At 41.7% G+C, this 143,261-nt stretch overlaps 4 protein-coding genes across 8 annotated transcripts; 2 read left to right on the forward strand and 2 right to left on the reverse strand.

Moving 5' to 3' along the window:
- Positions 1–10,234: 10,234 nt before the first annotated feature.
- Positions 10,235–24,573, forward strand: PDIA6 (protein disulfide isomerase family A member 6). Its single transcript, XM_063424890.1, has 13 exons — positions 10,235–10,370; positions 13,304–13,445; positions 14,269–14,326; positions 14,947–15,073; positions 15,570–15,676; positions 17,055–17,188; positions 17,600–17,714; positions 18,608–18,748; positions 19,929–20,013; positions 20,107–20,179; positions 21,182–21,340; positions 23,268–23,364; positions 24,100–24,573. Exons 1-13 carry the CDS (start codon positions 10,337–10,339, stop codon positions 24,166–24,168), a joined length of 1,341 nt encoding a protein of 446 aa, XP_063280960.1. The 5' UTR covers positions 10,235–10,336; the 3' UTR covers positions 24,169–24,573.
- A 1,046-nt stretch (positions 24,574–25,619) lies between these two features.
- On the reverse strand, positions 25,620–44,912 carry ATP6V1C2 (ATPase H+ transporting V1 subunit C2). Of its 4 annotated transcripts, none has more exons than XM_063424910.1 (13): positions 44,771–44,912; positions 43,458–43,616; positions 42,237–42,304; positions 36,872–36,957; positions 32,753–32,847; positions 31,960–32,051; positions 30,258–30,356; positions 29,269–29,337; positions 28,255–28,347; positions 27,747–27,840; positions 27,362–27,459; positions 26,816–26,945; positions 25,620–26,014 (listed from the first exon to the last, which is right to left on the reverse strand). In XM_063424910.1, the coding sequence occupies exons 2-13, from the start codon at positions 43,584–43,586 to the stop codon at positions 25,919–25,921; spliced, it is 1,149 nt and encodes a 382-aa protein (XP_063280980.1). In that variant the 5' UTR covers positions 43,587–43,616; positions 44,771–44,912; the 3' UTR covers positions 25,620–25,918. The 4 variants fall into 4 exon arrangements, with proteins under 4 accessions (XP_063280980.1, XP_063280971.1, XP_063280973.1 ...); XM_063424901.1 differs by having other exon boundaries at positions 43,458–43,673; positions 44,771–44,909; XM_063424903.1 differs by lacking the exon at positions 44,771–44,912 and adding an exon at positions 43,770–43,919 and having other exon boundaries at positions 43,458–43,673.
- Positions 44,913–45,076: 164 nt separating this feature from the next.
- Positions 45,077–98,844, forward strand: NOL10 (nucleolar protein 10). Of its 2 annotated transcripts, XM_063424875.1 has the most exons (23): positions 45,077–45,800; positions 46,978–47,055; positions 48,294–49,264; positions 49,711–49,756; positions 50,461–50,559; positions 51,329–51,406; positions 53,139–53,176; positions 56,586–56,722; positions 57,456–57,521; positions 59,169–59,229; positions 59,737–59,822; positions 60,190–60,268; positions 61,454–61,603; positions 63,931–63,997; positions 68,545–68,597; positions 84,650–84,776; positions 85,752–85,831; positions 86,012–86,110; positions 86,700–86,789; positions 88,482–88,655; positions 89,044–89,291; positions 94,528–94,630; positions 98,437–98,844. In XM_063424875.1, exons 3-23 carry the CDS (start codon positions 48,296–48,298, stop codon positions 98,554–98,556), a joined length of 2,970 nt encoding a protein of 989 aa, XP_063280945.1. In that variant the 5' UTR covers positions 45,077–45,800; positions 46,978–47,055; positions 48,294–48,295; the 3' UTR covers positions 98,557–98,844. The 2 variants fall into 2 exon arrangements, with proteins under 2 accessions (XP_063280945.1, XP_063280942.1); XM_063424872.1 differs by lacking the exons at positions 45,077–45,800; positions 46,978–47,055 and having other exon boundaries at positions 47,974–49,264.
- A 25,141-nt stretch (positions 98,845–123,985) lies between these two features.
- LOC134563582 (inositol 1,4,5-trisphosphate receptor-interacting protein-like 1) lies at positions 123,986–126,049 on the reverse strand. Its single transcript, XM_063421618.1, has one exon. It carries the CDS (start codon positions 126,047–126,049, stop codon positions 123,986–123,988), a length of 2,064 nt encoding a protein of 687 aa, XP_063277688.1.
- Between the last annotated feature and the right edge of the window lie 17,212 nt (positions 126,050–143,261).

Below are 143,261 nucleotides of genomic sequence, written 5' to 3' on the forward strand. Positions count from 1 at the left end.
TGCAACATGTGGCAGTGTGAGCTTCTTCTCTCACAGAAGCACTGTAAAATTCAGTAATTTTACAAAATTTAATGTAACATTTCCTCAGATGGGATAAATTGATAGTAACCCAACTCTTGACCTTTGTTCATTTTTAAACTGCAGTTGTCTGCTTGTCTAAAAGATATGGGCTAGTTCAGACAGGGGAAGCCCAAGGACCTTTGTTTTAACCCAGGTCAGCCCAGACTATCAGAATGAACCCTTCTTGCCCTAGAGTTGACAGCTACATTAACTTATGAGTACTCAGTTAAAAACCACAACTCATTATGTCTAATTTTTCACATATGATTTTCCATTTTAATGCTAGCAAACACTGCAAAATGTCATGTTAATGCAGAAGCTCAAACTAATCTTATTACTGTTAGCTTCCATCAAAATCTTAAGGACTGTAAGACTTACTTCTGTTCAATTCTTTTCTCCTCCCTTGATCTCCAATCTCAACCACACAACACTTTTATGAACAGACTGTTTTGACAGTACCAACAGAACAATGATGAAATATGCTGCATGTCAAAGGCAAGCAGCTCCATCTGCCAGCTCTTTCAGAGCACTGCAAGGAGCAACAGGCTTGCACTGAACTTGGACAATCCCACAGTAGAAGAGGGTGAGAAAAGGAAAGATGATATTTCTCACACATTCCTCAATTCTCTACAAAATTCTAGAGTAAAGATATCTGTTATGTGCCATTGAGTCAGTTCATGACTCAAATTAATAAAGATTTTTTTTAAATACATCAAACTACAACATATTTTGCTGAACATTTTGATTTATTGCAAAAAAAAAAAAAAAAAAAAAAAAAAAAAAAAAAAAAAAAAAAAGCATACAAAGTAATATGCTAGTTTAATTTAAAGGCTTTGGGGAAAAAGTTTCCTAAGGTCCAAAATGGCTATCTGGCAAAAGAGAATTGACCATTCATAAATAACCAACATTCTCTTGTCTCAGATGATCCTCTAATTTCTCCCCAGAGAATCTCTAAAATAGAGTGTAGAGGCTGTCTCTAGTCCACCCATTTCTATTCTTTCACTCCCTCCATTTGCTCTCCATCCCCTTTCCAGATGTGTGAGTATCTCCCTGCACAGGGACAATTTACTAGAGACTTTCTAAATATTCTTTTTGAAGAAACTTTTGGGAAACAATGCTTTTTCTGGCAGTACAAGCAGGTTGGTTATGAAAACAGCCTCCTCTGAGAAAGAGTTGATCCAAGACATTCTCCCTGATAAAAGAAAGATAAAAAACCAAGATAGTTCTCCAGACCTCTAGCTTACAAAGAATAAACACATGCCACAGGCTCTGAATCTCCTAGAAATACCCTTTCCACAGACTGGTCTTCTGTACAGTAGTGGGAATTAGCTTTCTGATGGATAACATGTTTTAATTAGTGACAATAGCAGACTGAGTGAGGGAAAGGAAGATAAGTTAGTCTGCAGATTTGCAAATTCTGGCACAGAAAACATGTGGCACAGCAAGAACTAAAATCCAGGAGGATCCAAATACTAACACAAGGCAAACACATGCCTTTTCAGATGCTCAATGCAGACTTCACATACTTCTAAAAGCCATCAGTTGAGTCCAGAGTACCAGCTGGTGTCTGGAGATAAGGTGTTTTGACTTCTAGCTTGTCACTCATTTGTCACTCAAATGAAAAACTGCAGAACTCGCAAGATGACTAAACCAATATTTGAAAAATAAAGGGCATCACTCCAGAGAAAGGCAGTATTCCACATGTTAAACCAACAAGTGTAGGCAGAGGATCAGCAGTGAGTTGGTAGCTGGTTGTACTCATATAGTATAAATCAAGCTTGTGAAATACTAAATAAAACAAAGCAGCAAAAAAAATGCATCTGGGATGACCATCTTCTGGCTCATCACACAACCTGCCTGGCCAGGCTGGCCAGTGACGAGACAAAAGGGAACCCCTGTGGCTTTCAATGGTGGTTCTGTGTTCATTTCCATCCTTGCTCATGCTCAGCCTCTCTTTCCACTGGAATTCGGCAATTTGCAATGTTATTAACACACAATTTACTATATTTGAATGTTTTAATACTAGAAGGACTCAAGTGAAGCTGGCTGCTGTTACATTTTAACATCTTTCCTGATAAGTTCTGTATCTTTCACATCTTCATCACATGCACAGGGCTGCCATATAGACACGTGCCTGCAGTGTAACCCCCATCATCCATACACCTACAAATGATATTTAGCAAATAAGGCTAAATGCAAAATGGAATGTGCATAGGAGAAAATCACAAGACTCTTTACGTGAGAAAAGCAATTTTTTTTCTGTTTTCCAATGTATAACATGTACATATTCTCAGCTTCTTGATACTCATTAGCTTGGTAATGAGTAAGCCAGACTATTTGCTTCTGGGGTTGTTTTATTTATTTTGCATGTTCACCAAGTTTTGCAGATTCTCTGGAACTCAACACACATATGCACACTCGCACAAGTCTACTACAAATTGCTCTTGTTGGAGATCCACCAGCTAAAGTGAATTGGAGATGCTGATTTCATCCGCATTTCTAAGTGGTCTCTGGCTAGTGGCTCAGCCTAGCATTGGGTGCTGACATGCTGAGACATCCCAGAGATGCAGCTGGGGTGGAGCTGGAAAGGGGCTGCCAGAGAAAGCATGGAGCTGCAGAAAGATCTGTTCCATGGGGACTGTGTAGCTGGAGGAAAGGCTCGGGCACTTTGTTTAAGGTCCAGACAAAGATTACAGTTCAGTACAAAGACAAAAGATAAACTCAAAGCTACATCTGTTAGAAGGCTGGAAGGTGTCTTCCCAAGTAAACTAAAGACTGATGCCAGAAACCACTTTGGAAGAGTGCCATCACCCCTGCTCCTGGAGCTCTGGGCTTTCTCTCAACCCAACACTGAAATAAAGCAGTGGCATTACCAGAGCTCGTATCCAAAGAATTCTGATTGGGAAGGATTGCTGGCATATGGCTTAGCTTATTGTTTGGAACAGGACTAGATCTGAGAGCCACAGACTAGGAGCAGGGCTGGAAGATGACAGAACGGACTGCAAAATGTATCTTCTTTGGATATGGTGTAACTGAGAGAAGGTTTGTGCAACCCCATCCAAGGGACACTCTAGGATTAGGTTTAGGGTCAGGTTAAGAGAAAATCCCAGCACAAAACTGTAGCTGTAGGGACCCAGGAAAGTATATTCCAAAGCAAAATAAGGGCTAATGCCCTAAATCTTCTCTAAGGAATATTGAGGCCAGAGGAAGCTCTGGAAAGTTAGCTGGGGTAGTGTGGTTTATTCTCACTGGAACTTTCTAAACCTCACTAACACTTTTTGATTTAATAGCGATTAATGGAGTTGCATACAACAGTACTGGTAACATCACTAGGAGATAACGCCACAAAGGAAGCAACATGAGGCAATGTTGGTTAGATGACATTTTGTTACAACATGGTAGAGGGTGTCATCTAGCAGGGGGTTTCATTTTAATAATGTTTAGGTGCATTACAAAGCTCTCGTGTGTTTGTGTCCCTATTCAGTAGCCCTGAATGCAGGTTTTACTGATTGTCCCCAAGCTCGCAGCCACAGGCAAGTGGCAACACAGGCTGAGCACTGATCAAGAGGAGCTTACAAAAAATACTGCAGACTTCTTACAGAGTAATGGCCACTGCTGCTTTCTGTTGTATAAGAACTAGATCTGCTAGCATAACCTCAGTGATGAATAACCTTCCCTGCTGTGTTCTCTTGTCAGTGCTGTCATAAGTCTCTGTTGGATTATATGCACACAAAGCCACTCACACACATCTCCAAGTGTTCTGCTGAGAGCTCCATGAGCTAAAGGCATCAGAGCTGCCACTGAAAGGAACATACTGTGCTCGGGTCTGCAAAGGGCACGTAGCCTTACACAGAGAAATAGCACAGTGGCATCTAGTGGTTATCATTGCCTGAGCTGATACCAAGCAACAATAATTCTTGATTCATTAAGGCCGTGCCCTGCATCAGTGCTGAGACAGGGGAATATAAAAACTGTAGAGCTATAAAAGCTAAACTATAAAACACAAAAGCTAAAGGGTAGGGGAAATCTGGAGGTCTGTCTTTCTGCGTCTCTCTCCCCTGCAGAGAAACCCCCTGGCACAAGGGGCTACCCCAGGGCTTGGCCATTCTCGACAGCTCTTCCAACAAACAGTTTTCATTAACTCATCCTTAATTTCTTCCCAATTCTTTATCATCTGCTTCCACATATTCCACAAAAAAACTTCTTAATCATATGGTTATTTGTACTATACAGGTATTTGTCATATATTTTCATTGTTTACTCATTACTAGGAAACAGGTCAGTCCAGTTCTTTCTAAACCTCTGTCACCTTGATGCCCTTCTCTAAAATAATTTCAGTTTAATGTTGGGATTTTTTTCAGCAAAGCAGATCCACTTTTTTATCATGGTGCAAATAAAGGCAAACTTATGTATTATTCAGATAATGACAGAATTTATGTTGTCCATTAGCAACTTAGGCTAAGAAACTACAGAAAGCAAACAAGGTTGGTGCTAACTGCCCTACACAAACTTTTTTTCCAACCCCATCCCCAAAATTGTCAATTCCTCAATGAAAGCTAGGTAAGCAGTTGAAAAAATAAAACAGCAATATGAAATCAGTACAAAGAATCAACCAGACTGTACCTTGGAAGAAAAATACTGCCTGTCACTGTGTACAAATACTCTGGTGCATTGCACTGCCATCCCAGACTGACCAAGCTGAAAGGAGAGGAGCAGGACAGGGCTGCAGAACCCTGTCCCATCAGCCAGAACCCTCAGGGATGAAGGTACCACTAGAGCTGGATGTGCAGGCTCCCCCTTCCAGCCAGGCTTGTTTCCACTAACCTGAAACAAACAAACAAACTAGTAGAGATCTACATCTACAACACCTAATAAATATACTCTTCTTTGCCACTCTTGGTATTTTTCCCTTCTTAAAGTTTCCATGAGTGTACATACACTGCTGTACTTTTCAACTCCCTCAATATCTGCTCTCTTAGTCTTATTCTATGACTTCTCAAATATCCTTAAAATCAACACTTCTGAAAGCTTCACTAAAACACAGGCAAAGCCCGGCTAGCCTTGTATGTGTTTATCTGAGTTTATAGCAAACTCTCCTGTTCAGGGGTAGAAGAGAACCACTACAGCCCAGAGAAGCTAAATCAGGAAGGTTTCTATATTCAATGACTTAGTAAAGCAAGACACCAAGAGGGGAAGCTGAGGTGGACTTGCAAAGTATACGAGATGTCTGAAAACACTGATTTGTGCCAAAACACATATCTGTAACAAGATCATACTGCTTCAGCCTTTCAGGAACAACTAGAAAACATTTGACTGGTTTTAAACTTATTTACAGTCCCTCTAACACAACCTGACAGGAATATTAGGCTCTTAAATTTTCAATGGGCTGATGCTTTGACTTTTGAGCAGAGATGTTAAGTGGCCATACAGATGCCGTACACACATGCAGTGCTTGTCTAGCAGTTTCAGTGATTTGATGTGTAGAACTACACAGAGCTATGAAGGGTGGCAAAAGCTGACCTCAGCAGAAAGCTTTGCACAGAAATAGTTTGCCATACAATTCACTGGAAAGGTAGGTAGCAGAGAGAAGTCTTTGTACAGTCAGGACCACTGGAGGTTATATTCAGAGCCAAAGGTAAGTCCAGGTGCTCAGGGTCATATTCAGAGTTTTAATATCTCTAGGGATCAAGGCTGCAAAATCTTTGTGTGCCAATGCTCAGTCACTTTCAAAGTGAAAAATGTTTTCCCATCATGTAACCAGAATTTCCTTTGTTGGAATTTTCCTTGGTTGCAACATTTCCCCTGGTCCTTTCTCAAGACACAGTGGGAACTCAGGCTGAGGAGGCTCTCCTCACCATGGAGAACAACCTGTGCTCATGGGCATCCACAGTGACTTCCAAGGCTTTTCTACACAACAGATCAGCCTGTATGTCATACATTCAAGTCAAACCTATTTTTCTTAATGACAGACAGCTATTCTCACTTTATTACAACAGAATTTTCTCCTTGGCACAAACAGTCAAATAAAACAAGGCAGTCATTATGCTGAAAAATGTCAAGACACTGGCTGGACTTCCATAACATTAGGCTATCCACTATAATTGTCTTTTCTTGACAATCCCAGGGTGACTTCCAAAGTGACAGATAGTGTGGTCTGACATACAACTACACATGACCTAGTCAGCCCTGAGATTCATCAAGGGACTAATTCTATGTTTAGCACAGAAGTGAGGTGTATTGGAGATGCCACTGAAGGATCCTCTGAACTGCAATACAGTCCTCTGCACCAAGCATCATGTTACTTCCTAAAAGTCTTATTGGTTTAGTTGAAATGGTTTTGTGTAATTTTTTCTTTGAATGCAGAATATTCTGGTAGATCTGCCAGAAGAGGTAAAGGATTTTATTTAGCTGCTGAAAATGCTGTTTCTATGCTGTCAAGCCTTGTTAGATACTTCAAGCTAGAATGTTTGAGACTTGCAAGTTGCTTGGTCAAGTTGAAGAAAACAGGGAAATGGACCCAGAAACAGCTTCTTCCTTTTTTTTTCAGCAAAACAATATTTTTCTATTCTGTTCCTATTCCCTCTTTGGAAATGTAAGCACAGGAGGAATTGTCATTACGTACTCTTCGGGACAAATTTTAGGAACTCCTCTCTCATGTAACTAACTGAATTTGAAAGGTTTTCTCGCTTCTAAACTGAATGAGCACTGGAGGGTGCTCATGCTTGCACCCTTTCTGATATACCAGTATCTGAGACATCTCTTCCTGCATCATGCATTCCCCTGCTTCTCACAAGTTCAGCAGCATCCTCATCAGAGGCATCCTCAATAAACCAGATCCTTACTGACTATTTTCCTTTTGCCACTGAAATCTGAGGGTTCAGTCTATGCTAACTTAAGCTACTAGAAGTCATAACTATCAGGGTCCTGCTAGACTCTTGCCTCTGAACCTGCCCCTTCCCTTGTGCAGATGTTTCAGGGAATTTAGGTGGATGAAATTTAACTGCTGAATACAAAGCCATGAGCTGTCAGCTGGATCTCCCCACGTTCCTGCTGTCACTGCTTCCAGCAGCACCAGAATGAAATGGGGTCACACTAGTAACACCTCCATCAGCAATGGCCACTCCTCCCAAACTTCTTCATGGGCAACAGGAACACTGGTCTGGCAGCTATGAATGTTAGAAGTACTAAAAAATAGTACTTGCTGCTATTTTGAAGGAGTGGGTGCATCCTCAGACCCCAGGAGAACAGAGGCTTCACAGCTCAAGGGAGAGACCTCTGACAGGTATCCTGCATCACACAATATTCTAGAAAATGCCCCTAGAAATCCTTCTGATCCATCTCGCAATCTCGCTGTCTCAGGTGGCCCAGATGAATGGCTGGTGACTCTCTGCACCAGGGTGTGTCACTGTTAACTATCTTGCTTGCTATCAGGATATAACCCAAGAGGAGGCATCTGGGAAAGGTGATACCTTCTGTTGTCATGCATAAAGAATAAACCTCAGGCTGCAGAAGTCTGAGCTGTGGCTGCATGATCACGTCAGACTGGGTGCCCCTAAAACTACTGGGTTTTCAATGCCATTTTGAGAGTCCAAAAATGATGACAAAATGGCTGTGAAAGAGGCTAATCCCAAATAAATTATGATACAAAGAAGTGGAATGACAGGTCCCCCTGGGAAGCTGAATGACCACGATAGTAGAGAATTGGGAGAGGAAGGCCTGGATTTGAACAGATGAATGCTCCATTTAAACCACAGAAGAGGACAGGTGGCTGATTCCAGCCTTTTGGTAACTCCAAGTGACTAAAATTAAATGCATTTTAAACGCAGCTCAATTAAGAAGTCAGAAAGCAACCAGAACATGTAAAGTCAGAATGCCTCTGTTGTTACACGCCTTATAATCATCTGCCAAGGCAGGAACCAGGCAAGACCCCTGCAATACAAGATTACTTCTTGCATTTATGATATTGATTATCTCGGTGTCCTGTACAAGTGTTCTTCAAGCACAGCATTTCCTTTGTCTGGTAACCAATTTCTGGTTTGCTGTCAGCTGGCTCCCCTGCACACATCCATGAGGTGTCACAGGCTCATACATGGAACCACGTATCCTCATCAGCCTGCTGACCTCGGAAATCTGCAAAGTTCCTTCTAATCCTGCCCCTGCAAATATCTATGTATCTGTAATGTAGACTCAATAACTTACTAACCTCTGCAAACAAAGTGTCTTTCCTCTATTCCCCTTTGTATGTGCCACCAGTCACATGAGACTTTTCAGCACTAATACGTCAAAGTTTGTGCTGCAATGAAGAAACAGCACCTAAATCTCTGTCGAGACTCCATTCAAGCACTGCCTTCACTGAGATAGAGAAGCCCCACACAAGCTCCTTACCACCCTTCATGCCTTTTGTCTGGAGGCAACTCATTTATCACATAGCCTCTATCGTTTCCCTGTTTTCATCGTTATTTATCACTCGTTTCATCATTATTTATCACAAATATTACTTTATAATATTTGTCAGCACTACCTTATGCGTATTTCCAGAACACACATAAGAACGTCCAACTGTTTCTTTAGAACCGTTTCCTGCAGAAACTCACCAGGAATTTGATGAGGCAGTAAAAATCTGTCTTAAAAGATTCTTATTCGGCAATTACTTTAACACATGCTTCTCGGTGCTATAGAAATGTTAAATACAACCATTCAACTTACTGTAGGAGACACCTGTAGAAAAGAAATCACTCATCCTTATGCAGAAGCTTCTATTAGCCGCTCTCTCCTCTTGCCCCCAATTCTCATTTTCTCTGCTAATTTACACTCCACGAAACAACTATTTTATGATTCCTAGGTTTGAGAATTTTACATGGAGTTAACGGCATGCTGATTGCTCAATAGTGCCCTGACTCTCATGTTTCATTTTTTCACCATACCAGTGGAATGTACAAGATCCTTTCGAGAAATACTCATCAATGGTCTGCAAAGCAGCTCCCGTTTGCTTTAGGAATCAGTAAAATAATAGACACATTTTGTCTTAAGATCTTCAAAGTGCCACAAACCTGACCCTGCCTGCTCAGCAGCCTGCCCTTTTATGGATGGAAATGCCAAGACATCAGTATTTTGTAGCCATTCAGATTAACCTGTTTATTCCATGTATATCTGTGTCCCCATTTCTGAAAGAATTTGAGGGTGAAAACGGCTGTTTGTTCTCACCGCATTAAAAATTTCATTCTCTTGAAAAACAGGACTGAACCAAACTGAAAAGTGCTATTTGTGAGCATGAAGCAGCGGGGGTGTGGATGGGGATAAAATTTAGACAAACTCACATTCAACTGCTGAAAAAATCTATCTCAATGGTACGTTAAATACAGCTACTATTACTGCACTACAAAATTCACAGCTAACTTAATCATGTAATCCTAGCTCTGCAAAAGCCTTTGTCTGGATCCGTGCCCAATGTATAGACCCAAGGGCCCACCTGCAGTGTGCAGTCTTTGGGGGAAGGGGGGATAGAATACCAGCTTTTCGCATCAGTCGTTTCCGGTGTTTTTGAACTGGCATGCCGAATTTTCATGCTAAAGAGCCATCTACATGGTGTGTTGCTGGACCCAAACTTTCCAAGGTCTGTCGGACGCAGGCGGGTTACCCGGGGCTTAACAGCACTTTAATCGGCATGCATCAGTGCCCTCCCCCTGCTTGTATTTCCCCAGACTGCAGCAGACTCAGCCGGGCTGATTCCTACATGCGAGCTCGCGACTTGAAGGCATTTTTTTTCAGATCTAGATCTCTGCCTTGGTTTTCACAGAGGCTGTAGCAAAGCAGCTCAGCCACCTAACAGGACAAATCCCTGGCCTGCCTTCCTTCTCCCTGAAGGCCTGCTCGGGTTCTGGCTCAGGCCCGCGCACCCGCCAGCGCTGAGGCGGGAGCGGCTGGGGGCGCTCTGGACAGGGCAACATCCTCGGAAACTGCTGGAACCAGACTGGGGGAGTTTTCCGCGGTACACCAGAGCTCCCCAGGACCACCTGCACCGCGATCGTGCCCCCGACAGCTCCGGGACTCCAAGCCCTGCCCAGCCGCCGCCGCCCTCTTCCTCCTCCCCCTCCGCCCCTCAGCCCCTCCCGCGCCCCCCGCGCGCCGCAGCGGCTGGCGCGGCCGCTCCCCATTGGCTGCGGCTCTGCCCGGGCGGCGGCGCGGCCAATGCGCGGCGGCCACGGCGGGCGCGTGGCGCGGGAGGGGCGGGGCGCGCAGGCCGTGGCGGCGGCGGCGGCCGAGGAGCGGGGCAGCCATGGGGGTGCGCGGCGCGGGCCGGCTGTGGTGGGGTAGGAGCCGTGAGGGCCCGGGGGGCGGTCTGAGGGGGCAGCGGGACTCGGCGGGATGCAGCTTACCTTTCCCTGGCTGTGCGGGCCCCGTCGCGGCGGGAGAGAGCGGGGCCCCGGCCGTGCGGCCGCTCTGCGGGGCGGCGGGCGGAGCGGAGAGGCTCCTGAAAGGGGGTTGTATCCAGGTGGGGATCGGCCTTTCCTCGCAGGCAGCTTGCAGTAGGACTAGAGCATATAGTCTTAAGGCGCGCCAGGGGAGATTTAGATTGGATATTAGGACGAATTTTCTCACCCACGGGGTGAGTAGCTGTTAGAAGGGGTTGCCCGCGGTCCTGGTGGAGTCACCGTCCCTGAAAGTGTTTAAAGGGAAGATGGGACGCGAGACTCAGTGCCACGGTCTGTTTGACCTGGGGGTGATCGGTCAGGGCTGGACTTGATCCCAGAGGGCTTTCCCAGCCCCATTGGTTCTGTGGGGGCAGCGCTCGCAGTCGCGGGCCGGCTGTGGCCGGTCTGTGCCGCGGGGGTTGCTCGGTGGGTTAGCGAAGCACACGTAGAGAGATCCTAAAGATCCGAGCAGAAAAGAAAAAAAAAGCGATGGTTATCTCGCACCCTAATCAAAGACCTTCTTTGGTTTGAGTGATTTGAGTAAACGGCAATGTGCGTGGCTGGCTGCCTTGCCTTGCGATCTGGTGCTTTGAGGGCAGCACGGGAGCCCAGGTCAGACGGAGCAGTCCGAGCGGGGCGGGTGTTCCCTGCCCCTGCTGCCGCCTCTGTGCCGGGGAATCGGTACACGACTCCCGCTGCGGCCCGTGGGTGGAAACCCCGAAGGTGCCGGAGCTCAGCCCCGGGCTGTGGCTCGCCGAGCGCACGAGTGCAGGGACGTGCGGGCCTCGGCACACCGAGACCGCTGCAGGAGGGGGTAATTGTGGGTGGGAGTTCACAGAATCATTATCATCATCCCGTGACAAAACCTTCTTTTTTAAATAGATCTCCCGACTTACAACTTTGTGGTTCAGTTAGGACTAGTAATACCACCATGGAGCTGTCTTAGCTTGTTTATTGATGCTTCTGTCTGTGTGATTTGCTCACATTAGAAAACAGCTTTTGAAATCAGATTATCTGTTTCTTTTTTCCTTAATAACAAGGACAGATTTGCATTTATCTGGCATGATACTTGTAGGAAAATGATCTTTTTCTTTGCTGAAGTTGAATTAAACCTTGAATGTTTTACTACTGAAAGGAAAGTTATGCCACCAGTTCATGACTCATAGTTAAGAAAAACTGCAGTGATGGGGGACTAGGTGAATTTCACCATGTACTTTCTTTTGTAAGTTCTCTTTAGCAGGTGTATTTACATAAGCTAAAACTTCTCTTTTAAAGGACAGAAGTGTCTGAATGAATTCTGTCTTCTGAATGTAATCTGCCAGAGATCACCTAAAAGGTGAAGCGAGAATATGCTGATTTCAATGTAAAGGTCTCATTCTGCCTAGAGGAGATTTTTCCTCTTGAGAGTGACTGTAGCACTCAAGGAGCTTTTTCTGTGCTGATTTTCTTGCTCTACCCCAGCAGCAGCTGCTACTGTAGGTCATCGTAATATGCTGTGACAGCCACAGATCGCCTTGAAAGTCAGTTGATCAATGCTGACGAAGTGCTGCTTGTGTATGGGCGTACTGAAGAGACAGAGCCAATCTAACACCATCTGGTGGTGGAAACTGATTCTGATCACCCCAGAAGAAAAGGGTTGTGTCCTCATGCTAGAAGAAACCAATAGGATGGGGCAGTGGTGCAGTGGAGAGGGCACTGGTTTATAGTGTGGCAGTTCTCAGGCCTGATCTCTGCTTCAGTAACCTGGAAGATGTTACTTCTGTCAGCTTCAGTCTCCTGCAGAATAGGGGTCATGAAACTGGCTTTTATTGCATGGGACTGGTGAAGTGCAGGTGATGCTGTGTAGTCTGTGTACCATGTAGAGTTTTTGCATCACTGACCTTTTTCTCTTACGTTGAGTCTTGAGAGAATGTGCAGCTTCCCATTCAAGTTGTTAACCACTTGCAGCAAAGCTTTTTTATGTCTGGTTCTAACTGGGATGTCTGAGCTCTTACTCCCTGCAGTCTCAAGTGGATTAAGAAAAGTCTTTTGCCAGGTGGATTTTGTTACAGAGATGTTAGTCATCTCCCATCAAGTCATCTCTCAATCTCCCTGGCTGACTAGGTAGAAGGAAGGATTGTGAGGTTTTTTGTACAAAGTCTCAAGCAATAATAAGTTCCAGGAATTATCAGAAGTACAAAGCCACAAGAGAAAGCAATTTCCTTCTACCTTTTAATGATATATTTTTTAGCGTTCTCAGGGTGCTTGAGTTGTTCACCAGAGAGATTTAGCTGTTGTTCTCAAGTCTGTTCCTAAAGACACAAATCAATGGTAGACTAAGATCCTCATGAGCAAGAATGATGTACCAGTGCATCAAATGCTGGTCCTAAAATCAGTGTAACTGTGCCAAGCCTAGTTGGGACAGTCCTGCATGATGTGATCCTACAGAAGATGTGTTTGAGTGCCTGCTGTGCAAGAGGTCTGAACAATTGGCTTAGGAGTTTCTATAAGAACTGGAAGAAAACATAGCTGATGGTGGGGATCCCCACAGAAGGTCTGGTGGTCTGGTACCAGCAGGAGCTTTGACACAAGTCTCTGGAGAGCCATAACAGGAGTGGCACAACTCCAGCTAGTTTTAGGCACAAACCCTGTTTTATGTGATCCTGTGGAATCATGTTTTAAGCAAAGAGGGAGAGCATATATCTTGCCTTAACTTCCTTTTTTATCTGGTCTAACTGGAATCCCTTCCCACCACTGCTGGTTTGCAGAGAGTGGGGAGATGATTTAGCCAGGGCAACAGGAAAGCCATAAATGTTCAACAGGACTGCTGATGTCTTTGCTTTTTGTTGCAGGCACAGTGAGCTGCACCTTGTTCCTGGCAGTTAATGGTTTATATTCAGCCAGTGATGATGTGATAGAGCTCACACCAACTAACTTCAACAAGGAGGTCATTCAGAGCGAGAGCCTGTGGCTCGTGGAGTTCTATGCCCCATGGTAAGAACTGCAGCTGTGTTCTTGCTTGCTCTTATGACAGAGGAGCAACACAAAAATCTGCTGCTGATCAGCTCAAGGTTTCATTCAGTTGTTGGAAGCACAGTTGTCAGTTTGGCCTCATGACTAGCAAAATAGCTGTACTTGGGATTCCTGCTTTAAATATTTTCATGAGGGAAAAAGGCAGGAATTGGCATTTCAAGTTGGCAAATAGGGTCTGGTAGCAAAACCTATGCCATTTTTCTACTTGATTTTTTTTCTGATTAAATTAGTATTAAAAATGACTGAATTAAGTGCAGTAGATAAGTGAGAAAGTCCCTCACTTCTGTGTTCCTGAGCATAATTCTGATGTGAAAGCACAGATCTGAATTCACATTTAAAATTTCCAATTTCCGTTTAAGAATGCTGGCTTTGTGCATCTTAATTTAGCATCCCTCTTTGCCTCCTGTTCTGCTCAGGCTGAGGGTATAGAGTCTATTCCATTTAAATTCTGGTAATATATATATTCTATCTTTGTACAAATCCTCTGTTATATTGCCATCCAAAGCTCCACATTCTGCAGAAAGTGGCCTTTTGTTGCAACAGCTTGACTCTGTCTGGACTGAGAGGGGGAGCCTTGCTCTGCCTCTTCTAATGTTGCTGCAGTCTTTATAATGTGGAGGTTTTTCTTCAGAAGCCTGAGTGATGATGTGATCTTGTGGCATAGGCTCTTTTCCTTTTCATGAGTAAATCCTCAGTCTCCTGTACAGTTTGCTGTAAGTGACTGAAATAGTTGTCAGATCTGAATGATGTTCACCATTTTTTGTTTGTTTGTTTTTTCTAAAAGGTGTGGTCATTGTCAAAGACTAACTCCTGAGTGGAAGAAAGCAGCAACAGCTTTAAAAGTAAGTTTAGCCTTTCAAATGTGCTTGTGGAAGTGGATTGAAGAGAGTTTGGCTGTTTGACATGTGGATTGGGAATGTGGAGGAGTTTGGTCCTTACAACCATCATCACCTTAATCATACTTGTCTAGCCAAAAAAGTGTTATTCAGGCACTTGAAAACTCAAGATTTTTGTTTGGTTTGGTTTGTTGTATCTTTTTTTAAAAGAAGCTATTGTTTTGTAGATGAAGAAAGTCAGTTCTGTCCCTGTGAATTCCCTTTACTATTTTCTAGGAATGAAAACAGTTTTTAAACCATTGGCATGGATTTTTTCTTTAATTACAGAAAAACTAGTCATGTTGTTGTTAGCTGAACTCTTGCCTATGTAAAATTTATATATATTCTCCTTCTTAGAAAACCAAACAAAGTAACCCAAAAATTAATTTTGTCACACTGAAGAAAGAAATGGACATTTATAGTGTTCTGTAGTTTAATGCTTATGGGTAAAATACCTCTTTGCTGTTGCAGTTGTAGTAACTTCCCCTCTCTCTTTTCTCCTTCCTTTGTGCCCCCAGCAGAGAGTATAAAAGGTGTTAGGTTGCTGTAGAAATCTTGGGTGTCATTTTTTGTTTTGTTTTCTGCAGGGTGTAGTGAAAGTGGGTGCAGTAGATGCAGATAAACATCAGTCCTTGGGTGGACAGTATGGAGTCAGAGGATTTCCAACTATCAAGATATTTGGAGCCAACAAAAACAAAGCAGAGGATTATCAGGGTAATGTGATGAATTTTTAGATGTTGCATGCCTAAAAACTTCTCTGAATGTAGGAATCATGGTAGCTGTTAATGCTGTGTTCTGTGGTTTTTCCTTCCTGTCTAGTGCATGTAGTAATGGAGAGACAGATGGGTGGGAATGGTTTGACCAAATTGTGTATGTCTTAGCATTGTCTGACAGTCCCACCTGCAGCTCACAGTTGTTGGAGCTTGATAGGGAGTTTCAAGGAATTATTCCTTTCTTCCTGTTTTTTTGGAGCTTGCCATAGAGTCACTCCTCATCAGTAAAGCCAGGTAATGAAAAGGTGTGGTGAAGTCAGTCTTGCTGCTTGTGTTTAAGTCAGATGTCCCACCATGAGTACTGTATCACTTATAGCCCAGTCCTGCTTGTCCTGAAAGATCATTAAGGTGAGGGAGGCTTAAGTTTTTAATTAAGTTAGGAGCATACTTCTAACTGGCCTTTTGATGGTTTGATCACTTACTTTGCTGCACTGCAGGTGGCAGGACAAGTGAAGCTATTGTCGATGCTGCTCTAAGTGCTCTTCGGTCCCTGGTGAAAGAACGTCTTAGTGGCAGAAGCGGAGGATACAGTTCTGGAAAACAGGTATTTGAGGGAATGTGTGTTTGTTTTTCAGCTGGAGACTGTATTATACAGGAGATCAAAGCTTCCAACTTGGTCACAGATTTGGAAGGGGAGTCTGGAGTTTTATCTAGTGCAGGTGCCCTGCCCAGTGTAGGGCCAGATGGAGCAGATTGCTCAGGGCTCTGTCCCTAAAGTTGTGTCTCCGAGAACTGAGACTCCAAATGGACTGCATTCTCCAGGCATCCTGTTCCAGTGTTTGACCATGTTCACAGTAGAAATATTTCCTCTTATGTTTCAGGTTAAAGAATCATAGAATGGCATTTCCTGTGTTTCAGCTTCTCCCCTTTTGTCTCTTGTTGCCACAAAGAGCCTGCCTTTGTTTTCTTTACTCTCCTGCACCCTCTCATCACATGTCAGATGCTCAAAGCCCTTAATCAGCTCTGACCATTGGCTGGACTTGCTCCAGTGTGTGCATGCGTGTTCTATGGGGGAGCCTAGAACTACACCCAGCACTCCAGGTGTTCCACATTGTGCTGAGCAGAAGAAAAGATTGCCTCCTCACACCTTCTGGCAGCTCTCTGCCTAGTGCTGCTTGGGAGGCTGTTGATCACCTTTGCCACAGGATTGCAGTGCTGTCTTATATTCAGCTTGTCCACCAGGACATTCATGTTCCTCTTTGAAAAATTGCTTTCCAGCTAGTCAGTTCTCAGTGTGTACTGGTGTATGGGGCTGTTACTCTCCAGGTGCATCTCCCTTTGAGCTCTGGGGTTCCTGTTAGCCCCATTCTCCAGGTGGTTCAGGTATCATTTGCTTAATCCTAATCTAAATTAGACAGATTAAGGTTTTTTAATTTGGTAGTGTTTTTCTGAAGCTGGCTTGCTGGATTTCTCCCTGAAGGTAAATTGAAAAGCTTCCAGCCCCTACTGCTATTCCTGAGTCATTTCATGAGTCAAGTATATATTGACATCCTCAGGGTGGCCACCTAGAAGACCTGGGTGGACTCTGCCCTGTAGTGTGTATCAAACTCCCACACGTTTGTTTTGCCTGGAAACCAGGACTTGGTTCCAGATGGAGGTGGAGGTTGGAGAGCACTTTGTTCTTGACAGATCAGTGCATGAAGAGCTGAAAAAGTATTTCCACATCTTCTTAGTAGTCAGTTTGACCCGGTTTTTCTTTTTCCAAGAGAAGATTCATTTGCTGTGTCTTGAAAATGTTGTGAGGAAGTAGGGTGTGTGTAGTGTCAGCTTTAAAAAGGGAAAATTGCATGACCTAACACTGCCTGTTTTATATCTTGCTCAAATAAAGATGATTTGGTTCAATGTGACACACACAGGAGTTGGCCTGTGTGGGAGACCAGTTTTGGTTCTTTCTTACGTGAGGGTCTGTTTGTTTCTTCCAGAGCCGGGAGAGCGGAGGTGGAGCTAAGAAGGATGTGATTGAGCTGACTGATGACAGCTTTGATAAGAATGTCATAAACAGTGACGATGTGTGGATGGTGGAGTTCTATGCCCCATGGTGTGGGCACTGCAAAAAGTAAATGAGGTTTTACTTTAACAATTCAGTTCCTGTTAGTACCTGTTTTGTGTAATACCTTTAATCCCCTAAAAGAGACCTTGCATCTTTAGTATACCAGAAGTGAGGGTTTCTGTGAGGTGATCTAAGAAAAATTTGTGGGCTTCTGCTCAGGGCCCCTCAGTGCTGCTCTGGCTGCACTCCTTCCTAGCAGTAAAATTCCCAGTTATCAGTAGAAATCAGAACTGGAAGTTGTACTAAACTTTCCATTCTTTCCTGAAGGACATCAGTCTTGTTTGGATGACCCTCTTAGGTGTCATTCTCAGCAAGAGACCTTTTTTCTTGAGTGAAACATGCTACATAATGTTGAAATGTAGTATACTTTTGCTAGCTCTGAGAGAGCTTAGGGCAGTTGTACTCTCTGTTTTTCAGCCTGGAGCCAGAATGGGCAGCTGCTGCCACTGAGGTGAAGGAACAAACAAAAGGAAAAGTAAAGCTGGCTGCAGTAGATGCAACAGTCAATCAGATGCTGGCAGGTCGATATGGGGTGAGTGTGCTCTGCAGTGGTTACAATTTCCTTTCCATCTCTACCAAGTCAGATTTCTCTTCAATCCTTACTGAACAGTTCCTTAATCTGGTACAATGTAAATGTTTTGTGCTAAAAATAAGTGACACATTCAATTTGTTTCCCACAAATAATTAATGAATGTCAGTAACAACATAAATAAATGAAGAAAGAGGAAAAGAATTATTTTGGATGTTGCTGAGAAGAAAGGCTGTTTATTTCCATAACATCTTGTATACTTTTATCATCTGGTGTGAAAGGTCTCTTTCTTGAGACTGTAGGCTGGATAGGCATCTCTGGAGCTCTTGGAGCCAGTTATCAGGGATCACTCCAACAATATCAGCTGCCCAGATCAGGTTTGTTGCTCACCAAAAGAGAATGGATACTCTTGAATTTTTAGTACAGTCCACGGAGCTTACAGTGTGCTGCATAGTTTCCCTCTAATGTAGAGGGAGCACTAGCAAGAGCTACTGGAAGTGTAGCAGAAGGAGCTTAAGGTCCACTTCCTGCCACATATGCCCAGTGTTGTCCAGCGCCAGAGAAACCAGGAAATTAGTGTTTAATAAATATCAAGGGTAAAGATAGTCCTTATGGTGCTTAGACCTGCAGTGCCTGGTACATCTAAATTGAGATGAAACCATTGCTGTTTCATCAGGCCAAAACTCCAAAGCAGCATTTTAGTGTACATTAACTTTGTTTTGAATTGTTGCAGAGGTAGGAAGCTACAAAATTCGAGTCAGAACATGTGAGACCCGATACACGAAGATGTTCAACTGCCTCCCTTGCGCTTAGTCTAGAGGATATCAGACAGGCAGATAATTTCCACCATAAATATACAGGTTTATTTGGGCTGATGGTTTAAACTTTTCTTGCAGATTCGTGGATTTCCCACCATTAAAATCTTCCAGAAAGGAGAAGACCCTGTTGATTATGATGGTGGGAGAACTAGATCTGATATCATTGCTCGTGCTCTGGATCTGTTTTCTGATAATGCACCACCACCTGAGCTCCTGGAGGTACCTATACAGCATTTTCTCAAATTGCTTTTCCATCATACTCTTGGCAGCAGTTTTTACAGGTCTGTATGAACACTAAATAAAACTGCCTAAGTGTGGTGCTTCTGCACTGTTTCACCCCAGAAAGTAAAGGATGACAAGCTTCGAGTAACAAAAAGCTGAATGTTCATTTCTACTGTCAGTTTGTTGTCTGGAAGAGGATGAGAATTGATACAGTGAAGGCATTTACAGGATGGTGCCAGGTTGTCTGAATCTGCCCTTGAGGAATGAGTGGAAAAGTTGAGTTCTGTGCCCCATCTCTTTTCTTAGAATAAGAGAGCAGGTCCTTGTCATTTGCAAGCTGTCTGTTAGGAGGAGCATGATGAGTAGTTTTGCTTGTTGTCCAAAAAACTCCACCCTCCGCCAGGCAGCTTCTTTTTTCAGCTGGCTGTTGGTAGATTTGAAATGATGATCACTTGTCTGCAAAGTGAGGTGCACACAAGACAGTCCATTGGGATGCAAGAAGAAAAAACCAAAAAAATATCAGTACTATTAATAAACATTTTTATATGGTGCTTATTTCATCTTTCTCATCCTTCTAAGTTTTTGGGTGCTTTCTAATATTAATATAGCAATACATGTTCATGTATGCATATATGCATAAAACTGATTTATATATATCAAAGGCCGCATGCTTAGAAATTTATGTACTGGTGGGATGCACAGTCAAAGGTTGGAGACCACTGGTGTAGATCACTGGATCAATTCCTTTTTGATACAGATCCCACAAACCAGTGTTGCTGTTACTGTTGTTTGAACATCCTCATCCACAGCAAAGGCTGCCTCTGCCGGCTGTCCTTGTGCTCGCAGGCATTCCCATGGGCCTGGGGTGCTCTTTCCAGCCTTGGGCAAGAACTGTGATTTTGAGCAAGAAGTGACATCTGACTGTGCCTTCTGTTAGCCTTATTTGGTACTGTATAGTTTCCTGTTGCTGCAATTAACAGAAGACTTTGTGAACTCTTTGTAAATTAATCTTGTACTGGGGGACCAGTGAAGTAGAAGAGACTTGCAAGCTTTTGTGTCAAGTTGTTTCAGTGCTTACTACCTTGCAGGATGGAGTTACTAAGCTGTTGGAGGGAAGTACAGTCACAACTGAAGAACCAGGTCTTACTGTCATTGACTTTCTGCTGCTTTCTTCTAGATAATTAGTGAGGATGTTCTGAAGAGTACCTGTGATGCTCATCAGCTCTGCATCATTTCTGTCCTGCCTCATATTCTTGACACAGGTACACATACAAGCAAGCAGACTTCTGTATGAATTTGTCACTTAAAGCATGTAGTTGTGTATTTTAACTTGTCCAATTCTGTTTAACAAACAGGAGCTTCAGGGAGAAATTCTTACTTGGATGTCATGTTAAAAATGGCTGAAAAATACAAAAAGAAAATGTGGGGGTAAGTGTTATTGTCCACTGGTCATCTTGGAAAAGATGTGAGAATTTCTGTGGGTAATGGGATAAAATTTGTCTGATACCTGTTTAGCTACATGAAGAGTTGTTCCTTTTTCAGGGTAGTATATCTTGGCATTTCACTAATTACTGGAGATGGGAATGCTATGACTTTAAAACAGTCCTTTTTTTATTTTCATCCAACTCAAATTCTGCATTTAAAAGTGATATCTAAGCATTAATGAGATTAAGCATCTTTTATTCTTGTCCTGAATACTCAAATACTTTAGGGAGGGGTTTTTTACCATCTTTAGCTGGTTGGTGAGTGTGCCAGTGTGACTGTTGAATTCACAAAAAAAACCCAAAAAACCAAGTAAATTGGAGTTTATTAAAATGTTTCATGCTCTCAAAGAAACAGGTCAGTAGGCCATGCCTGTACTCCTCCTTCTCTCAGGTGCAGATTAGGATCTCTGGGAGTTCTCAGGAAAGTGAGATCCATACTGACTGCAGTGAAGAGGAGCAAAATGGCATGAAAGCCTGGGGAAAATGCTGAGATTGGCTCATTCCAGGGGTTCCTCAGGGGACTTGCTAAGATGAGAGGAACTGAGACTGAGTGTCCTTAACTAGAAACCCTCCACGGTGATATGTGGGCAGGACTTTGTAGTCTTTAGATCTGTGACTTGAGTACTTTTAAACCTTCTCCCTAATACTGGCTGAAGAGCAGCAGTGTGTTAGATTGCTAACATAGTTCTTCCCCTGTTTAGTGGCTGTTCTTAGCCAGCTTTTGGTGGCTGTGTGGGTGGGACTGGCCTAGGGGTGCTGCTGAGAGGAGGCTTTCTTCTGTTGCAAGGTTCAAGATCAGGACTCTTCTTTTCCCTGCTGACTTTGAAAGTGTCAAGGGCAATACAGAGCCCTGCTTGAACTCTGCAGGGGTGCAGGATAATGTGATTTGAAAATTATTGTAGTGTCCATCCTCATTATTAATTTTCTGTTTCATCTTTCCCTCAAGGTGGCTGTGGACAGAAGCAGGTGCTCAGTCAGATCTTGAGAGCTCTCTGGGGATTGGAGGCTTTGGGTATCCAGCAATGGCAGCTGTCAATGCTCGGAAGATGAAATTTGCCCTTCTGAAAGGATCATTCAGTGAGCAAGGGATTAATGAGTTTCTCAGGTATGAAATCTTGAGGTGATTTAAATCTTTCTGTGTCCAGGGCTATGACTCTTTAGATCACAAGCAGACTCTCCTGCATCAGACAAGACTGTCCATGGTAAAGAGAATTAACATGAGAATTCAGTGGAGTAAGGGAATGGTTTCAGTGAGGATTGCAGTAAAGCAGTCATTACCTTTTTCTGGTGTGCAGAATTAAGCTGGCCATTTAGAATTAGATAGGTAGTTTTAGTACAATATTTTAAACCAGAAATGGACTTTGATGTTGAAAAATTCTGTTTTCTGGTAACTTAATAACTTACTAATGTATTCCATTTAAGTCAGATGGTGCATTCTGACTAGTCATTAGTAATTGGAAAGTCCCCACTCTGGGAATCCTAATGAGTGCTGTTGAAGTTTTTGAGGTTATATATGTTGCTGTTCATCTTTCTGATTCAGTTTGGTCCTGTCTTCCCCCTCCCACCTTTCCATTTTCCTGGCACTTGATAAATTGGTTGGGTGAGTTGAAACAATCCATCCAAAAAGTCAATAGCTCACTGCTCAGCACAAGTCCTCTGAAACTGCCTCTTGTGTACCTGGGCCAGTGCTGAGAAGAATGGAATAGGGAGAGGAAATGGAGAGGATGACAGAAGGTGGCAGCAGCACTGAAACAGAGCAGCTAAACTTAAACTGTTGCTTTAATGTGGTCAAAGTGAAGTGGGAACTCTGCTTCCAGCTGCCATAAGTTATGCAAGAGTCTTTGAGACCTTACATGAGAAGTGTTACTTCTATATCTGTCCTTGGAGAACAGCCAGAATTGCAAAAGCAAATGCAGCAGCCTCTCCCCACCTTGCCATAAGAAGCACATTAATTGAATGCAATTGCTATTGGACTAATGGAATCAGTGTTACATTCTTACCTGTAAAAGTGATTAAACTTTCTTCTTAATGCCAAAAAAAGGAACATTCGTAGGGCATCGAGTTAAATTCAGCATACAAATGCAAGCAGAGAAATACCAGACAGTTTGTACTAATGCACGTGAAAGTGTCTGCCTTTGTCAGACACAGCAGATTTTCTTAGTCTATAAAGTCCATCTCAGTGAACCCTCTCCTGGGTGAGGCTGGATGGTGCTTCCAGGACACAACAGCCAGTTTAACAGCTTATATTGCATTAGGTAATTGGTTTGATATTGTCTTACCATTATGCAGCACTACTTGCTAGAATAATCTCTTCCTGACACTTCAGCTCAGCTGTGCTGCCTAGAGAAAGCAGCATAATCAAAGCTGGTGTGGCTGGCCACTCACTCAGCTGCTGGAGGCAGCTTCTGCAGTCTAACAGGCAGTCTCAGCAGTGTTGACTGCAAGTAAGGAAATTGGCACTGTAAAGAGCGTAAAAATTGTGAACTCCACTTGGGGATGAACGCTAATTCAGTCTTATTTGCCTCTGAAAATGCAAAGGGATTAGCTCCTCAGGATTTTAATGCTGGGCTTTTTGAGCAAGCCTAACTAGAAAGTTCAGGATGGAGTGTTTCAAACAAAACTGGTTACCTCGTAACCTTTGGAACCCACGGAGGCTGTGTCCACTAAAGATCATTGGTGATTTCAACTAACACTTGCAGGTGACTTCCACAACTAGAATTACAGGCTCCCATTGGAGTTGCCTTAAGTGATAAACTGTTAAATAGGCTGCACTTACCTGTGATTTTTACACTGCTGAAATATGAAATAGCCTGTCTCACAGATGTCTTTGAATCCAGTTGTAATTTCTCAATGCTGCTTTAAGGGCTCTGTCATTTTTTTGTTTCTTGAGGTTTTTGCATCCTGACAGTTTAGCTCTACTTAAGGAGATGAAATCTTGAACTTTTATTCCTCTTATCTGAAGCAGGCTCTGTTCCAGGTGGATGGAAGTTGGAGGAATTTCTTAAATTTAACTTTTACTTGTTTTTTCTCAGGGAACTCTCTGTTGGCCGTGGTTCTACAGCACCAGTGGGTGGTGGAGCTTTCCCCAAAATTCACTCAGTTGAACCCTGGGATGGCAAAGATGGTGAGGTAAGAGGTGCTCCATTTCTGAAAGTGCTGAGGAATTGCTGTGTTCAGAAGGTTCAGGATAGAGTAACTAACACCTGTCAGTGGGAAAGTTCTTGTTCTTACAAGATTGCGGCAAGTTTTCTTTCCCATTATCTTAATCCTGCCAGCAGACCATAATGGTACATTGATCATCTGACCCTGTGGACCAGATGTTCCTGCCTAAGTGTTAGGATGATCTGAAAGCTGGATCCCTTGAGGCAGAAATGTATTTCCAGTGCTGACTGAGGGAGGTGTAGTGCATGCATTCAAGACCCCACTGTCGCAGATACTTGGGTTCTGCAATATGCTGACCTCGCCATCAAGGTCTTAATGCCAGAAAGCTTGTCAGGTAAAGCCTGTGTAATAAATAACACTGTGACCAAGTCTGACTTCTTAAGGTTCAACATTGCTGTAAAAACCAGTTACTGCAGTCCTTTGAGTTACTTCAGATAGATAAAAACATGGAATATGACTTTAGTTTTGTTACGTAATTTATTTGTATAGCCTTCATCTCTAGTATCTTGATTAGTAAAAAACAACCTCCTAGTCTAAACTCTGATCCCTTGTCTTGTGCTTAGTGCACTTGGAGTTTTCTGAATGAAAGAGGTGACAGGAGAGACCTTTACTCTGAGGATGAAGTAAGAATCTTTCCAACTCAGGGATCTCCTGGCATTAAGCACTTCTAAACATGTACTCAAAATCTTCCCATTTTAACAGCTTCCCGTTGAAGATGACATTGATCTCAGTGATGTGGATCTGGATGACTTGGGTAAAGATGAGCTGTGAGATCTTCAGGAAACTTCTTTTCTTGGGAGAGCCTGTGCAGCAGTTTGCAGCCTGGATCACAATCAGACAGATATTTCAGTGGCCTTTTTATGGAGAAGTAGCACATGACACACTGTGCTGTTGGATGCACTGCAGCAGTGGACTGTACGCATCTCAAGAAAACATTGCAGAAATTCTATGAATTGTCATAACCAGTAAACTTGATTGTATTCTGTGTAACAAATATTTTGAGGACAACATGGATATTTCTTTGGAACATCTTGGGTTTTATTTTGTTGATAATGTGCTGTTTGAGTGTTACTGGAGGCTGTTAGTGTAACCAATTTTAACTGTAATTTTTTTCATGGAGGTGGAACCTGCTCGGCTTCTGTTTCAATTAAAGAATAAAATATTTTTTGACACACAGTGTTAGTCTTGTATAGAGTAGAAAGAAAGGTGCACATAGTACAAGCAGTCCCACTTTGGATAACACTTGAAAGTGAACTGTAGAAATAGAGGCATGTGCAGAGGGGAGTCCTAAACCACCTCCCTTGCTGTGAGACCTTGACAGTTTAGCCTAAAGCCTGATAAGATGGACAATCTTAGTTTAAATGTTCTTCAGTCTTCCTTTTCCTATTCCTTCTCAGGGGCTTTCTCTTTCTTTGTGCCAGACTTCATAAGATCATTAATACAATGGAAGTGGGGTTGCTGCTGCAATGAGATGCTGGGAGCTGTTGGTCTTAACCCTGGATTAGTGATGAAGCTAATCTGTGTTTTAGGGCGTAAGGATTTCCAGGTGCTAACAGAAAACCATCCTGGTGCTGTCTCCAGCAAACTGGATATTTCTTCACTTCCCATCTGGTGTTATTTTGATCTGAAATTGCTATTTCCTTTGGAAGGGGAATCAGGACTGCAAATAGGGATGTTTACTGCTGTTTTTTTAATAAAAATACTATTATTTTATTGCTCTCCCTGTCTTGTATATTGTTGTCTAGTGAGGTGACCCTGATGTTATCAGCTTGTTTATAAATAAGGAATGAAAGAGCTGAAAGATTCCCCTTCTTTCAAGGAAATAACATAGTAAGGATATTTGTCATCTGGTGTATGTAAGAGATTGCCCGTAGCTGATCCCTGTGAAAGGCAGTGCCAGAACCACGGGCAGGCAGCAGTAACTGCTGATTCTGTGCAGGAGATGTGCTCCAGCTCCTAAATCATCCCAGCAGATGAGCTGTAATGGAACAGTTCTAACTGAAACACCTTTGCAAAAACTAAACTCATGAGTACTTGGGACTGTAAGTCATATTATGGTAAATTCCACAGCACTTTTGAGGATCTTTCCTCTTAAGATTTTGGGATTTTTTTGTTAAATTAAAGGAACTTTTGGCTTTGCTCTGATGCTTTCTACTTTTTCTGTTTGGGTTTTTTTTTAAGTTTGCTTTGTTAGAAAAAGAGGACTGTATACACCTAGTAAATCCATTAGCCACCACACTTAAAATTGTTTTATTTCAAGTCCGGTAGATATTCCATCTTTGTAATTTACAAAAAAAAAAAAAATAAATACTACCATAGTACCTCTGCCTCTGAAATATGTTTTTGTAAAACTATGAGTAAGAGATAACATATTGTAGTCACTGTAAAAATTGCTAGAAGTGGTAGGAAGATCATCCTGCTAGAGCATCTGCATTTTCATTTGATTTTCAGCAGCTAAATATTGTTTTACAGTAACATGAGCATCTTGAGAATTAATAGATGAAGCTTGAGCAATTCTTCTTTAACTGCAGTCAAGAAGACTGAGGTCAATCTTGAAATAGACATAAGGATAGTATTCTTGATTACTCAGTTGTAACCCAGGGATGTCCATGCCAGGCTGCAAAAGGAAGTAACAGCTTTAGTACCAGTAAACCTGTGCAGTTCCAAGCTCCAGGGGATTGCTTTTGTGCTCCTTTCCCACAGGTGCAAAGGAGCTTTGTATGTGCCATGCTTAAGGTGGGTAGTTCACCACTGAGCATCTGCTCTGCTTCTTATTTCAGGTTGCCTTATGTTATTGGCATTGAGAATTCCTACCTGTGCTGTTATGAACTTGTAGCATTTTTGTGTGCTTCAGCTCTACAGCCACTCATCTGTCCTCCCTTCATGCAGTGAGACCTGTGCTTGCTGGTTTTAGACTGTTTGGAAGGCCTGCTAGCTCATTTATTGCTTTAGCCTAAATTGTTTCAAATTTTAATTCAAGATATGGGGAAGGAGAAAGTACTGCTGCTTGTACAAGGCCTAGGATATTTATGAATGACAGCCTTTTACAAGGGACAGAGGTGTCACAGTCCTAAGGTTTCGTTTCAAATTAATTTTTCTTGCTTGTGTTGATATGAATGTTTAAAGTAGATTTTAAGTGTTTTATGTAGAGGAACAGCCATAATTGAGCAGATCTATTTTGTTCTGGTAGCTGTAAACATCAGATGCTTCAACAGAAAATGTAAGCAATTTCTCTGCATCATAATCTGAGTCTACTCTAATCCAGTCTGTAACCCATTGGGAATAGAGCTGCATCCAGGGCTCCTATCATCACAAGATGTGAGGAGATGCTCAGATGTCACTTCCAGGACAGTGGAAGTGTTCATTTGGCTAAACTGGGAGAAGCTACAGCATGTGCACTTGCAGTCCAAATACATACATCCATTATACTTGCTGCTGCAACTTCATCCAGGTGTTTGAAGACCACGTTCAGGACATCTCTCAGGCGCTTCACAGACTTCCTATTTGGCTGCAGCAGCATTGCTTGGAAATTCACAGGGAGGCCATACCTCGGAACACAACATACATGATCATCTGCTGGGGAGGGGCACAGCTGTCTGCTTGTCCCTTTCTCCCTCCTCAGCCTCCAGCCCTGCCCGCTGGTGGTGTGTTGCAGAAACAATGCTGCCTCCTTATTGGAAAGCATTTTCTTTTTGAAGCCAAAAGTCAACTGAACAGTGTCTTTCTGTTTTCCCTTTCCTTGTAAGTGCCCCCAAAGAATCGTTTTTCATCAGATTCGTATGTCACCTTTTTTGTGGGCATCTGTATTGTCTCCAGTGAGTTCCTGGAGTGAAGTGTGTAAGGCACACACCTCGAGCAAGACAAAGTGTGTAAGGGTTCCTCCCACAAAGGAACTGCACCAGGAAGAGAGCTGTACATTTTGACTTCCCCAGGAATCTCTGCCTGCACTCTTGTGTTTACTCACCTCAGGACAGATTCAACAAAAACTCTCAAGGCTTTCACATGAATCCAAGCCACAAATGCTTCACTGAAGTTCACCTTCAGCCAGCGCAGTAAGGGGCCCTGTAGAACAGAACAGTGCTGTGATCCCCTCACTGAGTGAAGCAGTGCCATAGCCAACACTGTGGCTGGGATAGTTCCCAGGCAGCCTGATAGTAGCTCCAGTCTATCAGAAACTCAAATTACCTTGGGCAAATCATGTTATTGTTCCCATGCCTCAGTTTTATGAGCTAAATGGAGTTCATCAGAGACTGCTGGAATCATAAAGCCATTTCCAAGAGAGGTGCTTAGGCATGGTGGTAGCCAAGGCTGCCACTATGTGGGCCTCCAACTCACAAGATGCTACTTACATATTGCTGTTTCTTGTCGGAAGCTAATTTCATCAGCTCTTCCTTTTCACATTTCAGTTCCTTCTCATCATAATAAAATTCTCGAACCATGAACCTACAATTGAATGACATTTACTCTCACAAGCCTTAGTCCAGGCAATATGTACACTCTTTTTTTTTCTCCAGGAGAAGCTGATATGGGAAGTTGCTAGCCATTTAACAAGTTAAAGTATGTGGAGGGTGAGAGTTGAAATCACCCCCAGAAAGCCAGCTTCCTGCTGTCAGCAGAATGAGAGCAGAAAGGGCAATTCCAGGATCTGTGATTTGGAGCTTAAAGAACTGGATCACTGATTCTGCTGCCACAGCTCCTTCCCACCCTGCCTTCTCAGTGGCTTTGGGACCAACAGCAACCCAAGCAGTCAGGAAGTCCTAAAACCAGTGATGGATTCAGACTGCTGCACACACAACAAGCCTCACCTGATCCTCATCTCTTGCTAGCCTGCTCTGCCCAGCAGTCAGGACTTCTTACCTGTTCTCCCTGGCTTTAGCCTTAAAGTCATCCATCACTTTTCTAAAAAGGGTCACAGTGAAGAGTCCTCCCTCTGCATCCTCAGCAATCATTCTGTGGGGTGAAAATCCACTGCTGTGATTTGACATGGCAAATCCCTCATGCCTTTTTTACCTACTTCACCTTCCCCTTTGGCAATTCTTTTTATTTTCATTTATGGTGCTGAACAACACCCCGCTTTTTGAAGACTGCTGCAACAGAAACAGGGAACAATGACTACTTGCACTGGCTACTCTACCTCAGTGTAAAACTCAATTGGTTTAGTTCCTGAACCCACTGTAATACACACACATTCTGCCTGCCTGATTTTTCCATTTCCTGGTAACATTCCCCCACCTTTACATGCACTTTGGTTTTTGAGACAGGGAGGAGACAAGACAGCTTGTTTCTTTCTCTGTGCTTTCCACTTTCTCCATTTCAGGTAACACCACTGACAGCTCTTGCGCCCTGGACTAGATCTCATAGTCTGCATGAGCTGAGCAATGGAATATTTAAATTCTAGGAAACATTTTTTACCCAAAGTGAAAGGATGAATTTATATGGCTTTTGCTAGTGCAAATGACAGTATGCTGAATTATTCTATGCTACAACAAGAAGCAATTAAAAATGCAGATTTAGTGTTTCATCTTTTTATGAAGTACTTTCTATAAAGCTCTTTGTGATTGCATGTGTCTGAACCTCAATTAATGTAATAAATTGCCTATTTTACACAAAAAAGAAGCAACAACCTGATTGAAAGTAAAGAGAAATAGATTACTGGGAAAGGGAACAAGGTAATCATAAAAAAACCTGACTTGTTTTTCTTTCATCTGTACTTTCCTTCAACAAATTAATTTCTATTTGAATTGCAAATATGTTAATGTGGAGCCCATGCATTAGACTAGTGATTTCCTCCAGAATCCACCAATTTGAGGGGCTGAAATATGACAGGGATCTCTGAAACAAACACAGAGCTTAATTTAGAATTTCACTTACTTGGTGGAGCGAGGTACTACCATATCTGAGAGTGATTCATAGGTCTTCTGCCACTGTAGGTAGCTTGACCTTTGAGGAATACAAAACAAAGCACAGTAAACAAATACTATATACTGCAAAGCAAATGTTGATATATGTAGTTAATTAAGCTAATAACTTAGGGTAGAAGGGTTGAGCTCTTTGTGCTGGGTTATGTCATTAAGATACACTAAGCCTCTCCTATCCTTTCCTCTCCTAGTCACCAGGTGAGGAGATGCTTCCCTCAATGCTACACCCTCAGTCCTCACTTTGGATCTTGGCTTGAGGAAGGCTCAGTATGAGGAAGCTGATGGTGGGAAGAACATGGGAGATACTTCCATGCTGCCACACAGTGTCCCATGCTCCAGGACCCCTGCACAAACTGCTCTGCTCCATGGGCAGGTGTGCTACATCTGCAATGTGCAATCCCAGAGCTGATCCAGGGCTAGATTGCCCTCATGGCAAATGCCAGCACAGAAAGGGAAAAGGGGGATGGTAAGGGTTTGCAAAGAGAGGAAAAGTTTTGTGTAGGGCTCTGAGGAGAACATGGTCTAACTTCCAATTGGTAGCAGTCATCCTATGTATGGGGACTTACAAGGACACAAGGACACAGCCAGCAGAAAGAAACTGCAAGCCAAACAGATCTAATTCCTTTTAGAAACTTGCTATGCTGCAGTAAGAATCTGGCTTTCTTTTAGCTTATACTATTCCTATCAGGAGACTGAGAACCCACTCGTAGCCATGAAAAACCTACATGCCAATTGTCCTGCTCCAGCTTTGGCACAGTCTTTGTCTCCCTCTCTTGTGCTAGCAGCACTCCTGGCAGAAATTGTTCTTTCTCCTTTGCTAAGGGCTCCACGTGTGTCCCAGTCAGGGCACTCATGGGCTGCCCCAGCCTGCCCCAGCCTGGCTGCGGTGCTCAGGCCAGGGCTCAGTGCCACGCGGGGTGTGTGCACACACTCTTGTCTTACTTTGGCACCACGACGAGCAGCGTGATAAGGTACTCGGAATTCAGAACAAAGTCTTCTTTGTGCACTATGTCTGCCAGGGTCCGGGTCAGCAGATTTCCCCTACAGTGAAGAAGACAAAGTAAAAATAACAGTAGCAAGAACTCAGCAGCAGAACATTGGAGGCATTGTGCTGTGGGTGGAGATGTTAATAGTATATACTGGAGTAGAAGAGAGCCCAGAAGGAGGTGGCTGAAGGACACAGCTGCACTTCTGAAATGTCTGTTTCATTATTTTTACTGCAACTATAAGAATCAAAAAGTAACTAATACACAATATTGGTGACTAACAGGAGGCCAGTTTATGCCCTTTATGTAAAATCATAGCATTCTGCTGCTACTGTGTTTACAGTAAGGATGTAAATACTTTGGAAGTGCACATCTGCTCTCAGTCATTGCCGTGTCTGGTGGGAAGCACCTGCTCTCTCAGGAAGCCTGTTGAGCTGCCTGTGTGACCGTGCTGCAGGCAGAGTGAGCCATGTAAGTACAGACCTAAGCCACCCCAACCTGGCATTCCTGACTGCTGTGGACAAGCACACTGAGACACCTCCTGCTGAATGGCAGCGAGAGCAGCAGTCTCACACGCGGGTGAGGTGTCCACAGACTAAGCCCACCTGATCACATTAATTCCTAGGACATGTAGATAGCCAGGGCTGGCTGTATATGGCTGGAAAGCACTAGGTGTGAAGAGGAGTTGTCATCCTTGTGACTGGGCAGGAGTGAAGACAGACCTAAACTAGTAGTTTTTGGTTTGAGGTTCACTGGGCCAGTCCAAATATTAACTAACTGGCTGCCAACTTATTGGATGTTTGTTCAGCCCAAGCTATCTGGCCCTGGTGGACATCAGAATTGTCAGTATTTAAAGGTGGATGGAATGGTGACAGGAAGATTGCCCCTGGCCATGAGGTCTCCATTCTTCTCCCTCCTCACATTCCTGGAGCCAGCCTGGCTGGCTGCAGTGCCAGGCAGCCACCTGTGCCCTGTGCCCAGTCCTGAGTAGGAATAGTGGCACATACGAGCATGTGTTGGGTGAGGGCTTTGCACAGCATCATCTAAGTTGCTTTAAATTTACTACTTACTCGATTTTACCATTCTCCCCAGCGATATCCTAGAAAAAAACCCAGGTATCAGCACTGACAAAGGCAAAGACCATAAGCAGATGAAGACAGAAGAGAGAACATTTGGGAAGCCTTAACACTGCATTACCTGAACCAACAGAAGGAAAGAAAGAAAACAAAAACTTAAGTGGGATGCTGGTGAAGTGCAGGATCAGGCAAGACAGAGCTGTTTCCTATGGGAGCTTTGCAAATGCTGATCAGAACACTGGGTACAGCTCCATGTGGCAAAGGAATCCACTAGTTGACATAGCTCATCTAATTTCTGACTCCCTGAAGGCCATCAGAGCAAAACAGTTGACTATTTCCAAGACTGCCTTCTCACACTGACAATAAAATCCTATTAGGAATTTCAATCTCCCTGAGCTGATTTTGAGATACACCAGCAACCCCCCCACCTCTTTTCACTAGGTCTCTAAATGCTCAGCATGTCCCAAAGCCAGAGAAGTTGTATCCACCAGAACCCACATGGTCCACCACAGGGCAAAGGGTGTGAGCACACACTGCCCGCAGTTCAGCCATGCAACAACATCCCCAGTGCACAATACTTACATTGTTTTCTTCTCTAGGCTTTGCAAATTTCCTTTAATGTTGTTGTACGCAGCTGATCGGGTCTTTAGGTCTGCTTCTATTTGAGTCACTTGCTAAAACAAAGAGAAAAAGGGAGTCAATGCAGTGCTTGAGGCCTTGTTCTCTACGTCCATCCAGCTACTATCACACCTTAACACAGAGACACAGCTGCCAGCTCCCCTAAAACCACTGGCCTTGTGGCCAAGAGAGAGCCAGGGCCAGAGCACCCTGGGGCAAAGGCCTCTGCAGAAAGTGGGGTTCAGTCAGATGTTGCTGTTGGTGTGCTAGAGCTGTACCTAAGGGGCAAGTTCACGGTTTTATTTGTTTACAACATTGAACAACAGCACATCATGACTTACTGAATGAACTGACTGTAAACAATTTATTCAGCCTGAAAGCATTTGATTTAATGTCAGACCAACAATTTCACAAAAAATGCCTCCTAAGTGGAAAAAAATATGGCAATATATGAAGAAAAAAAGAGAGAATTACAATGAAGGGGATAAAAGTGCAGAAAACATATCAATGTACTATAGTGAATCTGATAGAGTGCCATATACTTAGAGACTGAATAGGTTTCAATATATGTATAATTATTATTGTGGTAGAAATTAAAATAATATCAAGTGCTTCAGTACAAAGTGCGTGCTTCTGAGCTTGTTCCTGCCCAAACAAAAGGCAAAGCTCCCACTGACTGCCATGAGCGGAGGAATCACAACCAATCAAAAGACATGCTTCCCCATGCTGACATCTTAAAATCTGGAGTACAATTTACCTTTGCTAATGCTTCTGATATATTCTTCAGCGGCTGCTTTATGGGATATTTGGCCATGTCCCACTCAAACCGTGTCAAGTAGCTAATTAGGTCAACTGAAAATGCAAAGAGATGCATGAAAGCAGATAGTGTACCAGATGGCAGGTCAAAGTTTGGGGAGTAGTCCCCAGCTATAGCTTAGGCATAGTTTTGGTTAACTTTAGAACGTTAACCAGAAGCCCATCTCTCAATTCTTACAGAGATCTGATCTAGATCAAATATGCACAAATCCTACGCCCAATCTAATCAACTTCCTAAACTTAAAAGTTAAACCAAAAATCTTTTCTGCATTACACTTAACAGTACAGAAAAGTGTAAAATTATCTGTATCAGTGGGTCAAGCAATGTACAGCTATTCTTCTTCACAGTAAAAACAGTTTTGTGTAATACCAATCTTGATTTCTGCAATATGCCTTTATTTAATCCCAGCAACAGCTATTAGAAAAGTACTTTGTGCCCAGGATCAGCAGTAATATTCAGGGTTGCTGAGCACTTGGTCAATGGTTTTAAGAGCACAGCAAATGTCACTTCCCTGTGATTCAGTCAAAGGTTCACTAGAAATCAAACAAATGCAGGTGCGACATGAGGAATTCCTCACTGACTTTGCACACAGAGGTCCCCATTCACACAAAGATAGAGATTATTTATATAGTAAACCCAGACACAGCATCCAAGAACAGAAATTCACAGCAAGGACCTGTGCATGCAACCCCCACAACAAGGCACCCTCGGACCACAGGGACCCACAGCTTATTTCCAGAATGAAGGAGAAATGAACACATACAACACCCAGCTCCTAGAACAAGATTTTCCTGTTTCACTGTTTGAAGATTAATGGTTCTGCATGTTAGAAAACATTAAGGCTTAGTACATTATGGTACCAATTAAGGAATTCTCCTCCAGCAGCTCATGAAATCACACAGCTCTTTGTCTGATTCTGAGGGCCCTGGGAAGTTGAACACACCACTACATAGTGTTCTTGCAGACTTTTATAGGATGGGGTGAAATCATGCATCCTGCCACAAGAAAGGCTGGGACTGCCCCCCAGAAGGTTAGGGAGACAAGGGGAAGGCAGCAGGCAGGGTCTCAAGGTCTAGAGAAAGATGCCAGAAGCACTGTGATCTAAAGGGTGGGCTTCCTTCCAGACCAGGAGGATAAATACGGAGAATGTCTGGGAAGCTCTGAGGTGACAGGGAGCAAAACAAGCTCAAAGTGCCAAGTAAAAGGATGTGCAAGCTGGGGCCCTTCAGTGTTCTTTGCTGCCTTGTCCAGGAAGTGAATTCAGTCCCACAGCAAGGTTTGAGCACTATTTCTTATGAGCTGGACTTTGAGGTTTAGGGGAAAACTTTATGAACCAAGATGCATGAGAAGGAATGTGAACAACTGTGTAATTGCCATACTACCAGGCTGAGGGTACTCCACGGTCTCATGTGATACTGAACACCCTTGGCAGGAGAGCACTATCCTTTCCATGGTCTTCTCTCACCCCACAACAGAGTCAATTTACCCTATTAGATTTCCAGAGCATGGAAAGTCTTATGTTAGGAGAAATAGGCTTCTTAACAAGAGATAAACTGCCTGGAAGGCAGAGAGCACTTGCCATGGCAATGTCCTTCCCCTCTTTTAAAACCACAGCTGTGTCAATGTTCCCCACATCCAATGGACAAGTCATAGGGCAAAGATCCAACCCCTCCTGCTAATACCTGATCAGGAATGAGCAAATTCTCCTGCACAGGGAGGGTGTAGAAAAGGGGCAAAACTGCAGAAGATTGGGAGAGCTCTGACACAACTGCTGCGTGCACAGCTCTCCATTGGTGCTTGCTCGTGATCTCTGTGGGGAACACACAGAGGCCAAAAATACTTCAGCAACAAATTTCACACAGCATTTTCAGCACGGGGTACACAACACAAGGATTTCACCCTGCTGCCTCTCCTCTAAGCTCGTTGGCTTAGGCTTCGCAGACACGGGCTCTTTAAAGACAGACACTGACCTATTTATAGCTGATGAGATATAAAAGTTCCCTGAAGAACTGCACATGCCCTTTCTATCCTCAGCAGCATCCAAATGTTGGGCAGTTGAGCAGAGCATGAGTTCTCAGCCCAGTTTTTCAAGCTCACTCCTGAGCTTGCCAGTTCTGGCTGGCACTGGTGCAGGTTAGTTAAGCAGCCTAATCTTGGGGATGGCACAAACTACTGTGAACACAGTAAATGAGCTGTATTGAAAATGCTAAGCAGCCCCAGCACCCTGATGCTCCTGGAATGTCATCCCTCATTTATGCAACCTGTCGAGTCACTCCAAAAAGGCTTCACACAGCAGCCCACCCAGGAGAGATGATTCCTACCAGCTCACATCTGCCCAGGGAACCCACAGCCTGAATGTCTCATAATCTAATTTACACACCCAGCTCTAAAACACAATGTTAAATACTTCCTTTCTAAAATACTTCTTCAAAATTTTTATGCTTCTCATTTTGCTTTGTTTTGCGCTCACTATAAAGAATTGAGTTATTCCACCACTTAACAAATTTTAGAATTCATTTAGGTTTAACATTTCCATAAATGGATGAGAATTTGGTATGAATATTTGAAGAAAAGATTTACATACATGTCAAGAAAGGTTATTTATGCTGTCATGATATAGTAAAAGTTTCTGTATTACAGAAGCACACATTTCCCTCTATAAGAGGAAAATTTGCGTGTGGCTGCTTTCGACCACTGTCCACTGGAAAGTTGAGTGTCTGTGTATGTTTGTGTGTGCAAGTTCATGTAACTAAAAGTGCTGTATTTTTTACTACTTTGCTTTTTTTTTCCTACAAATCTAGCAAAAACTTTTTAGACACAGAGCCACCACCAAACTGCTATTGGGGTTATATACAAGTGAGCTAGAGCCAGTGTTACTTAAAATTATCTTGGGATGGTTGAATAGTATGAAACAGGACCATGCAGCAAGAAATCATGTCTTACAATTTTGTTTCTGATTTCCCAACCTCAAGGAAGTCTTCAACTTCATAGTACTTTTGCTAATCAGAAAAGGAAGGAGGACGAATTGGTACAGTAAAGCTGCTGATGCTTACAAAGACTGACATTGGAATGTATTAGGGGAATCCTCATATACTAAAGCTGACTTGATTTTTTTAGGATGCAGTTAATAATCTTAAAAAGGTTAATGTCCTCATACAATATGATTTGTTTGGATGACCAAACAGACAGAGGAAATTAGTAACACATGCAAGTAATTATCAATAGCCTTCTATTACAACACATGCAGAGCTGATAGGGAAAAAATGGTGTAAAAAGGGGAAACCTGTTGTTTCTCAAGTCATAGGGATATCGTGATCAAGCTACGAGGTTGTTACTTGAGAAATCCATCGTAACCTGATCACTGTATCTCTACAACCAGACCAAGACTTGTGTCTAGCACTAATATACACAAATGCATGCATGTAACAACACCACAACCATCAGTCCTCAACATACTTTGGAGACATTTCATTTTATCCTTTAGCCCTGAAACACAGTAAGTGAGATTATTGTATTTCTCGAACAGTTGCACCCATCAAACATCAGTTTTATATCATTCAAGGACATTTCTAAAAGAACTTCCTCCCCATCCTTTACTAATACAGATCTGCAGTTCAACATTGCAGACAAAGGGAGATGTAGTGTGCACTCTTAGTTTATCCAAAAGCATCATGCTGCAAGTCTGTAATCAGCATGCATACCACATCCAATTTTGTTGATTTTTCCAAAATAGCTGGGGAATGCAAATTACTGACAGATCACTGGCAATAGTCATACAGTCACACAGAATGAGATTTAGATGCCCTTAAGAAATCAAGCCCAGGCAGGGCACAGAAGTGTGCTAAGTCATGTTAGGAGTGAACAAGGATATCTCTTACTTTCATCTTCACTCCAAAGTCATCTTCTGAGAAAAATGGGAGCAGGCTAGACATGTTCTTATAAAATATTGCTGATGGTTGTCCTTTCTAAAGCATGAGGGTTTCAATTCCACATATTCATTTTCTGAAGCAAGCAAAAGCAGCATCAGTGCATTTAAATGCCCACATTCACAGCACCTACCTCCATTGGCCAGAAGATTTTCCTGGACTTTATCTTTTGAGTCCTCCATAACTTCTCCTATGTACTGGGCTATTTTCTTTATTACGCTTAAGTGTAACAAGAGAAACTTTGTTAGTGAAGAAACAAAATTATTACAAAACAGTTTCACAGTGATCTGATAAACACAGAAATGCCCAAACAAAACAATTGTGAAACAAGGCCGGTTAATTTGCAATTCAAATGACAATAAAAGACCTAAGACACAATGCAGAACTAAATGTCTTACCTCTAAATACATTGATCTCTGCAAAAACATAGGTAATGACATTTTACCTGTGCCTGGACTTACAGAAGATCAAAATTTAGTCTTCTGTACACTCACTATACACACAGCAGAAACCAGAAGGCAAAAAAAAGCAAGAAACTCATGTTTAAAACCCCCAAGATGATGAAGGCAAAGAAGGCCACATACAGACATTGACTGAAGATCTGTTCCATAAGATGCTGAAGAAATCCTTACAGCTTGCTGAGAAAAGTTGCTCAGAAAATACTCAGGGGAAACACTGATAACACTGCTATCAGTGTTATCTTGCTTGATGGGGAATTTCTTTCTTATTCCTTTTCTTTACAGGACTCTTTCTCTCTTCTCGTTTAGCATGGTGGACAAGACACTCCTTTAAGGTATAGGAGAACTAGATTCAAATCCTTCTGTCTAATTCAGGGTAGTGATTTGTACAGAGACCGTCCTAGAGAACACTCTTTCGGCTGTGCCACTTACTCTTTGCTTATTTTAAGAAAAGGATTAATCAGGTCCCTCTAGCACTAGTTCCCCCTGTCTCTAGTCAAAGTATCTGTCTCATACAGGCTGAGATACTTTCTCGTTGTTTAAGTATCCTTCTGCAATCAAAAATATTTACAGAATAATTTTGCCTGCAGTTGCCTTACTGTCCCAGGTTGACTACATCTTGTAAAAAGCCCAGCAGCTACAAGGTGACTGCCTGACATTAAACTGGCATAGACATGAAGTGGACACAATCCTTGGCATTGTGACAGGGAGTGCAACAGCAGGATTTATTTCTGCTTCACTTCTCTCTTTCCTTACTGAGGGGAGACTACTACAGCTGCAGATGAGCTGGAGACTGAAAAGGCATCTAAGTGTTTGGACAATGTACTGTGTGATTGGACAATGTGTTGTTGTGACCAACCCTATGTTTTTCAAGAGCAGGAAAGGTACTTTGGGCCAGGTATAGATATCAGGAAAGCATCAGAGAAGAGGACTTTTCTTTCATATGCTGCAAAGCAGTTGCATCTATCTCTGTTACTGTGAAGAAACTTAGAGTCTTAGGAAAGGTTTTCCAGTCCCATGACAGGCACGAAAAATTTGAGATTGCTGACGCTGCCAAGAATGCAGTACTTAAAATTTGTGCTGTTTGGGGTCAATTCAGTCTGAAAAAGAGGTCTTCTTGTGATTTTTCAATATATAAAGGGCTCTTATAAGAAAGTTGGCCAGAGGTTTTTTACCAGTGTCTATAGTGACACGACAAGAGGTAACAGTTTTAAATTAAGAGTAGATTTAGACTGGACACAAAAAAAGAAATTCTTTACTGTGAGGGTGATGAGGCACTGGTACAGTTGTCCAGGGAAGTTGTGGATGCCAAATCCCTGGAAGCATTCAAGGCCAGGTTGGATAGGGCTTCAAACAACCTGGTCTAATGAAAGGTGTTCCTGCCCATGGCAGGGGGTTGGAACTAGAGGATCTTTACCCTTTTAACCCAAATCATTCATGACCCTGGACAGGTGCAGTTCAGAGCGCCTGTAGGAGGAATCTATACCTCTGTGCTCCAGTTCACATCCTTTTCTCAGAGCTGCTGCAGTTTTTCACCACATGGCTGCAAGCCTGTAGGACCCTGGCAGCAGCTGTGGGTTGCTGGAGTACAGCACATGTCGCCCACACTCAGGCTGTGGGGGCTTGTGGTTCCCTGACAACTGCAACCTTGCCAAGCACTTCTGCAAATTCCAGCTTGTAGATGGAGCTGGGTTTTGTCTTCTTCACGATGCTCAGAGAGCCCAAAGGAACTTGTAACTAGACAGCAGCTGGTAAAATCAGCATAGAGGGAGGCTAAAGACATTATAGAGAAAGCAGCTCACAGGGACTTGTATAAACCAGGAGCTTCTCCAAACAGCCTGAGCTGCTATCATGACTCAAGTGCATCTGGTGGCTGACCTGACAGGTGGGAGACAGCTCTGGCCTCTCTCCATGGATACAAAGGGTGGGACAGGTGTGTGCTCTCATGCACCTGACAGTCCTACCTGCCCAGGCAAGGCTTGGCTCCCTTCCCACCCACACATCCCATGGTCCCTGCATCAGGATACAGCTACATTGTGTGTAATACACTGAGGCAGAGGAATGTTCTCCAGCCCTGCCTTAGCCTCTGTGCCTTGCATTGCATCCTGTGAAATACAAGTGAGATTCACTCACCCAATACATGTCCCATGCAAAGACAGAACCCACCCCCTCCACATCACTTATGTCTGGGGCAAATGACAGGAATCAGACCCCTGAAGGAGCCCCACTGACTACACTGACATCCAGCAGTGGGCAGTTTTCACAGCCAACCAGCAGATCTCTGCCTTTAAATGAGATGAATCCCATCTTGAGCAAATACCATGATCAAATGATGCATTATAAAAAGACTTTCAGCAAAACTGCTTCAAGAAGTAGTAATAAAAATCTGTAAAGGGAATAACTCCTTTTAACCTACTATTATACCTTGAGACTGATGTTTTGCTTCTGTAACTGCTGCAATGTCATTAGCTTCCCAAAAAAACCCCAAGTCTAACACTCTTTAGTGATACTGAAAAAGAAAGGGTGCTACCTGCCAGGCCTCTGAAACACTGCAGGGAGCAGAAGCCCTGCAATCTGAGGCTATTCCCAAATATGCCACTGACCAAGGACCAGAGACAACCCCCGGGTAAGAGTGACCCAGGAGGCTGTCAGCTTTTGAGAGAGCTCCATGCTACCACAGGATGACATGGAAAAACACTCCTCCTCCCTGTGTAAATAAATAATAAAAGTATGTGGAAACAATAGCTCCTGCAAACTCTTGCCCCTTCTCTGCTGTCCTGGCAGGAGGCAGCGCTGACAGGTTTGTGCTGCCTGCCTTTACTGGCAGCTGTGTTTATCCAGCAACAGTTCAGCAGGCAGCTCTTTCACAGGACCAGGAACAGAAATGCTCAGGTCACCTGAACAGGCTTGTAACCCTCTGGATGCCATTTACTTCAACCAAGTGCAAGTGCTTGGCATTTTAACCCATGAATCACAATTTAGACATAAAACCTGAGGTATTTATTTAATGCAAAATGGTTTTGTATGTCCTTTTGGGGCTCAGTCTGTTAATACCTTTGATTATTCTGTTATTCTCTCTTACTATTCTAATGTTACTACTCTAATGCATTTTTCTTATTTTTCAAAACACCTTTCTTATTTTTAAATTTTCCTGATTGATCCTTCCTGGTTACCTATCTTGACAGGCAAGTGAAAAAGAGGAAGAATGCCTCAGGAGATTACAGTGGAAGGGCCTCACTGATCCCTTTGCTCCATGCCTAGAGCCCATCAGAGGGTAAGAGTCATTACTGGCATTAAAGGGACAATTAGTGGAGTAAAGTGATGTTCAGCTTGAACAAGCAGCTGTATCATGCTGGCAAGTAAAGACAGAGATAACAGACAGAGTCAGTGAGCCTAAGGAGCTCTTACTGACATTTCACTTCTAACTGCCCTCCATGATCTTGCATGGATTCTGCAGTCAGCTTTTCAAAAGTCCTAATTCTTCACAAAGCTGGGAATTAGTTCTGCCTTTCTGAAAAATCGGTTTTGATGATTTCTGGCAGCCCTCAAACCCAGATCACACAGTTGCTTCCTATCTGCTACCCTGACTAGAGACACAGAATCACAGAATATTCTGAGTTGGAAGAGATCCACAAGGATCATCGAACACTTTCCATTAGAACAGATGGCAGGTATTGACACTGTCTCTCTCCAAATTTGCCCCCATTTCCACTTCTTGAAGAATCTCTGCAACTGAAGAAGCTGGAATGTGTTACGAAGAATATGGGGCAGTATTTTTGGCACAGTCATGATAGAGATGGTTTTGTTGACAAATTAAGTTGTTTTGTCTTGCTTAAAGTCCTGAAAAAGCAGTATGATTTAGTTTTAAGTGGTCCTGTGAAGAGCAGGGTGTTGGACTCAATGATCATGATGTTTCATTTCAACTCAAGATATGAATCATATTCTATGATTTTAAAAGATCAGTCTTGTGTGCAACCCAGAGTTATCAGATGCAATCATTCTAATGCAACCCTTACGTCACACCAGTAAAATCAGAAAAAAAAATACTATGGAGAAATGTATTTTAGCAGACCACCTTTTACCTAAACTGCCTAGCATAGATGCAAACAGTTTATATCAGGGTTTCTGTATATCTTTGCAACTGCCACACAAAGATCATTGAAAGGATTGAGCATATTTAGACAAGAAAATGCTTATCAGTCTGGACTGGGAGAAAAAAGGCAAAAAGACCCAGAGCTAACGCATATCGCTGTGACCATAACTACATGTGAGGTAAGCTGCCAAAGCAAAAAATAGACCCAGCAGCTTATACCTTCACTGCCTCAAAGTCTGCCTTGTGCCATGAAGTATCTTAAAACTTGGCATTTTCTCAGCTTGCTGTACCACATTATTCTTTTGTACACCCAGGTCACTTTGTCCCAAAAGGCAAACTTGGCAATTGTCAGCAAGATCATGTAAGTCTTTGCTTAAGTAGGTTTGATGCAATAGGAGTCAATATTCTGGTTTTTAAGGAGTTTAAAAGCCTGTGAGGAAGAGGTCTGGACTTCATTCAAAAGAATATAATCCTTAGAAGTCCTCTATCTGGTTGAAAAGGGATAGAAGGTTCAATAGAAATATTCTGTCAAAACAAGATCAGGGAGGGCTTCACATTCTCTAAATGTTGTTTTATCAAGTTTCTGAATGAGGTCGGAGGATGTTCTTTAAAACAAAAGCAAAAGCACAAACCAAAACAAAAAACCTCACAACCCACCATTTAAAGTGGGTTCCCTACAAAAAACAGCTTCCCTAGCACTACCACTCAAATGGATTGCTGTGCTGACAAAGCTACCATGGATATAATTCAGCTAAATTTTAAAGAAAGATCCTTTCTTTGTGATAACTCCACGACAATCAACACAAGGGTTAAACAAATCCTATCCACTTTAGTCCAGTTGTAGTCCAGGCTGAACTGAGTCAGACCGAGGTGAACACAAGGACATACCATCCCATAAAAACAATGTCTGTTTCTCATTTGTAGGTGGTAAATAAGATCTATTTTACCTTTCAGCAAAGCTATCAAGTTTTCCCAACTCATCTGACAGACCAACAAGAGCATCCAGTGTCCCAACCTGTGCAAAAGATGAGAATTAGGTCAAAGATGCAAAACTCTGTCTAAGGCTGCTGCTGGCAGAATCTTAAGGAGACTGACTTGTACCTAGTACATGTGAATTTAACAGTTTGGCAAAACTTTATTTATTTGGTGGAAAATAATAGCAATTCCTTTACCCAAGGACTAGGGCATAAAAAGCCTTTTCCAGTAAAGGAAAAAAATATGTGTAGTCTCAAGATTACAGGTCAGTGTCTTTCTTCCTCTTTTCACTTTGTCCCCTATCACCAAGCTGCATAGAATAGTCCTTAGCCAGACAAAACAGTGACTGGAAATGCACACAAATAATGTACACATACAAACAAGTTAGATGTACTGAGAGAACAAAGGGAAGCAGCACTTATTCAAAAGGGGGTGTCTGACTGTGTTCTCTGTTATTACCAAAGCAAGTCTCTCACAAAGCCATTTCTGACCAACATCTGCTTTTTGAATCACTGTCAGTCATAACCTCATATGCATGGTATTGCAGCACATTGCCAAACCTTCTCTTGTAATGTTGCCAGCTCAACATTATATAGGGTCAATCTAAGGGAGAAGAAACAACTTTTATGTAGAACAAACAGAATGCGAATGGGCATCTTTAGATACTCCAAATGCTTTACTTCCTTCAACATAAGCAGACTCTCACCACCACCAGTGGGGTAAGGTCCACAGATGGTAAAAATAAGTTCCAAGAATGATAAAAGTCTTATCAGGTGTCCATACAAAAAAGCAACACTCTTTTCTCTGTCAGTAGTCTTGCTGCCGTGGCTGTGGGTAGTCAGCTACTCCCTTTGCATTAGCAATCCATGATGTACCATGCTGTATGACTTTGATGACTGGGAGCAAATTGTACATGGAATGCAATAGATCAGTTATTTAACATCTCACTCATGTTCACTCCTTACACATGTATCCTTCCAAAGCGAAGCTCAGCTTCAAGCACAATTTCTCTCTTATCTCTTATTTCTCTCTGATCAATTTTCAGTTGACTGAACACAACTCATCTCCCAGTCACAGTCTCCTTCTACTGTCTGCATATTACCCCAAATGATAAATCCCATATTTATCCCAGAAGTCTTTAGCCCTGGCTAATGCTGCTGTATTGCCCATACACAAACCCCTTCCTTGCTTACCTTTAAGTCTGGAATATGGAATTTACTGTTGCTCGACAGGTTGGATTTAGATGTCACAGTGTTCATTCTCTCCCACGCCTGCAGATTTGTTTTGTCTCCTGGGGCAGAAATAAGCCAGAACTCCGACATGATCTAATATTTTCCCTTCACTGCTGGCCACTGTAGAAATTCAAAGCAGGTAAGTGGCTAAAAGCACCATACAAAATGTGTTCTTCCCTAAGAACAGAAAGAGAACAGATCACTGATTTCTTTTCTTCAGCAACACCAGGAGAGTGAGTCAGTTCTGTGTCTCAGGCTGAAATGGAACATGACCTTCTCCAGAATGTCACGGAAAGAGTGTGGCTGTTCCTTCCTTCTCAGGATTGTTCCATCCAGTTTCTGCATGAAGAAATGAAGCTTCCTCCTCCCCTTTTCCCTCCCAGCCTGCTCCATTTGCCTTGCGCTTTAAGTTCAGTGCCTATTGGGGAGCTTGTGGGCTTCACCAAACCACCCAAATGTAATAAAGAATTTCTGCTTAATAAATATTTTCTCTCAAATTGTTGAACATTTGCAAGGAAAAATCAAAGCAAGACCTCTGCTGAATACACAGGCTGCAAAAGATGCCACTGGCAAGACGGAATACTGCTCTCCTCTGTGTTTTTTCTTCCCAGGCTCGATTGGAAGGAGCTGGAGGAAGGCAAGTCCCCGTACAAGGACGGTATTGGCAGAGCCACACAGATGGAACAGTGGCGAGAATAGGTCAACTACTGTGGTGTGAAGCAAAGATCTGAGGGCCGGAGAGCGAGCAGCTGGCAACAACCGCAATCCTCCGTTCCTCGCCGAGAGCTCCGGCGGAGCATCCCCGCCACACGCCCTCGCTCTCAGCCACTCGGGACGGGGCAGGTGCGGCGCTCGCCCCGGGCCCCGCCGTGCCCGAGCGCCGCCAGCACAGCTGTGGGGGCTGCCGGGGCCCCACGGGGCACTGCCCGCTGTCTCTCCTGCCCGCTGCTTTCTTTACCTTCCCGCTGCTTTACCTTCCCGCTGCTTTACCTTCCCGCTGCTTTACCTTCCCGCTGCCTCTCCTGCCCGCCGCTTGTTTTACCTGCCCGCTGCTTGCTTTACCTGCCCGCTGCTTGCTTTACCTGCCCGCTGCTTGCTTCACCTGCCCGCTGCTTGCTTTACCTGCCCGCCGCTTTACCTGCCCGCTGCTTGCTTTACCTGCCCGCTGCCCCTCCTGCCCGCTGCTTGCTTTACTTGCCCGCTGCTTGCTTTACTTGCCCGCTGCTTGCTTTACCTGCCCGCTGCTTGCTTTACTTGCCCGCTGCTTGCTTTACCTGCCCGCCGCCTCTCCTGCCGCTGCCGCTCCCGCGGCTCCCGGCGCGGACATGCCCGGAGCGGCGGCCGGGCAGGGTCGGGGCGGAGCGGAGCGAGGCGTGGGGCGGCCGCCGCATCCAGGGCTGAGTGCAAGGGGACCGGGGCTCCCTCCCGGAGCACAGCGGGCTGCTGCGCCTGGTGGCCTAGAGGCTCTGTCACAGCTCTGACTAGGGCAACTCTGCATCTTCTTGCTGTCTTTTAAACTGGTGCAAATAATGCTGACGCCATTTGTTTTTATTAAACACTGTCTACTTTAGCAAGTCTGAAGACTTTAGAATAATTCAAGGAATTTATGGGAATTTCTTGTTTCTGGGACTTCCCTGAGTGCTTAATTTAACAAATATGTGGTGCAGGAGTCCGCAAAATAGTGACACTCCTGGTGATGCTTCTTCCTTCATGTGTAGCTGTGGCTTTTAGTCTTTACCAAATCTTGAGCCTGTCTTACATTGCCTTAAGCTTGGTTAAGACATAAGGAGTATTTCACAGATTGTGTGGAGTGATGTTCTCCTGGCATTTCTAATCCAGGCATGCTCTGAGGGTAACAAGTATCTAAACACTCGGTACCTGCCTCTGAGAGGCATCTCTGCAAGAGGGAGTCAAGCCCCCTCGCTGGGAGTTATATCCAGTTCTCGTCTTTCAGTTGAGTGGTCTAATTTCTGTGCTGCCACACAACACTTAGGCAATCTCTGCTATTAATGGGGGCTTATTTTCTTAAAAAAAAAAAAAAAAAAAAAAGAAAAGAAAAAAAGGTGTATTTTTAACTCACGTTTCTCTGTAACAAAGTTAAAGGAAGCACTCACAAGATATTAAACAGAAGGATGCTCTTGGTTTTTCACACAACCTGCAAAAACTGAGAGGGTTTGAGATGCTGGGGCCAGGCAAATCTGGTCATGCACCAAAGCAGAGCTCTTGACACTTCCAAGAACCTTCAATGAAGACCCCTAAAAGATTTAAGTGTCTGCCGCACTAGGAAGAAGCAGCTGATGCAAGGTATCCTGAATGATGCCATGTAAATCATGCTTTAGGTAGCTAACAAGTAGGTCAAAATCTTAGGCCCTAAATGCATAGATTCTTTAGGTTGGCCATGGATTCCTCTTCCTTTCTCATTAACAAAGTGATACATAAAAAAGCAATACATGCGTGGAGGAGGAGAGTCTCTACGGAAAGCACTCTAGAAAAAACACTGACAAGATTTGTAGCTGAAATAACCATTTTGAGGGTCTTTTTTGTTCAGTTTTTTATTGTTGTGGTGGTGGGGTTTTTTTTGTTTTGTTTTTGGGTTTTTTTGGTTTGTTGTTGTTGTTTTGTTTTGTTTTGTTTTTGTTTTTTTTCCTTTCTGGGCTAATTAAACATTCACTTCTTCTAACTGCTATGTTTCTAATTCTTTTCAATCATAGTGTCCCCTAGGGCATGACAAAGGGTATTCCAGAAGTCATGGAAAAAATGAACATATTGATCTGTGAGATGGCATTCACAGAAGTAGTGATTATCATCTAATCCTTTTTTGTTAGTTTCTTTAGACTATACATTTTAATAATGAAAGCATACTCAGCTGATGTTTAAGTATCTACATCATATATCTTTACCCACAGCTTACAGTTCTGAAAGGTACAGTAGCCCTGATCACCTAGATAAGGCAGGTCTTTCCCATCTCAAACCAAGAACAGTTTTCTGTTCAGTTCCTTGCTGCAGTCTCAAGCTGCGGAAATGCTTTGCATGATTAATTTTAGAAATGTTACATTCTCATAATCTCCTTAAATTTAGAATCATGCAAATTGAAACTGGTGCTAACAGACAAGAAAAGTTTCTTGCTGCAGTGGTGCTAGATTTTATGAATGTTTTTCTGTACATGTGGATGTTATAAAAAATAAGACAAAATCCAAGCTGTAGGGTTGTTGGATTTCTGGATTCTACAATATACACTCCTGAACATTAATTCCTGAATATTTTTATAGCAGGAATGCCTTTTTTTTTTCTTCATATGGCTTTTTAACTATTTTTAAAGTGAAATATTTTATGCTACTTATTTATTATTTTAAACAAAAATTACCAAGAAAACACAATGTTAATGTCTAAGCAATGTCCTGTTAAATGTTTTCCATTATATTTTCTCAGTTTAGTGTGACTTTTCAAACTTTTTTCTTTTTGACACATTACTTATTTTTAGGATGAGGCAGCTCTGAAGGTGGAGGGGAAGGAGCAGGCAGGACATGCTGTGGGACAATAATCGTGCTGCAGTCTGGTGGTAAGTCAGCTGTGCCAGCTCATTTCCTTGGCTGGCGCCACATGTGGTGCCATGTGATCTCAGAGTTCTCTAATTCCCTCATGATCATCACGTGTCTTTCTGCTCCCTTTGATCGACCAAAGCAATGAACTTTTCTGTGACTTTGCCTCTCAGTATTTGTATTTCTTTGGGTGCCACACTGAGGGAGCAAAACTCTGCTTCCAAACAATCATTAAGAGTATTGAAATGCCCTACTTGAAGTATCTCCCAAGACAACTTTCTCAAACAGATAACCAGAATTAATTACCCAGACAATTATGACATTGACACTAGAAAGAAAGCTCCTATCTCCAGTGTTCTGCACCTCTAGGGATTCTTTGTAGGTTCGGACGTGATGCTGCTGAATGCTGAATGCCTTTTGAGGTGCCCTGGATCCTGTTGGATCTTCCAGCTGCTGTTCTAGGATAACACAGGTCATCTGCACATCTCAAGTCACATCAACCAACTCCCCCTAAGTATCTGGGATTCCTCACAATATCCAGAATCGTGGACAAGTGAATTTAGCAATCTAGCTTTAGATGTCTATTAACAGCTCATGGTGCTCTAATTAGATTGTGGAACCTGATCAAACTTTCCCCACAGAAGACAGCCAGTGGCTGCTGCACCCCACTCCTCATGCTTCATTAACTGCATTTACCAGGGATGAGATTCAGCTGCCTGAGCTTCTAGTGCGACCAGAGCTGTCCCTGCACATCCTGCCTGCCCCCAGATTACACTGCAGAAGGGTTTGGATTTTCCATAGGTCTTGTGTCAGCCCCATCCAGGTGCCCTGGATCCCATATGGCATCTCAAATGTCACTAGACAACCTATATATGAGCAAGTAAAGCCTTAGCTCTCTTTAATGGGAGCTTAAACACCTAGCTTAAACCTACAGGTACCTGTATTTAGGCGTGCTCATCTCCCAGGAATCTCAGCTCTAACATCCTCTAATACAATCCAGAAGAGAGCTCTTTTTAGTCACGATATTGGTATCTTCATTGTTGTGATACATCATTCAGGTAACACCATGCATAAGACTTATTTGAAACTGCTTCAGTTTGCCAAAGTTATGCACTGTTAAAATTTTAGTTGTGATGTTAATTTTCTTCAACCTGTGTATAGACTGGATATACATTATTTCAATCCTTGGTTTTGGTCTTGTAAACTGGGATGAGAATGGTTGGAATTCTGTATGTTGGTTTTCTTTTGTATTCAACAGCGATGCTACAAAACAGTAAGATGTGTCTTTCTATGGTTGCTGGCAAGGTTCTGATTAGCAAATCCTGGACTCACTGCTTTCCATGGCTAACGCACACGGTTCGACACAGGGCGAGAAAATTAACCTCCTCCACCAAGGCTGCCAGAACAACTCCTGCCTTCCTGAGTTCACATGAAGACCACCACGGCCTGCCGGACGGACACTCCGGACGGACAGACAGGGCTCTTTGTGTCGGGACGCAGGAGAGGGCACACGGCTGCCTCGGCTCCTGCCCCCTCGCCACATCCCGGCTCCTGCCCCCTCGCCACATCCCGGCTCCTGCCCCCTCGCCACATCCCGGCTCCTGCCCCCTCGCCACATCCCGGCTCCTGCCCCCTCGCCACATCCCGGCTCCTGCCCCCTCGCCACATCCCGGCTCCTGCCCCCTCGCCACATCCCGGCTCCTGCCCCCTCGCCACATCCCGGCTCCTGCCCCCTCGCCACATCCCGGCTCCTGCCCCCTCGCCACATCCCGGCTCCTGCCCCCTCGCCACATCCCGGCTCCTGCCCCCTCGCCACATCCCGGCTCCTGCCCCCTCGCCACATCCCGGCTCCTGCCCCCTCGCCACATCCCGGCTCCTGCCCTCTCGCCACATCCCGGCTCCTGGCAGGGCCGCGCTCCGGGCCGCGGGGTCCGTGGGCAGCGCCAGGGAGGAGGCAGCAGCGGAGCTCCTTTGTGTGAGCTGCGGAGCCAGCGGACCCTGCTGTCCCCGGGTTTGCTGTGCTTCCCTCGTGTAAGGCACGGGCGCGGTGGCGGGCCGCCCTCCCCGCCGGGCTCCGCACGCCGCCGGCTGAGGCCGGGCTGGCGGAAGCGCCTCGCCTTCCGCTTCCCATCTGCCCGGGAAGAGGCGGGCACAGCCGCGGCCATGCAGGTCTCCAGCCTCAACGAGGTGAAGATCTACAGCCTGAGCGCCGGCAGGAGCCTCCCGGAGGTGAGAGGGCGGCGGTCGCGCCCGGCCCGGCCCGGCCCGGGTCCCGCGGCGGAGCTGGGCCCGCGCGGTGCCGGCGCGGGGACCGAGCCCCGGCCCGGCCCGGCCCGGCCTGGCTGAGCTGCCCCGGTCCATGTGCGCTTGTGTTGGGATCGCTACCGAGAAACAGCTCTGAGTGTTTCTCTAAACTAGAAATGCACTTTGAATGCGGGAACCTCTGAGTGTAGCCGTGCTGATCCATAGGCCCGTAAGCAACACTGCCTTGTAAGTTTTCTTGGTGTGGAATGGCTAAACTTCACTGGAATGGAAATTGGAAGATAATCAAGAAAAAAAAAAAAGAATTAGCGGCCTAAATGTCTTATATTTCAAATGGTTGGATAAACTTTAAGTGATTCTCGGGTTTCTGTATGGATAATGAGCTCAAGACTGATGTGTACCTTTGCTTGCAGTGGCTCTCTGACAGGAAGAAAAGAGCTTTACAGAAGCAAGATGTGGGTGAGTTCTCCCCTCAGGGGGCTCAGCAATACTCGGCTGCTCCACACACATCACATGCAGGTCCAGAGGAGACTCCTCACTGACTGATACACAGAAGTTATCTCTAAGTCATAATATAAAAACTACAGATAGTTATTTCAACTTCTTGTGTGCCTTCACATGAACACTGTATAACCAGTGGTGTTTTAAATTTTAGACATTAAATATTTGGGTTGTGGATTGTAACAGAAACATGATTAAAGAATGCAATGTTGTCCCTTATGTTAAAATCAGACCATAAACTCCTCTGTGATGCTGTGCTAGTCTTAGAGAGCAAGACCACATCATTTTAACCTAAGCTTGTTACACGAAATAAAAAAGATTATTTAGAACCATAGGAAGTGTTATACAAGAAATTTAACAAAGAAAAAAATACATAGAGGTAATGGGGCATGGAATACCTTATACAAGGCCTTAATTGTGTAAGTGTGCAATGAGTAATACTTTGTTACAGTTACCTTGGAGTGCTAATTTATTTTGCACAAAGGTAGTCTGCTTCTCAGGGTTAGTAGGCTGTGTTAATCTGCTTATAGTGTGTTAGTTACAATATCTCTAAAGGATATTCCTTATACTCAGCAATTAACTCAACATGCTTCCTTAGGAAATCGTTACAGTTTTTTTGACTGATAGAATTGTGCTAATTCTACAATTTTTTTTCATTACAGATATCCGTAGAAGAATTGAACTTATTCAGGACTTTGAAATGCCCACGGTTAGCACAAAGATTAAGGTATCAAGAGATGGACAGTATATTATGGCCGTTGGTGAGTTAACAAACTGTCTCTCTAACAGAGGCCTAAAGTTCTAGGTAATCTTGGGGGCAGAATGACTTAGTGTTTCAGGGAGAATTGGTAAGAGTTCATTTTAAAATGTGTAACTGAACATTCTGCTGGAAGCTTACTCTTAACATGTGATAGAATGGCTGTCTTGGGAGTGGTGCTGTGGAACACTTCAATTTAGAATACATACATTCTTAGAATCATGGAATGATTTGGGTTGGAAGGCACTTTTGAAAATCATCTAATCCAACCCCCCTGCTGCCAGGGTTTATAATACGAATAAAAATCTAATAAAACAAATCCATCAATAGTACAGTTAAACACTAAGTTCTGAATTACTTTATTGCATGCATGTTAAATAACTTCTGAACATCATTGAGTGTTGTTTTATAGGAGGAGGATAATGCTGCATTTTGTAACTTTCAAAATGGGATCCAAACATGAATACTTTCGTAGGTGTTAATAACCTGAGGAGCCTTGGTCTTTCAGATTTAGTGGAAGATGTTACTAGACTCTGTATGATGTATCTGGTATTTAGGAGAACCTGTATACAAGTAGGGTGCTGACAGAAACCTGTAAAGTTGTGTTACTAAGAGGCATGTTTTTCCAGTCACAGAGGCTTGGGAAGGTAAGACTTATGGTAGAAACACAGTAAAGCCTTTATATGTAAGACATTATACTTAGAAGAAAATGCTTTTGTGTTATCTTTTTGTTTAACTTTTTTATTTAATTAAACATCCAATTATTCTTTCAGGAACTTACAAGCCCAGGGTCCGTTGTTTTGATACCTATCAGTTATCCCAGAAATTTGAAAGATGCTTAGATTCTGAAGGTTAGTATAAGCCATGCCTGTTTCTACAAGCTGTCTGTCATACATAATTCAGCTTGGATTCAGGCAGAAATTCTGCTTCCTGTGCTGAGGGGACAGGATGTACTTCAGGGGAACACAGGAATCTAGAGTAAAATCATCTAGTCTTCATCTCTGAATTTTCCTCTTTTATTCCGATTTCAAAGTTCTTTCCTTGCTTGGAAAAGAGGGTGTAAGATTTACCTTGAGCCAGAAAGTGTGGGGCTCAGAGGGTGAGTGTGGCTGAAATCTGTGTTCTGTTTGGTGAGTGTGACAAAGGTGCAATGGCTGGGTGGTGGCAAGATCTCCCTTCTTACCTGTTCTGTCAAGCAGTAAGGTAGGAGAATGCACTGTGGGTTGCTCTGTTTTCTCCTTAGAGCCCAAGCTCAGTAGGTGAGTTACAGGGTAAAGAGAATTTCCCTGGGGGGGAGTGTTAGTTTGTTTGTTTGCTGGTTTGGTTTTCTGTTTGTTTTCTTGAAACAGGGTACTTAGAGGTAGATGGTAGCATGACAAAGACCCTTATTACACCTTGTTTGCTACTGATTTGGTGGGAGAACAACTGTGGTGAGGAAAATAAGACAATGGGAAAGGGAGAATCAGCTGGTAGTTAGAGCAGGTCAGGAGCTGCCACGGCTCTGAGCTTTTAGGGTGCTTAAATTTGAGGAATTGTGGGGATTTGTTGGGGGTTTTTTTGGTGGGGGGGTGTGGGAGGATTGTTATTTCAGCTTTTTTTGATTGAAGACTGGGATATTAGAAGCTGAAAGCTGGAATGTAGGGGTGACCAAAACAATGAGAAGATGAACACATTTATTACAGAAGAATTGAACTTTGATGTGTGTGAAAGTGATGTGAAAAGTAAAATTTGTAATAAGAGCATGGAGGTGTTTGTTCTCTGTCTCAGGACTACAAGGAGTCATGTAGGGTGAAGGAGCACTGTTAGGGAGGGTTTCAGAGAGGCTGGAGAGAGGAAGATACAGCAACAGTGAAACCCTATACAAAAGAGTAGAAATCACTGTAATTATAAATGCTTGCTACTAATTAGAGTTTAAAGTAATTTTTTTTTTGAAATGGCATCTTAATAGACTGAAGAAGTGTGTTTAATTTGAAGTCTAGCTTAGAGTCACTTCAGGTAACTTTAAATGAGTTACCTCATTTAAATAGAACCAATTTAGCTGAAGCAGCTACTCCCTAATGTTCTCAACTCAGCTTAATTAAAACTAGGCATAGTTCAATACATTAGTGTTCAGCATGAGTAATAGCTTTCACATGTGTGAGCTGTAGAACTTCTTTTGTGGAAGTGCAGACCCCTTGGAAGGACTGCATATGCAAGTTTATTTCCAAACTCATGTAGTTTTTTATCATCTTCAATGGATTACCAAAGTTCCATGGACCACACACTCACTGAAAACCATTTGATTAGACATTCCCACAGCAATAAAATACTGAGGAACGTGTCAAGTATACAAGAACAATAAAAAGATTACAGGATGCTTCATATGTTTCTAAAGTTTTAGAAAACTACTTACGGTTTTGCAAATCAAGTTACATAATTAGAGATCTTACTAAGGATTAATGCCTGCATTATGCATTGACACCTGTGGGCAATATTACATGACTAAAGATTAGCATGACTGTAAATGTTTTCAGGATTATGCCAATGTTTGCAAATAAGTTTGCTTGCTCGGTTGACTCAGAATTCTCTTGCTCTCTCCTCTAGTGGTTACGTTTGAGATTTTATCAGATGATTACTCAAAGGTATGTTTTATAGTTTTCAGTGTATAAAAAAATTGTTTAGTATGTATATTAAAATGCATTTTCATATATAATAAAGGCAGTCAATCAACAGCTTTTGGAACAAAAATGGTTTTTACAAACAGCAAACAGGATAAACATCTTTTGTACCTTTAAAATTTTGTTTGTTTGCTTTGTGTCTTTGTGCTATAATTTGCTTTACCAGTTTTAAAGTATTTCATTTGTTGAGGAGAAAAACTTCAAATAGGGATCTATCCAACAAGCAAAATAATGTGAAAAATGGAATTTACTGTTTTTTCTGGGCTAACATTTAGTCACAATCCCTTGTGACAAATGATGCACACATACACTGTTTTTGAAAGGTGGGATACCTATGGCTAAGTTAACAACCTGATTTGTCAGTGTTGTTATAGACATGATGATTATGAGCATATGAATGAGGCAAAAATTGTGGAGAAACGTAATGTCTTTTTTTTTTAAGTCTTATTTTTAATTTTATTTATTTTTAAATGAAGTGCTGTACCTGAAGGAATCACTCAAGTGTTTATTTTACGCTTTTTTTTTCTGTGAAAAGACCTTGCTGTTTCAGGTATAGGTTTGTGTTAATAAATACTGCTATTTGATCAGAGGCATGATCATCTAGCCTTGTAGCTTTTTTACATTTTTCCTGTGAGATTTCCAAGGAAGTGCATGAATTCAAGTAGCAGAATGTAATGACTGATACTTTACAGTAGCTTCCCACTTGTCTGTCTAGTGGGAAGTGTTTCTGGCTGTACATACCAAATAGTCATTTGGGAGACTGAGGAACATGCTGTGTTCCCAAATGTTTCTAACTGCTTGTGAACAGAAAAGTGTGTGTGTTTTCAGCCAAAATGGGTGCTGTAGTTCACACTGAACCCTACTCTTTCAGCTTCATACAATCTTTATGTTTTCAATTTCATTTTACTAAAACTTAAGAAATCATCAGAAAGAAAAATAAACTGCAAGTAGTTGTCATAATGTTGTGGAGACATTAGAGGGAACGATATTTGAGAAATTACACTTGAAATTTTTGGAATCATAGAGTATTGATTGGAATGGGACCTTAAAATATCATTTTAATGCTTGAACAGTTCTGTCAAAATCCGCAGGCATGGTGGTTCCACAGATTTACTGAATAAATTGTTGCAATTCTGCTCTACCTTGTTATAAAGAATTTTTAGTTCCTGTCAAACCTGCCCAGGAAAATCTTAAGTTTTTACTGTTGCTACTGCAGAGAGGGATGCTTTTTGTAATGTCTATCTTCTGTCCCTTGTTAGTCTTGGTAGCCCTCTTGGTGCTCTCAGCATCATTTCATAGCCAGGGAAAATAGTGTCTCTCCAGATCTGTTCTGTCTCCCTGTAGGTTCCTTTGAGGTTTATTTACATTTTCATAGTGAGAGCACCTATTTTCTTTCGTACAGATTAGTACCTGTAAGACCAGTTATATTTTTCTGCTTTTCTAAGTTTTAGACTTAAAAGTCTTAGACTTGGCATAAGTTTTAGACTTGGGAGAGAGTGGTATCTTTTTTTCCCACAGTCTTTTGCCAGGAGTACTACCACATAATATTTTTGCCACACATCAGTGCCAATGCTTTTGCTGCCCTCAGGTTGTAGTTTTCTGGTGGTGACCAAAATTAATTTAGTACGATGAGAAGACTAACACGATTTACAGTGAGCTTTATCCACTATTAATGAAAGAGGACACAAATATATTCAAGTCCAATATTGTAGAAATTTGTGTTTAAATGGAAAATTATTAGTAAGACAATTATTAGGAGAATATTTGGATGCTTTTAGCAGCTGTAAAAAACTTCCTAAAATGTTTTTGGAGGCAGAGGGAGTGAGAAGAAAATTCACTTTTCTCAATGAAAGTAAATGGCATCTTCTCTCCCTTGAAACAGGTTTTTGATGACTTACTGGTAGTGAACTAAGAACATGTGATAGTGATGTTTTTAAATTAAATATAGTTTAATTTTGTGTTCTTATAGTTCATGTAGCTTCTGTACTGCATTAAAATGCAGTATCCTTTTTCTACAATGATAGTAGAGGAAAGATTTGGTCTGAGTATTGTTTCAAGTAGATAAGTAAAGAGCTTTGTTAGTTTGAAGCCTCCAGGAAAAGCATAAAGGCATTAGGCACACAAAGAATAAAGTGTGATGTATATGAACAACATCGCTGTGTAACATCAGTTGTGCAACTGTATCTGTAACTTCATATGAAATTTTAGTTAGAATTCTGAAATATGATACTCAGCTTAATATTGGACCAAGATAAGTCCATGAATAAAAGTTGAAACACTAGGATTTCTGATATCAGAAAAAGCACACAAGTAAGGAGGAACCTGATGATTGATAAGCATGAAGTGCCAGCCCAGGTCAGTGTTTTGTCCATGTCTCTTAAGGGAAGAATATACAGATTTATAAATAAAGATGTGACAGATGTAAAGTAACTTATGTACCTCACCTTCCTTGAGTTTCTCATCTGTATTTGCATTACTAACAGTGTAACTCAGCAGTAGAAAATTCTAGATACTCACTATCTACTATTTCTAGAAGATGTGTGTACAGGCTAAACTAAAGTATCACTTTTCTAAGCCAAGCTTAATAGGGAGGAGGCTCAGAGACAAAGGTTTGTCTGTGATTATCATGCATGGCATGAGTTTGGGGCAGGCAGCTGTTCCTCCATTGCACAGTGCCTGTCCACGGTTTGAGGCACAGCATGCAACAGGTGATGTGGGTGATCTGGAGTGGGAGGAATCCCTTCCTGTGGGTGTGTGCCATGTTAACCTGCCATAAGGAGTGTAACAGCAGGACCTGGCCTGTTTTATTTACTGAGGTAGATTGAGCTCTCTAGTGATGCCTCCCTGTAGGTTTTTCCAGGACTGAGATGTTTGTCTAAGTTTCAGAAAGAAAAAAATCAGTGTTCTTATTCAGTTGGCAAAGAACAAAAATGCAGAAAGATCACTGGTGTCATTTATTGGAACACTGCCATGCATCAGGATATGTAGCTCACAGGCTTAGTACATGTGGACATTCTAGTGCCTGCACAGCCTTGTACCTGGAAGAAATCACTACCTGTAGTGTCTTGAGAGAAGTAGAAATATTAATTTTGGTGCAGTAGAACATGAGATAACTGTGCTGCTTCTGACTGCAGAGTCACTTTCAAGGTGTCTCATTTGTGAGTATTCATATAATGTGTATTAACAAAACTCTTTGTTGTGGCTAGTGAGAATGATGAAGTGCTAGTTGATGCTATCATTTTAGTGGAAATTGTTTGAATAAGTTGTGATAAACATGTTTGGAAAAAAAAATCACTGAATTTTGTGCTGTAAGACAATTTGGGAGATCCTTTTCTGTTTCTGTATGTTTCAGTGCTTTCTATTTTATTTTCAGATTGTCTTCTTGGAGTGTGGAAGATTTGTGGAATTTCATTCACAACATGGCCATTACTACAAGACAAGAATACCAAAATTTGGTAGAGATTTCTCTTACCACTACCCATCATGTGACCTGTATTTTGTAGGAGCAAGGTATGAAGTGAAATATTCTGTTTCATTTTTGTTAGCAGTGTTTTCCAATAATAAATGAACATTAAAATATTAGAAAAGTTTAAAAGTGGAAGAAGTGGCAATTCCTTCCAAATCAGTAAGGAAGACAGTGAAGAGTGGAAAATGTGAGAAGATTAAAATTAATTCAGTTTCCCATGCTATTTTGAAGCTGATTTTTTCTTTGATTCTTAAACCATGTATATCTTGTATTGGCAAGTTTGTATTAAAAACTGCAGGTCAGTATATTGTTTTAAATTAGCATATAAATAAGGAAAATTAATAAATTTTCCTATCCTGATTGGTGTTTTATTACTGTGAAGTGTGAGTTAAATCACATAATTTGGTTTCTGAAAAGCCAGTAAAAATAAAATTAGATCCTTAGGGTTTCAAACAAAATAAGTAGAAATTCAAGATGTAACTTAAATCACAGGAAATTAAAAGATCTCGAGAAAATAATTAATGTATCTTTTGCCTGGAAAAATAGTAATTGGCAGGATATTGAAGTATAATAAATAAATGGTGAACATGCACATTTTTCTTTGTGTTCTGAGCACCGAAGTATATGATTTGTCTTGTTGTAAATTGTGAATTCTGAAAATTGTATATTTGGCAGAAGCAGGCTGTGAATAAGAATCTTTGCAATGCCTCCAAATTTACAGCAGTGTTTTTCAGTATTTGTAAGACACAAGAGTAATGTTGGGGTTTTCTTTTGTAGCTCTGAAGTGTACAGGCTGAATCTGGAGCAAGGAAGATTTCTGAACTCCCTGCAAACAGAAGCTGCGTGAGTTGTGTGTAGTGCGTGACCTGTGTGTTCTTTCCACCAGGTGGAAGCAGACGCCCAGCATGCTCACCACCAGTAGTCTCTGAACGCTGCCCAAATGCTTTGTTGAAAATGAACATATGCTGAGTCTGAGTCTCATTTCATTTTATGTTCTAGTTTTTATGTTTAATTGAATTTTCTTTTGTGGATGTGTTAAAATTGCTTAATATGGACTAAATAAGTATTATATAACTTGATATTAAGAACATTTCATTAAAACTTTCCCATTATTACTCAATTTAGCCATCATATAGAGATCTGCCCACAGGGTATGTACTTCCCCAGACATGTCTTTGTCCTTCTGCTCTTGAAGTAGCCCAGAGAGAATTTTTATATCTCCAGCATGTGTTTGGTTCTTTTGAAAACCCTACCAGAGTAGGAACTGAGCTTTTTTTCATGTGGGGAGAGGCAGATGAGAAGAACAGATTTCAGCAGATAGAGTGGCTTGTTGGTGGGCAACAGCCAGTGTTCAGTGGGCAGAGTAGCTTAATGGATGAAGAAGTATTTGGGAAGGCACAATAAAAAACTGAGCAACAGGAGAAAAAAAAAAGAGGAAATTCTGGAATGGGAGAGGGAAGGCTGTAGAGTAAAATCTGGATTAGAGAGATGAGACTTAAGTTGTGAAGAAAGTTTTGTGGTGATGGAGTTGGATGAGTTACAGAATTAGAGAGCTTTGAATGGAAGAAGTTGGAAAGCACTGGGATAAGTGGTATAGAGAGAAATATTTGTACTTTGGAAGAATTGTTGAAATACAGGGCTCTTGGGTGCCCTGCTGAGAAACAGGATATTTGGGTGAGAGAAAGGAGACCACTGGTCAGACGGAACATGTTTGGGATGTAAGCTTTAGACATGAGTAATGATAACGATCTTTTGACATCATCATTAGAATGAGAGATTCATTTAGGTTGGGAGAGACCTCTAAGATCATCAAGCCCAACCATTAACCCAGCACTGCCAAGTCCACCACTAAACCATGTCCCCAAATGCCTCATCTACACATCTTTTAAATATCTCCAGGGATGGTGATTGAACCACTTCCCTGGGCAGCCTGTTCCAGTGCTTGACAACCCCTTCAGTGAAGAAATTTTTCCTAGTATCCAGTCTGAACCTCCCATGGCACACTTGAGACCATTTCTTCATGTCCTATTGAGTTGTTTAGGAGTACAGTGGAGCAGGGTGTTGTGGCAGGGCTTGGTGGTAGGTGGTGGATATGGGCAGAGGAATGCAGAGATCCTCAGACCCCAGGCTCAGGGCATGGTCATATGAATTCAGGTGAATTTTCTCAGAAGGGTGTTGAAAACTCCAAAGATGGAAATTTCCCAGCCTCTGTGATTAACAAATTCCAATGGTTAATTATCCTTATAAACATTAGAATATTATCATTGCATCCAGTTGGAACCTTACCTGTTTGAAGTAAATCAGGAATGTCTCTGGCTCCAGATAGTTAGTTATCTCCCCTTAAGTATAGGAAACTGTTGTTGTGTGGCCATCTGTCCCTCCCTCCAACTTTTGCTTTTCCAGGCTGAGCAATAGTGTACATGATAACAGAAATCTTATTAGTTGTTCATATGTTAAAGGTCATTAAACATGCGCCTTTTTCTGTTGCAGAGAGAGTAATGTCTGTGACATAAATCCTGTACACTTCTTATTTGCTATGGGGACAGCTGAGGTAAATGTTTGCATTCGTTTTATGAAAAGGGCAGTAGTTTTGGGGGTTTTTTTAATATTAATTTGCAGGAGGATAAGAAGAAATCATGAACCTAATTAATTAAATTGGTCTCATTTACTATGTTAGATATAGATATGTTAAAGATGACTTTTCAGAGCATAGTGCAGATAAAATCAGTTACTTGGTTGCTGAGCCCTTGAGATTTTGCAGATGGGAGCAAAAGTAATGTTCTCTCATTTTGCAGTTTAGCCATCTGTAGAAATTAGCTGGCATGTGTACCCTATTAATCTTCAGAAAATTAGTGTTAGTGATTTTGATTTAGATTGCATTGAAAAAACTGAAATGAAATGTGTGCAGCCTTTATGTCATTATTAGAACAACTCATGTCAACCTAGGAAATTTTGTTAATTATCCATTAGATTAGATAATTCATAATTTTATTTAAACGTTTTCAGACTACCAGGCATCAGCTGCCTAAGCTTGAACCATATTTTCTAAACTGTTTAGGGTAAAGTGGAATGCTGGGATCCTAGAACTAGAAACCGAGTTGGGCTGTTGGACTGTGCTTTAAGCAGTGTGACAGCAGACACAGAGTGAGTAAATACTACCTTTTCAAATTGTGTTGTTCTGGATTTTTCAGAAGTTTTGGTTTTAGAAATAAATCTCACTTTGCGTTAAAGTGAACTGCCTATTCTCTTGTCTTTGCTAGTGTGAATAAAGGATTTTCTTAGTCATAAAGGAGTTCTCTTAGACACTGATCTACATAGTAGTGGCTATTTTTGTATACAAATACATGTTGTGAATGTAAACAGTGCAGCTTTTTGAAGTAGTATTTCTGAATGATACCTGTGAATTACTTTACTGTTAGCTAAGAATTAACTTAGCTATTTTTTAAATTAAAAAAAATTCTTTGCAGACTTTATTGAAAGAGTGCCTAACTATAAGCATTGTGCTTTGCAGGATAGAAGGTTTGCCATCCATTTCAGCACTGAAATTTGATGGGGCTTTGAATATGGCTGTTGGAACATCTACTGGGCAGGTAAATTTCACTTCATCTACCACAGTTCTTAGGAGATCCTGCTCTTGCAATTCCCAATCCAGGTCTATCATATATTGAGTGTAGTATGTATCTCTTATTGCAAGTATTTATTAGACCATAAATTACATGTATAGAGTAGTGATAGTCAAACTGCAATTTAATTTTATCAAATGCTTGTGCTCTTCAGAATTTTGTAGGTACCACTTTAAATCATCATAACCTACATACTATATAAGTTCAAATTTGCAGTTTTCTTATAACTTGAGTCAAGTGTGTGGGGAAGTTGCTGCTTTTTGATACTATGAGTACCATCTCAATGCAACATATGTGCTCTCCCTTCTCTTGATGGTGGCTGGAAAACCAGAAATTATTGTCTTTCAACTGTTATTTTTAGTGTCTTGTCTTGATAGGAAGAATCATTTTCAATTCATTTATTGTTCCCATCATATTTGTAAAGGGAAGTATGGGGATTATTTCCTGCCTTCATCAGTATTTTCATGGGCTTAGAAAACTGTAGGTCCTTTAAGAACAGATGTGTGTGAGAATTGTATTTGCAGTGTTAACGTACAAGTCAGACAAATCTTATTGTAGATTGTGTTTCTGATTAAATGAACTGATGATACAGTTTTTCCCAAAAATCGTTATTCACACTTTATTTATGAAAGATTTAACTTTCTCGAGTTCCATAGGGAATTTTGGAGATAAAATACAGGTTTCTGGAAGACAAGGCCTGTACTTTCTACTTTCCTTTACATAAAAAATTATATTCTGTGACGTTTCACCGAGGGAAAGTTGGAGCCAGAACATTCATGTTTCACTGAATCTGGAAGGGAGTCTGAACATTTAAATCATGTAACAACAACACAAGAAAAAAGTGAAATATTACTAATTATGAAATACTAAGAGTATTGAAACAAAAAAAATGGTTCTTTTCTTCAATAGAAATTAAAAAGTCTTTAGAAAAATGGTTAGGTCTTAAATTCATTAATTTTTCTAGATGGAAACATGCTAATGTTAAAATACCTGGTTGTTTTTAGAATTTAAAATTATTTATTCTATGTAAAACCTGCCTATGTATTTAAGTAAAATCTCAAGTTTAGTTAAATGTTTGGTGAAGATCTGATAGGCATGACTTCCTCATGATCTTACAGTGTTATACATTTAATTTGTCTCTTGTTTTTCAAGGTGCTGTTATATGATCTCCGGTCTAGTAACCCACTGATAGTCAAAGACCACCACTATGGCCTGCCTATTAAATCAATTCAATTTCACCATCAGTTGGATTTAATTATCTCTGCGGATTCTCGAATCATAAAAATGTGGAACAAAGATACAGTAAGTAGTTTTATGTTGCTGCATTCAGATTTTTTTAATTTTATTTGGGTTGGAAGTTTTTGGGGTGGATCTTTTTTTGGTTTGTTGTTTTGGAGTGTTTTTAGTGCAGCTTGATTAATTAAGCTGAAATTCAGTGTAAGAAGTTGAGATTTTAATGTCTCTTAATTTGCATAGCATTTTGTCCTGTCTGACTAAGTCAACATCTGGGAAGTTATTCAATAGCCTGTCAGGTATAAAGCTATAGTCTTAGGGGGTTTTTAGCTGTTTGTACATGTCTGGCCAAGAGACTTCTTTCAGGAGAAAGATTTAAACATAAAAAGTAGTATCTTAAGCATTGCCTTGGTTTGTATGTTTCTCACAATGTTCTTGAACACATCCAGTTAAGTTATTTCTCCAGAGAAAATATGTTCATTCCAATTCCCTGCTCCAAGTAGGGTTAATTTCAAAGGTAGATCAGTTAGTTAAGGACCTATTAAAATCAGGTGCTGCTTATTTTGGTAGGATTCTATTTGGATACTGAAGCAGATACTATGCATGGAGCCAAATAACAGTGTGTCTTACACTGTACCTAGGGGATTATGTTGCAATGGGCAATGTCTTTAATGCCTGTCCCTTGCACCTCTACGTGAAATTGAAATCGCTAATTTTCATGGCACTTTTTGCATTATATCATGCTGTCCTCTTTCTTGTCTTTCTGTCAATGAATCTTACTGTGAATCTATGGGGCAACATATTTTGTTACCCCAGATTCACAGCAACACTATTCTAACTTCCTTTGGTTTGAGATGTCTGTAATCATTGTGTTCCTTCTAAAAAACATGCTCCATCTATGCCTCTCTAACTTTATAATGAAACATAAAGAGAGTTGTAGTAGAGGCTTTTTTCTAATTATTTCAGGCAGTCACTTCAGTATTGTGCCCCTTCGTGAACTTTCAACAGCCTCTTTTATTTTTTCTGTAATTGCAAGTAGTTTTTTGTAAGCTCCTCTGCAGTTAATTTTTATTGTTTGAAAGAGCAAATAAATTATTGGTTATTATTTAAAACATCTGCAGTGGCCTCTCTCCATTTTTCCTAGGTATGTATACTTCCCTCCTTGAGAATGAAGCACTGTAAGATTTGTCAGGTGGCCTCTGGTGGGAAAAGGGAGGGTTCTCACTGCTGGAAGGCAAAGATAGCTTTGGACTCTTTCCTAGAGTATGCTCCAGCTGGCTCCAGCTCTCCCAGATGCTGGTTCCTGACTATCTCTGGCCAGGAACCAAGTGCAGAGGCAGACTGCGGGTGGAGAACATATGGCTTTGATACCAGAATAGCCCCATGCTGAGACGTGCCTTGGGGTGGGGAGCACCAGGCTTTTGTCTGCTGAGGCTGGGGTGGAGGAGGACTCTTCTTAATCATCAGGGAGAGACCAGAGGTGGGTGGGGTAACAGCATGTAACTGGGAGGGAAAGGAAGGGCCCAGAAAGGTAGGTGGGATTGCTGCAGGGAAAGAAAAAAAGGAGGAACAGGATCAAAATTTGCCTTGTTCCTGTCCCTCATTTAGAGCTGTGTAGGCATGTAGTCTCATGCTTCAGATTATGTGGTCCAGTTGTTAGACTCTTCCTTTACTGGCTGTTTTGTGTGTTGGCTTATAAGAGCACCTGTATTTTGTCTGCGTTTTTCAGACTGTGTTCCAATTTTTACTATTTAGAGAACGTTTCCTGCTTTTACCTCTTTCTTAAGTAACCTTTGTAACTTCAGTTCTGATCTAAGCTAGATACCACTTCATGCTCTTGCTACTTTCATATCAAGACCTCTTTAATACTGAGTCTACAAATCATAAATCATTTATTTCATTTCATGTAGACATTGGTACAGTGGCAGAACCCAGCTCCAAATTCAAATTCCACTCCTAATCCATTTTTTCAGCTGATCATACTTAGCAAAGTAAAGTTACTTAAAACTACCACATTCAGAGTTGAATAAAGTGAGGGTTACATTGACCATGTGCCAGAACTTGTGGACCTCAGCTCCACTTTTGCATAAAATAAAGTAAATCTGACATACATTTTCAACACAGAAGTGTAAGCTGAGAAATTAGAGGTGCCACTGTACATTGCTGTGTCTTCCATTGCTGGTAGGCTGCACTTCCATGTAAGACATTTAATCCATCTCTTGCAATACTGAGTTTCTTGTGTTATAAAAACATTTTATTGTTCTGCAAAATCTGTTCCATCTTTATTCCATCATGTTTCTTAGCTTCTATAGTAGCTATTATTAATGTTCAGATTTACTGAATTTAATTATATTGTTTGGAGTTCTTTATGATTTATTTTCTTCCAACAATTTCAGGGAAAGATATTTACTTCAATGGAGCCAGAACATGATATAAATGATGTCTGCCTTTATCCAAATTCAGGTATGTTAAGTATATTAATGTCTTGCTAAATTCAAAAGGAAAAGCTTGTTAACCCAAGGTGTGGTCTTTGTTTAGGTGATACAATTTAGGTCTAGTTTGCTCCTTATGGCAGAGCTTGGAATAAAGAGTTATTTGTCAGTTAGTGTCCTTGTTTCCTCTACATCTCTATTACATTGGAGCCTCTGTGCAGTCAGAAGCTGCTGTGCTGTTAATTGAGTGATTGACCTCTTTCACTCCCTCAAATATCTGAACTGACTCATTTCATAAGAATAGGAATTTTGGCCTATTGTCTTGACTAAGTCCCAGATGACTTGGAACCTGCTTTGTAGAAGTACGAAAAATCTCTTTACAGCAAATTTACAGGTTTTTTTCAAGTGTTTTAATGATTTGATCTTTCCTCGATTTAAGTACAGCACTTAAATTGTGCTATCCCTTAAGTTTAATACTTTGGTTTTAAGTGTAGATTCCTAAGTGAACAAATTTGCATGTTTTTTGTAGTTGTTTTCAGATTTGTTGCATCTCATAATGTTATGTTTAGAGATCAAAACTGGAGATCACTTTTAACCAAGATTTCAGGACTTAATTTATGAGTAAAAATATTTTACAAAATGGTGGTTGTATGTGCATATGTGCTTTGGTTATAACTTCAGATTGCAACTTGATTAATTTTCTTGCCTAATATGAGTTGCTTTAGTTTTAAGTATGCTGTGACACCTACTTCCTTTTTAGAAAGCAGTACTGAAAAAGATGAAATATATTAGGGCCACTAGGATGGCACAGAGCAAAAGTCTTGAAACAATGCCTGAGTTGCAAACTGCTATTATCCTAACTTTAGAGAGAGGTAGCAGTAAAGACAGAGCAACTTGGACTTTGATTCAGACTAGCAGCTCAAATTTAAGATTGTAGATAAGTGAGATTTCTAGCAAGTTAAAACTTATCTGTGTCTTTCTGCCAACTTCAGTTAAGAATGTGTTGGAGGTTTTTTCTTTTCTTTTTTTTTTTTTGTAAGATGAGCAATTAAGTACTCTTCTCTCATAAGATGGTGGGCATTTTTGACCTTTTGAGCAGAGTACATGCTCATGCCGTGTGCCCTGGTTGAGTGTAGGAGTTCATGTGGGTGTATTTGAGAATTACTACGTGGTGACAGGGTGGACTGTGCACCCTGGAGATGGATAAACCCTCATCCATGGTGGCTGCAGAGAGAGATCATTGGAGTGAATTATCTTCAGCATTTCATCCAGGTTTCACCTGTGAGCTCATTAGTTCCATCTAAAAGAGAACCTAGCAGCAAATTAACATCCACACAGCATCAATAAAGAGTTCACCACGGGGAAGGGAACAGAAAAAAGTTATTTGTCAATGAATAATCATAGTGTAAGTTAGGTTGGAAGGTACCCCTGGGAGTTGTATATTTCCTATTCAAAGCAGGGCCAACTTGCAGTTAGATCCAGCTTTGATGTCTGATCAGGTTGCTCAGGTCAAGTCAAGTTTGAATATGTCAAGGATGGGCATTACTCAGCTGTGGATGCTCTAAAGCCTTTGTGGTATGTGGACATACCTTGTGTGCTTTTGCAGAAATGATTTTCGTTTTTCATGATTTCAGTGATTTTCATGAGACTCTGCAGGACAAATCTTGTAGCACAAGGAATTGAATGCACATCTCTCTAATGTTACTATTGGACACTGCTTTTCACGTGTCTGACTGAGATCTAGATTGTGCAGTCCAGTTTTGTGTCCCACATCTCCACTCCTTAGATCAGTGCTGCTGTTATTGTCTGCAGGGGGACAGGTTGATGGTTTTGGTAAGAACTATTGTGGAAAGAAAACTGGGTTGTATTTTATAGTCACGTGGAGACAGTGGGGCAAAAAGTAGAGCATTTTGCAATGGAAATTGAGAGATCTAGGGCAAGAGGTGGTGCATCACGTGTTTATCATAAATACTGTTGGACCAGCATTTAAGATGTCTAGAACCACGTCCTGCTTCAGAATTTAAGGAGTAATCATGACTGAAGATCTGAAAATAAGGAAATATTTCCATTAAGATGGGCTTGCAGTTGTGAGAAGTTGGAAATATGACATGATTTCAGTATCAGTACGGTTTTGGCCTAGGGCTCCTACTGGTGCCCCAGCATTCTCAGAACCCCACTAGGTGCATGGCCCAGGAAACCCAGGAGATCTTTGCTTAGCTTGTGTTTTAACACTTCTTGCTGCTCAGAAAGGCAAACACCCATTTTCACCCTTATTGGAGAGATAAGGATTTGATGGGTGCGCGGTTCAGGGGATGAGGAATTGGTTGGACAGGCTCATCCAGAAGGGGTAGTGGTCAATAGTTCAATGTCCAAATGGAAATCAGTGACAGGTGGTGTCCCTAGGGCTCTGTATTGGACAAGCTTTATTAAATATCTTCATTAATGACCTAGTGGGATTGAGCGTACCCTCAGCAAGCTGGCTGAAGGGTGTGAAGTCATCCAGGGATACTGGGACAAGTTTGAGAATGAGTCATGGGAATCTCATCCAAACCAAACTGTTCTAAGATTCTGTAATTCTATCAGTTATGGTAAACTCAAGATCAATATACTGTGAACTGGGATTTTTGGTGGTAGTTTTGTCATAGTCAGGCATTTTTAATTAAACTATTTTATCAACCAGCTTCAGTATTAGTTCCTTTCCTGAGAAGCAAGGTATTCCTTGTGTGTCTTTGACCAAACTACATGATAACAGACATTAGTGGATAAATGAAACTTTACAGTGTCTTCAGTGTATAGAAATCTGTGTCTCATTTGTTTCAATTACTGTAAGAAAAATTAAAAAGTAAAAATCTTCATTTTCTAAAACTGCTGCTCCCACATACTATCACTTCATACTCCCATTTTCATTCTTTTACATTCATGATACTGTATTGCAGACCATTTTAAAGAAGGCCTTATGAAAATTTCTGGAAAAAGGCTCTCCTTTATTTCCCTTCTATAGTAATCAAACTAGGCTGTTACGTAGTTTATTAGGTTGTGGTCTCTCTTCCCATAAAAATTGATTAAAACTAACAAGCTGAAGCAATAAAAATGCATGGAATAGACTTCTCCTTTCAGAGCTGCTAACTTTCTTTCATTATTCTATTTCTCTTGTAGTATATATACTGTTCTCGTATACTGTTCTTAAGTCTGTTTTTGTCCTCTTAATTATTCGTGGAAGACTCTCAAAGAGGAAGATTTACTTTACCGTCATCTTTGAAGCACCTGCAGAAATAATTTCTGTCTTTATTTGTAATGATTTCAGTTCAGTCAATGGAAAGATGCTTTGTCTTATGAAGTAGTAGTGAGTGTGCTGTTAGGGGAGCATGTAACTTGCAACAGAGTAGTGGCGTAGTCTGTGTGTGTATATTCAATGCTATAAATTTTTTCTTTTTCCTTAAATTGTCTGCAAACTTTACCAGGCACAGTTTTTAGCCTGTTGGCTGACCAAATATCTTGCTTTGCTGGGAAAGAAAGCTCCTTTTTTTCTGACATTGTAAGTTCAGCTGCATTGTGTATTTGTAATAAAAGGATTAGGTAGGAAGGATTACTCCACCCATGTTAATTGCATTCCTCTATTTGGGTGTAAATTATATTTTTACCCTCTGGGTGTGTAGTAATTGACCCAATTATTCCTAGTCTCAGTGGCATATATTACAGTTCTCTCAGATCAGAATGTTATCTAATTTGATGGCACTTTGTTCTTCATAATCAATCTCTTGTATTGCCTGTTGATCAGCTACATTGGAAAGACAAAACTGAGATAAACATAAAAGTATATAGCAAATGTTCGTATTACTCTTTTATGTAGAAGGAAATTAAGAATGAACTTACATGAAGTCTTGTGTCAGTAGGAGATTTTTCACAGATTTTAGTATTCCTACAGTATTTTTTTTTTATATTCAGAGTACGTAAATCCCTTGTTCCTGGTGCTTCTTGGGTATATTCGTAGATATTTGAAATTCTACATTTGCCCTGCTTGGTTATAGCACTAGTGTTAGACCTTTTGAAGCCACAGTGTCCTATATCTCATTTTGGGTTGAGAAGCTGCTGTTGTGTTTATTTCCCAAGATGAAATATGAATGAAGGTGTAAACCATGTTATGATTTCTGGCTCTGTTTAGGTGTGTGTTTAAAAATAAAACAAATAACCACATGTACTAATACCAATGTATTAATAATGCACTTTTATGTCCAATGTAGTTTTTAACTGCAATACTAACTGGACTTGTTCTAAACAGAATTAAGGGATGAACTGTTTATGTTTGTTATGAAAGTTGGTAGCCTGCACTTGTCAGAGCTTAATGTTGCTTAAAGTGGTGCTGAAATAGATAGAGGACAAAAGGGAATGAATATATAGAAAATTAAGCTTTGTTAATTATGCTGATATCACACCTTTCTTTCCATGGTATTTGATGCAACATTTTTTACAGGTCTTGATTAACATCCATCGCAAGCCAAGAATATGTACTTTATGAGCTTTTTTTAAAGTATTATCCTCTTCTGGTCAATATTTTTAAATGTGGAAATCTCTTTTTAGGAATGCTAATGACTGCCAATGAAGCCCCTAAAATGAATATCTATTATATACCAGTAAGTAATACAAGTTGTTGCTGATGTTGCTCCTAAAAACACAATTGTTTGGTGCTATTCAGGTATTTCAGTTGAAGTTCCTATCTACATTGTCTGAGTTATCACAATAAAGTAAATTTAGGTTAACAATAATTTATTAATGTAACACATTGAATTATTTTAAAACAACCTGTATTTTGCCTTTAGCTACTAGTTTCAAAACTGGTTAGTGGCTGCAGAAAATTCAGGTGGAGCTTTTTTTGATTGCTGATGAAAAAGAATTCCTAAATAAGGGACTATGTTTTTCAAGATAATAACTTTGCTTTGTTGTGAAATATTTCATTAGTTTCTTTAATACGTGGTGTGCAGTGACATAGTCATAGCAGTAAATACTCTTCTCTGTTCTGACATAGAAATGATATTGTGTGACTTCCGGTGTGGCTCTTGACTGTAGCTTCTGCTCAATGCCCTTCTTCAAATGCAGCTTTCCATGGGATAAACTTTCCACTTGAAAGGCTTAACTGTGGGTTGAACTATATGTTTTATCTCTGCAGACTGGTTTTAGGGAGACTTAGCAGCAAGCCTTCTGTTGTCAGGGAATGCTACACAAAATTACACCTGCACTTCACTCTACTGTTTAGTTACTGGTCTGAAACTAAACAGAAACTGCTGTTTAGTGTTCTCTAGAGGTTTTCTTGTCCTGACTGAAGATACATAGTAGGATACCTATGTAAATGTTACATCCAGAATAGCTGATCTGACTCTAAAAATACATACACTTCTTAATTAATTTTATTCACATTTTGGACAAACTATAAAATGTATTAATATTAAAATATATATTTAACTATTTTTTTAACAAGCCAAAAAGTCTTCATTTTGATAATCAATATTAAATTAATTTTAATTTCATTTTTTTCTGTTAATTTCTGGTCTTCCCCCCACTGCCATATCCACTGTGTATGATCCTGATTATGTTCAGGATGGAGATTTATGAGTTTACATTTCTCTTTGTGGAATAGAATATATACACGTATTGTATTTGTGTGTCTAAACACAAAAGTATACCCCTCTGCAGTCTGATATATTTACTTACATTATTAGATTTTTGCATTTTAAGAGATGTGGCATTTTATACATGAGTTATATTAGGTTGTTCTTTGGATGTGAATTGCCTGTTTCTGTAATTCAGCTCTAACCAACTCACATGTTGTTAACGGCACTTTTCCATGCTTTGGATAACAAAGGGGGACAACAAATATTTTTGTATTTATGACAGAATATTAGCTGTAGTTAGTAGCTGAACACTTTCTTTCCATTTACCTCGTCCTTTGGATGGTTGAGAGAGTAGCTTTCCAACCATTTTTTTCTCTATCGTCTTCTTTGATTAATGGATTAGGGAACACAAACTCACATATTTTCAATCTGATGAATTTTTAAAACTGGAATGGACTAGTTAGTCAATTTAAATAATCCAGATGGAAAAAGCATTCCTTCTGTCACTAAAGGTAAGGTTTAGCTTCCCTCTGAAAATTATGCACTGAGATTATTTTTTATGCAGGTGTGCATGATGCATGAATCTGACAGCTATAGCACATTAGAGGTTCACATCCAGCTTAAGCCAAAAAGTTATTTCGTTGTCTTGATTGTCACTAGTGATGAATGTCAGAACTTGTTCAAGCTAGTATCACTTTGAGTATTCTTGCACAAATATTCTTTGATATTGTAAATAAAAATGAAAAATACTTTTTGCTCTCAAAAATCTCACTCTCATAGAATCCTCTGAGTACTGGATTTGTGGTTTTGAAGTCAGACAAGTAATTTTTAGTTAAGAAATATAAGCACTCTGTATTAGATCTCAGATCATACCTAGAGACAATATTGCAAACTTAAATACTCGATAATACTATCTAGTATTTTTGCAGCATGCGGGCTAGACCAATGAAGATTAACATAAATCTTGCCCCAAACCATCTTTGTGTGTCACCATCCCCTGATTTTTGTTACCTGAGTCTGCCTGAACTTGTTTGGATGATAACCTTTTTATGAGTTTTACATTCACAGTGACACGAGTATACAAATGGACCCAAATTATGAATGTTAAAGCATAAATCTAAATATGAGTTCTATTTTTGAAATATTGTTGTAGACAAGAAAAATTAGAATTTACTTCAAAGGCTACTGCCCAGATTAAATTTACTTCTCAAATAAGCTAAACTTCTCCAGTGTGTGTCAACGGCTTTGAGTTTGAAGGCTGTTGAACCTATCTTAAATAATGTTGTTACTTTTTTAGTTGACAACCTTTAGTTAATTTCAAAGCATGTAATACTTACTTTAGACAATAGAAAAATTAAATAGTAGTGAGAAGGAATCTCACACTCTAGTCTGACTTTTTTACCCTGTGCCTTTTACAGGCAAGACTGAAGGGGCTGGTGCAGCCAATGTTGTATAATTGAAGAGTGTTTTACTGCATTTCCTAAAAATCAAGTATGTAGCTCACTAAATCTGTTTTTGTTGGCTATTTTGTTTATTTTTTAATCTACCTTTTAAATGAAGAAAATATAAAATGGAGGACTTGTGTCAGCCTTCAACTGCTCCAGGGTATTTTTTATAAGGAAAACTTAATGTTATTAACATGTTCATATTACAGTTTTATTCCTTGATCTTCCAGGCTAGTTATTTGAGCTCAGAGTTGCACACCTGTCCTTTGGTTTCTCTTTGAGTAGATGATTAATACATGGCTTTTTTCCATCCTTGGAAGACTTAGTAATTTCCTTGCACAGGCAAAGTTGAGTTTAGTTACGTGGGTCTTTGGACCAAAACTTTAAAGAACCGTGTTACTTGATCTCTTTTCATGGTGTTCTTTTCTGGTTTTTTGTAAGGACTAAGATTCACAGTTTTTATAATAAGTAACCCAATTTTCTCTTTGTTTCTACTTTATGGTAGACTTGAATACTACTAAAAATGTGTCCTTTGTCCTTGAGATGTTGACAGGAACTGAGTTACAAGTCTTGTTGAATTCCATAACAGAATGAATGCCTGGGAGAAATGGTACTAACTATAAAGGACAGTTATGTAAATAAAATCCATTCAATTTCTCATGCCTGTCATTGGTCTATAGTACTAATAATGATCCTCTTGTTTTAAATACTTTTTGGAACAGCTATAAGGAATTGCCACGGTCAAGGGTGATACTTAAAATCCCAAATGTATGGTGCTGTTCTCTACGTAAGGAGAAAAGGACTGACAGCAGTGGGGGTCTTGCAGGGCAGTGGGAGCCTTGCAGGGCAGTGGGAGCCTTGCAGGGCAGTGGGAGCCTTGCAGGGCAGTGGGAGCCTTGCAGGGCAGTGGGAGCCTTGCAGGGCAGTGGGAGCCCTGCAGTGTGTGCACAGATGGGTGCAGACAGAGCCGGCATCCGCTGTCCTGACTGGAGTTGGCCAGACAGTGCAGGACGGTGCCCAGCCCAGCACACCCAGCAGGTTTTATTAGTGTGGGCACAGGGCTGTGCTAACACAGCTCAGGCCTGGTGAGCTGGAGCTGGCTCATGTCCGGCCAGCTTGGAATGTGCTCTGGCTGAGCTCATGTCTGACTGAATTATCTGTGTACGTGTGCCCGTTCTCTCCATTGTTAAAGCCAAAGCGAAATTTCCATTTCAAACCCAAAAAATTACTGTCTCTTGAACTTCAGGATTATAAAAGATTTGACAATGAGTATATCATAATATTGCCTTTAAAAGAAATGGCATGCATCAGCTTTTCTTGCAGAAGTTTCACCAGGATAAGTATGACAGTTGAGACTAGGAATGTCTGAGAACACTGTTGCGTTTCTTATAAAAAAATAAAAAAATCACTTCAGTTTTTTCTTTTGTGTGCAAAACTGTAAGTAGAGGAAATACAAGTTGATTTTTTTGGTTTTTTTAGAAATGACAGGCAGGTTTGCTTTTAAATGGCAAGATACCTCATATAGGTACACAGTGCAGAGTGAGCAAAAAGTAAATTAAATCTGTTGAAATGAAATGTTTGTGTTGCATAGGTAACATCTTGAGTGGCTTAGCTTAGAGACTTTTGTTTTTGTTTTATTTTGTTGGGCTTTAATGAGGGCAAGTGCCTCTGAATTTCTGACTGGAATTGGGCCGTTTGCCATTAGTTTAATAGCTAACTTGCAGTTTATGCAAACATTTGGAACCTGCTGCTTGCCAGCTGGCTTCCTGGTACATCACTTTGATGTGTGCCTTGGGAAGGTTGAAATGAAAGTTGTGTGTGCCTTGGGATAGTTTTTAGACTACTGACTCAGAAACATAAGTTGATTCAATAGTGCAGCCAGGTCCTGGCCAAAGAAGCGAAGAGAGGCAGAAGTTCCACTGACACATGGTGGTCCACTGGCCTGGGATCTAAGATGAGTCAGATTCTCTTCAAGTTTAATTGAGGCTGTCATGTTCCATGACATACAATGTTCTCTTTGTAACTTGTACGGGAAACCCCCTGCCTGTCAGCTCCTGGGTGCTCTGGGTGGAGACAAGGGGCATAGGTGTTACTCTGAGTGTTTGCTTCTGCTTACAGAAGTGTGTTTGATCTTAACACAGATCTTGCAAATCAGTCCTGTCTCTTTTATTGGACTTGAAACTTTGGGCTACACAAACATACTGAAACTGAAACTTGCTGCATTCATTAGGCTGTTAAAAGAAGAGAGCAATTAAGCATGTAATTAATTGAGTGTAATATTCTGTGTTCTGGATTTTTTTTTACTTTCCTGAAGTCTTGGCAGAACACTCCCTGTTGAGGCTAGAAGCAATGTACTTTTGGTGTAGTGAAGATATTAAGCTCTTTAAGAAAAAATAAATCCTGGAGCATCACTGGCTTCTTTTCAGGTGGTTTTGGAAAATAATTTGATATCCTAGCATCCTCCTAGTTCAGGACTGTTGGAGTTATAAACTGGAAATGTTTCAAGAGCAAGTATTTCTTGCCTACTCAATGACTCAGTTTCTCCAAGAGTATAAGGGCTCTGGTTTCTAATACAATACCTGCTTTGGATATGTGGCCGTCCTTACTGTTAGAAATATAATGAATTTTGTCCTCTTAAAATAATGTTAGAAAACCTGAGCAAAATTAGGGTTTTTTTAGTGGTTAACCCTGAAATAACATAATCACTGATTAAGGCAACAAATCCTATTAGCTTACATGTTTTCATTTAATGCTCTCCATATTTGGTGAAACAAATGTGTAGAGGGAACTTGTACTGAAGGAAATACAAGCAAAATCAGATTTTTAATACCTTAATTCATCCCCTTTATGTATTTCTGGATATTTGTTTGGAGTAGTTCTAGAATGTAAATTAGGGATGAACATGCTTTGATCATAGATATCCAGATGAGCTGCTTCTAAATGGCTGCATTGACCAAAGTGGTGTTCACTTCACTCACAGACAGCAAAAGCATTTACCTGAAATAGGTAGGTATTTTCTGTCAGCCTGTGACAGGGTGCTCTCACTAGTTCTGTACAAGATGTTATGACCATCAGATACCTGTCTTGACAGGCCATCATTTTTTACCCTAAAAGATGTGGGAGGTTTCCCCTGTGTTATACTCTCCACACTTAGCTCTATGATCACAGCCTTTCAGAACAGTTTTATCACTCTGGGCCTTACATTCTCATCCCTTTAGAATCTGCTGATTGTCTTTTTTTTCTCTTTTGAGTCTTTATATGATAGGAATACAAAACTATCTGTCCACACCTTGTACTTCATGCCTTTAGGGCCAGTGTTCTGTATCGTCAGCTGTCATTCAAATAGTTTGTGGGTGCTGTTAGAGTTACAGTGAGACCTTCTGTACACATTTTTGGCTTGTGCAGTAAAAGCTATGAATCAAATGATGCAATTCTTATTATATTTGTGTTTGGCATTTTGACACTAATAGAACAGTTCAGCAGTACAGTGCAAGGTTTTGATTTCTTTTAGAATATTTTCATGCCTTCTGATTGGCAGTATTAGTTCATTCTGCATAGGTGCTGCCTCAGATGTTGTCTGGAAGATCATATGATGAGGCTGTGTTTTTTAGAAGTCAGTTGTTTGTCTTGTTCAGTACAGCCCTTCCTTAACATGTTTTTGGTAAAGTGGAAAGCAACTATGAAACTACTGGCTTGTGCTAAGAGGTTTTTTTCTATCATGAAATGATACATAATGTAGAAAGATATTTCATAGTCTGCAAAAAAATATTGTAAAATAAAATGGTAGTTGTGACGTAGAATGGAAAATTTTGGTCTTAATCTTAGTTTATTCTTTTTGAAAACTGTGAAATGACTGTAAAGAAGGATTGTTGTAATGTATTACGTTTGAGCTTTGGAGCTGCCAAGTGTCAAAAGAAGAAAGTTTCCATTAATAAAAAAGATACTTGAGTGCATCTGTGGCCTTTAAACTAATTCTGAGTTTTGATATATCAGTCTTGCAAATTGTGTTTTCCATCCAGATCAGTCTAATCCTTTACAAAAAAAATTGCCTGGTGAATGATACATTACCTATTTCACAGTATTTACAAGCATAGGCAAAAAGTTGTTTATCTTCACAAGCAGAAATGTGAGCTTCCTACTTTTAACCTAAACACTTCCAGGCTGAAAAATAACACGCTGGGCTTATTCCCAACAAAGGATATCCTCCATTTCCCATGTGCTGGCTGAGAGACACAGTACCACTTACCACATATATATAGAAGGAAAACACCAATGTGTGATAATCAGGAAACTATTTCTGACCTTCCTGTAAAATTTGTTTTAGATGTTTTCTGGTGCTGATGATGTACTAGTTTGACATCATGTCTAGATTATGAAGGTATATGAACCCTGCTTAATGCTGTTGTGGCTTTTAGTGTACTAGGCAGCACTTCTTAAGCATTTTTTTTAACAGACAGCAGCATGCTGACTGTAAAATCACACCTATAGTTTACATCAAACCTTTCATAGAGCACAGGAGAAAACTCATAAAAGCAGAAGTTGTATGGAATTACACCAGGTGATTGCTCTGACCACTGATAGAAGAATCATGTGCTTTTTAGTGTTGTGGCTGTTTCTCAAGCAGTTGTTGGTAATGGACCTTCTGTTCTTGAGCTCTTATTTTAAGAAATATGTTTTGAGGGGAAAGTGTGTTCCCCTTTTTTTAAACCTTGAGTATCTGAAAGTTATTTTTTATTTCTTAATTTGCACTTGTTCTTTCCTTTGGGCCATCTATTCTTCACTTGATTTCTGAAAATCTAGAGATGCAGTTGCCTAGCTTCAGTCAGTGAAGAGAGAGGTAGTCACAGATAATGAAAATGTGTAATTGCTGAAAGGAAGTTTTGTACTGTGCTACATGTCTGTCAACATGTAATGAGAACTCGAGTGGTTTAGCTTTTGGATCAGAAAAGCCAACGCATGTGAGAATTGTCTCCATGTAATAATTTCAGCTAAGTCTTTATTTCATTAAATTTGAAAGTACAGGGTAATTGTATTGTCATCATCTGTGCTGCAGTCAGAATTAAAATGTGTTGTGAGTTATGACTATTTTATGCAGAAATAGTAAAAGTTACGAAGATCTAAGATTTCTATCACAGAAAACCTTAGAAGTAAATAAAACTATCACCTGTGTGAAAGCTTTTGAATATTTATTTGAAAGCTCCTTTCTACTCAAAATTATTTCCTGAGTTATACAAAATTTCTTTAGCATTGCTTTGCAGCCTTGTTTGTTTATGCTGAGCTTATCTTCATTATCTTTTTGGAGGGGCTGCACATTCCCAACAGGTGGTTGCTTTTCCTTCCCTTTGTGTTGTCTGGCAGTACTTGCATAAACTCACAGAGAGGTTTTCCTCCCAGTTTTTTAAAAAGCAATTAATCTGCAGTGGTAGAGAGTTATTAGAAGCTCACACGTTCCTAGATTTCCGGTAGTTTGTCAGTCATGTAAAGTAGACAAAGAGCTGGATTTGCCATTACCTTTACATCTGTAGCATTCCTCAAGTTTCCCTAAAATACAGGTCATCCTCCAGTATGTTTTGTTTTAATGACAGTAAAGATATTTATGCTGTAACATTCCTTGGCATCTGGTGTGTACTGTAAGAACTCTGTTGTTCCCAGCCAATTAAAAGCACAAGAGGCAAGATCCTACAGTGGGACAGTTGAGGAATTTTCCGATCCCATCAAGAGACATTGAGAAGGGGACATGCTGGGACTTGGCATTTCTAGCTTATTTTTGGTGGTTTTTACTTGTTAATTTAGATTGCCATCAGAGACTATTGCATACATACTAAAATCAATGCACGTGTTACTCTCATCTCTGTTTGTAGTAGAAGTTCTGCCCATTGATGGCCTACTCCCTTAGAGTGCAAGAAGTGCTATTGTGTTTTGGGAAAGAGATTTGTTAACAGTTGGAGCAGTTGGAAATATTGGAACAGTTAGAAGCTGTGTAGAGGTTCTTTTCTTGTTTAAAAGGAAGGCCAAGACAGTTACAAATTTTCCCACTTACCATTGCATTGTCTGCCTCTTGCAGTCACAAGTGTAAAGGCAAGGGAAGAACCTCGCGAGGAATTTATAATCTATCATGGTGGGGTGGAGTTTTTTGTCAGACTGTGTAAACCGTGAAGGTGGTGTCATTTGTGAGGGAGATTGTGCTGGTTCTGTGACATAAAGTCACTGAACAGTAAATGGACTTTGTGAAAGTTCTGATGAGCACCAGAACCTATGCAAAGGAATTGGTAAGAGCACTTAGCCAAATGTGGTAGGGAATGGAAGGTGTGGATGGCCAAAGTAAAATGTGATTCCTATCTTACTGTGAGTAAGGCATTAGATCAGCTGATCATACCTGATCTGCACCTTTTTTTGTCTTCCATTTATGAAGAAAGACGATCCGCACATGTCCATAGGTAACTAAAACCTGTGAAGTAAGTCCCAGCAGAATTTACTGCACATTATTAAGGCAATTTACCTAGTTGCCTCTCTTTTTACAGCAGGTATATTATAGAAGCTGATGCATTAGAATAAGGACAGACTTTTGGTAACTTTTGAGTTATTTCCAGCTGATATTTTTGGGAAAGTTTTGAAGCAGGTCATGGTTGTAACACATGCTTTGAGAAGCCACTCTCTTCTTACTTTCTGAGCTTCATTGGGTTAGTTGACTTCATGTGAAAGTAGTATGTTTTTGTACTTCAAGTTTCAGTGTATCTTTCTGATTTCACATTGTCTCAATATTTAAAGCTTATAGGGTGTCTGATAAATAACATCCATTGCAATACTGATAAGGTGTTTGTTTTATGTATGTCAGAACATGATAGGGACACCATGGCAGGTGAGTCACAGATGACTTCAGAAGCATCCCTTTTTAGTTCTGTCTTGCAAGGAAAAGAGCTATTCTGGTAATCTTATTTACAATTTTAAGAAGTAACTTTATTTGCTTGGGGGTGTTTTTTCCAGCATTATGAGCAACTGGACTATTGTCTCCTTCAAAAGATGGTGGCTTCCCCAAAAACACTCAGTGAGAGCAGACCTGTGACTGGTTAACTGACTGTAGTACTTGTCAGACCAGAGAATATGAGATTAAAAAAAACCAAACCACCACTATAAAGCCAAACTGCTTAGAATTATAAAAAGAAGTACTTACTATCTGATAACTACCAGGGCGGAAAGATGTAGTATCTCATTCCTAGAAGATGCATGCAAGTTCCTGCAGCAGTTCTTGTTTAACACTGGGAAGATCTTAAAAGTGATGTTTCCTTTAATGTGCTCTCTAAGGAGTAAAATCTCCGAATAGTTGATTTGGCAGCTTCCATAGCATAGTGAAAGGTAGGAAAACCAATTATTCAACCTCTCTGATTAATAAATGTGCCAAAAATGTCTGGATGTGCAGAAGTTAGGATGGGAGAAAGAGCCAATTCATTGTATGGTTCAATGAAATTTATGAGTATGTGGGCTTAAAACCAACTGCAGTGCTGTTGTCAGTAGTATGCCAAAAAGGGAGAATGTGCTATTTAGTCTCTTGGTCATGTCTGTACTCCAATGAGCTACTTGATGTCTTTAAAAGCACCAAATCTACACCATGTGATGCAGAGTGAATGAAAGCATGAAATTATGAAGACTATATGGGAGATTTGTTTGGAGTTTATTCCCCAAACCAATTTAATTTAGAGAATCAAAGAACTTCATTCAGTCCATTAAACAGAATTATGACATTAACAGGGCATAATTGGAGTTGATTGTAGAGCATTCATAGGAAGAATGAAGATTACAAAAGAAGGGCAGAATTCAAAATGACAAATTGTTTGGAGCACATTGGTTGCTATGGGAAATGCTGTGTATATGGAAACATATTAGACAGAAACATAACAAGATAATGTGATCCCAAGGCTCCTTCCTAACAAAAGCTGATCTCTTGGGCTGGCCATGGTTGAAGGCCAAAAGCATAGTAACAGGAACAGAGAACTGTTCATATCTACAAGTTAGAAATAATCCATCTGGATTTTTAGAGTTACCAATTGCAATTGATTTAATGTTAACTGTTTACAAGGTGCAACAAGGTGTTCTTTCTTCTCTTGACTTCTCAATGCATCTAGATGGAAATTTTTCAAAGCTATTACATATTGAGATCTGTCTAATTCTTAAAATTAGAGAACAAAACATTGAAAACAATACTCTTAAAATGAATAGTAATTAATATTTCATGTAATTGCATTAATTAAATGTGGCTATACAATTAGGGAGCTAATTATGTTTAAAATGCAATTGCATATTTCAATCACTGCCCACACCCTGGGGATCATCTCTTTTTTTACCTTCCTCATTAGAGCTTCTGTAATCTCATTCTCCAGTTAAATGGTGATTGAAACTGAGAATATGCATGCATAGATGTGCATTTGCTTTCTCCAGCAATTATATCCTGTTAAAGGTTTTAAATGCTTTGTATTGTGCCATTTCATTAAAAAACAAACAAAATTAGGATTGTATTATTATTATTTGTCTTCTCCAAAGAACTATTTTTGTTTCTATAGGTGAATGTGTATGTGAAGTCATTGAGTCATATATATAAAATATATTTAGTGTCAAGAAAAGATAGTCTAAAAAATAATCACTTTTTGTTGAAGTGCTTTAAGGTTTGGTTTTGTTTTGTGTTTTAATGGGAATGGAGGAATGAAGGAGCCACCTTGTTTTGTGAAGTCGAGTCCCATCTTATCACAAGCACTCAGATTGTATAATGTTTTCCTTGAGTATTTCAGATTTCATCTGAAAATTAGTTGTTAGTTGTTCCCCATTATCGCCACTTAAAAAAGCTGTTAAGAGTCACACTCCTCTGCTGCTTAGCTCAGCTCCAGTTTACAGTGTCTCTGTGATGTGTTTATTCTTGTGCAAGCATCACTGTTTCAGAAATCCTCCTTTCTGCCTTTCACAGTCCTTGTTACAGTTTGCATTCACATATACTGGAGTTGGACAGAATGTCTCCACCAACTCATTAATAATTTTACACAATACACTGTACCTAGAGATCTGTTGAAGACCTTCAATATATGCCGTTTTTGTTGTAATCACCATTATTCAAATAATATGGCAGTGAATTATTTAGCTAGTACATTTTTGCTACTTAGTAATGGTCTTAGTTAAAATGCAAAGAAGGTCCCACAACACAAAGATTTTTGACAGAAGGTTTTATTTCTAAAATACAAAAGAACAGTGATAGGATGTATTTTCGTGCTTTTTTGTTACTAACGATATCACTATGGTGTGTCCTGATGCGGCCTTACAGAGTTAATTTTTGTGAAACTGAAATTTTTGTGAATCTGCCTGCTGCTGTCTCGTGCAGCCACAGCAAATAATGCCTCTGCTTTCCAAAGCTTCTGGAATTATGGGATTGAAAAGGTGTCCACATACATTAGGTTAGTCTTCTAGAGGGAATTCGGACAGTCTAAGCTTTCCACATTCTACAGAATAATTTTCAAATCCGATTAATGCTGTCTATGAACGTTTTGCAAATTTCTGATTGCTAAAATAAACCGGTGAAGATTGGAAAGGTTGAGTCTTACTATATTTTGACATCTTGTTTATTGCTGCAGAGGTTATCGCTGCCTTTTTTGAAATCTTGCAGGAACTTACTGTTTAACATTCAGAAAAACAGATTTTGGAACCTGTTTTTACTCCCTGAGAAGAAAAGAACAACTGTTCAGTCACTCCTGTAGAATGGGTCTCAGAAGCCTTCAAACAGATACTTAATACTCATCTCGATGTGCATTCATGGTAGTTTAATTTAAATCTCGTGACATCTGATTTTGGAAGCTTCTACACATCCTGGGCTTCTTTTAAGTTGTTGAACATGTTTAATACTGGTTAGGATTAGGGCAGGCTTTTTTGGCTTTAAGGGCTTTGCAGAGCTGGCTGTCAAACTGTTGAGTGATGTTTAAAAGTGTACAAGTGCTGTGTGGTGTTCCAAATTGAAGATAAGGAACATCTGTTGTGGGCTGGGAATAATGCCTGTGCTGTCCTAGGGTTCATTAATTTTAGAAGTACAGACCAACAACAAGATGATATTTTCCACAGAAGTGCTCAGGAATTAGGCATGGCCATAAGAACATTGCTGTATCATATAAGACTTGTGGTGCCACAAGACTACAAAGTCAAACATCTTGTAGAATAGAATACAAAGAAATGTGATTTTTGAAGTTGTTTTTCAATATTTAAAAAATATTTTTCTGTGAACGTTTTTCTCTTCTGTTTCTTGTCTCTGCTCACTTGCATGCTAGGCCACTCATCATATTTTGTGTTTTCTATGTGTAAAATTAAGAAATATTCTAATGTGTCTAAGAAAAATTGGATGTTAGGTAGCACAGTACTAATAATTATTAAGTCCACCTTTTACTTCCTGTGGCTTGGAATAAGATGAAGGGCAGTGGTGAGGTGTCTTCATTACCATTGTAGTGGTGAGAAGAGGACTGGTGTGACCCATGTGTCACTTTGCCTTGCAGTGGTGGTGGGACACGGAGGGACAGCTGTGCCTGGGTCACCTCGTGGGGGCTGTTCCCAGTTGGTGAAGGAGGGGAGCAGAGCACGGGGCACCCCTCACTCGCTGCCAGCTGGGCCCCGCTGGTGGGTGAGGCTGCTCTGCTGACGGGCAAAAACATCTCCAAAGCAATCTTAGTGACTTTCAGTAGTGATTGGGGAAATGGTCTCAGCAAGTGGTTATCCTACAAAAAGCAGAATAATAATGGAAACGGCAAAAATACTGATTGGTGCTCATGTCTGTTTTTCCTGTGCTAAAAAGAATTTGAGTAAAAGCTAGGCATAGATGTGCACTCATTTAATAATGCTTTTCCCATTGGCTAAGTGCAACTTCTCTAAAACTTGCAGAGAAACCTGTTTGGTATATCATGAATATTGTAAAAATCGTATCTGTCACTTAAGTTGCATGCAAATACCTCATAATATTTTCATATTCGTGCTATGAATTTCAGTGCCTTTTTCTCTGTGAGATGTGGCAGATTTGTACCTTTCCACTACAAATTGGCAAGTATGTTAATTGACCTACACAAACTCCACAGCTTTTTGTTATGGTGGCTTTAACAGGGACTGCAGGCCAGGCTGAGGTGGTGGCAGAGCTGGATGACAGCAGCTCCAAGGGGTCCCACTTGTGTTGCAGCGTGACCACAGTGTGGAAGGTCATGAACTGGGGAAGACAGGCCATTTTCACTTATCCCACCTTGTCCCTGGAGGCCCAGTGCAGACCAACCCTGTCAATTGTTGCTTTTGTACCTGGGCACAGGAATGGTGGAGTTTTGGAGCCTGGCATTCTGGAGGGCTTCTAACATCATTCTGGGATGGCTGTTTCTTGACTGCGGAGCGTTAAATTCTGCACTTAAAAATGCAGTAGCAGTTAAATTCTGTGAAGGATTACCATTGCAAAAGAAGGGCATTTCTTGTTTATGTTCTTGTCATTGTAGCTGATACTGTTTTCCATTTCTATTCTTTCATTTCCTCCTAAGCTTTAAAAAAATGTTTCATTTTAATGCACGAAGCAGAGCTCCTGAGGTGTCCTAGAATAGGTAGGCAAGTGATTTCAGTGGGGTGGGAGAAGGGGAAATAAGGTAATAAAACATACACGGACATCTCTGTAGGGTTATCCTTTCTGTCAGTTAACATGTGAAATTTGAATAATGGTTGGACTTTATATTTTTTCCTGGTATTCTGCCACCACTTTTTTCCATTAATTATCTCATTTCCCCCACTTGGTTTTCTGTGATCTGATCATCCAGCTCACTCCACAGATCATTGTGAATAATCAGACTTTTTTTCTTTATGGGTCTCACGGCACAGATTACACTCCCTGAAAGGTTTTACTCTCAGTATCAGGTTTTGAGTATAGGAGAGAATGTTGTCCTTAAATTTTATTACAAGAGAAGTTTTCTTTAGTTAGTAAGCAGCTTGAGAGCTTTTTTAATAAGGACAAACTGCTTCAAATTCTGAAACAAAATTATAGGTAAACTGAAGGTTCTTCAACACCAGTCATGCTTTGATGGTCTGGTAATGAGGCACAGAGAACTGATTTCTTAGGTGGCATGAAGATATTTAATAGATCTAGACTGCTTTCTTTTTAATATAAGAGCTTGGCATTTAAATGAGTGAGTTTGGGGAAAATAAAGTAAAAAAATTAAAATCTGGATGGAGACAAGATGAAGACAAAAGCTTCTGGAATGTTGGCAAGAAGTCAGTCTGAGTGTTATATATGTCATGTATTCCTGGAGCAGACATGGGGATTTTGGTTAATTAAGTAGGTAAAATGTTTCTTGTCAGTGACATCTTGGGTATTTCCTTGGAAGCTCTTGGTAATTGGCATGAAATATGCAGCATGAAAAAAAAGTGCAGTTTTTCATTTGGCATATAATGGTTCTCAGGTAGGCCTGAAATCTTAGAAAGATAAATCATATTTAATAGAGAGACAACAGTGGGCTAGAATAAAGTATTATTCTCTGGAGTGTTACAGGCAAGAATATGTTAGATAGATTGTTATGGTCTAGAATACAATTTTACGGGGTTTTTTGTGTGTAGTTGTCTTCAAAAGGAGACTTTTGAATTGAAAGAAACACACTTTTTAAATGAGCAGCTTTATCTCATACTGTTATCATACAAGCACATTAAAACAAACTATGTATATGTTAAATAAATAAATTCATTTCTAGTTGTTTCCATAATTGAATAGGATCTTGAAATGTTGCTGTATCATAAGCATTCCTATGGTTGACTGCAGAGTTTTTAACATGAATTTTTAGCAAACAAATCAGAAACCTCATTAAAAGTCCCACTATAGGATTTAACTGGTCACTTAACATTCTAAAATGTCAGCTGATTTACACTAGAGAGAAATGCAGTGTTAGATTTTTCCATGCAACTAACTCACCTACTAAAATAAGACTGCTGGAACAGCTGAAAGTGGCTGCATGAGTCAAGATGGAAAGGAATATCAATCAGAGCAGCGGGAGGGAAAAGTAAAGGGACCTGATTTTTTACTTGGGAGGTTGGATAAAGCTTATATGGAAAAATACATTGATAGTGCTACTTCGTATTGTGCAAACAAATCCTTTGCCTTATAATGGAAATATGCAAGTATTTTTAATATTTCATATTATCTGTTCATACAGTTTGGATTTATCCTCAAATCAAATATATCTGTGGTGTTATAATTAAGATAAATAGGGCAGAGGAGGATTTAACATGATTGCATAGTGAACCCAACGAATTCAAGATCCAGCAGCACTTTACAAATTAGTTGCTATCTAGTGCCATTAGTTTGTAATTTTTCTATAACATTTGGTTCTAAGCTTTTAATAAATTAATCAGACTGGGACCACTTGAAACAGTTAAACTTGAAACCTCCAGACTGTCTGGTCTCAAATGACCTAAATTAACACAACACTTACATAAGCTGTAGTACTCCTTGCTGGTAATGCAAGCAATAGGTTTAATTGTGTTCTCTAAGTGCTGTGGGATTAATTTGTTGTTCCATTACACAGCACAGTAGCCAAGAGCCTAACTGTGGGCTTTTTCTGTAAGAAAATGAAATGTTATAACTTTCCATAATATCCACAGGTTTTAGGACCTGCCCCAAAATGGTGTTCCTTCTTGGACAGCTTGACTGAAGAACTGGAGGAGAATCCAGAAAGCACTGTTTATGACGATTACAAATTTGTTACCAGAAAAGACCTTGAAAATTTAGGTAAAACAGTTGTATATGCTCTTTGGCTGACTTCCTTGTTCAGTTTTTGAACATTTATGCATCTGATTTTTGTAATTTCAGTGTGATGTATGAGGATATTAGAAATTCACTGACAGTAGTTTCCTCTTGTTTTCTTGGTTATTAATATTCAAGGCTGATGACTCTTAAGTTCTTTGATTCCCAACCAATTCAACACTAGACACTTGGGTTTCTCAGATTTTTATCCCAATAAGGTGATTGATATTTGCTGATATGTCTGGGAATCAGTTGTGTGTGCTTTCGTATGCTGCATGGGAGGCATAGGAAGAGAAGCTGATTTAGTTTTCAAAATATTTTTGAGATATTCAAATAGCATTTGGAACTTGCAGCCAAAGGCTACCCTATTTGAATGTAGTAATTTTCAAAAAATACAAATCATTCTAGGGCTAATAGTTCCAAGAAATTGGAATACTGAAAATCATATAGCAGAGAAGGTAAACAACCTTCTCCTGAGACAGTTAGTCCTTTTTCTGTCTGTTACATTTTGATTGCAATCTTTTGCTCCAGTTTACTTAATTAACCTCTGACTGTGAGTGTTTAGGTCTGATCCAATGCAAAACTCTTTAATTAAACAGATCTCTCTATCACAATAAAAAAAGGGATTATCAAACACCTATGGACTTTCAAAAATCCTCTGGAATTCTTTGTAAAATTCATTTGAGCACAGTGCTTGTGGGGATCTTTTAAAAGTGCTCGGTAATGTATATTATGACAACAAAAGAGAATTTGATTTCTCGGAATAAGTTTAAATTGTTTTGCTGACCAAAATGATTTTTATTCCCAGTTTTACTTTGTCTTGATGTCATGTTGTGACTGTTAGACTGATGTTTTGCATTGGCAGTACTTGTTTGTCTTGAGGAAGTGAACTGGCTGGCTTGGAATAGTTGTTCTTTATATATGAAAGCTCTTTGAAATTCTCTGGAACTTTTTTCCTAGGCCTTGCTCATCTCATTGGATCATCATTGCTCAGAGCATATATGCATGGCTACTTCATGGACATAAGGCTTTATCATAAGGTAAATAAGGCTGAATCTTGTCAATTTTTATTCTTAACAATTAAATATACGTGCTGGGGGCTTTCTTTTTCTTTTTGTGATTTTTTTTTTTTTGGTTTTGCTGGGGTTTTTTTCCATCCAGATCATGAACTGTCCTGTATTAATGGTATTTTCTTTTTACTTCCTCTTGCTTGTTCAAAGGCAAAAATGATGGCCAACCCCTTTGCCTATGAAGAATATAGAAGAGAGAAAATAAGGCAGAAGATAGAAGAAACACGTGCACAGAGAGTTCAGCTGAAGGTAAATCCTAGAAACAAATAGTATACTTTGGGGAAAACTGTTCATAAAGAGTAATATATTCCTAAGTTTATCTTAGAGATGTAGTGACTTAGGATTTGATTCTGTTTATCATTGGACACACAAAGTAATTTATAGAATTTCTTGATAGAAACATAAAATTCCCATACGTGTGATTTTGAAAGGCTGATACCAAACTAAACCAGCAGCTCTCACCTCCTTTGGCCCTTGAGCAGATAATCCACTGGTAGAACTTTGCATTTGCTACTTCTGTCATTAAATTACTTAAACCATTGAAACATAATACTCTGAAAAGAGATACATGAAAATTGTATTGTGTTTATAACTAGTAACTTTCTAGATTGGATCTGTTCAACATAAAAGGAGAAAGAGTTGCTTTTAAAGTTCTAAATCTGATGCATTAGAAGTTAAAAATAATATACAAGTTCTTAAAACTTCTCTAAGTGCCATTGTTTTACTGGTAGTTAGAGATATTTGGAACCATTCAAGGAGCTTTTCTGCAATAGCTTTAAGAACATAGGTTGCATGTGTAAAATGCTAATATATTGATTAATTACTTTCCTCTTTTTAGAAACTCCCCAAAGTTAATAAGGAGCTTGCACTCAAACTGATTGAAGAAGAAGGAGAAGACCAACAGTATAGTAAAAAAAGAAAACAAAAGGTGAGCTCTTGTTGTGGTGAATCTCTAGCTGGGAGCACAGAACTAGCAATGCTTACAGGATTCTTCTTTGTTTTTGTTACTGTTTGGCCAAACAGATTCAAAATACCATTGTTTCTTGTAAATAACAACTTCTGGTAGGTGGCTTTAAGATGGATTTGGCTGTAACTGCAGCACAAAAAAGACCATATAGTAACCTGAAGCTAAAAATTATTAAATACTCACTGTGAAGGTAATATGGGTTTCATAGAACTTCAAAAGCTGGGTAATGCAGCCTCAATACCACAGCTGTTCTAAGACCTGTTGTTTGCATTTGATTTTGGTTTTTTGGTGGTGACTGTGACAGGATAGATGTTATCTATAAAATTCAAGGTACAATTGCCTTTTTTTTTGTTTACAATTAAATATATTTTATAGAATAGCCAAAGTGGTTTGCTTTTATGCAACAGGAATTGTTCTGGATGTTAAAAATAATCCGTTTCTCTGCTAAGGGAAGTTTTAATTGAAGAAGTCGGTAAATGTTTAATATCTAATGGGAGGGGAGGCTTTTTATAGGTAGCACTTCATAGGTGCTCATTCTCACAGGAATATAGCATTCATGAAAGGCAGACACTAGCTGCATGTGATAAATAATGAAATCATGTGTGTTATAGGAAGGATGAACTACTAAGAAGGTGGTGATGAAATGCAAACTTAAGCAAATAGTACAATGAAGATGAGAGTTCAGTAGATGGAGACTGATTTGTCTTGGAGTACATAGAGATTGTGGTATTAAGTGGACTAAATAGAGTGTATATTAAAATGTACATTCAGGTTATTTTTCTGAAACAGTATTAGAGTCTATGACAATTTATTTTAGGCTTTGGGATTTAATTTTTGGCTGTGGTTGAAATTTACATATTTGCACCATTTTTGTGTTTGAAATTTACTCTTGTTTTCTGTATCCTGAGTTCCACCTTCCTTTTCTTCACTAACAATGAAAACCTAATGCAATGGTGGGATTAATGTGCTGGTATAAGTTGAGCAATGTTAAAAAATAAGCATTTTCTAATAAAAAGCTACGTATGCAATGATTTTAAAATGACAGTAGCTGGTCTTCTCATAAGATGAATTAGTAGCTTGAACTGCTCTGAATTCACCAGTAGCGCAATTTACCCTGAGTTCATTTTACTCTGATATGAAGTAAACTGCCTTTTCCATTCTGTATGTAAAAGTAGTGAAGCAAAAGTGTTATAATATGTATAACAACATTTCCTCTTAAGTATTTACAGTAAAATAATAGTAGCATTGCATAAAGACATGTACCCTTATAATTTGTTTTACATGTTGTAGACTCATCCCCATCAGGCAGTGCATTTGCCTTGGAGGTGCTGCTGATTAGTCAGTAGATATCAACATGTCTCCAGACTAGCTGGCTGAATGTGTAAGAAACATGTATTTGAAAATATTAGTAATTGTGTATTTAAAGTGTCTGTACTGTGCATTAAAACAACTCTCGCTTACAGGTAGCTTAAAGCAGTCTTTGTAAAAGTACAATAAACATAAATCTTGATTTTTATTTGACCTGGAAGGATAAAGCAAGTGGCATTCCATATGCTGGTTATTAATTTTGTTTAATTAAGAAAAAGTGTTACTTATTTTGTTAATGTCTGTTTCAGAATTGTCTAACTTGCTTGTGCTTTGCTTCTGTTCCAGAATCTGCCCAGCCTTCTCAAAGATGATCGTTTTAAGGTCATGTTTGAGAATCCAGATTTCCAGGTGGATGAGCAGAGTGAAGAATTTAGGCTACTTAACCCACTTGTTTCCAAAATAAGTGAGAAAAGAAAGAGGAAGCTAAAGATGTTAGAAGAACTGGAAGCGCAAGGACAGGTAAAATATTTTCCATTTTGATTAAGAAAACTCCATAGGCTTTTCTTTTCCTCTGTTGCAAGCTTTCAAACTTTTCACCCCAGAAAGATGAAAGCAATGCAAGAATGTCTTATCAGCTATAATAATTAAGTGTAATTTATAATTTTAATCTAGATTTTAGATGTAATATTGTTTTTGCACAAATACAGGTTTGAAAAACATAAAATATGTAGGTGGTAACAACTTTGTAATATATTTTCAGCTTCATTTGCTATTACTGCTTTTGTTCAAAAGTTGTAGTTCTCTTCAGCTGTACCTATGTAAAAACTGTCACGTACTCTAATTGCAGGAATGGTTTGGAAAGAAAATTAGTTGATGATTTCTTATTTTATACTATTTTTGTCTGCAGGAAGAGGAGGAAGAACCAGAAGGAAAAGCAAGTGATGCAGAAAGTTCTGAGAGTTCAGATGATGAAAAAGGCTGGGTTGAAGAGGTCAGGAAACAGCGCAAGCTTTTACGCCAAGAGGAAAAACTAAAGCGGCAGGAAAGGCTCAAGGAGGATCAGCAAACACTACTAAAACCTCAGTTTTTTGAGATTAAAGAAGGAGAGGAATTCAGAAGCTTCAAAGACTCTGCCAAAAAACAAAAATTAATGAAGTAAGACTAATGTTCCTATTTTAATAGGTGGGGGTGGATGATTCCCAAGTATTTCCCTACAGTGCGGGCCAGCAACGTTTTGGGTTGGAAGCATTTGCTAGTAAAGCTACATTTGGTGATCTGAGGGTATAACTTAGTGACACAGTCGTTGAAAACTTTGTTTTATACATAAACAAATACACTATTTGAAGTGGGACAGAGACACAACACAAATGAAATGAGTAAGATACTACTGAGTCAGATTGGGAGATCCATCACTCAGTGTTGGTGAAGTGCTGTTCTCGCAGGTAACCATCTTGTGAGACTGGTTATATTTCTGCACCAGTGTCAGTATGAGGTTAAGAGACTGGATGTTTTTCATCTGACTACCTAAAAGGATTTAGAATGCTATGTGAGTAGTCACTGTTTTGGGAGTAGGATCAAGATGGTGTCAACATGGTAAAAGGGAAATTGTTTTGTCTGGGTGTTTTTATGGCATCTAGAAATTTTCAAAATCAAACTGTCCTTATTATGTCAAGACTTACTATTTCAATTTTTCTTTTTGCAATACACAATACCAGGCTAGGAGGATGTTTGTTAAGTGTAGTTTGTTTGATTTGGTTTAGTTTTTTCATTTCCTTAAATTGATGATCATCTGAAATAATGAGTACATGGATAAGCACGTCAAACTAAAGAAGGAGCACATTAAATTAAAGGACATGGCTTTGAAGTGCTCAATGGCTGCAAATCTCATTGATTTAGTTTTTTTCAGAGGTGAGTTGAGCCCTCAGAAGATGAGATTTAATAGCATTTTATTGTTTGGAGCACAGAGGCTCATTAAACCTTTCAAGACAGTAGTATCAAAGTTCTTGCAGCACAGCTGGTACAGAGCAGAATTTTGACTAATGTTGGAAATGGGTTTTTGGGCTAGATGGATTTCATAATAAACATTTTGGTTTCATTTAGAATGAAATTATACAGTCAAAGAAAGGAAGGTGACTATAATGGGGCTGTTTCTTTATGTCATTAATGACTACAATCTAGTTTTTATGATGCAAATTTTTAGGAGACACATAAATAAGCCCTTGATAAAAATTCAACGTTTTAACTAGAATGATCATGTAAAATGGATTTCTAAGTATTAACAAGACAATGTTCCTATGGTAGCCAGATGGTCTGTGATTTCCATGTTGTACCTGTAAGACCTCTTTTAAGTAGAGGTAGTGGTGTTTTATAAATACGGATTTATAGCAGTTCAGCAGAACTGATTGCCATGTTTTCCTTAGCTGTTTTTTATTAGCAAGGAATTTTGCACAGGGATTTTTCTTTGTTCTTTGTATTGATTATACACACTTATTCTGAACTTTTAATTTCCTTAGATACTTCCATTAAATTTCTTCTGATTATTTTTCTTTTCTTCTTTGTTCCAGAAGTTGAAGCAACTTTTTAATTCTATCAGTTTTTCTTCTTTGTCAGGGGAAAATCTACTCTGAATACTCTGGCAAAGTGTTATGGGTTAATTTTTTTTTAGCATTGTGATGAGGTTTATAGTCATATTAGCTGTAACTTGGAAGGAGCCTGCAACACTGGTCAAATGAGTCTGTATTCTCAGTGCAGGTGAAATACTTCATTAAAAGGCTGTATGGCTGCAGCCTACTCATAGACTGTTCTTATGCACAAATTCAGCTGCTAAGCTCTAAAGCAAATTCTCAAGGACACTCAATTTGAAGCATAAAGATTTCATTTTGTTCAAAACGTGGAAGGCTTAAAAGTGAACAACGGTGTAGAAATTCAAGTAAATAAGCCAAGACAGTTGTAAGGAAGAGAAACATTTAGAAAAACAATAATGCAGTCTGACACAGGACAAAGTAAATTCTTTCATCTGGATTTAAGGGAGAAAAATAATTTCATCACTCCAGGAAAAGCAAAAGCAAATACCACAGACCTGTCCTGTAGATGAGGGAATATCTGTGATGACATAAACAATCAAAAGACTTAACAGACTGCTTGTAAAGAAAGGAGAATCTGTCTTAAGATTTTCTGGTGATAGTTACTGTCTCCGGTAGATGCATGGATAGGATATCATGTAAAATGTGAAGAAAAAAAAAAAAGGAGAGGAATTTGAGGACAGAATAGGATGACAAAAAAATTAATATGGAAGCATCACTTCCTTTGTTTTCTGAGTTGCTGTCATTGGATTGACTTACATGGGTTTTTTTAATCTTGGTCTAAGCAATTAGCTCTATACTCACTGATCCCCTTTGTGTTCATCCAAGCATTGCTCTCAGTATGGAGTTTGGTGTTCCTCAAATTCTTAGAAGAAATCTAAAAATCAGCAGCTGATATGTCTCACATAATGCATATCTGATTCGATTTTGTAGTCATAATGATTTAGGCTGTGTTGTGAGCAAACTTGTTTGGTTAGTAAGCATTTTTACATATTAGAATTTTATGAAGAAAATAAATATGTTTTATGCTGGCCTTATTCAGTGATAAGTAGTCAGCATAAAAGTAATTAATTCAAATAGTGTACTGAAAATTGGAAAGACTGTAGTGGCATGTACAATCTGGTGAGGCTGGCATGTTTGTCTTTGATTTGATATATCCAAATTACAGAATGATGGTCTGTGACCAATATAATTAAGTACCTTAATACCTTCACTATGCATTTAATGGCTAGATGTTCTTTTTTCCTCTAATCATATAATGTTCTACCTGAGGAAACAGTTTATGACTTATATAAAACTGGGTGTTTCTTTTGACATGTTCCTGACTCAGCACGGCTCCAAGCCCAACTTTTAAAGCTGTGGTGCTTACTATAAATTTCTTCCTAGACCAACAGTCTACACATTTCTCTGTGCAGGAAAGCTGCAAAATTTACTCATGGTTCTATAAAACACCTTGTCTCAAATCCATCTACGTTTAATTTTCCTCTTTTGTACTCTCACACTTGAACAACAAACCTGCAAAACCTTGCTTTCTTTCCCTACAACATAAGTTTCCTCCCTGGTAACTTGAAAGGAAACCTTAAAAGGAAAGGATTTTTTATCTGTGTGCTAAGACTTCTTTTGATTTACTTGATGTCCCTTTAAAGAGTATGTTACTGAAGTTAAAACATGTCAAAATCAAAAATTATAGTAGTCATATTTTATAAAAAGTATGACGGTTAATGTATGTGTCTTCAGAGGTGGCCAAGAAAGCCAACGAAAGCATAATTGATATTCCTTAGTATTGCTAAACAGGTATTCTTGTTTTACAGCGGGAAAAGTCCCAAAAAACTGTCTTCTTATAATGAGGAAAAAGAATTGCGTGGATAATTTTTTGTTTGGCTTTTACATTAGGGCAGGAGAATTCGCTTCTCATAACGCTCTGAATGTATCCCTTGAATTAATTTCTTGAGGAAGATACAGAAAAAAACCAACCAAAACAAAAAACCCAGCTGTTGTTTGTGTATCAGTATGTACAATTCACAATCACTTGAGGTCTGCACATTTTCAGATAAATAGAGCTACACCTATGTTTTTTCAGTGAGATTTCAACCCCACAGCATGTTGCTAGTATCTACTGATTTTAATTTTTCTCCTGACTGAAGCAGTGTCTAGGCAGTCATGCTAAATAATTGCTGGGTAGTAGCCATATTTCTCCAGTTCTATTTCAAAGGGGAGAAAAATGGGACTTCACTTTAATGTAGAAATCCCACCACAGTGTTGGTGACTGATCTTCTGCCACAGTTAGCTCTAAGGCTTAGCTTGTCTTTCCGATTCGCACAGATGGAACAAGTTTTTACATGTACTCAATGAAAAATATACTACAGAAAAAAATACAAAGTACCTAGTCATGAGAATTAAAGTAGTTCTTGACAGTAATTTTTCATTGTTAATCTGAAAAGTCTTTGTTACATAATATGGCTCATTAACGAAAATTCAGTGGACTCCAGAGACTTCATGCATAGGCCACAGCCATGAGTTCTTCATACACAGTAAATGCCATTGACTTGGCTGGCTGCTTTTTTTTCATATACTATCTCTATTTTTATGATTATTTATTTTCCACTATAAAAATTGTACAAAAAATGTCTCTTGGCCCTCTTCAGAGAGAGCTAATGAGGCACTAATAGCATCTCAAATGGCAGAAACTAATTTTGTTTACAGTTAGCAGAATGTTTTCTAAGCACATGAAGAGTGAGTTTGATCGTACAAACCATGTCATATTCTCAGAGGGTGCTACTTAACTGGTAGGACTTACATTATAGGAGAAGGCTGTGCCACGTTAGGACTCACAGGTGCCTTTAGGGAGGCTGGCTGAAGCCAGCACTGTCCCTGCCTGCCTGCCTGCCCCCTGAGCTGGAGGCTGTGTGGGAACAATGTGTTTTTCCACTCCTCAGCTATTCCAGTTCTCACTCCACCTTAACTGCAGTCAGCAACCATGATATTAAATACCAGCTCACAACCTGGAGCAGCTGGGGCATGTCCATGTGTTTGGCTTTTGCAGGGCATTAACTTCCAGTGGAGGAGAGCTGAAAACGGTGTTAGTTTTGACCTCACCACCTTCTCCACAGAAGTGCTGGAGTTTGGTGCCTGAGGGAGAGGCTCTACACCAGTTTCCTTACAGAAACACAGTGATAAGCACTGTGCTTGGAGGCATATGCTTCTGTGGAGCTCCTGTCTGGACCCAGGGTCTGTCTTTATCACATTCTCTTGTTCATATTGTTCTTTTATTCAGAAAACTACTTAGACTGTTGTGGGCACAGTGTCCAAACAGGCATTTGTGCTTGGATTAAATAGTGAAGTGGTTCATTTGGAGAATTAATTCATTAGTTCATTCCACTGTATAGTCAAGCTTACTTCCTTCCCTCAAAGGTGTTTCCAATTTAAAAATTGTAAGATTTCAAGAAAACAGAATATTATCTAGCCTTACTTTTTTTATTTGTGCAGTTTAACATCACCAACGTTTTCAGACATTTCATAGAAAACTACAGCAATAGAAGGGTGTAGTTTCTTTCTCAAGTAGAGTCATGTTACTTTTTCAGCAGCAAAAACAATGAACCTTACATAAATTTAAAAGTATTTCTACTGAAAGCAGTATCTAAAGGGAGGGATTTGAATTTGTCTTTCTTTTTGTTTCCTGAATGTTTATTTTTTTAGTTATGACATTACAGCATTTTAGAGAAATTGAAATTAGTTTAGACTGCATGATCAAGTTTCATTATAATAAAAAGATGGCAAGAATAGGGACTAATGTTGGTTTTTCTCTGCAGGAAAACTCTTGAAGATCGTTTAAAGCTTGAAGAAAAACTTGGCACACTCAATGTGTCTGATACCACAGTAGGCAGCAAACAGGCAACATTCAAATTAAAGAAGGTGAGCTACATATATATATATATAGTTTTTAAGATAATGCACAAGTAACTTTAGTTTTTGCATGAAGGAACGGGAACTTAAAACCATCAAGCAAATGTCCCTCTTAATTTCTTTATAAGCTGCCAACTCTTCAGATTCTTGCCAAGAGAATGAAAGCGTCCGATAGCACTCTGTGTTTATCCCATATAACTCAGGCAACACTCATAAAATCTTGTGTACCAGTGGAAAATAATGGCTTGCATCTTTTAATAGTTTATTTTCAGAGATACCACCAGAAGCTTGTGGCCTTGCCTGACTTTAGTGCCAGCATTGATCAGATCTCAGTCTGCAGGTCCAAATGCAATTTAGGTTGCTGCAATTTAGGCTTTCTCTTGATTTAGCAGGTTGAGAGGTCTCAGCATGATAGAAGCACAGCTCCAACCCACCTTTGTTGTTGACCTTATGTAACACAGGTCACAGGAATGAGTTCTGGTCCTACACCATTGTCAAATTCCATATGTAGTGTGTGTAGTTCACTGCTGCCTATTTACCTTCCCCAAGGGTTTTGATTTTCCACTAAAGAATTGTGTAGATTGCATTTTGTAGGTAATTGCTTTATAGTGTGGGGACAGTTAAATAAATATGTGCATCTACTACTGCTGCAGTACACTTAGGGATTTTTTTTACTAGAAAATTGCTTTAGAACTGAAGAGAGGATTCAGTTTAAAAGCCGAAGACCCATATGAATTGATATCTGACCTGACAAAATTTACTTTGGTTAAAATTGGTTTTCCTCAGGTAAACATCTTTGCTATAATACATTTCTCCTTACTACTGGTCAAATGCTGTTCTCACTGGTAAAACACTGTCACAAAAATAGCTAAGTAGTTATTTAATTGCCACATTAGATATGCCTGGAGGCAAAAAAGCCCAGATTTACTGACTGTTGCTACCTTACTTACTTTACTGATTATTATCTGTTTGCAGATGTCTTTTTTCATCTGTTTTTGATTCCTATATTGCTGTAATTTAAAATGTGGTGACCGTGGAATAAGTTGCAAATTTCTCTGCAGTGCCATGTAGGGTGACCTTTCTGGTGATTTTACCAACTCTGTAACTGATATGCTGGTGTCTTGTAGCTTCCTAAATGGGCTTTGCAGAGCTTCAAAGCACAGTCTTTTTTACAGTAGCTTTAACTTAAGAGGTGTAAAGCCAAAGGTTTCTTACAGTTGGTGGTGCACACTGACCTGTCACCTTTTACTGACAAAGATTTGGGAGCCAGGTAGACAGACCTTGCAGGAAGACAGACAGCAGTGGCTCAGAATGCCAATTATACTTGATTCCATCAGATAAGATACGGCTTTGAGGGTTCTCTTTAACTATGGTGCTTCTAACATTTATGGATTTTCTTTTCCTGATTATTTACTGATATTGATTTATTGAAATATGTATGCTGTAATCATCTGCATTAAAACTATTTATTAAAATCTAATTTAAAGAAAAATAATGTATCTGCAGTGGAGATACTTTCTCCTCTTAAGAGAACAACAAAGTAAGACAAGTGTTCTCTCAAATAAACAGACTCTCTGTATATCTCCTGAAGTCCTAAGGAATGAAGCAGGGAGAGCTAGGAGGAAGTCACACTATGCAGTCTTGGCATCCTCCTTTTCAGACAATGAAGAGTTGGAGTTGAGAAGCCAAAAAGGGGATTTTAGTGTCACTTGAAACGTCAGCTTCTGCTTTGTGATGCCCTTTCCTCAAGGGCAGGTGTATTTAGGAGTAGGTGGAAAGATTTAGTAGGGGAGAGAATTGTCCTTCCTTGGGGTTGGTGTCGCTTCAACTCCCAAGTCAGTGGAATTGAGGCTGAACTTGGCTCCTGCAGGTGTGGTATGTTGGCAGCCTCCTGATGCCCAGCTACTTCTGACAGATCCAGTGCTGAATCTGTTTGTCATTGACATTTCACAGTTAATTTTCAAGGAATTTGAATGGGGTTCCTACAGTGTGGCAGCTTATTTTTCAATTTCAATATGCTTTATCATAGCAAATAGATCTAACAAAATAGCAGGATTTCTGAAATACCAAAGTATTTGTATGACTAGGACAGCATAGAAGACATTTAAAAACCCCAAACCTTAAAATTTCTAATGCAGATCAAGGTCATTCAGTTTCAATACACTATGAGTAGCTGTCAACATGAACTTAAGTAAAATTCATCAAGACTCCTTCAGAATAGGTCTGGAGACAGAGAGAAAGTACCTGTATTTTCAAATAGTGGGGTTCATGTTGTTCTACTTGCAGTGAAAATCAGAATTCATAAATTTCATCACAGTCTAAAGGCAGTAGCTTTTTCTGCCTTGATACCAGTGTGGGGTGTTTGCCCCATTTGGTAAATTGGTTTATATCTCACTTCAGCCAAAATGCTGTCCATGCAAGCAAACCTCTAGCTCAGCTTAAAAGGTGTGTGAATGGGAGACTGGGGGAGATGAGCTGACATGAATGCTGTTGGGTACAGAACGAGATGCAGTGGGGATGCAGCTGCATCCACAGTGGTAATTCTGTCACACTGTTGGTGCAGTTATCCTGGGCTGCTTGAAATTGCTCAGATTGCTGGAGTACTTTTTGACCTGGACAGTTGCCTGAGCTTGGCTAGTTCGAGTCAGCTAGTTACAGTTTATGCTTAGTTTAAAGAGCTTTAGTCTTCCAAAGAAAATAGCAGTTTGTGGCTGTTAAAGCCATTTCATCTACATGGTACATCAAAACATCTTCCAGCATGTTTTTGATTAAGAGAAGAACCATTAATAGAGAATGTGCCACAGGAGCAGAGACTAAGAATTATTTTCATGTAGAAAGTCCTTCTAGAATTGCATACAGCATATCAAACACTTTCAAGAACTCCTAAGAACACATTTAGGAAACATGTATGCTTCAGCAAATTTAACTAATTGTTCTGTCTTTTTAAAATTAAATTGTGCAATATTAAGCCTGACAGATTTGAAGAAGCATTTGGACAATACTCTTGGACACATAGTGTGATTCTGGCCAGGGAGGCTCCTGTAGGGCCAGGGGTTGGATTCACTGACACCAATGGGTCCCTTCCAACTCAGCTTATTCTATTCTGTGATTAAACTTGAAAACACAAGTTAACCAAAGTAGATACTAAGGAGCCACAAGTTGGGATCAATGTTCTTAAGGGTATTTAAACATAAATTCTAGAGTGTGTTATTAAGCATTTTTTTTAATCTGAAATACATTATTGTCACTGTGAGCCTCGCCTGAAAAGACACACAGAGCCACGAATTTGGAGAGATCAGAGCAGAGCAGCAGGGAGAATCTCCCACGTTGTTTATTACTTCCTATTATATACTTCTAGCAAGGTGCCCATGGATTGGAGAGTGGCATTCCCACCTCTCAACCATATTGGTCAAAGGGACTGTCATTCAACCTCCCCTTCTCTTGGAGAAGAAATTCAAAACAATGGCAATATTTACAAAACACAATCTCCTTGTTTACATGAACGAGTGTGAGAAGGTGCACACTTCTACTTTAGTATGAATGCTCAGCAAACTAGTAAAATCTCATGGTAACACATTATTCACTATTTTTTAACATCTTTATGTTAAACATTTGCTCTGAAAAACTTGGAATGATAATGCCTAAGGATATCTGGAATTAACAGTTACAGTCTGACACAAAATAGCATGGGGCAACTAATGGTTACATTTCCAGATTTGCTTAATGGCGTTCTGACTTGATATATTGATACTGGGACAACGAGGTGATGTGTAAATTTACAGGAACCTGAGTCTATTTTTGTTTTAATATTCCAGTCAGAGCAGCAAAGGAAACAGCAGGAAGCCGAGAAACAACATCGTCAAGAGAGGAAAACTCTTCGGCGCTCTGCCAGTCATCTCAAGAGCAGACGTGGAAGAGGACGACTATTTCATTGATTTTTTTTTTTTTAAGAAACTTTTTACCTCATTTTTCATTTGAAAAAGGGTCTTATTCAAATTGGGACACAGTACCAGTGGATTTGTATTTTGATTCATTGGTGAACACAAAACCAGAACTTCCTAAAGCTTGTGTTAATTATTGAAAAGTTTATGAAAGTTAAAATACTGACCAAAGGACACTATGAATATTGTCAGTTGTGAACTGTATTTGTTCAGAAATCACCAGCAACTGGTTATTGTGTAACCCTGGATGTTTTCTATATAAGAATTTATTTATACAATGAGGCTGCCTGTCTTTATTTAACTTAAGAACTGGGAGTTTCAGTTTCTGAAATCTTTGTGACTGCTTAGATAAAAGATCAAGGGTAAGTTATTTTGTCTAAAAGCTTATCTTTACAAGGGCACAACAAATTTTTCAGGTTCTTGAAGAATGACACACAATGTATTTTTCAAAAACTGACATTGGCCTTATATTCTTGGGTTGCTTTTAGTAGCAAATGGTATAAATTGTCAGGAGGACAATTGAGAATGCCTGATTTGGGTTCCTCTGAGTCATTCTGTAAGGAAACCTCTCTTGCCACACCAGTGTACAAAGGGGAAGCTCAGAAGGGTAGTCCTATTAACTTAGATTTTGTAAATACAAAACCTGATCCTGATGTTTCTGTTTTGGAAAGCCAGCCATGGTTCAACACACATGAAGTGGTATATGTTCATGTAACAAGCACTTTAAGGCCATGCCAGTAGTCTCCTATGCTTCAAAAAAAAGAGTTTAGTTAAATAATTTTAAAAGACCCTTGAACCTAAGTAGGTCACTATTGAGCAATAAATTTATTTTTACCTTTGATCCTAAAGGTACCTTTTTATTGCTTTTTAAAAGCCTTTATAAATTGCCTTGAACTTTGGATCCAACAAGAATCAGTGAATATCCCTGTCACTGTAAATCATTTTAAGAGACTCATAGGTTCTTAAGTGTTTTGCTTCATAAATCAGAGAGGTATTATTAATCTGGTCAGGTCTCTTGGACAGTATAGAATCATTGCAATTACTTCAGTAAAAGCCTGGTTTCTCATAGCCTAATATTTATTGGTTTTGTTGTTAGATGATAGAAAAATTAGCCACATGGGTAATTTTTTTCTCCCTGACTTGATTTTACCTGCTTTAATTCCTTCTGGTTTTAATTATATTGCTGCTTTTAGTTTAAAAAGGCCCTTCCTCCTGATGTTTTTATCTTTAAAAACTTGCATTTTAGTCATCACCTCTGCCCTTACATTCAACTAAAGGATGAGTCTCTCAATACCTAGTTTTTTACCTCCAGCTGTCAAATTTCTACATTGTCCATAAGCTTCTCATGCTTTTTATTTAGCACAGAACTATTCAGTATTCCAATATCAGTCTCACTTGTGCCATTATTACTTCTTAGGCACTGAGAAAATGCGAATGCATTTGTGGTTGTTTTGGGCTATGTCCCTCTTTTTGCAGTCTTGTCTTTTGACATTCAAGACTTTGAAATCTAAATACAGTGACAAAATTTGTACTAGTGCAACACCTTCCTCCTGGAGCATTATGTTATCTCTTAGAAACTATTTGTGTGCAATTCCAGTGTGCTTACGTCATACGTGGGGCTACAGGAATGTGGAAAGGTTAACAGTGAAAACTGGCCTCCATCGTGGTTGATACGGGGAGAGTTGGGGACTGAGTGGACAGAACTGGCATTGTTAGAGCAGGAATTTGGCAGTTTGCTCCATCTCATGGTGGGCCTAAATCCCATTATATTTGATCTAGAGCTGCATTTATGGTTGAAGGCATCTGTATTTCAGCAATGATTTTGTGGGCTGTCAAGAGCAGTAAAAAAACTGAACATGGTTGATCTGCAGGGTGGTAATGCATTGAGTTGGAAATGGTTAACTTTCAGCTTAAAATGAGTGTATTTCTTGTGTTTTGAGATTCTTCTGAATGACTGGTTTGAGCCAGTGTTTTGCCTTTCAGGCACTTACATTCATAATGTTAGTATTGTGATAGTATTGATCATGTATTTAGGTTGAAGTCTATATAATTAAAGGAATATGCTTTGTACTGTTAGGTAGAAGGCACATGCAGGTTGCCCTTACCGTGCCATTTATTTCACCTCAGAGAGTGTTGGGATACACTTTAAACACCTCCTTCGACCTACTGGCAGTGCTCTTGTGATGCACCCCAAGACACCACTGGCCTTCTTGGCCACAAGGGCATTGCCAGCTCATGGGCAGCTTGTTGTCCACCAGTGTCACTGTACGACACAAAAAAAAAAGACAAGAAGCTCCAAAACACCTCCAAAGGCAAAGGCATAGAAAGAGAGCTTTGTTGTTTACATCTTACCACCTTTTACAAGGTGTTCCGACACAGACTCTACATGACTGGTGAACAGGAGCAACACCTCTCCACTCCCATTGGTCAAACCACAAAAGCAGCCAAAATGTTTTCTCTGAGAACTAGAAAAGGCAAAACACCACCTGGAGAAAAGATTGTTTTGGGAAAGGATAGTTGTTTTGCCAAGATTGTTTTGGGAAGAAGCTTTCCTAAGAAATTTTTCCCTTGGGAAAGGAGTTAACAGCTACCAGTAGGTTAAAATCTTTCAGGCCGAGAAATATCAGGCCCACACACCAGGACCTCCAGGTCCTTTTCCACAGAGCTGCATCCCAGCAGGCCAGCCCCAGCCTGTGCTGGTGCCCAGGGTTATTCCTCCCCAGGTGCAAGACCCTGCATTTCCCTTTGTGAAATTTGAAACTGTTCCTCTCTGTCCCTCTCTCAAACCCGTTCAGGTCCTTCTCAAGGGCTGCACAGCCCTTTGGGGTGTTGGTGCTCCTCACAGCTTTGTGTCATCAGGGAACTTGCTGAGGAGGCTTCTGCCCCTTCATCCAAGTCACTGATGAAAAGTCAAACCGTGTAGAACCTTGGGGGACACCACTAGTGACAGCCACCAACTAGACTGTGCCACTGATTATGACCCTCTGGGATCTGCCATTCAGCCAGTTCTCAATCCACATCACTGTCCATTTAGGGACCTGGCATGAAGCATGTTTAGATTGTTGAGATTGATTAGGCAGATTAACAGGTTAAAGTTGTTCTTGAACAGCTGTCTAGGGAAGACTGGAAGTTTCAGTAGAAGCTGGTGTATCAATGCAACATCATTGCAAGTGAATTAACTTCATCATGCAACCAAAGATGGCACTTTTTAAGTGTCAGCCTGGGTTTCATTAATGTTCTTCAGTCAGCAGTCACTTCATTTTCCATATTGCAGGAATCAGTATTTATCTAGAATTGCAATTCCTGGAAGCCGAGCAGCTGCTGGGATCCTTTGTGACATTTAAGGTTCGTGCTCTTAATGTAAGTGTGATCAGATGCTGTAGCCTCAGGGCTGATTGTTTCACACTTGTGAGAACTTTGTGGTGAGAATCAGTTCAAAGAACTCACTATAAATAAATGTACAGATAGTGGTTAAATGTGAATGAAATGCTGGTGAGATAAAGGAATGACCTAGGTCTGATGTGTCATCTGTACTTCAGTACTTTTTTACTCCACAGGTAGTATGATTTATATCAGTTAAGCTATTAGTCATTCAAGAAACATGGAACCAAAGCTAATTATCTAATGTTCTTTCCAAAATCCTGTTACCAAGCTAAGAATCATTCAGTGTTCCTGTGGTTGTTATAATTGTCTGAAATTAGGAGCATCTACCAATTTAAACAAAACAGTGAAAAAAAATACTGTACCCCACACTGCTGGTGTCTTGGTTTGGAAAGACAGGTGTCTGCTAGGGAAAGCAAAAGTCCTCCTTGGAATGGAGACTAAACCGCCTCCCTCCAAATTATTATAATTTTGAAATTAAGGGGCTCTCAGGCAAGGATATGAGGGATAAAAGTGACAGTTCTTTAGCAGTATGTGTAACAAGGCAAAACAACAACTCTGGCATTAACAAACAGAACCAGGAACCTCCTGACAGCTTTCTCGGCCGAGACGGGACGTGCTGGAGGAGAGGCTTTGCTTCACAAAACCCTGGGGCAGTCTGATCCCGGTGCCCCTGCAGGACTCTGAGGAGCACCAAGTTGGAACGGCAGGAATGAGCAGAAATCCTGGGCTGCTGGATGAGATGTATCAGAAGCTCTGTGGCTGTAGCTGGAATTGCGGGACATCCCAGCAGGGCAGGAGATGCAGGACTACAGCGTAGCAAAGACCCAGAGCAGTGCTGAAGAAACTGTGGGGGTGCCACAGCGGCGGCCCTGCTCCAGCAAGGCAGGAGAAGGTGAGCTCAAGATTAGTGGTAGATCCCTGGGACTGGGCTTTGGTGGTAACAGTGAATTATCCCCGCAGTAAGCAACAGTGTAGTGGTGCATGTTTTGTTTAATTGCCTGTTATGTATGTTTATTGTTCAAATGGTTTGTTCTGTGTACCGCCTGCTTCACTCCCTTGATGGTTTGCTCTTAGAAACCCCCCAAATGACAGTTGTCAGTCCTTTTCCCCTCCTTCTCTGAAGCCTGTCTGTCACCTCGGGGCCCCGCCTCAGGACTAGAAAGTTCTGTGGGGGGCGTCAAGTGATAGGCTGGGCCCAGAGGCGGTTCCCTCCCCCCTCCTGTGATTGGTTCCTGCATGTGTCAGTCACCTGTCTAACCCCTCCCAGGCTGAACCCAATTGGTTGATCCCTTCTCACCGCCCACTGCACCACGCCCTTAAAAGGGCCTGTCCCAGAGCCAGATTGTGCTCAGTCAGAGCAATGCTTGGGTGGTGAGGAGGCTTGTCTCAGTCCTCCAATAAACTTCTTGGATTTACTCTGCTGACTCCTCCCTTCATTCCTCCGCTGTTGTCTGCATGTGTCATTCCTGCCTTCAGTGACATCTCATAGGAGCCAAGACCCACACGATTGGCTCGGCCTGCGTGTCTCACCAGCCGTACATACAGCTTGCTGCGGTGTGTGAGCTGGCCCAGGCAGGCTTGGGACTTTGTCCTGAGAGGCACCGTGACACAACAGCCTGACCCTTCTCCTTCCAGTGCCAAGAGTGAGAGCACAGCTGTCCCCAGCCCCGTCCTTTACCTGCCTGCAAAACTCGCAGTATCTTCCCCCTCCTAGAGAAACTCCCAGAGACGAAAAGATGTGTGGCCAGGTGCTACACTCCTCTCCTTTGGCCACTTCTTTGTTTTTCTTAAGCATCCCATAAGTACTCAAGTAGTTAGTTTCCTAGCAAGTTATGGGGAAAAATTCTGTAAGTAAAAAAGAAACAAATCTAACCCCCAACAGCTGGTTTTAATATCCGAACAAAAGAAACGTGATTTTAAAATATTACCCTGCATACATAACAAGTGTATGCACTTGTAAAATGTATATGCACATTTTTATACTCATGGGTTTTATGTATGGAGCTTAAAGTAGGTTTGAGATGTCAAGGTTCATGAGGAGTTATGAGAGAAGATGGAAGTTTTCAGATTACTCCATCTTGTGTTGTAGCAGCCTTTTATATTTGTAGTCTTCATGTTTCCAGGTTTGAAAATGGGGAATATAATTTAATTCCAGAAAGAAAGGACCATATATATGTCAGATGCAGGAGTACAGTGAAGCAGTGCTGCTCCTTGCCTGGGGACGTTGTACAATGTCCATGGAAAGACTTGTGATGTTGGATTTAGCTTCTGCAGGTGTAAATCTCTGTGGACCTTCAGGTGTAGTGGAGCCTTCCCTGAGGAAGAGGAATGTTTAATGAACTTTCGAGGACCTCTCCAGCCTGATTACTCTGTGAATATTGTAGGGCATAAGGAGCAAATGTGTATCATTAATTAACTGGAGTAATTTTCCCCCTTTGTCTCATCCTTCCACTGAATCACTCACTAGTTTTATCTTTTTATCTCTTTCTTAAAGATTAAATACTTCTTTTGGCATATGTCCATAGCTAATATATTTTGTCTGATCTTGAGAACTATGGGCGTTTTAAACTGAATGAAAGCACATAAATTCATTAATACATTTTACCTCTTGATCATTATCTCTGTATTTCAAAGCCCATTTTACTCAACAACTGACTCTTTGTGTTGAACATGAAAAAGTCCTATCACCAAAATGAACAATTTATAGTAAAACCTGGAGAAAATAATCAGATTTAGCACCACTTATAGTATATGCAATTGGAAGAAAAGGAATTCCTGAATTTTAAAGGATCTCTAAGTCATAGAATCATAGATTCATTTGGGGTAGAAGGGACCTTAAAGATCTAGTTCCAAGCCCTCTGCAGTGGGCAGAGAAACTTTGGTTTAGACCAGGTTGCTCAGAGCCCCACCCAGCGTGGCCCTGAACACTGCCAGGGATGGGGAGTCCACGTGTGCTCTGGGCGACCTGTGCCAGGGCCTCACCACCCTCACAGTAAAGAGTTTCTTCCTAATATCTAACCTAAGGCTGTTCTCCCTTGTCCTATCTCTACATGCACTACATGCCCATGTGCAAAGTTCCTTGCAGCTCTCTTGAAGGCCCCCTTCTATTGGAAGGTGCTCTAAAGTCACCCCAACTCTTCTCTCTCCAGGCTGAACAACCCAGTTCTCAGCCTGTCTTCCTAAGAGGTGTTCCAGCCCTGTGATCAAATTAGTGGCTCTCCTCTGTTTTTTAATTTGACCCAGATCCTTAATCCACGTGGGCCCTAGTTGCAAATTTCTGTTGATAAAGTAACATGTTACTTTCTGTTTGTCCTGTAAGTGGCATTTCCATGCAAAATACTTGCAAGTATCCCCTGGTACAGACTGGTTTGCACTCATTTATCAGCAGAGCTAAAATGAGTTGGGTTTTGTACAAGTGAATGAAAACCACAATGACCAAGCTGTCCATATTAGTGTGAATCCAGAAGTGTGTCTGCCTGTTGCTGACTGTTTTTCAGGATCTCCATCTTCTGTTGTTTGCTTAGTGTTTTAAACTATGGAGCATATCCAGGAAGAGAAGATCCACCCTGAGCGTGTTCAGAAAGGAGTAATTTTTACCGTACTCTTTGAAAAGGATTGAGTGCTGAACTTCCTTTGACAGCTATATATAATTAGACTTGAAGGACAATAGTTTTGCAGTAAGATCATGTACAAGTTGAAATGCTCTCATTCAGTAGGGTTATGCTGAGATTTGGGTCAGTTTACCTATGAAGGCAAGTCCTTGTTCCCATTTAATTCTTCATTGAGTGGGGATAAAAGGAAAAATTCCATTTCCTCATTAAAGAGAAAACTAGGCAGTTGAAGTGGGAAATACCAGCCCAGCCCTAATCAGAATTTATACTCCCAATTCCTGGAACCACCCTTCCCTACAGCAGTTTCTCCCAAAGCTGCTCGCTCTCTCCTACTTATTATCTCGTTTGAACATCTGGCTCTTTCTTCTGGAGTGCTTCTCTCTACGCTCCACTTTTTTCTGTTAATATCAGGATCTCTGGTACAAATTTGTACAGATCCAGCACAGATTTGAGAATGAGCACTAAAATGGTAATAGTAGACTGGCTGTGTATCTCACATCTTGAGCAGAAGGAGTTTGTGTGAGCCTGGAGATAGAGAGCTGTGGCACCAGAGCTGGTGCACGCTCCTGTACATGTCACTGGCAATAAGCAGCGCAAGGTTGCTTTAAAGCCCCCCAACTCCACTTCTGTTCTGTGTGTATCTGTAGTGCTGTGCTAGCTCTCCTTCACTAAGGTCTGGATGTTTTGACTGAGATTGGTGTGTTTTATATTTTTTGATTGATTTTTACCTGCAGCATTAGTATAATTGCAACATAGAGTTATATACATGCAGTTACATTATGTACCATTACACAAAATGTTTAGTATTCAAAAGCATCCAAATGATATATTTTCTGATTTCAATCATGAATATTTTGTCCTTTCCATTTACTGGCATTTCTTCTGTAGGTGCATTTTCTTCTGTTTTTTAACCTTTATAATATTGTGACCATGCACAAGTGGAGTGCATGGTCACAAGTGGAGTGCATGGGTCATAAAAGACCACATGCCTACCTGTGAGGATTTAATCATCTTATGCAATTGACAGTGTTGTGAAAAGTAATTATCTGTTGGGGTTCTGCTAATATCCTTGTAAACGGAATCAAAAGGGAAGTTTCATCATAGGTACTTTTTCTCCTTTCCCACATGTAAATTGTGCATTGCCCAATGGGACTATGACACTGTTGCACTGAAAATGAGGCAATATTTTAAACAGATCTCCACAACAAATAAATATCCTCTATCAGAGATATTTTAGACAGGTTTCAACAAATCACTTTTGCACAATGTCATGGTAACTGCATTGCTGCAATTTATCACTTAGAAGAAGAGTGTAGATGATCATTCTTCAGTTTTTAGGATGGGGCCTGACACTGTTCAGTTTACAAGTACAGACACAGCCAGGAGCATTGTGTAATATCTCACATGTGCCTGTAGTTGGGGGCTGGTGTCACTCATCTGCAACTTAGCCAGTAAGAGAAGACATTAGAATGATTGGTAACTTTCGAGGCAGTTATTCCAGGAGAATTCAAAGGTGACAGTCCTTTATGCCTGTAGTCCATCTCCCAAACCATGAAAAGTTCCAGTTAAAAACTGGAAGAAGATGGAAGTTTTTTCAGAGCAGAGGTGAGGCACAAGGCTATGTCAGGTATTCAAGAAATGCTTGTTATCCCTGGAATGGTGGGAACAAAAGCTTGCTTCAGTGATGGCATTTGGGATAGATGTGAGGGCAGGGCTGCCAGGATATGCTGGATATGTCACGTGAGCAAAGCAAGGAGGATTTGGTCCCAAGTAGAGAGAACACCCCACACCTCAGGGTGCTACAGGATGAAATGACCAAACAGTCAAGGCAGGTGGCTCCTTCCCTCCAGAGGATCTCTCTTTCCCTTCTTAAATGATGTGTACATGATATCTACTGAAATGATTTCTAGAAAGTAATGCTCAAAAGTGGATGTCTGCTTTGGCCTCTAGTGCTGTTTACATGCTTCCTCTTAATCACAGAAAAGTAATTGACCTCTAGTGTCAGTTATGACATACTATTTTCCCTTGCCTCTGAAGATCTGGGTAATCAGAGCTCTTTTCTTCAACGAGTCCACTTCCCATGAAACTGAAGCAATGTCTCATGGAAAGAAATAACTCTGAAAAAGTCACTGTTTAGTAAGGCAGTCAGTAAAGCAGCTGGAAAGAAAGGAAGAGAGGAGGTATGGAAAATGGTTTGAGATTTGGCCAAATGTCTCTCTTAAAACATTTTCCAATTAAAAAAAGCTTATCAATGTAAATGTCAAATTTTCAAGAGCTGAAAGTAATCTGCTCTGTTTTGGGGTTTTCAGTGAAAACTTTCAATGTTTAATTTTATTGTCATTTCCCCTAGAAGGTGCAGTCCTGTCCTGACCTGGTGTGGTTTCCTGCACTTCATGTTTTGTTTTTTTTTTTAACTGGATTCCTCCAGCCAGCATGGCAAAGCTGGTACAGCTGGTCAGGTAGAAATAGTAATGTAAACTCTTTCAAACATTTTTTCTGATTCTGCTGCCTCACCTCCCCTACAACATCTGGAATTGTAGGGGGTTAGATATTTGGGTGCTAGCTAATCACAAGGGCTAAAGTGTTGGGCTGTCTGAACCCTTTTTATCTTCCCTTCCTCTTATGTATGCATGTTTTGACACCTCTTGTTATATTTTCTCTTCCCTGTCCAGCTGAGGAGGGCAGCGCTAGAGGAGCTTTAGGGCACCTGGTGTCGAGCCGGGGTCAACCTGCCACTGATAGCCTCTTCATTTTTTTCAGTCTGTCTTCAGCTGGTAACTTTTAACAGCAAAACAATTTCTGCACTAAGTAGAAATAGTAGGAATGAAAATTACTATCAATTTTGTTTTTCCCTAGTGTAGTTGGAATTTGGTGACTACTAACAGGTAGGAGCTAAGTGGAAATGATTTCTTAATCACAGGAAGCCTTGGGGCTTCTGAATTTGGGACTCCCCTACTTCTGGCTTACTTCATGTATCGCTTCATCTAGCTGAGTACTGAGTAATGCATTTTAGGGCATCCACACAACTAACTTCAAGATACAAAACAGGCAGAAGAACTAGATGGACTTAAGGACCTGTTACTGTGTAAGGTCCTTGTACAGCAAACCAACTTCTATTTTATGAGCTTGTGCTACTCTCACAGGTCGAAATTTCTGCTTCTTGGCTAAGACAAGAATTGGGGCTGGCCTGCGGGCTTGCTCAGAGTTCAGGTGTGCTCAAGTCTCTCAATGGAGCTCAGAAATCCCCAGGACAAGGCTGTCCTAAGATTTTGGCAGCATCCAAGCCTCCAGCCTTCCCTCTAATGTCCATTCTCTGAGCAGCTTCCTGCTCTTTCTTGAAAGCCTTCTGTACATCACTATATTTTAAAGCTGGCATATCTAGAATATCTTCAGTATTTCGGCAAGCTGTTGCAGGCTCCCCATGGATCCTAGACAGTGTTCCTCACTACCAAGCTGAAATGCGACAGAATCAAAACTTTCCATGTAGGATTTCACTTTCTTCCATAAATATTAAGGGTCTATAAAAGTAAAGTTGGCCACTGGGTTCAGACAAAGCAGTATTAAGCCCTAAGGCAGAAGGACATAAATACACAAGGGACAGTAACTATTCTGGGGTACTTCAGTCAGTTTCTAAATCAGATGAAAGCAAGAAATTTGAAAGCTATTCAATTTTCTTTGAACACTGTTTTGCATGTGGATTTCAGCACTGAAGGAGGGAAATTCTGTTACGTCAATGAGAGCTCGTGTGTTCTAGCTGGAGAAGCAGTGATAGCATGTGAGTGAGCTGTGGTGCCATGCTCTAAATCCCTCAACAATAGACCTGTATCTCGGGTGCACTAAACTAGCATGTGATCATCTTCTTTCAATTGAAAGTTCTTACTTGGGTACATAACTACCCAAAGGCAGAGAGAGCTAATCTGAAGGTAATTTTTATTGGCTCTCATGGATGCTGTTTGCATTCATTACAGAGAACCCATTGCACTGGATGAACTATTACTGAATCATTTCTTAGAATTATCAAGCATAAACCAGTTTTCATCCCACATACAGGCTTTGAACTGTTACTGATTAATTTTTTCAATTCATTTTCTTTGGGCTTTTTTTCTACCAGCAGATCTTGTCTTTCCCAGCTACAGAGCTTCCAAAACAATGGGGTTGACCCAGCTGCTTTGGTGCAAGACACACTCTCACTGGCATTGGAGGAGCTTTAGCTGTGTTGAGATGATGTTTGCTGTGTATTTATTGTGACAATGACAAGGTACTGCCTGGTTTAATGGTTGCCTGTCAGTTTGGGGGCTGTTGAGGGGAGGGAATCTGTCATGCTGGGGTAAGGGGAAGTGGCTGTGTAGGTGTTAGAACTCCCTGGCTCTCAGAGCTGCTGCCCTGGCCCCTCTGCTTCAGAGGCCAAAGTCCAGCAGGGTGCTGCCCTTGGGAAATCAGATCTGCTGTATGCTTTTCACAAATCCACTTCCTGCTTGCCAAATAATTTTCCAAAGTGGAATGAAGATGAAGAAAACTCTGAAAGCTGTGTAAGATTTCTGCTGTTCCAACACACATTCCCAATGTATGTGCTGTGGTAGGTCCCAAAATCAGACGAGATGAGACAAGGACAGTGTCTCAGAAGAACAAGGTGGGACAGAGGCAGAAAGATGGGGACAAACATTTTAGCAGGGCTCATGGAAATAGGATAAAGGGTAATGGTTTTAAACAGAAAGAGGGTTGATTTAGATCATATATAAGGAAGAAGTTATTTACAATGGGTGTGATAAAACAATGACACAGGTTGCCCAGAGAGGTGGTGGATGCCCCATCTCTGGAATTATTCAAGGTCAGGTTGGATGGGGCTCTGAACAGCCTGATCTAATTGAAGATGTCCTGAGCTTGTGGCAGGGGGTTGGACTAGGTTGCCTTTAAAGGACCCTTTCAACACAAACTATTCCATGATCCAATGATTCTAGAAAGTGAAAGTTTTCAAATCCACAGACTGTTTCTGTCAGAGCACTGTCTTAACTGCTGTGGGAGGGAGCTGAAATTTTGGTCTGCTCTGATGGACAAGACTGTTAAAGTCTTTGATTTCCTGACAGTATGGCGCACCATACACCAGGAAGGTGGTTAAATGCAAATAAATTCTGCCTTAAAGAGAAGGTAGGGAAAAAAGGTACATTCCCTGCTCTGAAATTGGTGATATAATTAGAGACTGTATTTGTCAAAACATCCCTGTCCCCACTTGCTGTTGCTAATGATTTAAACTAAAGACGTCCTTTTCTCTGGAAGATACAATTAGTGATGAATAAAAGAGGATCTTTAAAAAATATTTCTAAAGAATCAGAACAACACACCGGGTTTTTTTTCTTCTATTTTACTTCTGAGCTAAAGAAGACCAGCAGAGTCTACTTTTGTGTGTTTTGTGCCCTTGAAACTGTGAGTTTCAAAGGAGTTTCAAAGATGACTGTAGCCACAGTCAGGAACAAGTTAGGTCTTAAATGCCATTTTTAGTTGGGTTTTATATCTAGAAGGCTTTATAGTTTCCCCCAGAGAACAGCTTCAGCATCTGAAGATGACGGTAGGTTTCTTCCATGGTTGTAGGATTAGATGAGGGCAATGGGATTGCAAACTGACAGAGCACCTGGGGAGAGGTGAAAATGCTGTGAGCATTTGCAACTTCAGATGAGTTGTTTATTCTTTCATGTGACATTTCTTTGAGCAATGTTTTGGTGTAGCTCACATTGATTCGGACATTGATGTGTTCCTATAGCAGCACCTTCTACCTATTACTCAACAAGCTACTGGCACCACTTAGCTTGGGAACAGCTTTAGCTGGAAATGGTCTCTGTATATTCTTCCAGCTTTTCCTTGAAGTCTGTAGATTTTTGCTTCCACAACATCTACTGCCACTGCATGGTGTGACACTTCCTACTGCTAATGCTGTGCCTGGCTCCGTGGCTTCACCCGAACTTCATTCCAGCTGTTGGCTCTGAGGAAACAGTGAGACAGCTGTTTGCTTCTCATCCTCCTTGTGACAATGCTTTTGATTTTGCCGACTTCTTTCATGACCCTTTTCTGTTGTCTCTTTTCCAGACTAAGCACTGAACTATTTAGTAACTCCTTGTACAGAAGGTGTACCATGTTTGGGATATCCGTACATATGGCAACAATTCAAATACTTGGCTTTCTGAAAAGCTCGGAATACTATATCTTGCCTTTTGCTTGGCAGATAGGCTTGGTTTCTGTCAATTCTCAGGGGGTAAGAGGAGAGGTCCTCCTGTGGGTTCGTAAATTGTTATAGACAGGAAAGAAATGCTGGCAGTCAAGAGCAGTTTCTCTGACAGGAAAAGCAGAGTGTAGGTGTTCCTGGGGATCCTGTGCTGTTCCATATATTTGTAACTGATTTGGAAAGATAAATCATCACCCAGGAAAGTGAAAAACAAAAAAGGCTGCACAGAGCTGTAGGACAATTCAGTAAACTTGAAGAGAAAACAAAGTGACAGCTGTCAGCGTGACATGCTATGACATGACACTGGCACATCAACTCTGCAAAATAATAGGGACAGGCAGGAAAATCCAATCAGCTGCAGGGTCACAACAGTGAGCTCTCAGCTCGTTACTGGTATTCAGAAAAGATCTTGGATGAAGTTCTCTGAAACCACTGATTCAGCATTCAGCAACAGTCCAAAGTTACCGGAAATGAGAGGAGAGGAATATAAAAAAACCTAATTAGTATCTGCACTATACACAAGCCTCAAGAGCTCCAGTACTGTGGATGTTAGGGTGAGTTCTGGTCAGGTCACTATGAGAAAGGTTGTGGTACAACTATGCATGAAGAGAAACAGCATTTTTAATAGGAAAATGAGGAGCTTCCTTGCAAATAAAGACCAAACAGTGGGGAACACTTCAGCCTGGAAACAGAGACAACTGAGCAGTCATATCATAGAAGCCTATAAAATAGTTGGAATGGTCTGTAAAGGAAGGTTGCAAAACTACTAAGTATTCTTCATGATGTAAGATCCACATACTATCAAATAAAATTATCAGGTAGCAGGTTTAAGACAAACATGTAGTGTTGTGTGTATGATAAATATGTACATTGTGAGACCAGTAACCTTAGGCTATTAGGGAGGCCAAACATATATCTACTGAGCTTTACTGTACCTTAGAACCTGGATGCCATCTCCAGCTCAAGAAACCTTCAGTGACTGCCTGAAGCTGGAAGCATTTGATGAGAAGCTTGCTCTGTTCTTGACCTGTTTCTTATGCTTTTCCTTATATATCTGCAATGGAGCAGGGACCTTTGCTCTGCCTATAGTTGTCTGTGAGGGGGCCAAAGGGTGTGAGATTTCCATCACAGGAGCTTAGGAGCAGATTAGCTAAACACCTAACTGATGCAGGGTAGGTAGAACTTACCCTCCTCCAGAAGTGATGCTACAATCAGAGTCCTCCAAAAGTCACTTTGTCTCATTTCTTGCAATTCTATGGAACAGTGAAAGTGTCTACCTCTCTACTTCCCACCTCTGGGTTGTCATCAGGACATGGCAGAAAGGGGTCCTGGGTGCTAAAGGGCAAGAAAGGCTGAAACAAGACAAAGTCAGCAGCAGATGTGCAGTTCCCTCACCACTGGAATCACAGTGGAGGTGGAGGGTAAGTCACACCCCTGAAGTGCACCGGCACAGACATGCTGGGATGTGGCTCCGAGGCCAGGCTGAGCTAGAAGCAGGGTCTATGGATGCTGGAGCCAACATCGTGTCAGTCTGGTGTGCTACTGGCAGCCTGCCCAAAGCAGAGTAAGGGGCAGAATGAGGTTCTCCGGGAGAAACAAATTGCAACCGCTGAGCCTGTAGGAATGAGCTGTTACTGTAATATCACAGAAGAAGTGGTGATGATCCGGAGGAAACATCTAAGGAGCAGTTTAACAACACATCTGGCCCATCAGCTTTCCATGGGAAAAAGAGCAGAACGTGAATGGGCTTACAGGACATATACCAGTCCTCATCCCTGCTCTTTGTTTCTCCTTTTGGTAAGATTGTGGGTTTGGACTGTAAGCCAACACACCGGGCCCTGTAGTGTGGTGCAGGCTGCAGGTGCTGATGCTCATGCATTTCAGAATATACATTCTTCAAGAACAATGGATTGAGGAAGTTACCACTGACTCGAGTCTCCTTCCTGCCCCAACAATACCAATCTTTATAGATTCCACTGAAAGTGGACAGCAAGGGACTTGAAGAGCTGGGAACAAAACACAAAGAAAAAATATCAAGAATGATATACTTGCAGTTACAGAGATGAATTGAGCTCACAAGGAATTCAAAGAGCAGAGCAGGAACTAGCATTTGCAAATCACATCATGCAAAGAAAGGTATAAGCAAACAGTGGGTTTGTGCATATTCCCTTATGTCCTCTTTTAAAATACCTGAAGATTTATGTGAGCTATAAGCGCCTTTTTTTTTTTTTTTCCTCCCAAAGCCTTACTCTGAGGTCTTCTGTTATTACCAAGCACTATTGCCAGAAAAGTTGCTGAACGTCTGATTTTCAATGGTGATCATCGGCCTTAAGTCTGGAAGACTGGAGCTGCATCTAACTACAAATACCCAAGCCTGGAAATGCCTCCTCAGAGGCAGAACAGCTTCCAGGCTCTGACTAGGTACTGTGAAGAAACTTGAAGATGCTTTCCATGGCCGTATCGTGCATGTTATGAGGCTGAGCAGTCTGAAGTGTTTAATGGCTCCTGCCCAAGTCAACCTTGAGTATGAGTAACACTCACTCTGTGAACCACAAGTAAAACCACTTCAGTGTAGTTCCATTAAGGTATGTTCTACAAATAAAATTTGAGAACAGCTCCCTGCAGCCCACAAATGTCTTCTGCTTCTACAAGTCCTCTCCTTTTCCTATACAAGATCTTTCCCTAATGCTTTCGAAACCAGAGCAACAAATGAAAATATCTCCAGCTTACTTTAAACTGTTGCTGATAACATCTGAAGAGATTAGAGAGTATGTTTCTTTCATAAGTTTATTTTTGGTTTTTTTCATTCATTAAATGGATGGGGCTTTAAACAACCTGCTCTGATGGAAGGTGTCTCTTGGAACTAGATGATGCAGAAGTTCCTTCCAACCCAAAACTCTTCTATGAAATGGAGGCATAGAGCAAAATATTAGACCATAAGGGATGTGTTTGTGGAATAAAGTCTGGTTGGAAGAATGCCAGTCTTACTGTTAGGTCTTGAAGGTGGTATTTCTGTCATCCTGCTGGAAAAAAGAGCTTGACAGGACATAATCTCTGCTGTTCCAAAAGTATTCCTGGTTTTGTTTTTCTGTTTAAAAGTGTACTTTTGACCTGCTTAAACTTTGACCCGAATTCCCCAGATTTTTTAGGCAGGACTCTTGAAAGATTCAGGCACCACTCACAACAGGCCAGAAAACTGTTGTCTCTTGCTCAAGCTGACCGGAGAAGTCTTCATGTGTTCACCCCTGAGCAGAAAGACATTTTGGGGATAGGGCTCACCTTACTCAGCAAGCAGGACAAATGTCCTTTACACAAAAGGATTGCAGAATTCTTCTTGGATTGCAGAAGGAAACAAGCTTCAAACTATGGTTCAGATCATTGTGAATCATTACTCATTGGTACCCATACCAAGACAAGACTTCCAGAACCAATTCTCTGTCATGTCTCTTCTTTCTCATTGTCCTAGCTATGACAAACCTTTGGATAGGTTTGTCAGCTGCACCTGTGAACCAGCCTTTGGCTTTCACTACAGACAGAACAGGGAAAAACTGAATTTTCCATTTTCTTGAAATCAGTTAAAATCAAGCATTTTCAGTTCCTAGCCCACCTACAATAATTTTTGTTCATTTTTCTGTCCAGCGCTGCAAGTCCCTTCTCTCTTCCCTCCCCCAGTAAAATTTGCATGCTCCTAATCCTAGGATTTACTTAAGCAACTACAGAGGATCCTGAAATGGCTTCTCCTCCAACTGCTTTGTCTCCAGCTGGAGACAATTACCGATTTGTCCAATCCTCACCACATATATTATTAAGATCAAAGGCAGACGTCAAAACATTGGTAACTAATTTCAGTGTTATAGTTCTAATAAAATAAAAGCCGGCTACTATTAGGCAACATCTCTTTTGTATGTGGTAACTTCTTCATTGAATTCTGAGGTTTTCTTCCTTCTCAGATAGAATTAATCATAGTTGCAAGGATCTATGGGTTACTGCTGCTTTTAAATTTGAAGCAGGATGGCAGATGGGAATAATTTGGGTATGGCCCCAACAGGAGCATGGAGAGAAGCAGAAGAGTGTCAATAATTTGTTTTTTCTTATTTTAATAAAATTCTACATCCAGTGGTAGAAACTCTTATTGCAGGAGTCTCCTTTTATCACAAAGCTTGCTAGCAGATGTTGATCTATTCTATATCAGTGCAAGCAGGAGGAAAAGAAAGTGACACAATTTGGTTTTCTGGAGAACAGATTTGGGCAAGCATGGAAGGAGGTATAAGCTGGATTTACTGTGATGCTCTGCTGTGAGGACCCAGAAGTCCAAAGTTGGGGCTGTGGAAAGGGTCTGGAGAAGGAAAGGTGAGCACTGATTCCCTCTGTGGTGCAGGTCATCTAAGCCTGAGACTTGCTACCAGTTAGCTCAAGCAGAGGGGAAAACCAGTGATGAGGAGAGGATTATGTCTGAAACCACCTTACCTGACTTGTGTCCCAGTGCTCAGATCAAGGCTGGAGTAGCACCACTCTTGCCAGCAGAATTCACAGCCTAAGAGGAGCTTGTCCCTGGGGCAGTTGGATAGGACTACACAGGAAAGAGAGGTGTCAAAAATAAAAGACACAGGCATAGGAGCAAGGTCTAGAAACTGTGAGAACCTAAGATCTACCTTTCCATCTCTCCTGAGGCATGAACTGGAATGCTGCACTGAAAATGATCACTGACATTTCCTCTGGCTGTCTGGCTGCTTCTCTTTCATGATGAATGTGGCAGCTGCTTCTTGGGCTGTCAGTGACCTCTGTTGTGGGTAACCCCTCCCCGGTGTGACCCTCCAGGAGCTGGGGGCACTACAAACACCGTGTTTGCCATACCTCCATCAGCAAGCAGTGTGCACTGCAGCTCTTGACTTGGCCAGGGTGATTTTTGTCACTGAATCATTTTGCAACACCCTTCTCCCCATGGTCATTCCCCCAGACTGTCAGGCAATGGATGAGGTGACATGGTGGCAGAGTGTGTGGGTGCCTTTATCTGGTCTCAGTGCCTGTGTGTGACAGGCCAATCCCCTGTGCATGGGCTGGGTAGCTGGGGTGCTCTTGTGAGCCCCATGTGTCTGGATGTGCTGCAAGATAAAGGGGATGTCTTAAACCACTGTGGCAAAATTTGTTAGAGCTGTTCTGCCAGAGCCTGGAGTTAAAAGAGATCCTTTCCATGTAGCAATGCCAGAAAAGATGATCACAAACAACTGGCTGTCACGGGTCTGCTCTGAAGTCCCAGTTTTTGCAACACCCCAGTTTAAGCAGTTCCATTCCCCAGCGACTCCAAGAGTACCAGTCAACCGGGAAAGCGTCCTGCTCACAGGGAAAGCTTTGCTGGAGGAGCTTATGTCATGGAGCTCTGTCAGGGCAGCATGGAACAAGGCAGCCACTCTGCTAGAATCTCTGCCCTGGCTGCCTGTATCTCATCACTTAAGGTGGCCCTTCTGCCCCTTCAGGGTCAGCCATGGAGCAAATTGTTCTCCCAAGATTTTTACTTGGATGTGAGTTTGACATCACCTCTCTTTGACCTTTAATCTTCAAGCAATTTTTTTTTTAAGCTTAGGTAATACATAGACTAATAATTCTGTAAAAAGTTTTGGGTCTGGATTTCCCCCTTTTTTCTCATCTGCAGCATTATAGATTGGCTATGACCTATAACAGCCATGTTGTGTGCGTAGCATCTTGCATCATTATAGCTCCAGAGCATTTCTCAAATCCTAATCTGAAAGCTGATTTATGGCAGTCCACCTCGACCCACATGAGCCATTAGCTCACTTCTGACCCTTTGCTAGGTTTCTTGACTTTCTGCCTGGTGTACTCAGAAGCAGAAGGGAAAGATGGGATTCCTGCTGAATATAGGCCAGCTCTTCAGCCAGTCACTGGAGTTTTGCCAGTTCTTGCCAGATGGAGATTGGGCACAGGCTTTGTCAAATGAAATGTTGCCCAGCCAAGATTCAGTGACATCTGGCTAGATATTCTTTGCTCCCTAAGAGATTTTCTATTACTTATCCCAAATACTTTGGTTGTGGATCTGGTTCTATCTGACTATAGCTTTTCCTCTAGCTGCTTGCAGTGAAGCATTTATGTACACACAATCACAGCAGATAAATCTCTTAGAAAGAGATAATCATAATCTCTTTAATCAGCACATTGTAGTAATCCCCCATAAACAGACTGGCTTCAGCAAACCTTTTACTAGGTCAGTGTCCTCAGTGATCTTTTCCCTCTTCGGTTTTGTTCTGTGTCAGCCATGGAGCAGCCGGTGTTTCAGAGAGATCAGGAAATTAAATGATTGTGTGTACAACCAGGAGCTGATAATATGCTTGTAACATGATGATAATATTGCATACATATTCTAATTGGTGATAACGAATCAAAGAATAGCAATCAAAGATACGTAGGAAGAATGCAAACACAAATTCACTGTGATTTAATACATGGCAAATTCCACTAGCTCCAATCTTAGGAGCTGCTCAAACAGCGTTTACAACATGCTTTTGTTTGTTTTTCATTCACATTTGGTACTGCTGACACGGCAGAATTTAGTTGTGTTTCTACTCACACACAATGCTCATATGTTACTGTAAATGTACCTGTGGGAATGAGTTATTGAAAGAGCAGGGAAGGTGAATTACACACCTGCCTTCAGCAAACTCTCTTTCTCTGAGTTTATTCAGTTGCTGTAGAATCAGTAAAAACATTTATAAAAGAGAAGTGATTCATCCAAAGAGCTCTGACGAGGTCAGCTTTCACTCCAAAAAATGGAGGGGAATATCTCAACAGAGGAAAGCCAGTGGTGTTGCTTGCCTACAGCCCCTGCTCTGGCCCATCTCACCATGCTGATATAAACACTTTTGCGTGCATTTTTTAAAGGAGAGTGTTTCTAAGTGTGTGCTGGGGCTTTAGCGTGCTAACTACTGCATTGGAGAGTCTCCAGGTAAAGCAGGGAGAGCAGGCATTGTTTGAGAAATTAGTGGGGCTCTTCTAAATTGTCAGATTATATTCTCATTTCAGTCAAGGGCCACAAACCCCAAGTATGTGGCTTCCTGGAGAAACCAAGGAAGTTTGATGGGAAAGAAGACTGCCTCAGGCATCCCAGGATTTGCCTTAGAAGAGAGGACAGTGTACCCATTAACGTTTGCGTTCTTTCCCAGTTTATAGGTCAGCTTTAGCAGGCCTGCACACACTTGAAAAATGAGTGACAAGCTGCGTCCAGTCCCATGGGTCTTACTCATGGGACTAGTCCTTACTCATCGGATCGGCCCCCGCAAGGCCGATGAGACTGCTCCTATGATTGAGCCTTTTGGCAGAAGGGCCTCTTCATTCCAGTGGGGATCTCTTTGTTTTGCATGCTGTAAAAGTGCAGACACCACTGGAAGGCAGCAGGAATTTTACCTGGCAAGCTTAAATGTGCAAGGGGTCACAAGCCCATCTAGGACAGTCCTGGAACCTGGGGCAGTCCTGGCACCCCAGAGAAGGTCTGCAAAAAGACACTTTGAATGTGCATCCAGGCACAGAATTTTTTAGTGTTTTGCTTCTCATCCTGGTGTCTCCAGAGCATTCCTTCTCTGATGGCTATGGCAGCAAACAGGCCTTTGTGTATTCCTATTTGGTGTAGGATGTATGTCATTTAAGTCAACTGAGGAAGGTGGGAATGGAGGCAGAGAGTGCCCATTCATATGATACGTTACAAAGGACATTTCTCTGTGTCCCTGTTTTACCCCTCACAAGAAAAAAGGTTGCTACACTTTACAAAGCAGCTGGGATCCAGGAATGGAAGTAAGCCATGATGTGGGCAGCTGAAGACTATGAACTCTGCATTGGACTAGTTCCAGGTGCTGAGATCTACAACCTTGATGATCACAAACATTCTGGGCTTCCGTTTCAGTGTGGCATCTCATCAGCAATGTCCTTGGCTGTGGGTGCTGATGCTAGCTGTGTTTTCACTGCAGAGATGGATGCGTGGGCATTGCCCAGTGCAGAATAGCCGTGGTGCTTCCAGCCCTGCAGGGCAGACAATGATGGGACACAGCAGCACTGGAAACCTCTTCATTATCTCAGCTTCCCATTAAAGCACAGTGTTCAGAAGGAAGGATGGTCTTACAGTTAGACCACTGGACTAATAGAACTGAACAGCTTCTTACCTTCTCTTTCCTGTGTGATTTTGAAAGTCACTTAAAATCTGCTTCATTTTGTTCAATTTTAGGAACAGGAGCAACTCCCTGTTTCAGATGAGAAAAAGTATTGAGGCTTAATTGCGAAGAAAATGTTTGTGAGAATTTAACAAGTAACAAATGTGAGAAGCTGATAGGCTGTGGCACTTAGGGGTCCTGCTTGATGGTGTCACAGTGGCAGAAGTCTTCCAAGTTTGATGTGGGTTTTTATTTTTCTTGAGGTGTCTCTTACAGACACACAAAATTCAGCTTTTTGTAGTTAGATTGCTTTTTGAAGCATTCAGCCTAAAAACAAAGAGAGATTTTACCCTGCTGTGTATAACTTTCAGTGATCTGTGTGTAGGCAAATTTGCCCTTGAAGAAAAGTCCTTTCTCATGGTGGGCACAAGGCTGCCATGACAGTACTGCACCATGGCCATCACTGACAGATAGGCACAGCACTTGGTAATCTGTTAAAAAACACCTATTTAGGGTCAGATTGCTCTCAGCAACAGACATCCAGAAGTGCCGAGTGATCAACCTGGAGACCACTTGGCTGGTTTGTCTCCACTCTCTTTTCTCCACCACTGAGGACAAGGAGAGAAGGTGAGGACACCTGAGAGAATTATATGGTAGCCTCAGATGACACTGGAATTTCAGAGTTAGTGGTTTTGATTGGGATTTTCTTATCCATGTTTTCAATCAGTGGAAGGTGTTTTTATGCAGGGACCTCTATCCCATTCAGTAAAACAGTGCAGACCAAATAGGGGTGGGGAAAGACTTTGCTGCAGAGACATGGCTGGATCTCAGAACCAAGAGCCAGAAGGGAAGGTGGATAAGCAACTTTGGCTGAGGGATCACAGGATCCTTGGGACCAGCACTGGACATCTACAAGGCCATATTCTCAGCCAGTCAACGCTGTTGGTGCTCTTTTCAAGATAGCTGTTCTGCAGAGTGTAAGACATCAGATTATAAACTTGAGTTTCTTCTGAAACTTCCTAGGAACTGATTAAATAAGATACTAGGGCTCCATAAATGGAAGCATTTTAAATGAGGATTTGGACTTGGCCTGCCCATTTGAATGAAGTGATGGGTGTAGTTCCCTGAATTTTGACTGAGACTTTTCAGGTGCTTTAGCTGCCCAGTCATCAGCTCCACCCAGCATTAAGGGTTACTCCCTGTAGCTGCTCCAGCAGGCAGTTTGATGTCCCAGCTAGCCAGCCCACCTGCAGCAGCCTCTGCTGCTCTTTGAGGAACACAAGTGGGACAGATTTCCAACACAGTCTGAGAGAGAGATGGCCAGCTGGGAGGGGTTGTCTCTTCTGAAAATGCTTCTCCTCTTTCTAAAGGGAACTGGTTTTGCATTTAGTAGTTAGGGAGTGCCTCTATCTTGGCTGTTAACTGTTCTGCTTTGGCTTGCTTAAACCCATGTTTTCAAGGGCTCTTCTATATGCATATGTCAGAAGTTTGCTGATAAACCAGGGACGTTTTCAATAGGAGTTCTGAAGTATCTTCCACAGGCAGTTTTGCACTGATTTAACTACCACAGTTTAAAGCTTATTGATATTGTCAACTTGATTGGACAGTTGAAATCAAGCTGAATATGGTTTTGCTTAAGTAATTTTCTAAACCAGTCTTCAAAGCATCCTACTACATTGGTGAAGAAATTTGAGAATAGACATGGGGTTTTTGCCTTTCTTTGCACTGTGTGCGACCAGTTTTTACTTGTACAGCAGTTGTGGTTCATATCAGAGGGTGAAATACTTATTTGACACTTTGAAAGAGAAATTGGTAAAATCTCAAATCTTATCCTTTCTATTTAAGAATGTGTCAAATAAAATTAGGGAACACTGGTTGTAAGAAAGACAGGAAGTCAAAAAAATTATTCACTTTGGTTCATAAGGCAGCAGAATGAGTTCATAAATTACAGATACTTTCATTAAATCTTTTTATCTTTCCAAGGTCAATTGTTTCCTTTTTGTCAGTGCACTTTGGTTATACTTTCTTATGATCTCTTTTCCACTGCCAGTCCACAAGACTAAACTTAATGGATTCCTTTATATTTTTCATGGTACATTTCCTTACTTCCTGTTCTTGCCTCCTCATGCTCACCCCCAGAGATCTGGGATGGAAATCAAGACAGAGCTCCTGGTGTGTTTAAAGATAGCTTCTGGTATGTATAGGTAGTTCACTGTCTGGGTTGCTCATTTGGCTATGAATTGGATTCATAGGCCTCTATGAAATAGAAATAGGCTGCTCTTCAGTAGGCTTCTAGTAGCTTTAATACAATTTATTCATATTAATATCAATCCAATCCCATTTGCCAGCACAACCTCAACCTGCTCTCCACCTATCTCTAACAAGATACTCTGAGCCTTTAGATACATCTGTCCTGCCTGGATTTTCTCCTTGTAATACTGTTTCCTGTGCTGTTGCTGAAAACAGTTCTTTTTACAGAAAAAATTGACTAGGTACTTTTTATTAACCAGAACAGAAAAACCCGTTTCCCAGCAGTAAGGGCACAAGCAAACCCTCCCTTTGCTGTCACCTAAGCCATTTGAAGATATCAATGACTCTTCAGGGTGCAGATGACAGCCTTTGTGCAGATAGAGAACGGACAACTGTAAGCACTGAATACACTAAATAGAGAGTATTAATATCTATGTTGAAAGCACTAACACAGGTGATCCTATAGATCTAGTAAATTCACTAACTAGAAGCTCCAAATAGATAGATTGAGTGCACAAACTACAGGATATTCCTATATTCTGTAAATGTCCTAACTACGGCAGTTCTGGGAGTCCTATTGGGCCGGGGCAACCAGAGACCTGACACACACCAAGAGCAGAGCCACGGTCATAATACATTGCCGGGGGTTCCCTTGACAAAACAGGCTGAAGCCCACCGAGCCTTTCAGTCTGAAATTCAGTGACATCACCCATGAATGCTTTCTGCCTGGAAATCTCCTGCTGTGGGATGGAACTGGCTGCCTTGGTGCTCACGTGTGTGCTTGTGGGGTGCTCTTGGGAGCTAAGTGACAGCCTTGAGTGTGTGGTGGTGAATATCCTGGTGCTGACATGGGGCTTCTCCAGGGCAGGGTTTCTGTTCCTGCTGTGCCTCTGCGAGAGGACCTTGATTCCCTGCAGACATTTCCCAGGGGTGATTAGCAGGTGTAGGAGGGTGATTTGCAGTGGCCAGCTCCCACTGCCAACTGCAGACCACAGCGTTCTGCATGTCCAACAAGTTCATTTCTGTGGTGCCAAAGCCCTGGAGAGCGTCTGGCGTGAGCAGGATCTTCATTGTCTCGCCAGTGAACACAAGGAGGCCCAGCAGCGGTGCCTCGTGCTTGATCCCTGCCCAGCCAGAACTGCCGGGCAGTTTCAGAGCCCAAGTGAAATGGCCAGCATGGCCTGAGAGTACAAGGGAGCACAGGGCAAAAATCATCTTTGTAGCCACCATGGTCTTCAGTGGCTGCTGCACCGGGGAGACCATCGTGTGGCATTTACAAATACTCTAGGTCTGCTCGGGTTCAAAAAGAGCTTGCACAATCCAGCTACTGGAAGAGTCCAGTTTATTGAAACAATAGCAAAGAAGGTTCAGGCTTGCTGAACGCACTAACTAGAGGGTATTAATATCTATGGTGGAAGCACTAACGCAGGTGTTCCTATAGATCTAGTAAATTCACTAACTAGAAGGTCCAAATAGATAGAGTGAGTGCACTAACTACAGGGGATTCCTATATTCTGTAAATGCCCTAACTACAGGAGGGTAATACTGGAATAGTCCAGTTTCTTGCAACAGTAGCAAAGAAGGTTCAGGCTTGCTGAACACACTAACTAGAGGGTATTAATCTCTATGGTAAAAGCACTGACTCGGGTGTTCCTATAGATCTAGTAAATTCACTACCTAGAGGGGCCTAATAAATAGAGTAAACGCACTAACTACAGGGTATTCCTATATTGTGTAAATGCCCTAACTACAGGAGGTTAATATATACAGGGTGTGGCAAGAGGGCCCGTAAGCTCCATGCGTGAGGATCTCTTTCATGGGCTGTGGGTCAGCAGTTGTTTGACCTGCTGTAGCAGGAGAATGAACTCCTGCGTGGCCCTCAGGTGGGCATCCGCACTGCTCGCCAGGTGCTGAAAGAGGTTGGGCGGTTCAGCCACCCGGAAGCCGGAGGGCAGGCGGATCTCCCCAGGAAGGCACTCGTTGCCTATGACAAAGTGGCGAAGCTGTTTGATCTCCAGCGAGCACTGCAGGTACTTGAGGATATCCATCAGTCGCTGCTGGAAATCCCTCCTGCTCCACCGTGTCAGGGGTACGCCGTTCAGGAGGTGCATCACCACAGTCTTCACGGCGTAGCTGGGAAAAGCTACGCCCATGGGCAAGTGGGTGAGGAGCTGCAGGCACTTGCAGTGGCAGCTGTCCTGGGGGGCCTGCCTGGAAACGTGGCTGAAGAATTTTGCCTCTGCCACGGCGTAAGTCTCAATCCAGGTGGTGCTTGGGACGCCTACTTCTGTAGGCCGGCTGCCCACAAAGATATCTGAGTCTCCTTGCCGCACCGCAAAGATCATCTCAGCCGCGAAGCTTTCCCCGTCTTTGCTGAGCTGAAATTTACAGGAGCGGCTGGAGGGCTGCAGCGTTAAACGCCAGTGGCGGGATTGAGGCAACAGCAGCCAGGCTACTCTCACAAAGCGATAGAACCAGCGGACAGTTTTCTCCACATCTAGATAGGAGCCAGTGCAGAGAGTGTGCAGGAGGCTGGGCTCCTGTCTCCTTCTCAGCTCCTCCTCGGGGTGGTGCAGGAAACATAGCATGTTCTCCTCCCCCAGCTGCTCCCTCCTGCAGGTGCACAGCAGCTCCACACGGACACAGAAGTTCCTCTGGAGCATCCCTGCAGTGTCCAGATCCAGGTGGAAGGCGTGTCCTGGAGGAGGACTCAGGGGTACGAGCACACTGTACACGACATCTTGTGCGTGGGGACTCCAGCCTTCAAAGGCGCTGCCCACCCCGATGGCTTGTTGTGGCACCGGGTAGAAGCCGTCGGACAAGCCTTGTCGGAAGACGTGTGTGAGTTTGTCCGCCAGGTCCGTTATCAGCGAGCAGCCTTTGTGCAGATCCAGAACAGGCCACGCTAGGCGCTCCTCTAAAAGGCTTCCCAGGCTCCTTTGGACATTGGGCTCACTGTCTTCTTCCTTGGCACCCTGCTTGTCTTCTTCATTTGCAGCAGCATTGGCTTCCGCTCCCTTCTCATCGCGGTTCAGTTCTTCCTTTGCATCACCATTGCCTTCTTTTGCTTCATTTCCAATATTGCTTTCTGCCTTTCCCTCAACATCGCTGCCTTCTTCATTTCCATCCTTACTGCCTTCCTCCACATTTGCATCGTTGCTTTCTGTTTCTTTCTTTGCAACAACAATGTGGCCTTCTTCCTCCACCGAGTTGCTGCTGCACCTCTCCTTGTGGCCACTGTTGGGTGGATCACATCTCATTTTCCCAAGTCCAAACCACACTGCCAAGAGAAGCACCAGGATTCCAGTCAGAGCCCACCACTGCCACAGCAGCAGGGCTGCCCAGGCCCCGCCACTCTGCTCCAGGTTCTTCTGCTCCAGCTCCTGAAGCAGCTGAGCCATCTGCTGGCTCAGATACTCAGCCCGCAGCTGCATGCGCTCCCGCGTGGCCTCATCCAGCCCGTCGCCGGCCTGCTGCGGGTACTGGATGAGGCCTTGCGCGAGCAGGAGGAGGAAAGTGATGGCCAGCATGGCCTGAGGGATTGAGCAGGGGTCGAGTGGGGATGGGAGGGAGGTTCGGATAGGGGAAGTGGGGACAGGAGGCCCAGGGATGCAAAGGCAGGAGAGGGGGCCAGGCAGGCGGCGGGCTGCCAGGCCTGCGCCGCTGCTGCGGCAGCAGCCCCGTGCCCTGCCAAAGGCGCTCCCGTGAGGGACCGGCCTCTGTGTGCCCGGTGAGAAGCGTCTCCCCGGGTACTGGCGTCTCTGCCGTGGCCCTCGCTCGCCGTTCAGCACAGCCTCCCGTCTGCGTGCGCGCTGGACGCTGGCCGAGGCTGCACTGGGCCGCCGTTGCCCGCTGCTCCTGTTGATGGCTGCCCCCATTGTGACACTGGTGCTGTGGTGTCACAGTGCCAGGGTGCCGCCCGGCCAGGCCGGCCCCGCCCTCCATCTTTACCTCAGCTCTGGGACTCCTAATGGGCCGGGGCAACCAGAGACCTGACACACACCAAGAGCAGAGCCACGGTCATAATACATTGCCGGGGGTTCCCTTGACAAAACAGGCTGAAGCCCATCGAGCCTTTCAGTCTGAAATTCAGTGACATCACCCATGAATGCTTTCTTCCTGGAAATCTCCTGCTGTGGGATGGAACTGGCTGCCTTGGTGCTCACGTGTGTGCTTGTGGGGTGCTCTTGGGAGCTAAGTGACAGCCTTGAGTGTGTGGTGGTGAATATCCTGGTGCTGACATGGGGCTTCTCCAGGGCAGGGTTTCTGTTCCTGCTGTGCCTCTGCGAGAGGACCTTGATTCCCTGCAGACATTTCCCAGGGGTGATTAGCAGGTGTAGGAGGGTGATTTGCAGTGGCCAGCTCCCACTGCCAACTGCAGACCACAGCGTTCTGCATGTCCAACAAGTTCATTTCTGTGGTGCCAAAGCCCTGGAGAGCGTCTGGCGTGAGCAGGATCTTCATTGTCTCGCCAGTGAACACAAGGAGGCCCAGCAGCGGTGCCTCGTGCTTGATCCCTGCCCAGCCAGAACTGCCGGGCAGTTTCAGAGCCCAAGTGAAATGGCCAGCATGGCCTGAGAGTACAAGGGAGCACAGGGCAAAAATCATCTTTGTAGCCACCATGGTCTTCAGTGGCTGCTGCACCGGGGAGACCATCGTGTGGCATTTACAAATACTCTAGGTCTGCTCGGGTTCAAAAAGAGCTTGCACAATCCAGCTACTGGAAGAGTCCAGTTTATTGAAACAATAGCAAAGAAGGTTCAGGCTTGCTGAACGCACTAACTAGAGGGTATTAATATCTATGGTGGAAGCACTAACGCAGGTGTTCCTATAGATCTAGTAAATTCACTAACTAGAAGGTCCAAATAGATAGAGTGAGTGCACTAACTACAGGGGATTCCTATATTCTGTAAATGCCCTAACTACAGGAGGGTAATACTGGAATAGTCCAGTTTCTTGCAACAGTAGCAAAGAAGGTTCAGGCTTGCTGAACACACTAACTAGAGGGTATTAATCTCTATGGTAAAAGCACTGACTCGGGTGTTCCTATAGATCTAGTAAATTCACTACCTAGAGGGGCCTAATAAATAGAGTAAACGCACTAACTACAGGGTATTCCTATATTGTGTAAATGCCCTAACTACAGGAGGTTAATATATACAGGGTGTGGCAAGAGGGCCCGTAAGCTCCATGCGTGAGGATCTCTTTCATGGGCTGTGGGTCAGCAGTTGTTTGACCTGCTGTAGCAGGAGAATGAACTCCTGCGTGGCCCTCAGGTGGGCATCCGCACTGTTCGCCAGGTGCTGAAAGAGGTTGGGCGGTTCAGCCACCCGGAAGCCGGAGGGCAGGCGGATCTCCCCAGGAAGGCACTCGTTGCCTATGACAAAGTGGCGAAGCTGTTTGATCTCCAGCGAGCACTGCAGGTACTTGAGGATATCCATCAGTCGCTGCTGGAAATCCCTCCTGCGCCACCGTGTCAGGGGTACGCCGTTCAGGAGGTGCATCACCACAGTCTTCACGGCGTAGCTGGGAAAAGCTACGCCCGTGGGCAAGTGGGTGAGGAGCTGCAGGCACTTGCAGTGGCAGCTGTCCTGGGGGGCCTGCCTGGAAACGTGGCTGAAGAATTTTGCCTCTGCCACGGCGTAAGTCTCAATCCAGGTGGTGCTTGGGACACCTACTTCTGTAGGCCGGCTGCCCACAAAGATATCTGAGTCTCCTTGCCGCACCGCAAAGATCATCTCAGCCGCGAAGCTTTCCCCGTCTTTGCTGAGCTGAAATTTACAGGAGCGGCTGGAGGGCTGCAGCGTTAAACGCCAGTGGCGGGATTGAGGCAACAGCAGCCAGGCTACTCTCACAAAGCGATAGAACCAGCGGACAGTTTTCTCCACATCTAGATAGGAGCCAGTGCAGAGAGTGTGCAGGAGGCTGGGCTCCTGTCTCCTTCTCAGCTCCTCCTCGGGGTGGTGCAGGAAACATAGCATGTCCTCCTCCCCCAGCTGCTCCCTCCTGCAGGTGCACAGCAGCTCCACACGGACACAGAAGTTCATTTGGAGCATCGGTTTTTTCCTTTTCTCCAGCTGACCATTTTCAAAGCTCTGATGCTGGACAAGAATATACAAACAAGCTCTGATCATTTTCAGCCATAATGATTTGAAGAGTCAGCACTTCTTTGTTATAATCTATGTGACTCTGCAAATAGCAGGCTGGGGGCTCCTGACGTAGAGTGTTCCTTCATCTAGGGACTCATAATTGTGGCTGCTGTAAGAGGGTGCTGTTGTGAGACACCCTGGCAATGAAAATGCTTTTTTCTTGCAGAGACAATCCTGTTCTCAGCCGGTGTGTGCACTCCCAGGTGGACTAGACACCCTGTCCACTGTTGAAGAGGTTTGCTGCTGGAGCTCGTGTGGTGTCTGTGGAGTCTTCCTGACCTTCTGCTGTGCCTAGTGTGGTTTGGACCTGAATGTGTTCGGACCTAAGTCAGCTTGGACTTTCAGGCAATGTTCATCCCACAGTTTGGGAATTAGCTTGGACTCAGTCTCACTAAGTGATTTGGATGTTGCCACCCTGCTGCATAAAGCTGAATTGGACATACCTGTTCTGGCAGGTCAATGTCCTCAGGATCAGAGAATGGGCCTGTGCCCATTTTATTTGCTGGTATTACTGTGCCCTTTGTGCCTCTCTCTATGAACAGTGTCTGCACCCAGTTTTTCTTAATCCTAAAGATGGCATTGTAATACAAAGGCATGACCTGAAATAGGACTGACCATGTGATGAGACATCAGTGAGACATCTCTTAAAGTTTTCTGCACCCCCAAGGTCACACTGTGCATTCCAGCGCTCTCAAGGGACACAGGAGATGGACTTGATTAGACAGATGGGACTGGAGTAATGTGATCTCCAGTCATATTTCCTAGTAGCTTCACAGGAGTCCCTGCTCTCAGTGCACCAAGAAGCAGTAAGACCAAGAGAGGAAAATACAGGGAAACAATGAGAGCTGAAAATTTGAAGTTCTGTTCTGGCATGGCAGATTTAGTCTGTGGCTTTCATCAAGTTTCTCTAAGCTTTTGTGTCTTGGCATTGAAAATGGAGAAAATGTGTTACTCCCGTGATGTAAAACCAAAGAGGAAAATTCACTGAGGGTCCATCAGCAGAGTTCATTAGATCAGAGATGGGAGCATTTGTGTGGCATTCATTATTTGCATCACAGACCTCCCATTTTTATCCGATCAGGAGGTTTTCTTGCCAGATGTCTTGTTGGAACTGCCACTGGCATCTGGGCATGGGCTGAGCATTTTACCTGCTCTCTGAACATCGATCAAAGCCTCTGGGAGGAGAAGCCGGCAACATACTAAATACATGTCAGCTCAGCTGTTTTCACATGCAGAGCTTTGCTTAGCCTGCAAAAGCTTACTGTCTCCAAGCCAAGTAATTGAAGGAGTCAAGGCCCTGATTAACCTTTCGGGAAGAGCTGATGCTTTGACATCCACAAAGAGCTGCTTTGTTTGAGGAGCTAAAGGTTCTTTGCAAGATTAGGCTCAGGTATTACAGCCCAGCACATGCTGGCTGCAATGAGTAGGTAGATGCTTGGGGCTGGGATGTGGCAGTCCAGGGGCTCAACTGACTCCTCTCCCTGAGGGAATCTGAAACTGCACATCTTCCCAAGAACATTGCCCCAGCCACCAGGAATGAAGTAGAATACCCTTGCAGGAGCTGGAGAAAGATGTTGCAAGCACTCTGTCCCTCATGTTGGATCTTTTGCTTTTTATAAAGTAATGATTAATGCACAGGACAAAACCCAATCTTCTAGTCCTGAACAAGTAATATCAGGCACTGGTTCCTGTTTCTGTAAACAGGAAAGACTGAGGGTTTACCCACACCAGGGTACCTTGGTTGTGATGGCAGACCTCCACTTATAGTTGTGTGCTAAGACAGCAGATTTGAACCAGGAATATTCTAAACTCTGGGTTAAAAAGATAGTAATGGTTTTCTTCAGTGTTTGAACCTGGGCTGTCTGGTGAATGTGGTGAAAAATTCAGGGTAGAACAACCCAGATTTTTCCAGGAAATGTTCTACCTGAGATCCCAGTCCCCATCTCCCATCAGTGTGCCTGTTTAAGGCAGTCAGGAGTCAAGGCAATATGAATTTTTCCCTACAACTGTCCAGCATTCAGTACCACTGTTGCTTTATATGTCGTGTTCCATTCAGTTACAAAAATGTCTGTAACAAACAAACCTGCAACAGCTTTCTTTATTATGTAAGCTATATACATACAGCAGTTATTCTGGCTCTTTTTTTTTTTTTCTCTTAGTTTTCACTTAGTCCCTGGTGCTGTTTTCAGTGCTTCTGCCTGTATTGGAAATTAATTTGGACCAACAGAATAAAGAACTGTCATTCCTTATCTAGTAGCAATCATACTCAGCAATTTTGTGTAAAAGTAATACAGTTAACAAGAGGAAAAAATTATTTCACCACCTTTATTTAACTTTATTTCCTTTGTCTCCTTTGAGATTGTTACGGTGACAATTCAAGTCACCCGCTAATCTCCATCATTCTTCAACCTGGAAAACAGGTTGCTGTTTCTGCTTGCTGAAACTGACAACACGTGAGGCATTTCTCCAGTGTCATGCCTGGTATTAGCAAGATACTCCACAAGCTACTTTGGCATCTTCACCTCTATAAATCTGTCCAGTCTAATGAGGATCATGGGTTATTTTAGGTGGTGGGCTGTTAGCTACAGTGCTAAAGACCTGTCTTTCACCTGCATCCTTGTGTAAGCAATTCCTTATGTGTGCTGTCTATATGGACACTGCAAGAACAGAGGAATTTTGGAAGAACATTTAATGTACATAAGAAACTCATTTGACTTGCTAAATTCTGCAATAAACACATTTTTTATTTAATTGAAAATGAACAACAGAATCATCCAAGTCCCACATAATACATTGATTGTAAGTAATTAGTAACACTCCTTTTCATCCCAGAACATGGTCAGAAAGCCAAGTGTATCATTAGTACCTACTGAAGGAATAAGCTTCAACTGGGTTGGTATTTATGTCAAAAGAAAGCAAATAATTTTTTGGTGTGTTTGAGCTGCGTAGTGGCACTAATATATATCCTCACACTCTTATAAAGCACTATTTTATGTTGCACATGAAGGGGTGATTCTTGCTCCCCAGGCCCTGGCATGAGCCATAGAAGTCTACAAAGAGCTGGGCCAGGGCTTTGCAATTACACTTAACTCGACCCCTGTTGATGCCTTGGCGGTGAGCCTGGTGTAATGTGAGGCACTAACTCATGACCCTGAACCCACAGACTGAGAATACTTAGAGGGCTCAGGACCACTGCTGTTTTTCAGAAACAGTCTTTCTTAAACATCAATTACCAGAAGATAAATTATTTGATGGGCTGAAGTGCTTGCAGGATGGATGCTGCTGCATTCCTGCATTTCTTGAGGAAGCTCCCTGCTTCGTTCTGCCTTCTGTACTGTCTGTGGCTGGTGCAATGTTACCAGCATGCAGAAAGAACAGGACACACTGTGATGGACAAGGTGGGTGGTCTCCAAGTCACCTGTACCTGGCTGATATGTGTCCATCAGGTTTTTGAAGCTGGGTATGGAGCTGTTCGCAATTCTTTTGACTGACGCTAAGTCTGCTTAATATCTGCTCTGTTCTGAAAGGTCTTACACACATATGATAGTCCAAGGTTTGGAAAGATAGGTATCTGTTTGGGAAAACTGCAGTTTCCTTTGGAATGGAGAATGTAAAACCCCCTCCCTGCAAATCATTACAATTTTGCAATTAGGAGCTTTCAGGCAAAAATATGAGAATAGGAGTAACAGTTCTTTACTAGGAATATTAAAAATACAAATGCAGTAATAAAAAAAAAATCCACAAAAAACAAGCAAACAAACAAAAGCCCTAGAAAACCCTGACCGAGTCAGAGATACGACCTGACATCCTGTCAGCCAGGGTGTTGGAAGCACTCCAAATAGGTCTTCCTGGAGTGACAGATGTGGTTCTGTTGGAGTAGAGATGATCCTGAAGTGGCGGTGAGATGAGTCCAATCTTCCTCTGAGAATCCAGTGGAAAAGGGGATGCTCTGCTGCTCTGAATCTCAGGTTTTATCCAAGTAGGAATGCTTGGCTCCTCCCACTGGGTGGAGCATCTCACAATGGGATTATTTAATTTTATCAGTCATGTGGTGAGCCTTAGTGGTCCATTAACAGCAAATAGCCCCCTGGAGGGAGGATGGGTCGTGGAAGAGATAAGGAACATTCCTCCTGTGGTTTTAACAGCTGGCCTATTAACAGAAGGCCTCCACCCCCCTCCCTACTGGACTTACAAGAGATAAAGGAAAAAAAAACATATCCCCAACTGGTTTTAACAGATGAAATAGAATACACTTTTTTTTGATTACATAACCCAAGACAATGATAAAGTTAAAAAATCCATGTTCTTCTGCCCAGTGAGTGGTACATAGCCAGCGGGGAGTGTATTTATGCACTGAGACACAAGACAGGTTCTGGTGTCCCATTCTGCAAGTGGATAGAAAAATGTTGCTTCTTGGTGGATGCCTGTATTTTCATCACATGGGGGATGTGCACCCAATGGTGTGAAGAGGACAGAACTAGATACCTGACTTTTTTTTTGTTTGTTTGTTTGGGGTTTTTTTGGGTTTTTTTGTTGTTTTTTTTTTTTGGTGTGTGTGTGTGTCTCTGTAAGCAGTAAGCAGTTACAGAAATCTCCTTAACAGGAAAAAAAATTGAGACTATGAGGGAAAAAAAAAGAAAAAATCTCCTATATCCTCCAAAAAGGTACTGGAATGTGAGGCAAAAGCATAATTTGACTTTTAGGTACTAAGCAAGGCTTTGTGGTTGACCACTGCCAATTGATGGTGCACAAAGCCAGGACTTTAGAGGCCTAAAAGCATTGTGGTGCTGGGAAATCTCTGCCCCACCAACCACCTACTGTTTGGCCTTGAGGTATTCTTGTCATCTGTCTCTGCATCTCTGCTTCCTACTTAGAATATGCCTTGTCTGTGTACACTGGGTTCTCTGGGGTAAGGACCAGCCCATGACATTTATTAATATAATGCTTGGCATGCTGGAGCATGACTCCACTGAGGTTTCCAGTTGCTACTGAACTGCAAAATAATTAAAAGTGTATGTTGAGGCTTCTTTTATGTAATGCTGTCATCTAGACAGTTGATGCTTATAGGCTTCTAGATTGAATTTGATTTAGACCTCAAAATTATGTGCCTTGCTTACAAGAATATTTGCTTACTGTGTGCTATACTGTCACGGTTACAAGCACTGGAGAAGCCCTCTGCATGGGGAAGTGTAGCAGAGCATTTTTCTTGCAGGGCCCTGAGACTCAGACGTGTCCCTGCTTACCCCAGAAGAGCACTCAGCAGAAAGTACCCTCGCAAGAATTTTAGAAAAGGGTCTCTGAATTTGCAAACTCACAAAGAGATGCCTTTGTCTCAGAGGTCTGAACAGCCACAAACCAAAGCACTTGGCAGATCAGAAAACCCTCCACTAGGCACATGATCCTGGCTCTCTGAAGATGAGTCCAAGGGAATATAAGTCTTTTGCAGATTGATTTAGCATGGAAAAGCTCTCCTGTCACCAGCCAAACCAATGCCTAACGAGAAGCCAAGTCACTGTGGTCACAGTGTCCTGAGCCTTCTGCCACTGCATAGCCCAGACTGCAACTGGTTTGCTTTGGCTTCACTCAGAACAGGAACAGAAGTCATTTGTGTCTGGTGTGAAAGGCTGCATGGGAATACTCCACATATATTCTAATGTAAGACCAAGTCAGCAGCACCCGTAACAGAAGACCCCAGAAATACTGGGCCGGATTATTTAACCTTTGCCAAGGTTTCCCTTTGAGACCACTAATAAGTGCTGGGACACCTACTAAGAGCAGGCTTTTAGTTCTTGTGCCACATTATTCCCAGACCTTTCACCTCTTCAGCAGGTTGCAGTCTTTCATATGGTGCTGTTGGCTGTGGAGGCCCTGGTGTGACCCAGAAAGGGGAATGCAGGGCAGCTGTGGCTCCAGACAGGACTAAACGTGTAAACTATCAGTAAGCTCAACTCTGAACTTCCAAGTTGCCTCTTTGGTGCAGATGGTGTAGCCCTGAAAGGTGTGCTCTGCCACATCACATATGCAGGCAAGCAGTGCAAACTGTGGCAATGAGTTGATAATCCACTGAGAAGGAACACAAATTGGAGAGGAAATGCTCATTTTCAGTAAATGGCTTTCAAATAAAACAACCATGATGGGACAGCTTAAAAAGACTTTTAATTAGTCTATTTTACTTCTGCTGCTTAGTGCCTTATTGTGATGGTGGGATTTGTTAAGCTGTTTTGGACTTGTTTACCCCAATGTTTCATTCCTGGTTTCCCCACACCCCCCATCACTCAGGTACCGTCCAAAGATATCTTCTCCTCTGTCCCTTTGTCCACCTTTCCTCACCCTGCCGTGTGTTAACCTGGGGCTAATCACCCACCTGCCCCACCCCTCTGCCCCCAGTTAAAATGTTAAGCATGGGACCCTGTGCTCTATCTCTCTCAGAACACTTTGAGGAATGAACACCTTTGAGGGAGCCTTCTCTGACTCTTGCTTCTTACCTAGATGTCGAGGAGACCAGGACCAGGAGAGCAGAGAACAGCTCTGCTCTCTACCATGACTTGGACTGCTGCAGTCTGGGAATGGCCCCTCCTGACCAGCGTGGCCAGGGTTAGAGCTAGCTGGAGTCCCCGGACCCCTGACATCACCTCATGACCACTGATCTTTTTGCTGCTTTACATTTCTTTGCCAGCTTGTATTGTAACCCGGTAGCCTACATAAGGCTGCAGTAGCAGCAAGTTCTGTTGTACCAGAAGCAGCTTGAAAGCCAACTTTGGTTTTGCAAAACAAAAGTGCAGTAACTTCTGACAAAGGGTTGGTCAGGTACAGTGTTATATCTTTCTCTGTACTCCAGTGTTACCTGACATAGCAAGAGGCAAGGCTCGTTTGAGGAGGATAACACTGGAAGCGTACGACTACCAAAGCCCAGTGCCACACAGCTGTTGGCAGTACCTCAGGCACCTGTTAGAAATGCAATGAATTTGAAAAAATTCATTTGTGAAAGAATTAATTTATGCCTTAGGTTTAGTGTGGGGGTAACAGGCAAGGCACATGACTTTAGGGTAGGAAGTGGTGCCGTGATCACATATCCACCTGGAAACAGTGGAGTTCCCTGAGAAGAGGTAAATCAGTTGTCTTGGTTTGAAAGACAGGTGTCTGCTACGAAGGGGGCAGGACCTCCCTAGAGATGGAGAATTCGAATCCCCTCCCTCTAAATTATTCTAATTTAGAGGATTAAAGGGGCTTTCAGACAGAGGTATGGGGATAGGAATAACAGTTCTTTACTAGTATATATGGCAAAACAACAAACAAACAACAATTACAGCATTAATAATAAACAGAACCAAGAACCTTGAGGGCTTTCTTTCACAAAAAAAAGCCCGGGGCAGTTTGATCTCAGTGCCCCTGCAGGACTCCGAGAGGCCGAACTGGAAGGGAGGAAAGTCCCGGGCCAGTGGATGAGATGAGGAGCTCTGCACTGGCAGCTGGAGCAGCAGGGGTGTCCGGGCAGGGCTGGGCAGGGCAGGGCTACAGAGTAGCAGGAGAGCCTCAAAGCTCCGAGAAAGCAGCAGCGGTGGGGGGGGAGGGCTGGAGAAAGAGAGCTCAGGATTCCTGGGTACACAAGCAGATGACGGTAGATTTCCCAGGACGAGACAGAGGTAGAGTGATGGCTGTGAACTCTTCCTGCAGCGAGGGGCAGCTTGACCGTCCTCCTCGATGCTGAGAGCAAGAGTGAGCCACTGTCCCCCGTCGTCTCCCCCCCCACCCTCGTCCCCCATCCCCTCCCCCTTGTCCCCCATTCCCCCCCCCCCCCCAGCTCTGTCTTTTTACCTCTCCCAAAGCTCGAGTTATCTTTCCCCTCTGAGGGACACTCCCAGAGACTTAAAAATAATAGGTGTAGCCTTGTGCTGCCATGTCCTTCAACTACTCCCTTTGTTCTGATTAAGTACTGTCATTAAGGTTTCTTGGAAACTTATGGGAAAAAAATCTGTAAGTGAAAAAAAAAAGAGGCAAATCTAACCCCCAGTATCAGTGAAGAATGGGTGGATGGTACTTGCCTGGTAAATGTTTCCACTGAACTGATCCTGTGTAACTAATGGCAATGGCTAATTTGTTCTACACTTTGCAAGTTCAGGAGAGATCCTTTCCTGTGCTGTGCTTTGTTACTCCTAGGGCTGCTGTACAGAAGTTGATGTTGCCGTGGCCAAGAGCCTGCCTTGGCTCTGAGCATTTGACTGAGGTAACCTGCTCACTGATGAGGGTATTTTGGTTGGATTATTTCCTCCTGGCACCAGAAGAATGTAGCAAATCCAAAAGAGGGGTGGGATGGATCAGGCAGGTGTCTGGCTCACATTCCTTTGCTGCTGCAGCCTTGCCACAGCCCTGCAAAGGCAGCCTGGTGCAAATACCCAGCCCCACACGGTCAGTAGTGCTGGACAGAGATGCAGAAGGGCCCTAAGCTGTGCTGGAGGCTTCCAAAGCCAGCCAAAATGAAATGCTGGGCATGGGACTTTCTGAGTTGCTGCCTCTCTCCTGAGGATGGGCAGATACCCAAGGTCTGCTGCCTCGGACTGAGTACTAGCACTTCATCTCCCATTGTTGCTGGAAGAGAGGCTTGCAAAATCTCTTTTAAGTTGCTGGGTTTGGGGCCCTTGTATTTGGATTCTCTGTGCTGGACCTTCATGTTTTCCTTGTTCTAAGGAAGGTGCAAGAACATCTTTTACTTCCCTCACTTTAGCATTGGGACTAAACTGGATTTCCTACTTACTACAGCCCTTTCCTAGGAAAGGGCCCAGTTGCCTCAGGCTAGTGGAAGCTTCAGCCCTGGCTTTGAATTTCACATGTTCAGGGATGTGTGAAAGAGACATAACAAGCATTGTAAAGACTGTAGGCAGATATTCAGTGCATCCAGAGATACCATGAAAAAACACACGGGACATGGATGCAGACAAGACACAGACACATGCATATATATATATATATATATGTGTGTGTGTGTGTGTGTGCATATGTGAGCCCTTGTGTGGTTGTATGTTCAGTTTTCCCCTGGGTATTCACTGAGCTAAGAGCAGTGTCCCCTGACTCATGAAATCTTTCATCTTGGAGAGACTGCAGTGATGTGGCTGCATGGCTGCTATTACATTGTCCCTTTCCCTTCTACTGGCCTGGTGTCTCCTTCTCAGATCTCCCACAGCTGCCTGGGGACTACAGTTTTTAAGAAGCAGAACTACTCCTGCTGCTTTATTCTTTGTTGAAATTACTCTCCAATTTTCATTCTTCTGTAGCAACATCAGGAAAATAAAACTCTTGATGTACTACATAGGTATGTTTCAGTCCAAAGTGAAGGGTTGGCTTTAACTTGCAAAGATCATCTTTGGTCTAGGAGACATGGGTGACAGAGCCTTGGCAGTGCCATGGATGCATCTGACCAGCCTGAGTTCATGAGCTCTGCAAGGAGAAATCCCTGGGTTAACCACAGGGAGTCCATAAGGTCACAGGATGGAATGTTGGATCCATTTATAGGTAACCCTCACAAATATATAAATGCTGCTGCTTTGTCCAAAGCCTATTTTTAGTTCAGTAGCCTCTCATAAAAATGTTGCAGTAGACAAAATATTCTGGACAGAAATCTGCTGAGCAGAAGAAATCCTTAGTTGGAAAGTACCCTTTCTTCAGTCTCACCCAACCCAAAACACTGGCTAACAAGTTTGAAATTGTATCACTTTTTAATTAAGTCCTGACTGATGTTACCTTTAAAATCATAGGCTGGAGACACAGGGTGAGAATGATTAAAAGCTTGATCCCTATCCCATAATCCTAATATTTTGCCAGTTGGCTATCAAAGCATGTCCGGAGCAGAGCAAGCACTTGGCAACTTCACATCCTTCAGTAATTTAAGAAAAACTCTGAATGACTCCCTAGATTATGTTCCTTTTTTATCCTATAGGCAGTACCTACAGGTGCTGAAGAAAGGCTGTTCAGCATTTCCTAGGTTTCACAAGCTTTGGGGAACAGTCACAGTGAACTCTTTTTCCCAACTGCAAAGAACTTGGTAATGTAATAACAGGCTTTGGACAGGAAGACAAAATGTTTCTCCCAGGAGTGACAGTAGGACTCCCTGCAGTAAAACGACCTTAGTACATGTATGGCTGTAAGGCACACACACTCCTGGCTGCATCCCTTCCTTAGAGTGAATTTGTCTAGTAAACACAATTGCAAAATCCTTTGCCATGGTCCATCCTCTTCAATGACAGACTTACCGTTTTGTCCTGAACTGTGTGAAGTTTCTCCAGCTTGTTTGCTTGTGTAGTTTCTGAACCCCTTCAGAATCTATAGAGTATTTGGGTTAAAACTGAGGTGTGTTTTTCAGGCCCTTTCCCAGTACTGCCACAGTGCCAGGTCTGGCCAGAGGGCTGTCCAGCAGCCAGCAAATGACTTAGAGAGTAATTCCTCCTCTGACAGACAAGTTTTAAGGGTATCACATTCAGCAAAAGGGAACCAGACAGGGTAGGTTGTCCTTCCTAGCAGGAGCTCACCCATCTGTGGCCAGACATGCTGGGAGCTGGGGCAAACTGGAGACGGAAATCTGTCTGCAGGAGTGGCTTTGGCTGTTGCGATGAACATTTTTGTTGCTTTTCCAGAGATGGATAACCCCTCCATTCGTTTCAGTGCTTGCTGTTCCTACCCCTTTCTTTCCTTTGGTTTTATTTAAGGAGGCTTAAAACCAGTGATGCAGCTATTATCATTATTTGGTTTTGATTTAGCCACAGATTACTCACTCTAAACATTGCTCTTATGGATACAGACCTCTTGACAGGAAAGACTTTGTTTTCCTTAATATCCTACAGTAGTCCAGCTAAAGCTTCAAAAACAGATTTATAATTGCCTGAGTTCAGCTCACTTTTCCAGCAGATGTGAATCCAAGTGTTTCAGAAAGAGCAACTGCTCCAACAGCTTGTCTCTGTAAGAGGATGTGCCCTACTCGCCCACTACAGGTACAGTATTTGATTCCTTCCTACCCCACTTCATGTATTGCCTTCCTGCTATTTCTCCACAAGATTTCTGAGCTGAGAGCAAAGTCAAAGCACGAGATCTTTCTTCTGTGGCATTTCTCTTTGGTGACTTTTTAAAGGCAATTTCCTGCAGTGATGCCACATCCTCTCCTCTTCCTTGCTCTGATTTTCGGGTTTTCCCCCACACCTCTTGGGAAAGTAAAGTTAAGTAACAGTGAGGAGTGTAACTCAGTCAGTGATTTTCACTATATTGAAAAATGTAAACTCTTTCATGCTGAAAAAAAATGTGAAAAACCCTTTTCTATAGGATTTCATTGCACTAATTAAAAAAAAAAAAAAAAAAGTGTGAAAATATCCATTTCACCTTTGAGCTCCACGTGTTTCATTGCTGTTAGCACACTGAGTCTGGCACTGGGATTCACATCCCAGCTGTTACTAAGGTATTTAAGGGTACTTAACACACATTCATTACTAAACCAACATTTCTGCTGTAGTTGCTCTGGTGTTTCCCAGACACCATTATCTGATCTTCTAATTATCACAATTTTATTCTTGTGTGGGTAATTAACAGGATGTATTAGAGTTCTCTGTGTGAAATGCTGTGTTAAGCGTTTAACTCCAGAACTTATTTAAGACCATTTCATCAAGGGCCTGGAGCAGTGACCCCAAGTCCCAGTTTCTGTAGTATCTGAGAAAGTGCAGGCATGATCTGTGGGATACTCAATTGGGCACTGGCCAGAACTCACCATCTAACAGGCACTGATGCTAGCTTAAATTTAGGATACCTGGCTGCAAAATCTGTCAGCTGGAGAGTCAATGTGCTTTGGCTAAGGTGGCAAGGCATGGTGACATCTGCTAGGTAATAATAAATGGCAGAAAATTCTTGTATCATGAATTTATCTATAGAAGCACCAGTCCTAATTTATCCTATGTTTTCCTTAACCCAGGTCAGTGCCAGAATCCAATGAGCCAGAATTAGACCACGGAGAAGGGGCAACCTTCTCCATCCATCTCAGAGAGGGCAGCATGAAGCAAAGGAGGTACTCATACACCGACCAGGCAGAGGGGAAGGAGGGCAGCTTTAACAGCAATCTTGAATTTTTTTTCAAATTCAGCAGCCCTTTTGGGTGGATTTTTAGGGCCAAATCTTCAAGGAGTGTAAAGTTACCGCATGCCTGCACAGCTTTGCACTGGGAGAGAGTATGACTCTACAGAAGAGGAAAATGCAGCTGAGATGTAATGTCAGGGAAGGGGTCAGATGTCTACAGTGCAAGTCCTCTTTAAAGAGGACAGCAAAGGGCTCTGATAGCATCACACCAAAGTGAGGCAAGCGCAGGGAGCACCAAGTGAGATTACATTAATGGCAAAAGCTGTAAACCAAAGCAAAAACACTAAGTACCTGCACAGCCTGTACTCTGCCAGCTGTATGATATAGGTTTTAACTGTGATGCTGGGTACAAAGTGCCCCTCGTAAAACAGTTGTGGGGGAGATCAAGAGCAAGGATCTTCACTCTTCATCACTATCCTATGAAGGCAGAAGGGTTTTCTGCCCTCCTTCATTCACTTGCTGCCACCTTGAAGGAGTAACGAATGTGGGATGCTGAGGGCCTAGGAAACCTGGTTATCCATATGGAAAACAGGTCCATTGCAGAGAGGAAGGCAGGCTGGGAAGCACAGCAATGCTCTACTGCCTGGCCCCTCTCTGCCTGCAGTTTTGGAGGCTCAACACCCATGAGTCTCTGCTAACTTTCATCACTGATCTGTTTTCCCATCCATTGCACGTGATTGGCTTTACTGGGATTTATTCACCTGAGGACGATGATGACAAAAATAAATAAACATTCAGGAGAGATAGGATAGTATCTCCTGCAAGGGGATACACATTAAGTTGTCAGCCTCATGAGAAAAGCAGGTGAGCTTCTTCTGTTCCTAATAGTCAGCCTCTGAAAAGCTTTACTTGGTGGTTCTGTCCCCATTGTCTTCATCCTCCACACCACAGATGCTGTCTCTATGCGCCTCTTGTAAGTCCCTGCATGCATTCATTCCACCCTCAGTTGTATTAATTCCTATGGGAAAGATTACATCCTTGCCCATTGCATCACTAACCATGATGTTTTCCAGCACCCTGAGTGGTGAGCAGGTCATGACACCTTTTTTTACCCTATGATTTAGACGTGCTCCCCCCTTTTTTGCCATTTTCAAGCCTTGGCTTTGTTGCTGGCCCCAGAGCCACTGCATCCCAGCTTCTCCCCTCTGGTCCCCACACCCCTCCCCTCCAGATGCCTTGTGTTTTCCACAGCAGGAAGGTGTGAACCCTTTTCTAAATACAGGGTTCTTCACAGGGCCACAGCAATGCCCTGCTTGCAGGAGGAAGCAGCCAAACATGCCTACATCAGAGGTCATCCAGAGGAGTATTCCAAGCCTAATTCCCCAACTGCATGGGATGGAAAGTAAGATAAGGAGAGGGAGAGTTTGCCTGCCCTGCTCACACAGCATGAGCTCAAAGCAGAGCTCTAGTCCATCCAGCTCATGTCAGGCTGCCTCACTCCTCCCCTAAGTGCTTCCCTGAGCAGGGTCTGGCCAGTGGTGCCATTGGAAAGCAGATGTTTCTTGCCTGAAAAAGCAGTAGCTGAATCCTGGATTGTGTTTACATTCCCAGAAGATATGCAGTGTGGAAATGTCTTGAAATAGGAAATTGTGTCCCGGCTGAACAAGTAAAAGGCATGAGATGAAAAAAACCTCACTATCATCATTTCCTGAGAGACTTGCCAAATTCCTCATTTCTGTGTTTGATTTGCACATCCTGCAGATGTGTCTGCTCAAATTTCCCTTCTGGTATTTTCCTCTTACACGGTATGTCAAACACAGATGCACATTCACGTGAATGGTGTCATTAATGGTGTCATTAATGCTAAGTGAAATTCCGAGTGCCAGGGAGGCAGTGTGAGGAGGGGGATGTGACCCAGCACACACACGCACCCACACACCCACGATGTGCACCCACTGGTGGCACCAGCACTGCCTTGTGTTGGTACTGTTCTGGGCAACCACAAAAGGATCATTGCTGGGGACTGCAGAGGTTCTGCAGGTGAGAAACAGTACCTGCACAGTCCTGAGTACTGCAGTATGTTCCCTGTGGGATGTTAAGAGACACCTTTATTAACAGAGAGATGTACATTTGTGCTCTGTATTGGAGGCCTTGTTAGATTTGGGGACCATCTGGCACAACATTTCCAAATTGATTTCCAAATCTTGTTTAAATGGAAAACATTTCTTCTTGTATCTCAGAAGACATCCTCTGCACTCTTAGTTGTGGGTGCTGTTGGGAAACATTCCAAAGGAACTGAGGCAGGCTAGGAAACCAAGGAGTTTGCACAAATACAGACTAATTTTAAGATTACGGTTCTAATTATCACTTTTTTGTAATAGTCTAGGCTTAGAAAACCTGGTCTTCAGCCTCTATGACAGAGATTCTATAAAACACAACTGCTAGCTCCCACCAGAGCAGTGTCTGACCCCAGCCAGATGCTGACTCCCACTTGCTGTCTCCTCTGGTTTATCCATGTTGAGGTCAGAGCAGGGCACAGCTAAGTGGTCACCTGGAGTGATACCTCCAACAGGACCCTGACCTCATTCTAATACAGTCAGGGTTATCTGCTCAAGGAAACAATACCAGTCAACAGGCTTGGGAGCATAGGACTTCAAGCTAAGGCAACTAAATACCAACTTCTTCTTGCAGCAATCTCCCTCAGTCAGGCAGGGGACACCAGAAGGTCATTGCCCCCAAAACGTTGTTTCTGGGCTCCTGTTTCTTGCAGAGTCTATTCTTCTCTCTTTTTTCCTCTGTGCTATGTTTTATTTGGAGGGGCTGCAGTGCTGTGAGGAGCTGCAGAGGTGAAGGTTGGGTTGGAGTGGGAGCTCAGTGGTTTGCAGAGGAAAGCAAG

The sequence above is a fragment of the Prinia subflava genome, chromosome 2 (genome assembly GCF_021018805.1).
Source record: "Prinia subflava isolate CZ2003 ecotype Zambia chromosome 2, Cam_Psub_1.2, whole genome shotgun sequence".
In the NCBI taxonomy this organism is placed as follows: Eukaryota; Metazoa; Chordata; class Aves; order Passeriformes; family Cisticolidae; genus Prinia; species Prinia subflava.

Bases quoted from the DNA above. Each gene is read 5' to 3' on its own strand.
- ATP6V1C2 (XM_063424910.1), bottom strand. From the start codon at position 43,586: ATGTCGGAGTTCTGGCTTATTTCTGCCCCAGGAGACAAAACAAATCTG. The intron at 32,052-32,752 runs GTAAATTGTACT...TCTTTGTTTTAG, and splicing joins TATCAGAAGCATTAGCAAAG to CAAGTGACTCAAATAGAAGC. The intron at 29,338-30,257 runs GTAAGACAAGAG...TATTCCTCAAAG, and splicing joins CTGCTCGTCGTGGTGCCAAA to GTCAAGCTACCTACAGTGGC.
- NOL10 (XM_063424872.1), top strand. From the start codon at position 48,245: ATGAGAATGGTTGGAATTCTGTATGTTGGTTTTCTTTTGTATTCAACA. The intron at 49,265-49,710 runs GTGAGAGGGCGG...CTTTGCTTGCAG, and splicing joins CCGGCAGGAGCCTCCCGGAG to TGGCTCTCTGACAGGAAGAA. The intron at 68,598-84,649 runs GTAAGTAATACA...TAATATCCACAG, and splicing joins TGAATATCTATTATATACCA to GTTTTAGGACCTGCCCCAAA.
- LOC134563582 (XM_063421618.1), bottom strand. From the start codon at position 126,049: ATGGGGGCAGCCATCAACAGGAGCAGCGGGCAACGGCGGCCCAGTGCA.
- PDIA6 (XM_063424890.1), top strand. From the start codon at position 10,337: ATGGGGGTGCGCGGCGCGGGCCGGCTGTGGTGGG. The intron at 17,189-17,599 runs GTAAATGAGGTT...TCTGTTTTTCAG, and splicing joins TGGTGTGGGCACTGCAAAAA to CCTGGAGCCAGAATGGGCAG. The intron at 20,014-20,106 runs GTACACATACAA...TTTAACAAACAG, and splicing joins GCCTCATATTCTTGACACAG to GAGCTTCAGGGAGAAATTCT.